This window comes from Cryptomeria japonica, chromosome 3, assembly GCF_030272615.1.
Source record: "Cryptomeria japonica chromosome 3, Sugi_1.0, whole genome shotgun sequence".
Taxonomy (NCBI): domain Eukaryota; kingdom Viridiplantae; phylum Streptophyta; class Pinopsida; order Cupressales; family Cupressaceae; genus Cryptomeria; species Cryptomeria japonica.
The window spans coordinates 573,980,843-574,125,021 of NC_081407.1; the positions used below are offsets into that span (position 1 = coordinate 573,980,843).

The 144,179-nt window shown below is 37.4% G+C and overlaps 2 protein-coding genes across 2 annotated transcripts; both read left to right on the forward strand.

The window, feature by feature from the left end:
* Positions 1–15,612: 15,612 nt before the first annotated feature.
* On the forward strand, positions 15,613–34,176 carry LOC131075697 (uncharacterized). Its single transcript, XM_058012570.2, has 7 exons — positions 15,613–16,271; positions 16,430–17,314; positions 31,619–32,175; positions 32,265–32,474; positions 32,670–32,869; positions 32,957–33,048; positions 33,226–34,176. The coding sequence occupies exons 1-7, from the start codon at positions 16,076–16,078 to the stop codon at positions 33,363–33,365; spliced, it is 2,280 nt and encodes a 759-aa protein (XP_057868553.2). The 5' UTR covers positions 15,613–16,075; the 3' UTR covers positions 33,366–34,176.
* Positions 34,177–38,927: 4,751 nt separating this feature from the next.
* On the forward strand, positions 38,928–91,369 carry LOC131075696 (uncharacterized). The gene is made up of 14 exons (XM_059218449.1): positions 38,928–42,222; positions 42,362–42,417; positions 83,724–83,791; positions 83,888–83,980; positions 84,080–84,450; positions 84,544–84,591; positions 84,696–84,758; positions 89,620–89,700; positions 89,859–89,968; positions 90,054–90,155; positions 90,272–90,344; positions 90,646–90,734; positions 90,834–90,948; positions 91,070–91,369. The coding sequence occupies exons 6-14, from the start codon at positions 84,553–84,555 to the stop codon at positions 91,118–91,120; spliced, it is 723 nt and encodes a 240-aa protein (XP_059074432.1). The 5' UTR covers positions 38,928–42,222; positions 42,362–42,417; positions 83,724–83,791; positions 83,888–83,980; positions 84,080–84,450; positions 84,544–84,552; the 3' UTR covers positions 91,121–91,369.
* The last annotated feature ends 52,810 nt before the right edge of the window (positions 91,370–144,179 follow it).

Here is a 144,179-nt window from a genome sequence, read left to right on the forward strand (position 1 = left end):
TTATGACTTTGAAAGTAGTTTTGTCAAACATCTCAACTAATGTCAAAAGGGGAGATTGTTACTATTTATTATAGTTGCCATTAGTTTTATATCCAAAGTCATTCTATATACTCTAGTCGGTTACCTCTACCGAAACATTCAGTCGGTATGCACAGAGCAGTCGGTTATAGAAGAAAGTATTCACCGAGCTGTCTACCGAGTAACACTGTATGTCTACCGAGCAGCAATAATGATACACTGAGTTGATATACATCGAGTGAAACATGTTACAAGATTCATTGAACCTAGACACACTTGTGGAAACGTGTTACGAGATCGAGGAACAAAGAACCATTATCACATTGGAAATTACACTTAAGGATTGTGTATGATTTTGAGGTCATCTATCCAATGAAGTATTTTGTATGGTTATTCTTTCGATAAATAATGTTTGTACGATCAAAGCAATGAACCAGATCACCGACATAAGAGATCTATTTATACAACATGGATTGAGATCAGATAAGAAGTGACATGGAGATATATAGAGGTGTATGAAGCAAGACATGTGTGATACCTAAGAAAGAACTGAGTTTTATGACTGTTACAGAGACACAGAGGTCACTGAGAAGGATTTCAGAGAACAGTCAAAGAATAGAGTAAACAGAAGGGTTTACCAAGTTATTCTATGGGTTACCGAGGTATGCTATAAGGAAGGTAATCTCACTTTGAGCACATAGAATCTGCTATAACATTTTAGATGTAAAGTTGCAGATATTTGTAAAGATTTTATTGTAATATTTTGTTGTAAGAGAAACCTTTAACAGGGTAAAAGACTCTAACAAAGTCTATAAATTGTAAAGCCTTTAACCAGGTGCAACATTTAGAATAAGTGTGGTAAAATCCTTTAGCAAGGTAGATCTAAAGATCTTGATACTCCTAACAGGGTAAGCTATCAGAAATAGCTAAACATGTATCTCTAACCGAGCACTCTTTATTATTGCAGTAGTGAAGTTGTGGGTGCCATCCCCACCGTAGTTTTTCTCTCTAACCAAGAGTTTCTGCGTAACCAAAATACATGTGTTATGGAGTGAATCATGTATGATAGTTATTTATTTATTTTAGTTTTATGTTATGTTACAGCAGTTTTTGGTTTATGCATAATAGTAAAGTTATTGTTCAAGAAAAGATTTGAAGTATTGATTCACCCCTCCCTTCTCAGTACATTAGCTTTCCATATTGGGCCTAACAGCATGTTTTTCTGGCAAGGGTTTAGGGTTTAAGAACCAGAACAATTAGAGCTTTAACCGGAACCCAATCATGCATAGCAGATGCATTATATGAGTTCAGTTTTGCAATTTTGTATTAGAAAGTGAATGTAGTCAGTGAGACTCTTGGTGATGAAAAGTGTGCCTTCCTACATGTGCAGGCCCCTATTATATGTAATATCTCTTCATATGGCCAGTGAGTTGATATTGTGGGTCACAAATCACACCTTGGTTTTTCCTCATTGAGGTTTTCTACATATAAATTCTATGTGTTATGGTGTTCATTTATGTGTTTGCATTATTTATTTTAGTTATATGTATTTATGTTTACTGGTTGATGAATGAATTCTTTGATAAGGATAAAATCTCATATTATGATATAACACTGAGTCACCCCCCCGCTCTCAGTGTTCTTGGATTCCAACAGACAAGGGTGCCATGCCCCTATCCTGCTCTTATTAAGGACAGAAAGCAGGGTTTAGGCAGTGAGGGATGCAAGAAAGTGCAGTTTTTGGGGATTGAGCAAGTCTCGGCTCTCCAATCAAGCTTGGGGATTCGATTCACCAATGTGAATACCCAAATATGGTTGAAAATTTCAAGGTCACAATTTTATGATGCTACATTTAGCCCTCACTTTAGCGGGAGTATAAGCGTATGCCAGTACTACCCGTAAAGTAGAAGGAAACAAGATTGAAAGACTTTCACCACGTAAAGGAGGCAAGATACAACAAGCCCCCAATGGACTAAGGATCTTATGACATCAATTTGACAAAGTAAAAGGGAAGATCAAGAGAGAGAACCATGACTGCAAGTAGCAAGGTTCCCCTCACTACGAGTCATGAAAAGCAAGGATACCAAAAATTGCAAAGCAAAGCCAAGTTCACTAAGTAACTTTGAGTATCAAGAAGGAAAATATGAGTAGAGTGTATACCCCCACATTAAAGTGATCATGCACGCCTTATCAGGAGTGATTTCTTTAACGTAGGATACACCTAAGAGAGAAAGAGAGAGCACGTTATCACAAGGATTTAGCCCCCAATCAAGGAATAAAACCAAGGATAATAAACACAAAAAATAAAGCATGTGGTAGTTTCACTTTCCTCGGGGTGAGTATGCTATATGATAACTCATGTATATCATATGTATATATGTGCATAGAATAATCGTCATTCCCCAAAGGAAGGAAACTACCTTAGAAGAAAGGGAATATAAGATGACTTTTGAGTCAACATGAAAGAGACCAAAAGATATCTCAATGCTTTGCATCGTCCTCAAGTTGACATTACTAGGGAACATAGAAGAACAGGGATACACATAGAAGAATAATCACAAAAGAGTAAGAAATGAGATAGGTAGAGGATCTACGGAGCTAATGTAGCTAGTTTATCACGTCATCCACCTCCCGATCTTGCTGATCACTATTTCGGGAAGGCGAGAAACACACCAGAGGAGCGACATAGAGCACAACAGATGGAGCTATCACAAGATCCAGACAAGGACTATGATCATGTGCTAAGTCACTTTGTTCATTTCTAGGAGCTAGGATTGAAGATTTTGAAAATTTTGCAGATAAATGTTTGTCCACATCAACATATTCATAGTCACTATTAGAAGGATTAGGAGTTGTATTGCAATCATGAATAACATTTTCACCTATTTCTTCATCAAGATTTATAGAAAGAGGAGCACGAACATGAATAGGAGTAAAATCATCACATGTTTTTTGCACCTTATGATTTGGAGATGCAGGTTCAACATCTTGTTTAGGAGAAAAGGAAATCATGTCAACTATTGGAGTTTTGGGAGATTGGATGTTTTGAGGAACAATTTCACAAGCTCGAGCATGACGCTTTCATCGACGATCTCACACAATGATTCCATTGAAATCAATAGGAACACTTGGGCTTCTTTTAGCTGGTCGAAATAAGCTATGGTTAATAGTTATGATTTCCTTATTGTGGAGAAATTTCTAACTTTTATAGATTAGGGAAGCAATAGCCTTCATGGAAGATAGCTAAGGATAGCCCAACTTCACACGGAATTGTTTAGAGGAAGGAATGATAAAAAAGTTGACATCCATAGTTTTAGTGTGAACCTCAATAGGAAGTGTGATAGAACCAATGGTAGGAATAGAGAATCCATCAAATAACTCAAAAATAACATTAGTGTCATCATAGATTTGTTTATGTAAGCGTAAAGTGAAATGATACACCTCAGTGATGACATTAACCATGCAAGAGGGATCGATAAGCACACCACGACAAGGCATTTTCTGAATCTTTGAAACTATGTATAAAGGCCATTAGGTGCTCTAATGGTCTCACTAGGGTCAAATGTGATACATAAGTCCTTACGTTTTCTTTGTTTCTCTACCATATTCACCAAATTTTGAACTGTAGTAGTCACATTAGAAGGAGAGAAAGAGGTATGTTCAGTCTCAATAACGTTAGAGGTATGAGAAGGTAAAGGATTAGTAAAAATCTTAAGATTTTGATTACGAGGGAATACTTATTTGTTTCCATTATCATTCACACTTGCCACAATATAGTATTATTATCAATCAAATCCTGAATTTTACTTTTCAATGCAAAACATTTCACAGTGTCATGACCTGGTTGATGATGAAATTGACAAAAAGAATTATTATCAAAGTAGGGCGAGGTTGCCTTAGAAGGGTCAACTAGTTTTATGGGAGGAAGTTTGGTAACATTTATTTGTAACAACTAAGACATGATTCTATGTAAAGATTCATTTAAAGGAGTAAATTGTCTTTCTCTTCTGAAAAAATTAGAAATAGGAGGGACACCTGTTGTAGCATTCACATTGTTGTTGTTGATGTTATCATTGAATTTGATGAATTCTTTGCTTGGTTTTAACTTCACAAACAGTTGTTGATCATTGTCACCCTTATCACTCAGAGCCATAGGAGTTGATTTCTCTGATTGACTCACAATCAGTTAATAATTGTGAAGTGTTGGGTACAATTACAAAAAGGAGAAGTTTGTCTCTAATATATTTTTGCAAATTAGAAATGAAAATTCTTTGAATATCATTATCAGGCACTTGAAAATAAATTTGAGAACACAAATGCTTATATATACCAATGAAATCGGCCACTTTTTCTTTAATACCTTGTTTACAATGCGTTAAATCAGTCAAAGTGATTTTAGGACCTATGTTGTTTTGAAATTGTTGAATAAAAGCATTTTCTAATTGTGGAAAAGAAGTAATAGAATAGGAAGGCAAAGAGCAATACCATTGTAAAGCCTTATCTCTTAATGTTCTAGTAAACAATTTTGCAAGCAATCTTTCATCATAAGCAAAGTCGATACACAAAGTTTGGAATGTTTTGACATGTGTTAAAGGATCACCTTTTCCATTATAGAGCTCCAATTGAGGGACTTCAATATGTTTAGGAGGGACTACTCTTACAACATCAAGAGAAATTGGGTTCGCAACATCGAACGTGGGCACACTAAACTTGGATTGACTCATAGAAGCCATTTGTTGTTGCAATGATGACACGGTTTGAGCAAGATTATTAATGATTGCTTCGGTTGAATAATTCATATTGGACATGTTTGATTGAGAAGGTGGTGTGATGTTGTTGAAAGAAGGCATTGATTGAGAATAAGGTAGAGGAACACTATGGTAAGTAGGCATAGGAGATGATTGAGTAGAAAATGGGACACTAAAAGGAGGAATAGAATGATTGGATGAATTTCCCCCTTGCGTCACATTGATTGGGTGAGAGGCAAGGGGGATACTTATTGAAGGCATGGGTAAGGATGAAGGGCTTATTGAAGAAGAGGGATTGCCCCCATGACTAATGGTTGTAGGTATGACATTTTGAGTTGATGTAGTCATGATATTTGAAGTGAAAGTAGGAATACTAGCCATTGGAGTGGTCAAAGGAATAGAATGATTGATTTGTGTAGAAGGTAGTGAATAACATAAGTTCTTAGCACAACTCTTTATAGGCATGACATTAGAATCAACAATATGAGGAATGCCACACAATATATCAATTCCATTATTATCACTTTGAATCATGCATTTTAGGCCCTCAATTAATGAAAGAGCTTCACTATTAGGGTATTCTTGGGACATCCATTGTTGAAAGTTGTCAAATTGATTATCCAATTTTGAAAGTTGATCTATAGATACTCTAGTCAAAGCTTCTTCTTCATCATTGTAATTGTCAATTGGATAAATACAGATGTTATTAGGATGAGAAGAGTTAGCATTATCCTCATTGAAAAGTCACCCAAATTAGGCTCCATCTCCTCGATAATTAAACCTTGGGAATCCTTAATTCTAATGCTTTGTCTAACAGGGATAGTGTAGGTTGGACTAATAGTGGTAAAACTCATGCACTAGAGGGAAAATTTGAGTTTGAAATTTAAATTTGAGGTTTGAATTTTAAGAACAAAGTTTGTAAAATTGAATAATGCAAAATTCAGGGAAATTATGATTACATAATTTGAACTTTGTTAAAAGGAGAAATGACACAATTTCCAAAATAATTTAAGAAATTAAGATTTAAAATTAGGGCCAATTGAATACCACTTAATTTCAAAATTAAATTTGTCAAAATTTAAATTTGCCAAAATTTAAATTTTTAAAATCAGGACAGATTATAATTAACCACTTAATTTGAAAATTTTCCTTGAAAGTTGTGATATTGAAATTGGGAAATATTTTTGACTTTAGAGAGAGAAAAAATAAAAAAAATCAGTCAATTTTCTTGATTTATGCAATTAAATACAGTCATAACAGTCTCCCGAAATTTCGGGAAAAAAGATAGGGACCGTGTTGAAAGTGCACACGGTCCTCCCAACTTTTTTGAAAAATTTCAAGGATGAAAGTTACGATGATTTTAAAGCTAATCCCCAAAACTTGATTGATTCTACGAAGTTTAGATAGGCAAAATTTAGGTTTGAATGTGAAAATAAGACCCTATTGGGGTTTTGAAAAAGATAAGAAATTGAATTGCAAAATTGAAAAAGGTCAAACCTAATGGATAGGGCCACCTTAAAGAATGTTTAGAAAACTGAAATTTATTGAAATTTGCATAAAATTCAATTAATTTTGAAAATGAGGGTTTTAGGACCTAACCACTAAATTTTAAAATTTTGAATTTTGGAAAAGGGAGGGAAATTAAAAATTAAATTTTAAACAAGAAGACAAATCTGAAAATTAAATGTGAATTCAATTTTTGCACAAGTTCAAGTTGATTTTTAAAAATTAGGGTTTTGACAACTAACCACTTAATTTTGTAAATTTGTATTTGAAAATTGAACAAGACAATGATGAAATTGAATTTTTCAAGGAAATAAATTTTTAGATCTAAAATAATAGATAGCAATTTTTTATAAGACACAAGTTCGATTCCAATTTTTGAAAACTAGGGTTTTGATTGAATTAACCACTAAGTTTTGTAAATTTGTAGGAAAACTAAACTTGTAAATGAAAATTATGCAATGATTTGTAATGCAAAGCATTTAAGACATTAGGTTCATCAAAATGTAATGGTGGTGAAAGAGGGTGATGAAGAAATAGAGAGGAAAGCTTTTCTCGTGAAAGTATCTCAATAGGAGAGATTGAATGCTAAGTGAATTGATAATGGATTTGGAAAGTAAAATTAACCCCTCTTTTAGAATGTAAAAAGTTGAATTATGTGATTCAAGAATAAGTGCAAAAGAGACAAAGAAATGACTATAACTTGAGATAGGAATACGAGATGAAGTTGTGCACTTGGAATCGACTGTAAAATGACGAGATGAAGCTCCCTCGCAAATTTGAGTGAAAGTTATCGAGACCGTGTTGAAAGTGCACACACTCCTCTGAAAAATCCATGCACCAAAAAGGGTTTTTCCACCTCTTAGAATGGAGTCCAAATCTACAAATACAGCTGCGCACCTGCAACCTACACACTGAAAAGAGAGGAAATGGGGTTGGGATTGGGGGTTTGCCTTCAGGTCAAGCCCCAATTTTGGAATTAACCAAATGATGAAAAGTACTTGCAAGTAAATGTAAATGAAAGACTAAAATAGAATTCACCTCAAGGAAGGATGCAATTGAAATATAGATAGATTTGCTTGTGTGGAATTGAATTATGAAAGAGATCTCCTCTTCAATGGTTGAATCCTTGACTTTGCTTAGGATCACAATTTCCACATCATGTATGCTTATTGAACTTATCCGCCTATTGACTTATGCAAATAGGAGAGAAGAATGCATCTTATATACCCGTCAATTAGGGTTAATTGACTGATTTTTCGTTATAGGCCGACATAGGGAAACTTTTCACTCTTCCAAAATGCAAAGCCCAATACAAAGTTTGAATGGTCGAGGCCGAAAATAGCACAAGGACGGGGGTACCAAGGGCACCACGCCCCTGTCCGACCCTTATTCAGGACAAAAAGTAGGGTTTAGGCAGTACGGGATGCAAGAAAGTGTCATTTTCGGGGATTGAGAAAGTCTCGGGTCTCCAATCAGGCTTGGGGATTCGATTCGCCAATGTGAAGACCCAAATGTGGTTGAAAATTTCAAGGTCGCAATTTTATGACGCTATAGTATTTATACAAGCTCCTCCATAAAATGATCAACAACATCAATAACACATGATTGTATGAAATTTTTGTTGTGCGTAATATCTATGGTAGTACTATAGGGGCATGTATCTATTTTTATTTTTTTCTATCATTTTTTAATGCTTCCTATTAATTTTTACAATTTCAACTTGTTCATTTGCAGGCTTTATTTCATGGTGATGATTTAAATAGACAAAATATCATTGAGGTAAATTACGCTAGTTCAAAATTACAATGTTTATTTTCAAATTGTGTATACTTTTAATGCATTTTTTATTAGTGAATTATCAAGAATTCTCAAATAAAAAATATTGTTGTGCAATATCTTATTCATGTGTACATAATACTCCATAAGTTCTAAGATTTTGCTGTGCAATATCTTAATCATGTGTTGTCTGAGTTGTAAAGATGATGGTTTAACTTCCAATCCATTCAAAAAAAAATATTACTTATTTGTTTTAAGATTTGTGAGATAGTTCTATTGACATTGGCCCTTAGCGTTATGTTTGGAATATGATTTAGTATTTTGAAGATTAAACTTTAGAGTCTATTAATTTTTTTCTAACCTTTGAGCTATAGCATACCGTATTGTATTTTCTTTGTTTTTGAATTGCTAATATCCCTGATACTATTAGGTGGAGATGGATACAGATGATATAGGACATGATGTGGAAGATCAAGATGGATACCTAAATAGAATCAAGGAAGACAGGTTCAACTTCTGAGTTTTCACAGCAAAAATGGTTAGCGCTAGATGTGATTTTTAAATTTTCAACATGCTCTTTTATATGTATGTAATTCACACTACTTTATTTCCACTCTTCCACAATCTATATCATTCTATCAAATGCCATAGCATACAAGTTGACATGATTACATGCTACATGGAATCTCACCTTTATATTCTTGTGGCTTCTTTGGTTGAATATACAATTACAAAGTGCTTGGGGAAATATAACTAATATTAGCAATGCGTTTACCCATAACTCCATTAATCATATAAATCAATAAATGCTTACAGGGTAGAAATGTTTTATGTTCAATTCATGAACTATCCCTTCTTCATTATCATTAAGGTTATGAGGGTTGGAAAATATTTATACCTTAGAGCTTGCTGCTAAGTGTTCATTGTTGTTTTTGCTAGATTTCCTTCATTAAAGGTTTAGTTCTTTGATGTGACTGCTTTTGAAAATGTTCTTCGATTTGACCTATCTCTATCACAAGGATGTCACTATCTTCTAGGACTACATTCACCATCAAAACTTTGTTCATAAATACTATGACTGCCTTTTTGAAGTTATGTTTAGCAACAAGCTCTTGGATCAATCTTCTCATATCTTTTCCTTGACTTTTAATAATTAGGATTATCATTTAATGACCCTAGATGTTGTTATCCCATATATCTTGTCCAATGTAAATCTTGCTTGAGCTGTTTATGAGAACCATCTTGATATCTAATGCAAGATTGGGTCACCATGAAGCCATGACGCCTCTTCTTTCTACATTGTCATTAATCTTCCTAGGATGGACTGTCTTTTGATTGCTATGGAAAGCGATTTGTTCTTGTACCTGATGTAACTTCTTTCCATTGTTGCAATATTCTCTCTATGATATCCCTTTAAAACTTATTTGTAAAAGGGCACACTCTTAGTACGTCTTTGTACTTGGGATTGAAAGCTCTTTTCTGTCACTAATCTAAGTCTTCCCATGTAGGTTTATCTGCAACAAAATTTCATGGCTGGCAAGTGAATATAGCCTGAAAGGTTGTCTTCTAAAGGCTTCTCTATATATGAAACTCTAAATTTGGATAGTTTAAAGTGGTTGCATCCTTGGTGGAAAGTTTTGCAAACTTTATACTGAGATATGACCATATATAACTCAGTGAATGTGCAATGAATAGGCTTTTCTCTAATTTTTCCCATGTTCGTTGTCCAATCTTATTGTGCTTTTGGGTGATGAACGATCTTTGTTATTGAACAAGACCTCTTGTTGATCAATTTTGCCTTTTACATTCCCCATATGATTGGATTTGCTTAATACAATGGACAATCCTTCAACTATGATCTTTCTTTTCAACTTGTTGAGGTTTTCTACTTGCTCATGCACTCATTTCTTGTTAAGGCCCTTATCAAAGGCTTGATGAAAAGATTACTTTTGCTATCCATGAGAGCCAATAAGGTTGTGAGTTGTCTTCGTGTTCATTTGTAGTGTTGTCAAAATTGTCCTTTAACAATGCAAATAGATGATATCTCTTTGTTTTATCATTGATACCATCTTCTTAGCCCTTATGACCTTGTCTTGTGACTTTGATTGCTACTCATGACTCGATGAATGTCATTCACTCTGCCATATAGATTTTTGGATTGCACTTATCACTATATTTTTTTTAATCTTTTCAAAGCTCTATCATATCAATATTGTAGCGTCCTAAAATTGCGACACTTGCAATTTCGACTGCATTTCGGTCTTTATGATGGCGACGCAACACGCAACCTGAATGGAGACCCCGAAACTTGCTCACGACACTGAAAACTGCATTTTTCAAGCACCCTGGCCTGAACCTCCTTGCACCCTGCTGTCCCGGGAGGTGGGACCAGAGCGCCCAGCGCCCTGGTCCTTCAGGACCAGGGCGCCCAGCGCCCTGGTCCCCAGGACCATGGCGCCCAACGCTCTGGTCCCTGGGTCCTATTTTGGGCCCGGTCTCCTAAGGGGTCTCGGGTCTTTTTGTTTGCAATTTGGAAATTAACTTTCCTGGTCGGCCTAAGGTCGGGAAAATCAGTCTATCAGCCCTAAATGACAAGTATATAAACTACATTTTCCTCTTTCATTCGACATGATGGAAAAAGCGTGGAAACTATACTCGAGCATTCAAGCATTCAAGCATTCCTTCAAGCAATTGATCATTTCAAGTCTCCATTCAAGGCTAAGTGTTGCATTCAAGACAAGGATTCAACCATTGAAGAGGAGATCACATACTACATGCTACAACATACAACATACAACATACAACATCTATACCTTCGCACATAAGGATACAAACATCCTTAGAACAAGGTATTAGTACTTGTTTTACAGTCATTTACATTTACAGCTCTTGCTCATTTCTTGGTTAATTCCAAAACCGGGGTTTGACCTAAAGGCAAACCCCTAATCCCTAACCCCCCAATCGTCTTCGCTTTTCTGTGTGTAGGTTGCAGGTACGCGGCTGAAATTGAAGATCTGGAATCCTTGTGCAGAGACGAACAGATCCCCCTTTGTTTCGCGGATTTTTCGGAGGACCGTGGCGCCGGGCGCCATTGTCCTGACAACTTTTGCTCAAATTTGCAAGACAGCGCCGTATCGACATTTTACTGCTAATTCCAGGTCCGCAGCTTCATCCTATAATCCGAACTCAGTTTATAAGCAAATCTTTGTCACTTTCTATGCATTCCTAGCTTAATTCTTCTATCAACATTCTTTACAAAAGAGGGTAGCCTTGCTGTCTTAACCCTTGAAACACACTTAGCATCCAATCTTGCATTATGTGGGATTGGATCTTGTGGGTTTCAACCCCTCTTTTGAATGTAAAGTCTCTCCCCTAAGTGAAAACCATCGAATCCTAGCGAACCTCCCTTCTCTCTCCTCGGAGTTGGAAGAGGGGAGAACAACTAGGGTTCGATCGCGATTTTCCGCTTTACAAATATGATGCTTCTTTTAAGAGGACATTGTCTTGGTGCTGTCAGAGGACTATTCTTAGCTATCCCAAATTTGTCTTTCATCATTGTCTTTTATCCAAATTGTGACTGCATTCTTCTAGATGATTCTTCCCATTGGACTGCATATTGCTTAGACACATCATTAACGTTTTCATAGATTGTCTTCAAACTCTAAGGACTACAACCCAAACATATTGCAGACTTTTCTTTCTAGAAAGGACAGTCCTTTATGATTTGTATATTGACTGCTATAATTCTGCTTTATAATGATGATTTAAAAATGACTACTATAATTATGTTGCAATCACTATCTCAACCTTTTCATGGAAGGTTTGATTTATATTTTCTACAAGACTTCTTTGCTTTCTTAACTACATCAACTTGTGACTTTCTTCATATTTAGTATTGGTTCTACAAGATCACTGCCCTCCCTCTAGGTTTGTTGATGAGCATTGTTTGAGTATGCACTATTATGTGATTACTATGGTCTCATCTTATTATGATCTCCTTTCTTGGCTCTGAGTATGTGCAACATGACTATGTTGTCTTTGAGAAATGTGATGGTGCTATGAAGATCTTTACATTACTTCATCTATCAACATGTCCATCTTGATGCATTATGGTTTCCTTTCTGTTGCTACAAGAACATCTATTGTCTTTGGAGTTCTTGTATACTATGTCTGTGTATTAAAATCACAATCACTATTGTCACTTTGGTACTATGTACAGGTTTCTCTCTTTTTTTATTTGAAGACTATCCTATGAGCATGGATATTTGACTGAGTCAGTACTGTCAAACATTCTCTTCACTATCCTTTAGCTTCAAATTGTTGGAACTTCTTCATACTCTTCGAACGCCCAAATCACTGAATACTACCCTCTCATTGCTAGTATCAATATTGTCCTCCTTATCTTTGTGATGAAGCAACATGTGATAATATCTTCACTCTGTTACACTGTTATGATAGTGTTCTGCCTAATATGTTGCTCCTTTTACTGTGACTATTATCTATTTTGTCTTTCATCTACCAAACTTGTAGATCCTCACAAAGTTGGGTTCAAACCTTAAACCTTTATAGCCAAATGATGTGACGATTGTTTACATACATCTAATACACTAGCTTCCTCCATGCACAACTTAGAGAATAGTGCTAATGGTGGATAAATTATCAAAAATTACAACCCTAGACTATTTTACATGATGGATAGTAGAAAAGAAAAGACCCAACACATCGAATGAATGAAAAAAAATCGTATATAGATTGACCACTTGGGAAGCCTAGTAGTGAAGGATAAGGCATTCAAATTTGGTACTACAAATATCGCCAATGGTCTAGATGTCATCATGATAAATGCTTCATATCAAAATTACCCCATTGGGATCCATAAACATTTGAAGCAATAAGAAAAACATGTCCACAAACATTTGAAACAATTGGAGAATAAGTTCTAGAAAATCAATGACAACCTCATATCACTAGTGACCTACAACCATAAAGTGGTCAAGAGATCAATGGAAAGTATCAATACTATGGTGGGGAAACTTGAAGGAATCCAACAGGAAGGGATGATGGTTGATGTGGAGTCGCTTGAGAAGATACAAGATGAGAACACGAGGCCTTCCAAAAGGACTAAAGACAACATGAAAAAGAAAGCTACCAACCATGACATTCAGGATATGAAAAAGATAGTCCTCAACATTACTCAGTTGGAAGTGGAGGCAGCGAAGGCTCTCAAGAATTTGAAGAATTTGAATTAGGTTCTTCTTTGTTAGTTGTCTTGTTTTTTATTTTTGGCTTTTTGCTGGTTTTTTGTTGTTTTATGGTTGCTTGCTCTAAATTGTCTATATCCTTCGGGTCCCTTCAAAACCTGTTTGTTCCTTAATAAAAAAGATAGGAGTGACAACGTTTTGGGATTTAACTGAAGGAAGGAAATGGGTACTCAAGGATGAGAAACTTTGAAAATATGAAGCAAAAGACAAAAAACACATGTATGGAAAGGATTAGATCTCAGAGAGAAGAGATGCAGAGGAAAGAGTACAAGGTTGTTAGATGGATGAAGAAGTTTGAAAGTTTTATTTATGAAAATGAATTAGATTTTTAGTAGACTTTTGAGCTTCGAGGATTAGGAATACCAATGGAATGGTATTGGAAAATAATAAATCTAAAACTCCAAAAACGTGGCTTAGAGGAATATGTGAACTTTCAAGGAAGACATGTCCGGGATGATAAATCCAATAGGATGTCAATATGACAAAATTTGAAACCCCATGAAAACAACACACAAAATTTCCGATAGTCTAAAAAAGCCAAAAAATACAAAAAATAGAAAGGAAGATACTGGAAATGGACTAGACTAAGAATTTTTGTGGACTCTTTCACCTTTTGACATCTCAAGGACCTATTTAGGATGTATTAGATCAATTATCAATAATTGGTCAAATTTGACAAAGTCACAAAAATTAGAAGAGACTCAAGAAAAAGTGACACAACATATTTGAGTCCCAACATCTTGCACGTGGATCAAGTTGAAATCTCATGAAATATATTGAAATGATAGCTTGGAGATGGAGGGCATTGAGATAAATCACCTACAATTGTAAAGATAATCACCCATTAAGTTTTCTAATGAGTGTTTTTAGGAAAACAAGAATTAAATTTAGTTTTATACAATGTTTCGAGGTAAATCACCTTTGAAAACATAGTAAGAATCAAGGAAGAACTAAAAGAGAAAGTTAATTTTTCAAATTTGAGTAAGTACACTAGTGCCCACTTTATAAGGCTATCCTCGAGGAATTAGTAGTTCAAATCTTCAAAGCTATTGAAGACATAGATTTTTAAGACTGAGCTCAATTGTATTATCCTTATTTGATCATGGAAAGGCCATAAACAAGCGACCCTCAACCATCTATAAGAGGATGGAAGCCAAAATGAATGGAGAAACATAAGGCGAAGATTGTAAAGTAGGCAATCAACAACCTCACAACATGCACAGGGAAGTAACATTTAGGTTGAGCTTGATATTTATTGTGGTGCTTAGGCAATGAGAGTCATCTTGAATATCATTGTGTGTTGAGTATTGCTCTATGGAGGCAACCACTTGAAGGAACTAGAAATATATTGTAATCAATTGGGTAAAATGATAAATATTACTTCATTTTATCTTTATTTGCAGTGCATATGTTATTTTTAATTTCATAGAATCTATTCGTAGGATGAACCATCACAATCATAGCTACACAAAGTTCTTTGCATCAAGAAGAAAATATCATTATAAAGGCAATTTGATGTTAAAACAATATTATAAAAAAATAAATTCTATGAAAGATTTAAAGTGAATTATTTTGGCTATATACTTTGTTAGGTCTCACAGATTAATTTGATGTCTTAGCCACTATTTTGTTTTGAATAAGTGCTTGGTAAACTTTTTAACGTGATTGGTGATGCTAACATGACATGTCCTACTATCCCATGTAACACGCTTTTGACTCGGAGCTATGAGTCGACGAGGTCACGAATGAGGGCCTTATCCGCCTATATCAAAGTCGAGGCTCAAACCTACGAGCACATTGGATCAACAAAGGCAGAAGCCCGCGATCACACTGTCTCGGGAGAGGTTTAAACCTTGGTGGCCACAAACAACACCACCACTTAATCAACACACTATGGGAAGAACCCAATACCTTAGCCGTGATTGTTCTTAACTCAAAAATTCTGTTAACAAGGTAAATTTTGGTTTGGATGTTAAGACTATCACACACACACATATATAGAACACTGTAAGATTTTATAGAAATTTATAAACTAAAATTAATATAGATCCTATAGAAATTTATGTATTATAATTTATTTCCTAATGTCATTCTAACAACCTTCTAAAAATATTTAAAAAAAATAATATCAATCTAAATATAACAAAAATAAAAATCTACTAAATACTAATTCATTTTTAAATGTATAAGACGCCTCTTCAAACATAAAACTGATGTTGATTTCTAAACTTGACCCAGTGAAGATAAATATATACCTTTTATAATTGAATTTATGCGTATGTGTTCATGAGAGCGTAGTAGGTTCAGCAACACCAGTTCACTCTCGCTTCATTTTCCAGCATAGAGTGTTAAGCAATGATGCTGGAATATGAAGCCATGGTGAACTGGTGCAGTCTTAGCAGCCACGATGAGGACTAGTTAGACTGCAGTTATGGGGCATGAGATGCATGAATGCATAAGTGCCCTGCCGAACACCCCTCCAATGTTAAAATGGTTTGAAATTGCGACCGAGGAAAGACAGTGCCATACCCATTGCAGCCGGTTACTCAAGTAGCAAGGCATAAATAGGAGAAGCATTCACGCAATCTTTCTTTTTACCTCCGTTCATAATTTTTGCAAGAAATTGCGCTCCAAAGGACATTTGAGTTTTTTTTTTTCAAGAAATTGCGCTCCAAAGGATATTTGAGTCTTTTTTTTCAAGGAAATTGTGCTCCAAAGGATATTTGAGTTTTTTCACTGGTTTTTATTGTATAGATTACATTTGCCATGGAGGAGGCCTTGAGTTTTGATGAAATCGCGCTGCATATGGTAGTGGATTTGAAAAACGAATTCGTACGAGAGTTTGAGTCCTGCAAGAGATTGTTCGAGACGTGCTCTTACAACCTAAAGGCATTTTCCAACAGTTTTTTCAAAGGAATCAATCCAATTACGACCTCACAGCATATGATAAATAGCTTCAGCGGTATGTTAAAACAATCCTGCAGGTTTTTTATATTTAGTGTTTTAGGTCTTTCTGATTCTGCCCAATAGCTAGGGTTTTTTTTAATACCGTTTCAGGTATTTTTGTTTCGCATTCTATATTTAATTCTTGGATGTCGTTTTCTTAATTTGTATTTGCAGTAGTGAATGAGCGGGTTTCCCAGGCGCGGGATTCATCCTCGGCAGATGAGCCTGCCCCATATCAAGTCGCTGCCAAGAGACGTAGGCTTGAAAATAATTTAGAGGGGTTTGAAGAAATCGGAGATGGTGGTCGGCAAATTGTTGGGGACGATCCCGTGGTGGGGAAAGGGCATTGTGTGGACGCCCAGGAGGAGGGAAATGATATGGATTGTATGAGAGTCCCACATGAAGACACAACCAAAATAGTTCAGGAATGTACAGGAGGTTGGCCATCCTCAACCAAAATAGTTCAGGAATGTACAGGAGGTTGGCCATCCTCAAGTCCTGTGATGACCTTTCAACCAAACAAAGACAATTCAGCAGCACCTGTCATGATTGTTGCTATAAGAGATAATGCTGGTCATAGAGAAGAAATAGTGGCAGCAGAGGTGAGAGTGAATTCTTTGGATCCAGTCTGTGAGGATTCAAATGACATGTATTGTAAGAGAATCCCACAGAAAGACGCACCAAAAATAGTCCAAGAATGTGCAGAAGGATGGCCATCCGCAAGGCCTTACTGTGGAAACAGTGCTCACATAAAAGATGCAAAACAGTCAGAAGCCTTGGATGCCATAGAAACTATTCAGCTGCAGGATACCTCAAACATTATTGAAAATGGACAAATCTCACACATGACAACTCCAGAAATGCAGATCCCGAGTCAATTTGAAGATAGCTTTCACCCACTTGAAAGCAAAGCATTCGGGAATATCATACAAGTAGATTCACGTTCAGTCAGTAATACCTCTATGCTACCAGAGATGGTGACATCCCAATCTTGTATACCTTATCCAACAAATAATTTGAGGAGCCAACGTGTTTTAGTGAAAGAAACAATGATTGACAGTAAGTTGCTTGTTATCTAAACCTTTCATTACTCATTTTTGTAATGTCCCCTAGTAGGAACTGCCTGTTTAACATGCAACATTATACATTATTATGCACCATTATTCTTTATTATTATTATGCATCATTATTCTTTATTTCAAATTTTTAAGCTAGAGATAAGTAATTGTTCATAATACAATCAATAATTATTATATTCAGACCTAATATTAATGCAAATATTAATACAATTTTTCCTTAATGAACCGTGATTCCAGGTTTGCCCTAGATCGTTTTGAAGTCTGCAGATTCATTTTTTTTTGTATCCCCGTTTTCTCTCCTTCCTCCGTTCCTTAATATATCTTCATATGAATGAGACATGTCTCTTCACCAATGAAGAGTCACACCCATTTATATACAATATCACACTGTTTGCACTTTATAATCTTTTTATTTCTTCATCATTAATAGCACCCTTTGATCTTCATACTAATCGGTGTTATTATCAATTGCTTCTTGCCTTCTTTAATTTGCTATGTAATGTATGATTGTAATTTCTAATGCATCGACCTTGTCTCATTGCTAACTATTTATTAATTAACTATGAATCGTTGCTTTGGTGTTAGTTGCTGACTTTGCATTATTTTCAAAAGTAAATCATATTTTTTGCAAATGGCTGCCTAAAAAACATTAGTTATTGGTCTATTTAGTGGCTGTAAAGGCAGACAGATCTGACATGCTTCAGATCTGGTCTGCCACAGTATATAACTTTATAATTAATCTAATTTACCTCAGATTACAAAGCCTCATTTTGTAAAGTGGTTTTTTTTCAATGAATGACAAATTGCTTGAAATTGGCTAAGGAGAATTGGTTATAACAGTGAACTGAATTTATTCATTTTTATCCGGGACATCAACTTTTAGTGCCGTTTGATCTCTGATGAATTCTCCATGGTAAGATTATATTTTAGACTTTAGCTTTTCCGTCTGTGCATCTCCCCGACGAATTCTCCATGGTCAGATTATTATTTTAGATTTTAGCTCTTCTGCACTTGTATCTCACTTTTCTCCATGTGTGTGTTTCATTGGGTGCTTCTTCCCCTTTTATAGCTTTCCATGCAGCTTATATTAGGTGCAACAATTCTCTGGTACCTAAGACTTAGGAAACTTAATAAATTAAATTCTCTGATTCTAAGTTAGCTTTCCTGATTTGCTTCTGGTTTGTTTTTGATACATGTCTTTCTATCATTTTTTGTCCATATGAATTCTCATTGCCCTTCATTTTGTGTAGTGTAGCTCATGATCTTTAAAGCTGTTATAATTTCCTTTCTTGGTTTCAACAGCACCGTTTGAGGTGCCACCAACTGATCATCTTGGCCTGTACTTGATTGCCAGACAAGCTTCCTGCTGGCCTGGTTTACCGGTTGTTTACCCCACTCTGACCTGGGTACTGTTGATGTGTTTTTTATGCACATGCGAACACAGAATAAAATACCAAGGTATCTTATCCTCCCTTGAACAAAGTTTCCCCGAATGCTGAAGATTTCGCCTAGGGATCATTCGAGAAGACTCCAAGGTTCTTATATGTAGGGTCTCTACGTGTGGATAAGCTCTTGTGTTATGATGTGATTATGCTGGAATCAAAAGGGGACTTACATTCGACTGCCTGAGCATTTAATCTTAGTGGAACTTGAATCCTATCTACTAGCTGGAAGATAAAGAAATGGCAAAAGCATAGGGTTTAAAGAATCTATTCTAGGACCTAGAATGCAAGGATATAGATGAACGACTAGGTGGAGTCCTATTGGGCTAGGTTTCACCATCAAATTGAACAATTCAACACCAGCTCAATGCGATCTTGTAAGGGATGCTTCGAATATGTTCAAATCGTACACCACCAGACACTGATCACCATTCAAGTCAATGCATGAATAATAGACGCGTAACGACTTGAGATTAAGCTCATTCTATGCCAGTTGACCACGCAAGGCGCACTTACAATCAGCAAGAGACTAGTGGTTTGGACTAGGCGGATTCCTCGCGAGTGCATTCAATAACTTCCTTCATTCAGTCTAATTATTTACCATCTAAAATGAAGATTCAACAAGAGACCATGCATATTGCAAAGAAACGACATATTTCACCATAACTTCAATGAAAATGGAGTTCATTTACAATTTAGGCAACAATTTCTTGCCTTCTCCTAATCTACTCTAATTAATATTCTATTCACTATTCTAGCTACTAACTCCTAGCTATTAACCTCTATTAACCAATTATCAACCTTTACAAATGAAGAGCCAGAGCTTTGTATAGAGAGCTCTTTACAATTCAATGGCTCTGATTGATTTACAATCAATGACTAGGATTACAAGATGAAAACCATAATTAGGGTTTGTTACAACAAACTCCTTTAGCCAATGAGAAAATTACATTTCATGAGTGTGGACCAATAGGAAATCGAGGTAGGTGCCTCGAAGTTTGTGCCATCACTGGTGAGTCAGGTACATTGAATCTGGACATGCTGATGTGGACCTATTTGACTGGAGGAACAGTGACTGGGATGCCACCTTGTTTGGTACTTGCTCTGTGATGACCTTGGTCGATCCTCCATCGTCCTTGATGTACTTGATGAACGATGTACCCTTCCTTGGCTCTCTTGTGTTTGCCTATGAGATCCTCTTGAAGAGGTCTTCCTTTGACCTTGATGTCGAAATATCCTTCTTGAGATCCTCGTTCCGATCTTCCCTCCAACCCGGTCCTTCTGATTTCTTTCTTTTCCTTGATGATTTTCAGCTTGTGGAGATTGTTGTCTTGTAATTGACAAATGTCGAATTCACTCCTTTAACTGTTGGTGGATCTCGTTCTTTAAGTTCACTTTTTTTTTAATCAGGTCTAAGCAGGAGACATGTTGATCCTTTCTTGAGGATTCGCCTGGTTATCCTTTCTTGAGGATTCGCCTCTTGACTATTGAAGTTCTCTCTTCAAATCTGATCTTGAGTTCGCCTTTTAGGAAGATAAGATGTCTTGAAATGAATGATGGATAACTAAGAATCAACCTCCTTTAAATAGGCACCTTCACCTCTTTCTCTAAAAGCCGACTTTGCTTTGGGTAAATAAATTTAATTGCATCTCCCTTAAACTGGCCGACTTTCACATTGTAAATTAAAATGAGTCTTTGGCGCCAAAAGGTGAAATTGGTTTTGTTATTGCATTAATGCTCATAGGCCGACTTGCTTGTTTTTAGTCTTCTCTCCAGCCGGTCTTCCAATGCAAAGCACTTGCTCTTCACCTGATTTCGCTCTTGTACCTTCAAGAGGTACAGGTCCCTAATAAAATTTTGCCTCGGTACCTTAGAAAGGGACGTGAGCGAATTGAGAAAATGAAGTTCTTACCATTATTTGATTGAGGCATGTTTAATTCTTATGATTTTTAGGATGTTTGACCACTTGAAATTACCTTGAAGAAATCCTTTAACGCACCTTTATTAGCAAATCATTCACCATTAATGCATTTCGCTTTGGTACCTTAGAGAGGGACACAAGCGAATTTTGTTCCCAGCTTAATTTACACTTAATTCCTCCTTTATCTTGCAAAAGACTTGATTTCTTAATTCCTTTCTCACCATGATCAAGTCAATTCGCCTCCATCTTAGCTTAAAATAAGATCTTCTTAGTGTATTAAGTGAGATAGGGGGTCCTTCTAAGAAGTTCGCTCCTGTACCTTTGGAAGGGTCAGGAGCGAAGTTCTTTTTGATTCAAACACTTCATATTCCTTCAATTTTGCTCTTAAACTTAGTTTTTGAGTCCTCCTTCCACCTTGATGAAGTCCATCTGCCCTCAACCTAGCTCATAATAGGATCCATTTAATTGTTTGAGTGAGCAATTAAGGCCATTTGAGGATTTCGCTCTGTAGGAGCGAATTTGAGGTATTAGGCTCAATTCATGCTTCAACTGGTTCTCATTGCCTTGATCTTTGATTTTCAATTCCTCTCCTATGAAAACATCATCAATTAATCCTCAAAAGGCTCAAAGATAAGAATTCGCTCAGGGTCAGGAGCGAATTTTTGAGGTATTAGGCTCAATTCATGCTTCAACTGGTTCTCATTGCCTTGATCTTTGATTTTCAATTCCTCTCCTATGAAAACATCATCAATTAATCCTCAAAAGGCTCAAACATAAGAATTCGCTCAAAGATAAGAATTCGTTCAAAGACCATGGGCAAGGTACAGGGCTCATGGAGAATTCGCTCCTGTCCCTCTGAGAGGTACATGAGCGAATTAGCTTCTTTACTAGCTAAATTCACTTATTGCCTTCTTTTCATCATTTTAGGATTAGATTCCAATTCTTCCATATGAAAATATCATCATTTTGACCCAGGAAGGCCTAGAAGAGATTTCGCTTGGGTACCTTTGGAAGGTACATGACCTCAAAGAAGATTCGCTCCTGTACCTTTGGAAGGGCAGGAGCGAATTTGTCAAGTTTGCACAAATTCTTTGCTTTTTCATCGCTCAATTTTGAATTCACTTACTTCAAGGGCATGTATAAGTCAATTCCTTTTCTTTGTCCATTTTTTCTCCAATCCTGTCTTCTTGATCTTAGCAAGGTACATGAGCTTGAATAACTTCGCTCCTGTCCCTTTGGAAGGTACAGGAGCGAATCAGGAAATTCACTCAGGTGTTCAAATGAAGTTGAAATCCAAACTTCAAATTTAATACATCCTTTGTCCACTCCTTTCATTTCATCCATTCAAGTGCCTACATCGCTCCCAACTATGAGCGATGGAAGCAGATTTTACTCCAATCAGCTAGCACTTCCTTTCAACCCGCTTCTCAATGTAAGTGTGATCAGATCTCTTGAATGGTGGAGGAAGTTATTTCTGAATAATTATCTTCCAGATTGATGTTGTCGTGACTTGTCCTCCATGCTTCCTTGGGTGCTCATCTTTCTCTTTTCTTCTATCTTCATATCAAACATCAAATCAGAACCTTGGAAAATGATCTGGAATTCATTTGAAATCTGCCCCTTTGCCTTTGTATCAAACTCCAATTCTGTTTAAGGTGTTGAATATCCTGCATTCAGCTCTGTAAGTTCATAGTAATGATCTGGAATTCCTTTGAAATCTGCCCCTTTGCCTTTGTATCAAACTCCAATTCTGTTTAAGGTGTTGAATATCCTGCATTCAGCTCTGTAAGTTCATAGTAATGGTCTGATCCATCTTTTTCATGTGATTGAATTTTGATATTCTCTTTTCAAATGTGGATATTGATGTGCGAGTCCTTGAATTCAATTTGCGTGAGTGTAGTCTGAAACCATCTCTTTATCAGCTTCCGATCCTTCTATCAAAACCTGAATAATGAATCAAGAAACATGCAAACAAAACAATTCTTCACACCCTTAATGCATCATTAATTCAAATCTGGGAAATAACAATCAGAAATTTGGGAAATAACAATCAGTTCTGATCTAAATTTTTATCCTCAAATTTGTAGCTCTGCCTCTCTGTCTGCTGCAACTTGCCTTAAACTCAAATTTGTTCCAATTCTCCTTGTCAACGTTTGTTTGATCAATGAAACGATCAATCATTTTATCCAGAGCAGATTGTATAAATTGCTTTGATCGATGCCTTAGAATGAGGATGAGTGTCTTCTTATATAGCCGGTGGATGTTAAAGGGTCTGTTTTCTTCTATCTTCGCTAAAGTGACACATCGTCATTAAGGGCCACCTCCTTATTTTGTGTTACCACACCTTGCAAAGACTGATGAGGTGGATACTTTTTATTTTCCAGAATTCTTTAAAAAACCTTTCTTTTATTTCAAAATTTTGGTGGGGCCAAATCAAAGCTACGTGGTAAAGGAAATATTATGTCTTGAAACAAGATTTCCAAATCTCCATTTCAAATTATGTGGGGGCCAGCAGGAGAGTCCTTGAAAGAATTTATTTAATTCTCCATTTTAGAGTGTGTGGGGCCCAAGATGAGAGTCCTTGAAATTTTTTATTTAATTCTCCATTTTAGAGTGTATGGGGCCCAAGATGAGAGTCCTTGAAAGAATTTATTTAATTCTCCATTTTAGAGTGTGTGGGGCCCAAGATGTGATGAGGCAGGGATTGATGAAGAAATGTGAGGTGTTGTGGGGAAAGGGAAGAGTGGTAAGGGAAATGCCACGTGAGGAAGGGAAGGAGAAGATGCTGAGGAAAGGGAGACATAAGGGGTAATTGAAAGTGGATACGGGGTTATGAGAAGTGCTGCGGTGGGAGGTAAGAGTTAGGATATGGGGAGTAAAGTGGAACGGGAGGTATAAGGGGTAGTGAAAAGGGTAAGGGGTGTGAGATGTAAGGGGGTTGGGATAGGGATAGGGATAGGATAGGGGTAGGCTAGGATGAGGGTAGATGGTAAAGTGGAAAGGTGTGGGCAGGAAGAAGGTAATTAGGAATAAAGGTGGGAAATGGGAATAATTAAGTAGGTAGGGAGGTTAGGATGTGGTAGGTTAAGGGGTATAGAGATAGGAGGGTGGACGATGTAGGTGTAAATGTAGATGAAGGGTAGTGGATGAGTATACTAGGATGGGGAGAGGGTTAGGTAGGTAAAGGTATAGGTTAGAAGATGGGATGTAAGGTAAGGGACATGGAAGTGGTAGGTTAGGATAGGGATAGGAAGGAGGTTAAGGCATGGGGTATGAGTAGGTGTAAATGTAGATGAAGGGTAGTGGATGAGTATATTAGGATAGGGAGAGTGTTAGGTGTTGATTTTAAAATCTCAGATTAACAGTAAGAACAAAAATCAGAATTGTATCTTTGATAATGTTAATTTCTAGCTTATATTAACTTGTAGGTTAAATGATTAATAATGAACATTTAAACAAACATAGTAGAAGTTGAATGCATGAAACAACATAGACACATAACACAAGTTACCCTGGGAAACCTCCTTCTTAGAGGAAAAACCCAGCATGAAGTGATCCTCAGATCTGATTATAAATTAGATGTAACATTCTGAGTACAACACTCATCTCTTAGGGCTGATGAAGATGATCAAACAACAATCTGTTTTATGCTCCTTTGATGGCTAGGTCTGCACACAAGATAGTCTTAGATTTGCACTTTTATCTGCACTAGATCTGCACTTTTGGTGCACTTTAGTTCTGCACCAAATCTGCACTTTAGTCGCACCTTAAGTCTGCACCAAGTTGCACACCAAGTGCGCACCGATCTGCCCTTCATCCTTGCATCTGCACTTGCCTGCACTGCACTCTCCGTGCACTGATTTGCATTGCACCAGCCCGCACCAAGGTGTGCATCAAGTGCACATCCATCTGCACTTCTTCATACCTGGGCTGCTCCAAGTGCATACACAGTTCGCACCTTTGGAAGATGAGATTTGTGCTCCAAGTGCACACACAGTTCACACCCTTAGAAGGATAATCTCGCATCTTTTCTGGATAACTTTGCACCTACTAGTTGAGATAATTCGCACATATGACTGAAGAAGTTCGCATAGAGCAGAGAGGTATTTCACCTTGATGAATAGTGTAAATGACTTGCAATTGTTGCTTGTATATATATGCAAGATGTGAGACCCATCTTTTGGGTCGGCTCAATAACTTTTGGCGCCAAACAATATTTTAGTTTACACGCCACATATGGGTCCTATCTTTGGCGCCTAAGTTACATGCTAAATGATATGACTTTGGGTCCATACGTTTGACTAGGTGTGGCCTTTAGTTTTGGACATAATACAATAAGGATAGGGTCCAGCCCTATAAAGATTCACATAATATTGGAATAGGGCCTAGCCCTATTTATAATGAATTCTAATGTTGCCTTTGACAATTAGAATTCACCTTTTATTTTGCTTCCTAGTTACAAAAAAATCAACACTCCCTCTTAACTAGGGAGAAAAATAATCTTACAACCAAGTTACGTGATTAGTGCCCAACCCTAAGTAATACATTCAATGTTCAATTTGTAATCCGAACTTAGCTATCAACTTCAATACTCCTTAGAGAGGATCACAATAAGTAGCTTGTAATAACATCACATAATAATAGCCCATAGTATCCATCTTGCATTCCTTGTAGAGGATGAATCCAAACTTTAACATGCACGCCTGCAAGTCATGAATTTATATATAAGTATATTCATGCACATCGTGGACTCTTTCCATGATATCCATCATTCATTGCCTGCTAAGGATGAAGGAGAACTTTCAATTTTAATCTTCTCTCAGAGAAGATTGCAACACCATCTTTATTTCCGTTTTGCACATAAGTATCCTCCTCAATCTTCTCCCAGAGAAGAATGCAATACCTTTACCTCAATCTTCTCCCAGAGAAGAATGTAACATCATAATCTTCCATCTTGCACACAAGCATAGAATGGATCCATGATAAACATAATCTTCCATCTTGCACACAAGCAAAGAATGGAATAAACATAATCTCCATCTTGCACACAAGCAAAGAATGGAATAAACATAATCCTCCCAAGAAATGGAATAGACATAATCGGAATATTGTAGTCTTCCATCTTGCACACATGCATACAATGGAACTACATAATATAATCTTCCAGCTCGCACACAAGCATAGACTGGATCCACCTTACATTGCCCGTAGAGGGTGGAGAGGATCTTTTCTACCATCTTACATTGCCCGCAGAGGATGGTTAACAATTACTCTTCTCCTTGAGAAGATTTACCATCTTACATTGCCCGCAGAGGATGGTTAACAACTACTCTTCTCCCTGAGAAGATTACAATACCACCTTACATTGCCCGCAGAGGGTGGTTTGATACAACACAATGTATCACTGAGGTTGAGACTCCCTCTCAACCAAGGCGGTGTTCTCCGCAGCCCCAAGTCTATCTCAAGCTTCAAGAGACTTGGTGAGAACATTTGCAACACAGGATTGTCCTGCCATAAAACACTGAATTGTCAGATATTTATATTCAATTTTGATAATAAATCAAAACAACTTTAACAAGAATCTTGAGAAGCCACATTGCGTCTCTTGAGGCAACACTTGCAACAGTGAATTAGCTTCAGCAATACTCAATGCAACTGAGGACTGTTCACTGTAGGCCCAATGGATCATAGAGTATCCAAGTTGAAGGAAATGCTTGAACTGTCTTCCTTATCTGTAGCATTTCTTGTTCAATCAGAACCTGAGATAATCTTCTAAGGTGATTACAGCTTCAACTCACAATCATCTGTGCTTTGAAAAGTATTTCGGGGTATGCTTAGCAACAATCATGCTTAGCCTTGTTCATGAAGCACTCGCCAATCAACTGCCCGTCTTCAGATGAATCTGCAAAATCAGATTTAGCTACAGACATCCTCAACTTCTTCAAGTTAGTTTCCATATAAGTTTACAATCTATCATTCTAAGTCTCAAGATGTCAAGAGTACAATTGACTTAGAATAATTTTGTTGGATCCTTGACAGAATTCTAACTTATATCCAATGTTTAGACTGTTGACATCAGTTAGAGTACACTCATCCATATATGAAATCAGAATATACTAAATTTTCATTTCCCTTATTTTCACTTTCTGTGAAAGGTCCCTATGACGTACCTTAGTCATCTTTTCAGTAAGGAGATGAGCTGAAGGTTTGTATAGGACTTCATACCTATTTCAAGCTCCCTTTGAAACTTGAATCAAATATTAACTTGAAGAGAACAATCAAAATTAAAATCAAATATAATTAATCATAAAAGAAAGCTTATCTCTTTCATTGGCTGGTAATCCTCCAGCATCCTTAAGCTATTCAAGCCCAAGAATCTCTGAAGGCTGAGAGGCCAACCTTACCCTTCACCTTTGACCCTGAGAGTTAAATGAGAGCCTGATGTACAAACTAGTCAACATCTGAATAGCCATGCTTGAAAGGAACCTTATATATTGATCAGAAGAACAAATGTCAGTTTCAGGCAAGCGATGTACATAACCAAGTTATCTGAACAAATGAAATTGATAAACCTTAGTGACTCAATCACAATATATAGTTGACCACATACATATGATTGATATATATCAAATGGAACATAATCTTCATACTTAGCTGAACAAGATCCTAATTATATTCAGCTTTGATGGAAGTAGAATAAACTAACAAGTGAAATGCTTACCTCAACCTGTAGTAACCTCAATGCTAATCACAGGAGGAAGCCACTGCCTTATTGAATCATTCATCTTTCACTCTTCCTACATATGCTATTTACTGCAGCACATACTAACCTCTACTATGTAGGACAGAGCATCAAAGCATCATCATAACCAATTAACAATGATATGTTGTTCTTATAAGTGTATAAACGCATTGATATATCATTGTCTAGAGAAGCCCTATGAAGACATAGATCCAATCATCCAGCAATAAGAGACATACCTTGCTAGGGTGATGGAATGATCACAGCCAAACGGAAGAGGTCCTTTTTGTGCCATCAAGTAACACAAAACAACAACAATGGGACAAGGGAAGATTGGCATTTCATGCCTAGCAACAACACCTAGGTCCAATAATAGAGTGTTGCATGTCTAGTAGCAAAATAAATCTACCATTCAATAAAAAAAACTTCAATCATCATTAATATTGGATCAGATCACATCAAGGGTTAAGAATCATGAAATATATATCAATCTACTTGACACAAAGAAATTTAAATAATTACAAAACCTAGAAAATATGCAAACCCTCGATAATACTCTTGATGTGATAGAAAATAAGTTAGAAAATCCTTAGCTTTTAGATAAGACCCCAACTAGGGTTATAACAGCAAGGCACACCAAAGCAAATGCTCAAGAGAAGTGAACCCTTCTTGAGAGCAGGGGAATGAAGACACTTATTTGATTGAATCCTTCATACCTTTGATGTGGACCCGTCAATGCCCTTATTCTTCAATCTGATTCCCAAACATTTAGGAAGTCATTCCCCTCAAAGGGTACAAACTTTCCAGGAGGCAAAATTGAGTGCCCCATCAAGTCTATACTCTATCTTCAACCCTGCCATTATCTTAATCTGAAAAACGAACAGCAACCAAAAGTAAAAGCTTACTGAAATCTGAATGTTAGTATAACCTTAGCTCTGATACCATGTTGATTTTAAAATCTCAGATTAACAGTAAGAACAAAAATCAGAATTGTATCTTTGATAATGTTAATTTCCAGCTTATATTAACCTGTAGGTTAAATGATTAATAATGAACATTTAAACAAACATAGTAGAAGTTGAATGCATGAAACAACATAGACACATAACACAAGTTACCCTGGGAAACCTCCCTCTTGGAGGAAAAACCTAGCATGAAGTGATCCTCAGATCTGATTATAAATTAGATGTAACATTCTGAGTACAACACTTATCTCTTAGGGCTGATGAAGATGATCAAACAGCAATCTGTTTTATGCTCCTTTGATGGCTAGGTCTGCACACAAGATAGTCTTAGATTTGCACTTTTATCCACACCAGATCTGCACTTTTGGTGCACTTTAGTTCTGCACCAAATCTGCACTTTAGTCACACCTTAAGTCTGCACCAAGTTGCGCACCAAGTGCGCACCGATCTGCCCTTCATCCTTGCATCTGCACTTGCCTGCACTGCACTCTCTGTGCACTGATTTGCATTGCACCAGCCCGCACCAAGGTGTGCATCAAGTGCACATCCATCTGCACTTCTTCATACCTGGGCTGCTCCAAGTGCATACACAGTTCGCACCTTTGGAAGATGAGATTTGTGCTCCAAGTGCACACACAGTTCACACCCTTAGAAGGATAATCTCGCACCTTTTCTGGATAACTTTGCACCTACTAGCTGAGATAATTCCCACATATGATTGAAGAAGTTTGCATAGAGCAGAGAGGTATTTCACCTTGATGAATAGTGTAAATGACTTGCAATTGTTGCTTGTATATATATGCAAGATGTGAGACCCATCTTTTGGGTCGGCTCAATAACTTTTGGCGCCAAACAATATTTTAGTTTACACGCCACATATGGGTCCTATCTTTGGTGCCTAAGTTACATGCTAAATGATATGACTTTGGGTCCATACATTTGACTAGGTGTGGCCTTTAGTTTTGGACATAATACAATAAGGATAGGGTTCAGCCCTATAAAGATTCACATAATATTGGAATAGGGCCCAGCCCTATTTATAATGAATTCTAATGTTGCCTTTGGCAATTAATATTCACCTTTTATTTTGCTTCCTAGTTACAAAAAAATCAACATTAGGTAGGTAAAGGTATAGGTTAGAAGATGGGATGTAAGGTAAGGGACATGGAAGTGGTAGGTTAGGATAGGGATAGGAAGGAGGTTAAGGCATGGGGTATGAAAGGTGGATGGAGGATAGAGGATAGAGGATAGGAAGGTGAGGGTGTAAGATGGAAGGGTAGGTTTAAGTTAAGTGAAGGGAGGTTTAGGATGGGATGGAGCTTAAGGGGTGTAGTGGTAGGAGTAAATGTAGGTGAAGGGTAGTAGATGAGTATGTTAGGTGAAGGTTATAAAAGATAAAGAGAGATAGAAGGTAAGGGATATGGAAGTGGAAAGGGTAGGGTGAAATGGTGATGGTAGGAAAGGGGAAGTGGAAAGCCGTCAAGATGGATGGTTATGGAATGAAGGGAGAGATGAAAAGGATGGAAGGGTGGAATGGTAATATCGAAGGTGAGGTATGGAAATGAGAGTGATCGGGCCTGGGCACCCACGGGCAGTGTTGGGAGAAGTGGAAGTGATAAAATCTTGGCATGGCAAAGGAAGTGTCAAACCTCGGTATATCTTAAAGAGACAAACTTGATCAACTTCTGTCCTCTTGACCCACTATACCTTTTCAATGCAAAGGCTCATAGCGAAAGACTCAACACTAACCAGAACTAAGCTAAGAGGACTAATCCTAGAAAGCAAAAAGTAGGGGTCCCCATTTGCAATAGGGCGATGTGTGAATACGTCACAACAGGTACTCCCAATCCTTTTCAACTTTTTTTGGCGTCCAGCTGTTCATACAACCTTCACATGGATCAATTGGATAAGCATGCTATTTGTCCAGCTCATCTAATTTTGACGCCTGATTTGTTTACTATACCTGAATATTAAGATTGACAGTTATTTTAATCAATCATCATCGAATATAAGCATATTGATTAGCCTCATGGTTAATTTAACATTTTAGTAATGGTGCCTCCAAGAGTCATTGTTCAACAAAATGACCTAGGGTTTCCAATTCACACCAACGCAGGAATCTGAAAATTCTATGAATTTACTTTTGCAACATAATCAGCACCCTTTGACTAAAGCCAATTAAATTATCTTTGGAAATAATCCCAATAACCTAATCAGCTTAGAAAGCTTTTAAGTGAACACTTTTTTCTTCTCATTTGTTGGTTTCACAAAATTGAAATCACCTCAAATGATAATAGGTTGGTTGTTCTATGGATGCAACTACCCTGCTATATGCATGATAGACTGCTCTTTTAGCTTCCACCTAGGAACAATTTAAACTGAAACCAATTGAAAATTTCCTATAGTTAAATCCCAACAATAATTGGGTGGTACACTTAAAATCAATTCGAGTTCTAGATGACAAGACTCCAACGAAAAAAGAAGATAATATGTTTAAGCTGAAATCAGAAAAGTTCAAAGCCTCATAAATTGAATGTGTTTAAAATTCTGAGTTGATGTGCATGCCGGCTTCACTATCTCTTCTCACTTGGGTTCTTCCACTCTAAACTCCTATCATTCATCACTGCTATATCACCCAGATTCTGGCACCGAGTCTCTTATGCATTTATATTTGTCACTAGGGTAGTATACAAGTGTATTGATGAAGACAATAAACAACAACTTTTAAAACTGTATCCTAAGACGTAAGACAACGACATGGATGTGTTCTTAAAGAATATTAAAAGATGCACCATGTCCAATTTTGGCACCTTTAAATAAGAATTTTTTTTTCTAGAACATGGATTTTTGTTTATAAAATTCATCAAAATTAAAAACATTTCTGGATGCAATTTTCAACAGTCTTATATTTTACTTTTCCATATCAGCATTGTCTAGTATTGAATGTTATATTCCTATGATCTAAAATTACTTACCTGCAATGTTCTCATTGAAATTGGTGACAATCAACATAAGAAATTTTATGGTTAAAGAAAAAGTGTTGGGTAAATTCATGTTTGATTGTTCTTTAGTATCAAATATTAATAATTCAATATTGATAGCACCAAAAAAATAAAGATAATTGTTGCTTTTCTTCATATTATTTTACATACAAGATGAATTATTTATGACCTTTTGTTCTTAAAATGTTTAAAATTCTATCTATTTCCTGCAGGAAAGAGAGATATCAAAGTGAAGGCTCTGGAGGCTGCTGGAGTTGCAAAACAACTTGAAGAGAAAAGGGAACAAGGACAGAAATTTAGGAAGGAACTAGCCAGGCGTAGTGAGCATGAAAAGAAATTTCTTGAGAAATCAAGAGAAGAACAACACAAAGGGGAAAAAGAAGGTGAAGGATCCAGTATCGTGTGTAGCGATAGCAATAAATCAATATCAAGTGGCATGGCAAGAAAAAAGCCAGTGGGATGTACCTTGCAGTCCCAACCAGGCACTTTTGTGATTGGTGTTGATTTGAAGTTGAGAAGAGCTTTAGACACCAAGATTAAATTGGAGCAAGAAAAATTGAAAAAATTGGAGGAGAAAAAAAAGAAAGAGGAAGAACGGAAGAAAAATGCAGCAAAGGTTGCAGCAAATAAGAGGAAAAAGGAAGAGATGGACAAGAGAGACCGCGAGGAAAAGCGGAAGCGATTGGAAGAAGCACAGAAGCAGCAGAAGAAACTTGAGGAACAACTTCGTGCGGAGAAGGAAGCAAAAGAACAGAGGCGCCGAGCTTTGGTATCTGAATACTAACCATAATAGATTTCCCACATCTATGGACTTAATTATATGCTGATATTAACTAAACACTTCACATATTGAAACAGGATGACAAGAAGCGTAAGAGGAAGGCAATGGAGGAAAAGGAAAAGAAGCAGCGCCGCATAGTGAAAGAAAGGGAAGCTGCAGAGTGCAGACGACGAATAGAGGAGGATGCTAAGTCGAATAAATTTGCATCAAAGGATGCAAAACACATTCAAGAAGTCTATCAGCATAATGAAACAACACTTCAGGCCCAAAATGCATATGCTGGAAAGGTAAACTGTTACAACTTACCAATTCAGATCATGTAGTAATCAATTGGACCTGTCAGCTAATTTTATCTATAATGATGACAACTAACAAAAAAATTATAAATCTAACTTATATACAAGAAACTTGGAGACTGTCTATACAGGGCTTCTTATGGTACAAATGATGTTTCCAACTTTGTTTATGCTACTGCATTGCAGGTGTCGAGCATGTCAACTAGCTGTGCAAAAGCTGCACATGAAACCGAAGGGCAGTCAATGTTGGTCAGCAATGCAAGGTCACATCTATTATCAAAATCCAACATCAAAACTGAATCTTATGAAATATCGCCTTATAAGGGTTCAGATGAGGAGGATAATGATGATGGAACTCCAGGGAAACCCATACCACTATGGGCAAGGTAGATGAGAATAAGTTTCTGTTTGGATGTTTATTTTCAACAAGACTATAAACTTTCTTAGCTTTCTGACACTTGTTTTTGTTACAGGAAAGAGGATTTGATTCCACATATCATCAGTCAACAATATATTGATCCTGATGAGATATTCACTGGTGCAAGAACTTGCAGTTTAAATGAAGGTACTTAAAGTATGATGTTATAACAGGAATAGAAAACATTATATGTCTCTACTCATGTTTGATTAAATATTGCACTTTTTTGTTTAAACCTCTTCAAGATGCCATGAACTATTTGTTCTTATGTGCTTTGAGAAAGTTCAGCAGATGAGACTCAATTAAAATATTTTGATTTTGCAGTTTTTGAGTCTAACGGATCAAATAGGAGGAGAGATTTCAAACGGCGTAGTTACAGTGGAGAATGGCTTAATGACATTTTTACATGGAAAGAAGAGTATCAATACAAGTTGCAGATGGGATACATAAACAGGGCTGAGTAAAATCATTAAATGGATTCAGGTTGCTTTGTCATAGGATACATAAATAAGACTCTATTTGCAGTCACAAGAAGCAAATACTGATATGAATTGTAAATTTGTAAACGCAGATACACACACACACATGCACACGCACACATGCGTGCACACACACGCACACACACACGCACACATTTTTTAGGAGGGTATGTTCAAATTGTTTCGATATGTCTTAATTATTTTCTGATATATTTTGCAAAGTGTCTGTGTGATACCTACACCTTTTCCACACAGTAAGTTGTGAGAGCATTTAATTGAATTTACTGCAGGTTATGGCTACCTGTGCTTCTTACTTTTGGCCCCTCATAGTAAGTTCATTTTATTATTTGCTGTGTGGTATTTGCATACGCTTGTGTTGCAAAGGACCTTGTTTGTCAAAGCTTTCAAACATGGGTGTCAAATGGTTTTGCAATTCTCCTTTTGCAACGTGCGAACCTTATATCTATTTTTCAAGCGCTTGGGCTTGCCGGAATACATATACTAGTAATTGGTATTGTTGCTCTCTAAACAGTTGACAATCATTTGCTCAAATTCATATGCATATATACATACATACAGAGACATACAAACACAAACAAACATATATGAATGTGTGTGTGTATCTGTATAAATGGCTTCTTCTGTGCATTGGCTTATAGTATGGGCTTTTGAGCTTGGAAAGCTGTCAGCGTTTTGCGAAAATCGCTTCCGTTTACGATATGCAGGCAATGTGTCATTTCCCTGCCCCATGTGTCATTGCATACCTTTTTCTTGGCCTGCGTTTTGAGGCGGTTCTTTTTACGACGGGTGTTTGAATTGTTTTTTTTTTTTTTTTTCAATAAAAGTGGATTATTCCACCAAACTTTTTAATTAATATTTTTTATTTTTTACACAGGATTCAAAGAGCATACCGGAGGAAAGAACCCTGGGAAGAAAACCTCCGGTCATAGCTCATAAAATAAACCTATAGTATCTAACAGATCAGTTTATGCACCCCGCCCAAAACCACATACAAAATGCTGTCACAACACATATAATATCAGTTTTGCATAGAGCCCATATGACAATTTGCCAAAAAAACCCATCGGATAATTTTCAAATGTAGACTCCATAGCTGCTACCAATGGAAGAAGACAAAATTTTCCAAAGCCCTGTGCCAAATCCCATGAGCCAAAAACTTTCCTGCCAAAAAAGAAAGTATCAAAAAACCTTTGGAAAAACACTATTGTATCAAATACCATGAGCTCGAACTCTCCTCCAGACAACGAACATGAATACTTGAAATGAAAGGGGAAAGCGGGAATAATTATCATCATAAAATTTTACATCAACATTACTCAAGAAAATCATATAACTATTGCTGCAAACCTTCCCATACCCTAGAAGGAATTTCCTCAAAACCCACCTCTCGCTGATTAGCATTGCTATCAATGGCTAAATTTGCCAAATAATCCGCAATCTTATTAACTTCTCTATAACAATGGGATACCAAGAAAGATTCAAACAATTCTAATTTTTGTAAAATGGGATCAAGTATATACTGCAAATTCCAACAATTCGATTTCTTTTTCATAACACATTGAATAATCACCATAGAATGACCTTCAATTATTAATTCCTTAATTCCCAAAGAGATTGCCATATCCAATCCAAAAGACAAAGCATGAAATTCCGCATAATTGTTAGTTTTAAAACCAATAGCATGACTCTTAGCTCGAATAAAATTTGCATTGTGATCATATATTACCATGCCTACCCCAACCGGCCCAAGGTTGCCACGAGAGGCCCCATCAAAATTCAGTTTAAAGTGCCCCCGCGGAGGAGGTTTCCATCTAGCAGAGCATCTCTTACCTATTGCATCATTTTTTTAAAAATTGAACCATGAGAGGGTAAAATTGATAGCATCTTCCAAACTCTAGTAACTCTACTATCCCAGTGCGAAAAAGAAGTAAGATTTTCCAAATTCTTATAAATAAACGACAACGCAACCTCAGAGATTGAAGACTCAATTTTTAATAGAACCTCAGACACAGGAGACCTTGTTTTTTTAAATATCCTGTTGTTTCTCTCTAGCCAAACATACCAAATCACAATAGATGGAGATATGATCCAAAGGCATGCATAAAAAGATGAGGCAAACATAAAGGACCAAGATCTAAAATGGGAAATGAGATCCTTACCAATAACAAAGGATATATTTAACTTCTCAAACAATCACTGCCAACATTCATAAGCATAATCACAATGTAGGAACAGGTGTGAAGAAGATTCCAAATTTTTGTTACAAAGGACACAAGGGAAAACAACAGTAATACCAAAGCCTGTCTAGTCTCATACCTGTAAGGACTCTGTCCTGAACTGCCAACCAAGCAAAGGCTCCAGCTTTAGGAAGACAAGCCGAATGCCAAAACAACTTATAAGGCCAAGATGATAAATCTTTAGCAACCATAAGAGAGTTGTAACCATCTTTAACAGTGTACTTACCAGAAATAGTCTTTGTCCAAATAAGTTCATCCTCAGAATTAGAAAGAAATACAATTCTATCCCCCAAAATCTTCTCAAAATCTAATTTCATGCTTTGATCAACATCTAAGAAATCAATCGACTTCCATCTAGCTAGCTTAAGGGGTCCACTAGTCACAATTTCAAAATAATCTGCTACAAAAACACCCCAAAGGGAGGAAAGAACAGTGATCAGAGGAGAACAATCCCTAATATTCACCTAAGGTGTGTGTCCATTCCATACTTCATCCCAGAATTTGACCTTTCTACCATTATGAACAATCCATCAGAGATGAGGCAAAATAACTGATCTACATTTACAAAGGAAATTCCAAATAGCATAACCCGAAGGCAAATTTGAGACTTTAAAAATGTACTCTCTCGGTCCATTATTTAAATATTTGGCAAACATAATCTGTGCCCATAAGGAGCTAGGCTTGTCATATAATTTCCAAACCAACTTAGCACCTAAGGCTAAATTCTGTTTTTCCAGACTCCGAATTCCTGTTCCCCCAAGTTCCTTAGGCAAACATACCTAATCCCATGCAACGAAAGGGAGTTTCTTCTTGCCATCTTTATTATTGTTCCAAAGAAAATCTCTAAGAGTATCCTGTAAACTAACAATAGCTGCTTTTGGAGACTTCAAAACAGACATGAGATATATGGGAACAGCATTCAAAACAGACTTGATGAGAACAATTTTACCCACCAAAGTTAACCATCTATGATTCCATGAGAGAATTCTTTTAGAAATGACCGAAATAATCTTATCCCAAAAACCAATCTTATCCTGTTTAACAAAGAAAGGAATCCCAAGGTAAGTACATGGAAGATTTCCAGTCTCAAATCCCCAAAAGGATTGCAACCTATGCTGAATTAGTTGTGATGTATTAAGGAAAAAGATCTTTGATTTATCACCATTCACTTTCTGACCAGAAAACAATGCATAATTTTGTATTATTCCTTTAATCACTTTTGCCTCTACTAACGAAGCATGTCCAAATAACAGAGTATCATCTGCAAAGAGACAATGAGAAATACTTTGGGGAATATTCTGAATCCTTATACCTTTCCAAAGCCCCCCCACTTTAGCAGCCCTAATAGCCCAACTAAAGGTTTCAGCTAGGAGAATAAACAAAAAGGGAGAAAGGGGATCTCCCTGTCTCAAACCCCTAGAGGAAGTGAAAAAACCACAAGGACAACCATTAATTAAAACCGAGAATCTTGCAGAAGAAATACATGCACGAATCCATTTGACCCAGGCCTTGGAAAAACCTAACTTCTCAAGAACAGCACATAAAGCCCCCCACTCTACTCTATCATAAGCCTTCATCATGTCTAGTTTAAGTATCATGGTTAGGGTTCTTTGGGTGGAAATAGAATGCAACACCTCATGTGCTACAATTGCACCCTCTGTCGTCTCCCTTCCGGGAACAAAACCACCTTGCTCCAATGAAATGATCCTAGGTAGAATTTTTGCCAACCTAAGGGAAATTGCCTTCGTAAATATCTTATACAAAGTGTTACATAAAGCAATGGGGCGGAAGTCAGCAAAAGTCTTAGTATCCTCTTTTTTAGGAATAATTGCAATCATTGTAGTATTAAGCTCTTTTAAAATAGACCTATTTCTCCTAGCTTCCTTGAGAGCCAATAAAACATCATTTCCCACAAAATCCCAACATTTCTGAAAAAATAAAGGAGTAAAACCATCTGGTCCTGGAGCTTTATCCAGATTCATGGCAAAGACAACACTCTTAACTTCTTCTAAGGAAAAGGGAGACATCAACATCTTATTGTCTTCCAAAGATACTAAAGGAGGAATATTAGATATAATATCATTGCTGAGATTTCCATTTTTCGAAGATAATAATGACTTAAAAAACCTAATTGCCTCTGAAGCAATGTCCTCTGGCTCTGTCAATAAATTCCCATTCTGACACTAAATACAAGATATTCTATTCTTACATCTTTTAATCTTAGTTGAAGAATGAAATTTTTTTGTGTTCCTGTCACCATCTGAAAGCCATAACTCTCTAGATTTCTGTCTCCAATAGATTTCCTCTCTAGTTAACACCTCCTCAAGCTGTAATTTTAGTGACTTCAATTCATCAAAAACTTGTGGCACCATGCCATGTTGAAGCACATGAGTATTAAGACACTCAATCATATCTTGAATCCTTTGTTTCTCCTAAAAAATGTTCTTAAAATGCGAGATATTCCATTCCCTAATATTCAATTTCAAATAACTTAACTTCTTAGCAATCTGAAACATATGGGACCCAGAACAAAAAGGAGCAGAATTCCACCATTTCATAAGCAAAGGCAAAAAGGAAGAATCCCTAAACCACATGGGCTCAAATTTAAATGGAGACTTAAAAGAAGTCTTATCCTCAATAACTGAAAGGGAAATTGGAAAATGATCAGAACCCGAGACCGGTAGAATAGAGGAAAAGAATTCAAAATCTGAATCAATCCAATTCTCAGATAACAAAAACCGATCTAATTTCTTAGCAATCTGAGAAAAATCCCTTCTCATGTTTGTCCATGTGAAAACTCCATTTTGAGACTTACAATAAAAAAGGCTCATATTAGAAATGAAATCTCCAAAGTCATCCATAATCCTTTTATTAGGGAAAACACCTCCTCTTTTCTCATCTAAATCAGTGATAGCATTAAAATCGCCCCCAAAGATAATAAAGGAATCATGTTTTAAGGGAGAAGAAATCCTCTTTAATTCACCCCATAACTTACTCTTCCCTTGAATTCTTGACGGAGCATAAATGTTAAAAAGCCAGAATTTAACTTTCGAAATCTTGCTTATACCTAAAGCCAACATCCAATTTGTCGCAGATGCCACTAACTATACCTCAATATTATAATTATTCCAAAGCAGTGCCAAACCTCCTGAAGCACCACAAGTTGGAGAAGAAAGAAAATTCCACCTTCTCCAAGATGAAAAAACCAAATCAGCAGACTCTTTTGACAACTTTGTTTCTTGCAACATAAAAATATCACACTTAATTAAGTCCATCTGGGACTTAATTAAGCGTCTCTTGTTAGGGGCATTTAAGCCCTTAACATTCCAAGAAATAATTCTCATTGTCCTCGAGGGGAGGCCGAAGCTCCCCTCTTCCCATTAATTGGAGAATTTTTGCTTTCCCCAAAGCAACCTTGCAAATTACGTTTCACAACCCCTGATCTTGTCACAGGAGGACTAGTCACAAATCTTTTACTCCTCTTTCTTTTTACACTTACAGAAGTTAGGCATGTTTTCTTAGGCCTATCAAGAGAGACCGAATGCCTCCCTTGCCCACCAGCAGGAGAAAGGGACAAAGTCTTTTGAATTCCAGCATCAATTTCCATTTGAGTCTTAAGATTATTTGGAGGCCTACCTCTCTTAGGAGAAACCACTGATGGTGAAAAAAACGGAGTTGTTTGGACAATTGGTAAACTCTTGCATGACTTTGGAGAAGCCAGGATAAATGGGTTATCTTCAAAACCCAACTCTGTTGTAGCCAAAACCGCAAAAGGATTAGTAGATGCAGAAATTGGAAGGGTCGAGTTTATACCCCCCAAATCATTCTCAATTGAACAAACAACTCTATCAGTAATACCCTCATCCATTTGATGTGCATGATTGTTAAAAATATCATTTACTTGCTGAACCAGATTCTCATCTGGCATAATAACAGGGACAACCTCTGACGGATTACTATTCCCTAAGGAAGATTCATTAGCCATATTAATTTCAACATTCAGAGGGGAATTATTAGACACCAAATTCTTAATTTCCTGAACTAAAGAAGCATCATTAGGAAAACCTATGGCAGGTACCTGTTTAATAGTTTCCCTATCAACCACTGCATTTTTATCTAAATTCACATTCTTTGAAGAATCCAAAACCTCCTTTTGAGTGCATGAAGACAAATTGTCATCCTTACCCTTTGTGTGATTATTTGGCATCTTAGGGCAATCTATCATTAATGGATGCTCTACTCCATTCATCGGGGGATTACCATCCACTATACCCCCGTTATTAGAAAATGTCTTCAGTAAAGACGAAAGTGAGATCGAACCCGAAGTGTGATCATTTGGTTTCCCAGAACTACGACACAATGGATTATTTTCAAGATTAATGTGACCTGTTTCTACCAATTTATGCGAAGAGACATTTCCACATCCTTCAACCGAAGGTCCCGCCGACAAACTATCTTTATTAAGGGATTTAGGGACAGAGCCAACAACCTGCTAGTTTTTCTTAACATCCATAAGTAACGGAGCATCCAAAAGTAAAGGAGACTTAAGAAGCTCCGTATCTAATTTCTCAATTGACTGGTGCCAAATACCATCATGAGACTTGATATTACAAGTACGGGGGCAAACATTGTTAGGGTTAATAAGAACATAAATTTTTACCAGAACCTCCCCATCCACAAAGTCCATTTTAGATGTTAAAAAAGTTCCAATAGTATTTCCAATTTTCTCAAGAACATTTGGATCCATAAATTCAAAAGGAATTTTAGGTAAACCAAACCAGAAAGGAATAAGTTTCGAACTAGACCAAGAAGGAACAAAAAAAGGTTTCCAAGCCGCAATTGAAATTAAATGTTTTGCAAACCAATGATGCGAAGTTCTTAATACCTCATCTCTGAAAGAAGGAGAACCAAAGACAATAATAAAAGCATTCACAGACAATAATTGAAAATAATGCATATCCCCCCATCTTTTCTGCAATTTATGATAAAGCTTTAACAAACTAATTTGATCACCCCAAATTTCCCCAGAAATAGCATTCGTATGCAAACAATTTGCTTTCTTATCGACATAGGAACCCAAAAGATCAATACAAGGGATAGGAGCCCAAACCTGTGATGAAGAAACCCCCGACAGAATAGGATCAGAAGGTATCTTACTTACCTTTTCCGGACTAGCTTCCTTGAGGTTCACATTTACCTTATTTCCCCCCTGCTGTGAAGAAACATAAACCCTAGCCGCAGTCTCCTTATTTGCCAAGCCAACAACCCTAGCAAACGTTCGCTGATTGCCCAGATCTAAAGACCATTTCCTCGAAAAGCCCTTGAATTGCTTCTCAGAATTCCCTTGATTCACATCATTATTAAAACGCCCTTGAGTGAATCTCCTTCCATTGTTATTTTGCCTCCATGCCACACTTCGTCTGTTCCCAAAGAAGCCTTGAAAGTATTTTGAAGCTGGCCGAAAAACCTTGTTATTTCTGCTCCGGTTTACCTGTATCGCCATGTCCTTCCATTTGCCGTTCGTGTAGACCCATTGCGGAACATGAGGCGGGTCTTCCCAGCCCACATCCGCCCATGAACCCAAATGTCCTCTATCAGCCATATCCGATCACTGTATTAACAGCAATAAACGCTTTTCTTTGCTTGAAGATACCCGTATAACACAATCTTCCTTCCTATATTTGATTTTCTGTGCCCTAATTTTCCGAGGCAGAAGACAGAAAAAAACGCTAGTCGCGTTGCCAAAACTGCAAAAAATTGGCCTTTGATCTTTGAAAAGTGCAGTAAACCCTAGCCGCGTTTCTTTCTCCTTGCATGCATCCGTGTGAGTTTATTGTCCAGTTAAGTCGTTGAATCCCAAGCTAGCCATGATTCATTTTGCATTGGTGAGGCCTGGCGCGATGATATATCTTCACTTTACTAGGTGTAACCCTCTATCAATTCTCGAGATGTTCTTCAGAAGCGAAAACCAGTTTCCTTTCTGAATTTATTATTGAAATAACAGAAGTATTACATTCTTGTATCAATTTATTTTGAAGTGTTTATATCAATCATTAACGCTATATATTTCAGACTGCTTCTGGCGTCTCAGATCATCCTTGTAATCAGCAATTTCTGTAGCAATAATTCACTGCGACTGGAATTATTCAGTTTGCACCTTTAGAAGTCTGGCTGCGCCTCCAATACAAGCCTCCCCAAAACCCTGTCAAAACAAATCGCGCGCCTTGTCTAGTTATATTTGATCTGTGGCTGATCAGAATGAGAGCCGCCGCACAAATTCTGGCTCGCTGCTAATTATGTTCATATTCTGCAGCAATCATGAGACTACCGTGCTTATGCTTGAATTGTTTTGTTGTTTTTAAATTGTTTTGTGATATATTTTGCAAAGTGACCGTGCAAAACTTAAATATTCTCCCGACTGTAAATTTTGAGAGCATTTAATGCTACCAATGCTACTTGCTTTTGGCTTCTGATAGTAAGTTCATTTTGTTATTTCCTATGTGGTATTTGCATACGCTTGTGTTGCAGAGGTCCCTATTTGCCATTTGCTGTCTTTGGAGATTTCCGGAGGCTCGCATGTGCAGGTCAGAAACTGTATTATGTCGTTAGTGTTTCAAATGTTTGTGATGCACAGAACCTTAGGGTTTTCGGAGGCTAGATTTTTGCCGTTTGTATCAAAAATCTTTTTGCACTGCTTACGGTTTGCAAACGTTTGTGTTGCAGGGAACCTTCTTTGTGATTTGGTCAACGAAAGAAACTATTCGAAGGAAAGATAGAAGGTTTGTTGTATGTATAGGTCAGCTAAATCTTACTTTTTAATTTTGTTTGCAATGTGTTATGATTATTGTTATTTCCTGTGTTTCTTATGAGATTTTTTCAAATCTTTGAAACATGGGTGTGAAAGTGTTTTACAATTTTGATTTTGCAAATGGTGGTGAATTTATGGGAGTTCTTTTGAAAAAGAAATTCCATTGTTTAGGCTTCGCAAAATTAAAAGGCAGTTCTGACTTCGTAAAGACTTGTTGGTTTATGGGAATTCTTTCAAGAATGTATTTGAACGTTCTCCAGTTAACTGCGATTAGTGATGTGTTTTACCCACCTCTGGTAAATGGTGACTGTTTGAAAGGGTCCATGCTATTTCCTGTCATACCTGAGATGTGCGAGCCTTGTATCTATTTTCCAATTATTTTGGCTGCCTGTAATACATATATCTGTACTTAGTATTGTTACATTGTAGATAGTTTGCAGTCACTTGCTAAAATTCATATGCACTACTCACAGACATAGACAAACATATATATATATATATATATATAATAACAGAATTTCCTGAGGGCCAAGAACACTCTACTGTGTTTTTTAGAGGTTACATTTATGCTAGTTGTATCAAAAAAATGTAATGCATATAGGCATTGACATTTGTTATTAGTATTGCTACTTGGTGAATAGTTTACAGTGATCCGCTCAGAATCATATGCAGACACACACACACACATATATATCTACTTTTTAAATAGTTTACAGTCACTCAAATTCATATGCACGTAGACATACATTCACAGACATACAGACATAGACAAACTTGTATATATATATAGACTACTTTGTAAATAGTTTACAGTCACTTGCTCAAATTCATATGCACATATACATACATTCACAGACATAGACAAGCCTACACACACACACACACACACATAGACTACTTTGTAAATAGTTCAGAGTCACTTGCTCAAATTCATATGGCTCTCTGCAACACCAACGTATGCAAATACCACATAGGAAATAACAAAATGAACTTACTTTCAGTAGCCAAAAAGCAAATAACATCGGTGACCATGACTCAGTAAATTCAATTAAATGCTCTCATGATTTACCGTGTCGAAAGCATTTAAGTATTGAACGGTCACTTTGCAAAATATATCACAAAACATTTTAAACATGCCCTTATAAGAAAAACATTTGTACATCCACCACTGCTACAATAAAAACCTTTGCTTTGGCAAAAGCCTTAATATGCGCACAACACACACACACATACAAATTGTGGGTGAGCAAGCTTAAAACACACTGCTAAACTGTGGCATGTGTACTGGGAAAATTAGATGACGTTGACACACCGTCACTGGCAGCAAATTTCATGGGAGGGTGTCAATATTATATATATAGATATATATGATATTATATGCAATATATATAGGTATATGCATATATATATGTGTGTGTGTGTGTGTGTGTGTGTGTGTGTGTGTGTTTATATTATGTATATTATATTATATATATGTATGTATATCCATTATGTTTTTATTCGTATGCCTGTTTATGTGCACATGTAAATGCATGAATGTATGTATGTATGTACATTGACATGTATATGCATAAATATGTATATATCTGCATATATACATGTATACATGCATCCATTGGAATCTGTAATTAGTATTGGTTGTGCTGAAACTCGCATTTCAAATTTTGTTTTCCCCTTTTATAGTTTTCTGTTGTATTTTTCTTTTGGACGTTTGCTGTAGTCACCTTTGAAATATAATTAATCCTCTTTGTTACTGTGACATAGAGCTCCTATTCTCCCAAACAAAAAACCATTCCTCAGCTCTAGAGAGTAGTTAACACTATGTCACCCGGAACAAGCTGTGCCAAAGATCCGCAACAACTTGCTGCAGATACTTCGGTAAGCTCATACATATTGCTTTGTCTTCCAACTTCCAATTCATTTAGAGTCACCATATGTATATGTGTTCTCTTCTGCTCATAACCAAAATTGTACATGTACGCAAGTGTATGTAACCATATATAAATTGGTCTCCAAATCAGTTTTGAAATATGTGTATGTATTTACTTGTGTAAATACATTCACATATATGCTGCCCACAATATAATTATAGATATACATATATAAAAAACATGTATATATAGTGTGTTCATGCATACAAAGAATGCCAATAATAATGGGTATAGACAATATGCATACATAAATGTGTGCATATGTGTATGTTGAATTGTCCCTTTATATGGTTATGCATGTACATATATAGATACATGTATTTATATATGAACACACATAAATACATCTATATGTACATTGTTCATATATACAAATATGTGAACAATAAGAAAAACATGTATACATAGACTTATAGTTGCATACAGATTTAGCTGTCCTCATATATGTATTCAGCTACCTTATAGTGTCTTTGTAGGAAGCACAGCCACAACTAGAGCTTGACTCCACATGCAATCCGTTCTATCAACGCTGGAGATGATGTATAATCTCTACTGCTTCACGTTTTGTCTTTTGAGAAATTGACTACTGATCAAAATGAGACTGAGCGAAACAAGATCGTTCTCTCTGATGGAACACATGCAATTAGCCATCCTACCACCGAAGTATAATTATCTGATGCATTCAGGGGATTAAAGATAAGTTCTATAGCGTCGTTGACAAGTTATGCCTGTAGAAATGTGTGGAACTCAAGGTAGCATACTCTATATGTTCCTTCACTTTGTCTGCTCCTTTTTGCATGTTTAATTGCGCAGCAGGTAGATTGTTGAACATTTTCTTTTGCTTCTGTCACAGGACTATAATTATATTCAGCTTAGATGTGAAAATTACATATTGTCTTTTGCTTGGAAAACCAAGATACCCTTTTAGAGAGCAGGAGCAACAAATGTTGGGACGAGACACAACTCCCCATCTAAACGTTCCCTTAAGTTTGGAATACACTTAACCCCCTGTACAACATGATAATCCTGAAAATGTTAGTCCTATAAAAGGGTTGAACCCTTATCAAAATAAATGGACAATAAAAGGTTTTGTTACAAGTAAAAGGAAAATGCATCAGTACAATACACAAAGAGGTAGTGGACAAGTGTTTAGCTTTGACCTCATAGATGATGAAGGACCAAACGTAAGAATCACTTGTTTCAATGATATAGCAGAGTTGCATTATGACAATGTTGAAGTAGGAGCATTTTATTCTGTGTCAAAAGGCTCCTTTAAAGAAGCGAACACAAAATTCAATAAGTTAAGCAGCCATCTTGGGATCACTTTAGACCAGACTTTGATATTAAAAAGCGTTGTGATCTTGTTGTTCGTGACCCAGAAAATGCTTCTCGCTTCACAGCTATTAATGGAATTACAAACTATAGAAACAATACTTTAGTTGATGTTATTGGTATTGTAGTTATTGTTGGAGACATCTCTATAGTCCGTAGAAAAGATGGAAGTGAAGTACTGATTTTAATTTATGGAATGCAACATGGGAAGGATTAGGCGAGGATTTGAAAACTATGCATGCCTTTGAAACACTTGTGGTCCTTGCTGTGATAAATGGCTGTGTTGGTTACTTTAATGGGAAGGTTATCAATACAACCACAGCAACAAACCGGGTTATAAACCCTTCCATCCTTGAAGCAAACCTGTTGATGTGTTTTTCATGCACATGTGAACACAAAATAAAATACCAAGGTATCTCATCCTCTCTTGAACAAAGCTTCCCCGACTGTTGAAGATCTCGCCGAAGGATGAATCGGAGCAACTCCAAGGTTCTGATATGTAGGGTATCTACGTGTGGATAAGCTCTTGCAGTATGATGTGATTTTGCTGGAATCACAAGGGGACTTACGTTGATGACCTGAGCGTCTAATTTACTTTGGATATCACTGGAACGTGGGTCTTTACTGATTCTTGATTTTTAAAAAAGGGAAAAGATTAAGGGTTGGAGAAGGATCTAATTCTAACACTAAGAATGTAGGAGCAATGGATGAGCTTTGATGAAACTTTAACTAAGTCTTTCTTTGACATGCTAGGATCATCTCCACAAAATTAGTGCGATCTTCTAAGGAAAGCTTTATGATGTTCAGATCACCGCTACAAGCATAGACACCATCAGGTTGATGCAAATCAATGAAGAAGCGATAATTGAAGTTAAGCTTAAGCTGAATGATTCTAGTTGACTACTCAAGGCAAGTTTGCAATCAACAAACCGCTAGTAGTATGGATATACAAATTTCACCAATGATCATACAAATTCCTTCTATTCATCTAATAACATGAAATTAAATTTGAGAAGTACAGAGACCATGCAAATTGTCGAATCAACACAAAATTCACCATTTCTTCAATGAAGTTTACATGTCTTTTGCAACAATGTCTTGACAACATCCTTTGCCTTCTCTTTCTACTCTACCCTAAAAGGTAATTGCTCTTGAACTACCACTACTGATTATTGACTATCTCTAACTATTCCCCCACTATTAACCTTTACAAATGAAGAGCCAGGGCTTTATATAGAGAGCCCTTTACAAATTGATGGCCCTGATTGACTTAGAATCAATGGCTAGGATTACAAGATAGAAACCCTAATTAGGGTTTGTTATAACAAACTTCCTTAGCCAATGAGAAAATTACATTCAATGAGTGTGGACCAATAGGAAGTAGGGGTAGGTACACCGAAGTTTGTGCCATCCCTGATAAATTAAGTACATTGAATCTGGACATGCTGAGGTGGACCAATCTGGTTGGAGGAATAGCGACTGGGATGCCACCTTATCTGATGTTTGTGTTTGGTTGGTCTTATTCTGTCCTTGGTGTACTTGATGGATGATGTACCCTGACTCCTATGTTCTTGATGAGGCCGCCTCACGGTCAAGTCACTCCTTCTTTGGTAGCATGTGGTTTCTTTGTGTGACAGGATGAAGATTTTGAAGATAGCTTGCAACTCCTCGAACACTTGTAGCCTTCCAACGCTTTAGAAGCACCTTGAGTCCTCCTCTATGCATTTGGAATGTCCTTGATGATGATGGGACTGGAATAGGTCATCCTTGTCCTGACCTGACCTTCTTCCATCTGCAAAACAAACCAAAAGATGATTAAGCACACATGATATATTTATCCCAACATAGAATTTCTTACCTTAAATCATCAACAAGAAGGCATTAGAGTGAAATTCGCTTAAGATCCTCCCTAGGGACAGGCCCCATAAGAATTTCGCTTTGGACCCTTTGGAAGGGTCAGGAGCGAAATTTGCATTTTAGCTCAAATTTCATCATCTCCTTGCCTTGAACTTCACTTGACCTTTGAATCGCTTTCTCCTGAAGACATCATTGATTTGACCCCCAAAAAGACCATTAAGAGGATTTCGCTCTGGACCTAGGCCAAGGACAGAACCTATAGGGAATTTCGCTCTCGACCCTTTGGAAGGGTCAGGAGCGAAATTTGCATACTAGGACAAAATCTTCATATTTTGTGACCACAACTTGCTCAAATGCATGCCTAGAGATGTTTCTAATCTCAATCAACACTAGGTTTGATGCAAAATTGGAGCAAAATAGAGTTTTTAAGGATTTCGCTCTGGACCCTTTGGAAGGGTCAGGAGCGAAATTAAATTCTTGATTAAGCTCAAATTCCATCATTACTCCACCTCAAAATGCCTCCCAAGACAAGCACATACTAGCCTTCTCTCCATCAAGGCTTAGGAATTCATACCTTGACCTTCATCATGGGTAAACTAGGTGATTTTGGGAATTTCACTTTGGACCCTTTGGAAGGAAGGGTTAGGAGCGAAATTCTTGATTTGCTTGTTTTCCTTCACCTAGATCTATCCTTGTCACTTTCTATACTTGGACTCTCATCTTTGGATCCCTCTTCCATGTATGCAACACTTTGGTTGACCTCAAAATGGCTTGATAGGATAAATTCGCTAAAAATCATGGCCAGGGATAGGACCTATTTAGGATTTCGCTCCGGACCCTTTGGAAGGGTTAGGAGGGAAATTCTTGTTCTAGCTCAAAATCTTCATCACTGGTGGCCACAAGCCATTGAAAGGCACGCCTAGGGGGTCTCTCCAAGCTCAATCCACCCTGATCCACACCTTGACACAAAAATTGGAAGAAAGAAAGATTTTGGGAATTTCGCTCTGTACCCTTTGGAAGGGTCAGGAGCGAAATTCTTCTTTTAGGCTAAAATCCTTCACTTCTTCACATTCCATCACTTCAAAAGGCAAAGACATGTTAATCTTCTTCCAAATACGCCCAAGGAACAAGGTTGGTAGTCTAAGCAAGGAAGCAAATGAGGCTTATGAAGAATTTTGCTCTGGATCCTTTGGAAGGGGTCAGGAGCGAAATTCACAATCTTGGACAAAATCCTCACTTTTCAATGCTTTCAATCACTTCCTAAGGCAAGAACATATCAATCTACCCCCACCATGTCCAAGGAACAAGGCTTTCAATGTAAACAAGGAAGAAAAAAAAAGGTGTCTTCTAAGAATTTCGCTCTGGACCCTTTGGAAGGGTCAGGAGCGAAATTCACAATCTTGGTTGATTTCACACCTCTTTCATCCAATCCATCTTAAAACTTGATCAAACTCACCTTCCTCTCGCTACATTCAAGTGAATTTTCCACCTACTTAGTTCAAAACAAGGTCTTTTCAATGTCCTAGGCAAGATAGAGGGTCAAATGAGGATTTCGCTTTGGACCCTTTGGAAGGGTCAGGAGCGAAATTCTCATTTTGAGCTAATTTCTCACTTATTTTCTCCTTTTCATGCCTTGCACATACTTTGTTAGGCTTCCTTCCATCATGATCATGTGAATTTGCTTTCAAGTTGACATCTAGCTCAAGATTTTGTGAAAAATAGGGTTTTATATGAATTTCGCTCTGGACCCTTTGGAAGGGTTAGGAGTGAAATTCCTCCTTGGGCTCAAATCTTGACTTCATTTTCACATTTCTTCACTCCAAATAAGTGTTTTGCCTTCACAAATGCCTGGGAATGAGATAGTTCATGGCTTTGGGCAATGTAGAGCGTCTTACAGAGGAATTCGCTCTGGACCCTTTGGAAGGGTCAGGAGCGAAATTCTCATTCTAGGCTTGATTCACTTTGGAATTAACTTGACTTTGCCCTAGACTCACCCCTTGATGCATACCCTTCCATATCCTTGCCTATTCGCTCAACCACTCATTGACTTAGGTCAAATTTTAGGTCCCTTATGAAATTTCGCTCTGGACCCTTTGGAAGGGTCAGGAGCGAAATTCATGATTTGCTCAAATTCCTTGACCTTTTCATCAAATCATCATGTCTAGATTTGCCCAAGACGTCTCCAAAGGACAGATATGTCAACTACTCATCAATCAACGCTCAAGACTTCATCACTCACCTATTCGACCTAACTTAGACCTTCAAAGATGATATTCACTCACCAAGCTTCATTGATCTCCTCAAACTCAAACAAGACACAATTAGCAACAAGAGCAAAACTTTGTCCTGAGACTTTCAAAGATGACCCTAACCCGGAGCATCCACTGACTCACCTTTAGCTAAAACAGAGCTTGCTATCTTAGTGATCCCTCTGGCAACACTCAACATGCAAAGGCTAATAGACAAAACCCTAAAAGACCTAGAAACAAACCCCAGAAAGCAAAAAAGTAGGGGTCCCCATTTGCAATGGGGCGATGTGTGAATATGTCACAACAAGACCCTTAGGTGAAGAGGACAAATACCAGCTGGTCTTCTGCCCTTCTCTTCAGCCGCTGGACAACTTAACTCGCGATATAGTAGGATGACAATTGCATCTTTTCTAGAATGTTCTAGTGTTATGTCAGAGACTGTTGAAACTACTATTAGAGCTGTTGTAAAATTTATTAAATCTGATTCTTTTTGCTATCCAACTTGCCCTTTACAAGTCAATGGTAAAGAGTGTAAAAAGAAATGTGTCCAAATAAATGATAATATGTGGTTCTCTTCTAGATGCCTGGTACATGTACAGAAGTGCAACTATAGACACTTGTTACAATTAAAGCTTCAGGATCATGCGGGCAGTCTTTGGGCTGTTGCTTTCGATGATGTTGTGTTGATGTGTTTTTCATGCACATGCGAACACAAAATAAAATACCCAAAAGTATCTTATCCTCTCTTGATCAAAGTTTCTCAAATGCTAAAGATTCGCACAAGGATCACTTGAGATGACTCCAAGGTTCCTCAATGTCGGGTCACGACGTGTGGATAAGCTCAATGGTTGATGTGATTATGCTGGAATCACAAGAGGACTTATGTTGTACATGAATGCTTGAATTGCTGGAACCTAGGTTCTATCGATTTTCTTAGAGAATAAAAAAGGGGAAAGGGCATAGGGTTTAGGAAATCTAAGAATGTAGGAACGATGGATAATCTTTGGTGCAACTTGACTAAGACTTGCTTTAACATGTGAAGCAACAACTCCACAACGCTTAGTGTGATCTTCTAAGGAAGGTAAAATGATGTTCGAATCACTATCAATAACAAGGATACCATCAAGATGATGCATATCAGGGTACGAATAGCAATTGAAGTTAAGCTCATTCAAGGATTCCAGTTGACCACGCAAGGCGCACTTACAATCAACAAGAGGCTAGTGGTATGGATTAGGAGTTTCACCATTGATCATGCATAAAGATATTCCATTCATCTAAATAACATGAAAATGTATTGAGAAGTAAAGACCATGCAAGTTGTTGAAGTAACAAATCAAATTCACCATAACTTCAATGAAATCAATTGTCCTTTACAACATTGTTTTGTCAACAATCTTTGTCTTCTCCTAATCTAACTTCTACTCTAATTACTATCTGCTATTGAACTATTCTTGAACTACCAACTATTAACCTTTACAAATGAAGAGCTTGAGCTTTATATAGAGAGCTCATTACAATGAACGATCGGGATTGAATCTCCATCAATGGCCAAGTTTTTACAATGAAACCCTAATTAGGGTTTGTTACAACAAACTCCTCTTAGCCAATGAAATAATTACATTCAATTTCAATATTGAATGTGAACCAATAGAAAATTGGGTTAGGTATCTCGAATTTTGTGTCTCCATATGATGAGCTTGGTTCATTGAATCAAGACATGCTGATGCAAGACCTTCTTGATCGGTGGAGTGATGATTGAGACACCGCATCAATTTGCATTGCAAGTTGACATTTGTGTGGCATTTCAAGACCCCATTGCAATCAAACGTCTTGGCAGCTTTGAGTGATAGCATTGCAAGTCTTTATCAAGTTAGCATTTTAGACGACCTTTGCAACTCATTCTTGAAGCCAGATTTTCAAATCACCATTGCAATTTGATGATTGGGTTGACCTTTCTTGACACCTTTGCAATGTATGATGGAGGCGGCATTTGAGGATATCATTGCAATTCCGCACCTTAGGCAGCATTTTTGGGTATCATTGCAGGATTTGATGGACGGGGCATTATCAACCAGCTTTGCAACCTTCCTCACTTGGCACCTAAATTGACTTGTTTTGCATCTCCTTCATTTGGGGTGGCCAAATTGAATATCCTTGCATCTCATTTCGTAGTCAGCCAACTTAGATAGCTTGCAAATTGACAACTTTCTGTAACATTGACCACCTTGACAAGATTGACAACACAACCTCAATTCTGACTTGACAAGACATATTCACTCCTCATTGGCAAGGGCTAATAGCCACTAAACCTACAAAGCTAAACACTACGCATAGCGAAAAAAAGTGGGGGTCCCCATTTGCAATGGGGTGATGTGTGAAAACGTCACAACATGTTGCAGCAAATTTGCTACAAATGTCTGCCAAGGAACTTTATATGCTCCAATATGACATCACCACTGAAAGAACACCTCAAGCTGTCATCAATGCTGTGACTTCCACTTATTTCATCTATACTCTACTGATTACAACTGAAATGTATAATTCAGAGGCAAGGCTGAAAGCAACAATTACTAAAGCTGCAAAGATTGATTTCCAGGCTGAGTGCAACCTGTTGCTTGCAGAGATTGCTTGAATGGCTGTTGCTACATAATTCCACTCTTAATGAACGACTGTGCTTTTGACACTCCTTTTAAAATTTCGAATACAGATGATTTGTTGTCACTATTTCTTACTAGATGATTAAAAAAACTTGGTTATGGGTTGTTACAATTACTGTACTATGGAATATATGTCTGTATCCAAAGTAGGTTACCTTAACTTTCCTACCTGTCAAGTACTTATCCTGTTATGGTTGCCTTTCTTGACAAAACTTTACTTTATGCTATCGCTTTAAGTTGTATATTTCCCATTGAATTTGCACTTTTGTATGTTGGAAAGTTATTCATCTTTGTTTCCAAGTGCAACTTTTGAAACTTCTAAATATATAGGGAACTTGACTTATTTTTGCTCCAATGTTTTGTAGACTTTTGTATGTTCCTTTACAGTTACATGATAAGTACCCATCCTTTAGAATCTTATTGCATCTCACCAGCGTTGGTGTCGTAGAGGGAAAAAAGCATTGTTTACATGTTTGTTATAGTGTCCATGGTTTCCACTCGACATGTTTGCATACTTGCAACCTTAATGGACAGAATAATTTCCTTTCTATATAAAAAGAGATGTCCTAGCAAACTGTTGAATGATATCCTTTCCTTGAATTATAATGTTTGTGTGCCTATACATAGATGTTCCCTATATGTGATTAATCTATTATAGGTTAACTTAAGGTTGCTTCCTTTATATATTTGCCATACAAAAAACACTATTAACATTAATACAAAGGTTTATGTCTCTACACTTCTTTATCTACGGTTTTGCATGTCTATATGAATATATTTATGTGTGTGTCTAGATTTAAAATATAGTGTAGAAAATACAAAATCAGTACAAATTGCAGACAGAACTAGAAAAAGGATGTCCTTGCACATTGTGATGAACTTTCCAATGAGCTTTCAATAATGGTACATTCAAACATATATGCATATATATGTACATATATATCTATGTTTATATGTTTATTTATGTCTGCTTCTATAATTTAAGCACCTATATGTCAGTCCTTCTGTATGTGTAAACTGAAACTGAAATTCTGTCCATACTTTTAAATTCGTGATGTCTGCAAAATGTATCATTCTTTTTATCTTGTTCTACTGCAGATATATGATTGTTTATGTGTTTCCCTATCGTATGTAAACTTTGCAGTTAGCAACTACAAGATATGTTTATCTATATGTATATCTTCTTCATATATGTTTGTATGGTTTCAGTTTATGTAAAAGCTTCCTGTTTTTAAATATTGTCTGCTGCCTTTGTCAATTTGACCATAAACTAAATGTGGCGTTCCAATTTCTCATGTCTCAAATGTATGTTTAAAGGAATTCCTATAAATAAACAATGCACACTATGGTGCAAACTAGTAAGTTGTTTAAAAGCCCTTTTGCATTCAATGTTTCAAAGCTTTGTAGATTATCGTAGCCAACCCAGAAAATCACACCATATATATGTCTTTGTGTGTGTAATTATACACAAATTACATCTATATATGTATATATATGCATACATTACATATATGTGTTTATTTATGTATACATACATAAATTTATATCTGTGCATGTGTACATCTATATATATATATATATAATGTCCATGTATATGCATAGATATCCATACATACCTACATGTTGACGTGTCTGAAATCGCATTGCTACGACTCCATCCGGCCAACGCAGAATAGAATGTACTCGCTGAGTGTCCTATCCTCTCTTGAGATAAGGAAATCCTTAATGCTGGTTTTGTTGATCAAAGGGGACGACCTCAAGGTTTTGATTGTCAGTTCTTGACTGCGGGATTACTCAGTGATTGATGTGATTTGCTGGGGGCACAAGGGGTCTTACGTTTTGCAACAAGCTGGCCTATTGTGATTCTCAGACTACAAAATAAAATCAAAAGGGAAGGGATAGGAGATCTAAAACTAACAACACGGGTATGCAGGTAGACAGATTCAACATAACCAATTCTTGCTTGGCCAGAATAGCTCACAACCTTGCAGGAACGGTGCAATCTTCACGGGGACTTGGGAGATTTTTAGACTGCAAACGCATGGGTAAGCACCCATTTCTGGCGCAGCTCAGACGGACACCTGCAATTGAACTAAGCACAATCAAAGGCTTAGGTTAACCATACAAAAGGATACACAATCAGTATATCCTCAATGGTATGAGCCCAAATCTATCAAATACCTGCACACCCAAAATAGAAAGATCTATCTAAAATGCTGAAAGAAACCATGCAAATAGGATGAAAACAAGACAATAAACACCAAATCAATGTGTATATATTGATTTCAGCTGCCTATTACAACAATTTCTGCAGCATCCCTATGCTACTGCTAAGATCTAACCTATTCTAACTTCTAAAATCTAACTCTCTCACCAGAGTCTAACTATCTAACAAAAATCTCTAACAATCTAACTATCTAACCATCTAACCCTTTACAAAAGAAAAGCCTCTGCCTTTTATAGTTTTTACAATATTGAATCAGAGGCTAGGATTGACTACATCCAAAAGCCGACAGCCTTAACCCATGCCCAATCAATTCTCAGTTATCCAACCAACCACAATTCCAACTGCCTGCCACTATTTGGCTTTAATTCGGTCAATTTGGAAGTTGGACATAATTGTCCACAAAAATATCTTGCACGGGACCTACAGGCAGTTTTATAATAAAACAGTTTCAGTTTTTTTAAAAACTGAACTTCTGGAGTTAAATCCAGCTGTGTACTTTTCCTGAGAATGCATGATTGTTGCATTCGGAGTGTTCTTCGGTCTTTGGTGGCGAACTTTAACTTATTACCCGGGTGGCACACTTCCCAATGCTTCATCGCTTTGATCCTGCACTGCATCTTTTCTCCTCCAGCTTCCAATGCTTGGCCTTGGTTGCTATCCCTCTTCGATTTGCATTTTCAGGCCTTAGCCTGGTTCTCTACGACCCGCAAACCATTAATCCCATTTTAATAAATTAATTTAACAAACATTAAATTTAACGCTTGGAGGGTCATTTGAAAATTTCCCAAGTTTTAACGCTTTTACTCCTTCCGCGAATTTAGTTGTTCTTGGCAATTTTGGGCAAGAGGGGCGTTTGAAAAGTTTTTAAAAAAGTTCATACTTAGACATTTTTTGAAATTCGGCCTAAATGGCACTTCCGCAAACTTTAAGTTAACGCCTTACTATTTTATTTTCACATTTTCGAGGGGTTTGAGAGCAATTGCAAGGTTTTTAAAACTTTTAACATTTTCACCCCTTTATGGCGAATTTCGGGATTTTGGGCACTTTTGAAAGTTTTTAAATACTTTGACATTTTCACCCCTTTATGGCGAATTTCGGGATTATGGGCACTTTTGCAAACTTCGGGATTTTGGAGTGTTTTGCAAACTTCGAGATTTTGGAGTGTTTTGCAAACTTAGGGATTTTGGGCACTTTTGCAAACTTCGGGATTTTGGACACTTTTGCAAACTTCGGGATTTTGGAGTGTTTTGCAAACTTCGGGATTTTGGGCACTTTTGCAAACTTTGGGATTTTGGGCACTTTTGCAAACTTCGGGATTTTGGAGTGTTTTGCAAACTTCGAGATTTTGGGCACTTTTGCAAACTTCGGGATTTTGGAGTGTTTTGCAAACTTCTTTCCCTTTCGCACTTTTACCCTCTAAAATGCGATTTTCGGTATTTTCTGAGGGGGTTTTGCAAATTTTAAAAACTTTTCAACTATCACTTGTCCCTCATTGTGCGATTTCTGGTGAATGGGAGGAGTTTGTCAAGTTTTACCTCTTGTATTTTATCCACAACTGGCGAATTTCGGGGATTTCACCCATTTTGCCAATTTTTAGAAACTCATGTAATTCCCCCCTTAGTGCGAATTTCAGGATTTGAAGGAGTTTTGTCCATTTTTTGACACTTTGCATTCTTTATCTCCTTTGTATTCCTTGGCGAAAATCGGCATTTCAATGTCATTGCAGGCTTTAACTCTTTCTTCACATTTAGGCGACTTTGCGAGAATTGGGGAGTTTTAAGTTCGCAATATGGCGCTAGAGGCCGAATTTGGTTTTAGTGGCACTTGACCCCTCATATCCCCTTCCTCTTCCGCAAGGACAGAAAGGCACAAATTGGGGGGTCCCTGTCCGAGACGGGGATGGGTGTGCGATTCGCACAACACTACATATATATATATATATAAACAACTACATGCGTACATCCATATATGTGCATGCATACATATAAATACATAAATAGATATACATAATACATATATATACGCACACAAACATATCTATACATATATGCGTGTGTGTGTTCACATGTGTGTGTATATGTGCGTATATGTTTGTATGTATGCACGGGCGCGCGCGTGCGTGTATACATTTGTGTGTATGCATACATGCATGTATATATATACATATATGTCTTAAAGTATTATGTACACATACATAAACACAAATGTATACATGTGTAATATATATATATTTATTTATTTATTTCTGTATTTGTATATATATTGATGTATTTTGTATTTCTCTAATAGTTTATAGTCATTTGGCCAAAATCACATATGCATATACGTACATACAGTCATTTGGCCAAAATCACATATGTATATACTTACATACTAAGTCACAGTATACGGCGATTTTCATGGATGAGGTTCGAATTTAATCGAATTTCAAACTTCTATAAAAAAAATCGAATTTAATCAAATTTCCTCTATAAGGCATTGCTATCCGCCTCTAAACACAACTCAGCTGGTCGTGGGTATTCTTTGTATATGCTTTGTATCTATTGGGTCATGGGTGTCTGCAACTGCTGGGTTGCCCTCGGATTTTCTCCAACAAGGGTCGCTATTCTGATAATTTATTAGAAGTATACATATATTTAAAGATAAACAAAATTATAGAAGGCAAATTTTATCCGAATTTTTTTTCGAATTTTTCCCTTGTCGAATTTCATCCGAATTTCATGGCTGTCGAATTTGAATTCGAATTCGAACCTTGTGACTTAGCTTACATACAAACACATGGACAAACACACATTCAAACACATATAAATGTGTGTGTTTGTGTGTGTGAACATATCTTAGAACTGAGTGTGTAAAAGCAGCAATCCATATTACAGTAAGTTTTCTTTATATATCATAAAACCCAGTTTTTACTTTTATGTGTATGTGTATTTATTTGTATATAAATATGTTTATCTGTGTGTCTGTGATAATATGTGCACACACACACACATACATATATACACATACACACATAAATACATCAGCCCTTGACACATTTGTTCAACATACATAGACATACCCAGACAAACATACATAACATAAATACAAATAAACATCGATATATATATATATATATATATATATATATATTTGCAGCCATAAGTAAATAAATATTTCATACATGTTTCTTTCTCTTCCATTGACTATCTAATAGAGTGTATGTATTTGACATGTGTGTAACATTTATGCAGACTCTTATGCAAGAAGCTGATCTCAAGAAAGAAAATAATCAACTTTATTACATCCAACACAGAGAAGAAATCTCCAAAAAGTGTCGCCTCCAGCGCTTAAATCAGAAAATGGCCTTGTCTATGTCAGCACCATTGCAAACTCTAGAAACGATGGGCACGAAACTGCATATGGTGGAAGAGGTGTCCAGTTCACAATGTACAGTCACTGACACGACTCCGTCTCAAATTCAACAACCTGTCTTAAATCATAATAGAACAGGAGAAATGCAACCACCTGTAGTTGGTAAAGTTCTCGCTAATCAAACAAGATCCCAGAATCCAACAATAGCTTTATGACAAATCCTTTTTTTTCCTTTAGAGTACATACAATCATTGAAATCTTTCCACACCCGCATTGATGCATTGTCAATCCTTGAAACATGCAGCATTTGTAAGGAAAGATATAGTGGTATGCACATACGATCAAACCAACCAAACATTGTTTGTGCAAGATGTTTTGCAGAAAAGGGCATTCATTGTTTTTCTTCAGCAAATAACTTAGACCGTGGTGAGCAACCCCTTGTGCTAAAAACACTTACCCAAGTAGAGAAGTTGCTTATAGCTAGGGTTGCTCTCGTTTTGCAAGTCACCCATGCAAGAGGAGGGCGATACAAATACACTGGCCACACGATAAGCTTCCCTCAAGATATCTCAAAGATTGCACAACTTTTGCCACGTAGATTGCAAGATCTCGAAGTCCTCATTATCGTGAGCTCGAACATAGAGGCAAAAATCATGATTGTTATGTCAATAAATATCATGTTACGGATGCACTAAACAATAAAATCCAGCATGATCAATACTATAGTGATGTTGCCATAGACTTTGATGTTGTCAATTTATTGCCAGAAACTAGCATCGATGTATAACATATGCTGCATAGCTTAAAATAGAATGCTGATGGAACAACTATCCCAGCCAAACAAGAAATCTCTGATACAAATAATGAATACTACTTAGAGAATTTGTCGTCATTTATTCCCAAATTGCCATTTGCAACTTGTGAACTAGAGGTGATCAAAAGAACCTTGCAGATGCACAGTAATGAAGATAATACTGTACCTTGGCCTTAAATAAACTCGTCCCCAATAAATGAATACGATACTAAAGGGTTGTTAAGTATTTCTTTTCCAACACTTATTCCAATTGGTGCTGCACTGCCCCTACAACCACGTAGCAAACATGTTCATTTACATGAATATGCTTTGCACCTGATGAGATACCATGATCATAGATTTGGAAAACATGTTAGATTTCGCTATTATCTCTACAGTCTAATAATGAGGCATCGCTCCCAGCAATCAGCTGTTGTTTTTATTAGAACTTGAAAGAAAGTATGCCAACCACTTTACAAACCTTCCCACCAGCGATCATAGGATATTCTTGATGTCCAATTGCCAAATCGGGTGATGCGATTTGGAGCATCACTAGGAGAGATAGGAGCATATTGGGATAAATCTTGAAACGATCTCACCACAATGATTCACCAATTGGGAACCCCCACCCTCTTTTTCACATTAAGCTCAACCGATACAAAATGGTCTGACCTGCATAAACTTTTCCCTCAGATTCACAACCCAAACATACAGCCTTCAAGAAAACAATTTACAGATGATGTGGTCCACAATCCACATATAACAACATTATACTTGCATAAAAAAATTATAATATTCCGTGAAGAGGTGATTCAAAAGTTGTTTCAAACAAAAGATCACTGGTATAGGTATGAATAGCAACATTATGGATCAGCACATGTTCATGGTTTCTTGTGGCTGCCCAATGCACCCAATATGAACAACATAGAATGGACCAACAATGATGAGGTTGAAATTGCCAAAACATACTTTGACAAATATGTTTCTGTTTGGAATCCTCCCAGCCAAGCTGAGGGGGCAAATAGGGTGCATCACTGATCCCTAGATAATCCATGCTTGGCTGAAACTACACAAATTTTATCTATATGGATTATGAGGCATTAGTTAATATTGTCCTGTTGTGACCTTTTTCACACATTGCCCCATTCCAAATGGGGACCCTCCCTTTTTTGCTGCTTTCTAGGGTTTTTGTTAGTGTCCCATGGCCTTCCGCTTCAGTTCTACTCAGTTTTGTCAAGTTTTGAATGGTTTGAGTCTTAAGGATTTAAAGTCAGTTTTTGCAAACCAAGTGATAACAGAGTCTAGACACTGTCAAAGTGCCTAGGAAGGATGGAGAGCGCAATTGATTTGAACGAATTCGAACAATTTTATAGTTTTAGAAAGTTTGCTTTTTGCTTTTTCCTATTTTTAGGAAGTTTTGTTTTTGGCATTTTTAGCCCGATCCTCGGTATGGCTATTTTTAGAAAGTTTTCCCTATTTTTTTAGGGATGTCTGCTTTTTGCTTTTTTGGAGTGTGGAGCTAGGGTTTGCACTGATACCATTGACTTGCATCGATTGCGATCGAAAATTTTCAAGTTTTGACCCAAAAAGCTAAGTTCCTACATTTTAGGGGTCACGACGCTTCAGATTGGTTACCTGAGTATGGATTTCAAATACCATGTTAATCTGGATATAATTGAAGAAGTTATTAAATTTTAAAGGTTTTCCAAATATTTCTAAGCCTGGCGAATGGTGTTTAATGTTGTGACAGGAGCTTCTCAAAGTTCGCCCTCATGGAAGGAAAGCATGGTAATGGTCTTCACAAAGTCTGCCCTCAAGGTGCACAAGTCATTCAAACCCTGCCCTATGAATAATGAAGAAAGTCATGAACTTTGAAAAGTCCGCCATATGCAACCCTATGAATAATGAAGAAAGTCATGAACTTTGAAAAGTCCGCCATATGCAAGAGGGAGACTCCAAAGTCCGCCCAAGCTGAAGTAAAAGGTGCATAAGTCTCACAAAGTCTGCTCTACTTTACAATCAGCAGCACCTAAGTTGGAAAAACTCCGCCCTCCTTGGTGCCTAGGAAGAAAAAAGTCCGCCCAAGGTGAACCCCAAAATTCCGCCTTGTCTAAGTTGATTGCCTTGGGGCATGAGCTAAAAGGTCCGCCCTATGGAGAAGAAAGTCAAGAAAATCCGCCTTCCTACTTGGAGAGATGACCCCTCTAAAGTCCGCCCTCCCACTTGAGAAGAGAAAAAGTCATTCAAAGTCTGCCCTCAAGGTGCTCAAGATCAAGAAAGTCCACCCTACTTGGAGCTTAAGATGATGCAAAGTCCGCCCAAGGTGATGAGTTTAAGATGGTTCCTGAGTCAGGAAAAGTCCACCCTATGGTTAATGCCTCAGCATATGATGGTAAACAACAACAAAAAAAAAGTCCGCCCTCCTTGGTTCTTGCAGTTGAGAAAGTCCGCCTAACCTGCATAAAGTTCCTAAACATCATAAAGTCTGCCTTCATAGAGCTCAATATCAGTAAAGTCAGCCATGAGTAAGGTACATGCAGTTATTAAAGTCAGCCTTGGAGGTATTGAGAAGTTTACCTTGAGAATGTTGAGATATGGCTAAGTGTATGAAGTGGTGCCAAGAATCAGATCAAGTCTGCTCAAGAAGTAAAACATATGGTGCATGACATAGAAAGTCCGTCTAACCTGCATGTCTATAGTGCTTAACTTCAGCAAAGTCCGCCCTTCTGCAGATGAAAGGCTCCAAAGGTTTGAAAATCTCCGCTCTACTTGAATATGTGCTAAGACTTGTTCCATGTGCACAAGAAACTCCGCCCAAGGTGAATAGTTTGGTTCCAAGTGTTGTTCCATGAGTTTCAAAAACTCTGACCTATGTTTGAAAGAGTTGTTCCATAAAGTCCACCCTTGGAAGTATTAATGAAGATGATTGTGTGGTGCGACAAACTCTCTAAACTCCGCCCCAAAAGATGAACAAGTGTGGTGTCATGAATTGGTTGAAGTCTGCCCCACTGATAAAAGATCAAACAAACTCCAAAGTATGCCTTGAAAATGATCAGATCATGGTAAGATCAGGTGTTAAGCTGAAGAGGAGCTCAAGTTCAAGATGAAATGATCAAATTTTGGTTAAGTATGAATGAATATGAAGTATGGTACCTTGTCTTGTTCCACCAATCTTCCAAATTCCACCCTATGATGGAGTGTGGTGCCTTGTTTAGTTCCCCAACTTGAAATAAGTCCGCCCAAGTAAGATACTTGCTAAAATGGAAGACAAGAAGATGATGACAGGAGAATCTATCATCCAAGTTTGAACTGAGTGCAAATTTGGAAAGTTTTGAAAGAAGAATATAGAAGATTGAGTTCTATTTGCAAACTAAAGACCTGTTATCACAAAAGCTAGCACCCTTGCTGAGCTATCGACTCAGCAAGCTTGTGAAACATGGAAACAAGACCGAAGTGTTGGACCTTGTGCAAGGGGGGGTTGAATCTCCGGAGAAGGACGACTTCCTTCTCAGTCCAGGTGCAGGTGTTGAACCAACTCAACACTTCAAAACTAGTTCCTAAGCCTATCCTAAAAACTTGCAGAGGTAAAGGGAAGAGAGAATGCTTGAAATAAAAGGGGGTGATGCACCAAGAAGAGATTGTTCCTCTCCCCACCGAGATGACACAAAGAACTAACTGAAACACCCAAGAGATGCGCAAACTTCAGTTGCATGAGTGACTCCAATGCATGTATGGAGGTTAGAATTCGCTGAGTGTCAAGAAGCGAGAAGAATTCCCACAAGTCACACTTAGAAAACAAGTTAACACAACATATATGGAGAGAAAAGCCACAAGACATACACTTATAATGGAGGTAAGAACACATACACAACATGCATAAGTTAAAGTAAGGCAAGAATGGTAGTTTCAATTCATTCCAAGGCCAAAGGCCAAACTTACAGTTGTAGAAAATGTAAAAATAAAGTGCACCAAAAAAGCTCAAGGTAGCAGGGAGAGAACCCTTTACAATGAGGCTTAACAACCTTTATATACGTTTCCAAATAGTTGCATCCAAGTGGGAAACTCCAACTATTCTGGTCGAATTTCCCCCAAAAACCCTACTTTTAGGGATCAAATCATGTCTAGAAGGGGATGGCTTGAGCCAAAAGTCAAGCCAGCCCATACCTTGTCATAAAAAGCTCTCAAATCTGCATTAAGACCCCCAGAATATTCCCGGACTGGCCTGCAAACCTCAATAAATTCGCCCCTGTAGCTCATGAAAAGAAGGTAAACAGGTCATAATAGTTGGTAGAGCATTTAGGGCCTCGAGTCTTGATCACGCCGTCTGAAATGTCGCAAGCCGGAAGTTTGGGGAATATAAAGCCTACTATAGAAAGGAACTTCGGAACCTCGGGGTTCCGGAGAGAAGCAGTAAAGGAAAGGCAAAGGGACCTCCAAACCTCGGGGTTCCGGAGTCCCGGGAAGAAAGGGAAAGGGCTAAAGAGAGAAGGGGAACTTCGGAACCTTGGGGTTTCGAAGTTATGGGCAAGGATAGAAGAAAGGCTACGAAGAGGAAAGGAACTTCGGAAACTGGGGATTCCGGAGTCCCGGGGAAAGGAAGGAAAACAAGGGGAAGAACTTCGGAACCTCGGGGTTCTGAGAAAAGGAGAAGCTTAAGAGAAGAGGAGAAGAAAAGGAAGGCAGAGAACTTCGGAACCTCGGGGTTCTGGAGTTCCAGAGAGGGAAGAAAAAAGAACAATGAACTTCGGAACCTCGGGGTTGCGGAGGAGGGAGAAAGGCTAAGGAGAGGAGGGGCTAAGCTAGGGAAGTGTTGATGTGTTTTTTATGCACATAACAATATAGAATAAATTACCAAATTAATTTACCCTCTCTTGAACAAAATCACCTCAGATGCTAAGAATGAGATCAACTAAAATGATTCCAAGGTTTCTACATGTTAGGTCTTGACGAGTGGGTAAGTTCAGTGGTTGATGTGAATTGCTGTGTTTCACTTGGGGACTTACGCAAATGTTTGGATTATCATGAATGATGCGGAATAGGTGTGCTGACAACTTAAGATTTATCAATAAGGCTCTGGATTTACTTCTTACTAAAAATAGGGGGAAAAAGAATAGGGTTCAGGAAATCTATTCTAAAACTAGGAATGTAGGAAATGATGAATGGATTTAGTGGAATCAAACTAGGCAAGGTCTCACAATCAGGTATTGACACAAGCTTAGTGCAATCATCTAAGGTACACTTAATGATTTTCAGACTATTACCATCAAACGTAGACACCATCCAAGTTGATGCTTGTCAACGGATGCATAATAGTTGAAGTTATGCTTAGTGAAACTCCAGTTGACCACACAAGGCGCACTTACCAGTGGCAAGAGGCTAGTGGTATGGATTAAGGATTCCACACAAATGAATTCAACAAATCTTTCACTCAATCTAACATACATGAAAATAAATTCTAATCTAAATTCTAATCTAACTTGGAGGAATTGAGAACCATGAATGCAAATACAACATTTGAAGAGAAAAATCACCAACAATTGAACAATGATTAGGATTCAAATAGCTGTAGCATATACTAACAATTCTACAAAAACTCTCTCTTACAAATGAGAGACAAAGGGGCATATATAGAGTCTCTTACAAAATGGATGGCCCAGATTGATCTAAGATCAACGGCCGAGATCATGCCAACAAAACCCTAGAATTGCCCTAATTAGGGTTACATCAAAAATGGTGCCACCAACATATGGCCCAATAGAAAGATACCTAGTCATCATATAGGGAATCTTCTAGAAGATTCCTTCCTGCATCTCTCTCTCTCCTAGCATACTCCAAGAATCTAGCCAATACCGAATCTAACTCCTCCATGGAAATGCTAGGCAAGGTATCCTGTTGTAAATCGATCATATCCAATGAATCCGAGCAAGCATTCAAAGTGTTCTCCCATTCAGGCATGAGCTTCTGCGAATTATGAACATGAATCAACAAAGAGACCAAGTCATCTATCTGACTCTTTTGCAAAGAGTCCAACTGGCAAAAATACATGAATTTCATCTTGTCTCTTAATTCGGCTAAGTGTAAACCACTGGCATCACTAACATCAACACCCAATAATTCCTCAATCGAGGCAAGGATTTTCATTTGAATGTCCTGAATTAGTCCTTCCATCTCCATACAACTCGATTGGGCGTTCTCATAAGCTGATTTCTTCAAAGCTAGTGCACAATACCAGCCATGGAAATTATATATGTCTCCACTGTGCACAATGTTCTCGTTGACCAAGGTGGAATTAGGAACCTTCTTCAATGCGAGGAGGCGTGGAATAGTCTTCTCTTGGATAGGCCGAAATTCTTCCCAAACTCCCTCCAAATACTGGATTCTGAATACAAGCGTTGTTGTCTTATCATATGCTTGGACAAACTGAGTAAGGAAATCATCTGCCTGCTTCCTTGTGCTTTTAATCCACTTTTCCACCTCTGAGTGTGTACCTCTCGCTACCTCGCAGTGTGAATGTATTCCATGGTCAACTGCAATAGGGGAAATAAGGGTGGGATTCTCATGCCTTGTCCCTGCAATATACTCTCTGAGTCTAATATTTTCTTCTTTGTACCTTTCATTCTCCGCAATCGTTGTGTCTAACTTTGCATTGATTGCTTGGAGGTTGTCACCAATCTCCTGGAATTCCTGCCTTGCGGATGGACGACCAAGGGCAACTGAAGTGATCTGGAAATCCATGGGAGTAGCAGTGTCCACTGTCACGCCGGCTCTAGGAACAGCAATCTGCGCAATCCGCATTCCTGTCTCATCTCTAGCAATGTGCGACAAAATTTCCGCTCTCTTGGGCTTCTTCTTCTTAGCACTCCTAGCTAGGTAGTCATCAATATCATCAATAGGCTGTACCTCTATCATTTGTTTACTTTTTTCCATACTCTTCCTCAACCATTCAGGAATAGCGGTCATCTCCATACCATCATCGAGACATATTTCTTGATCAAGGTCTTTCAGTGCCGAGATAACTTCATCATTATCATTAGGATTATTCCTGGTTCAATCATATACATCATTTCCCAAACTAACTTCCAAAAGGACAGTAGGGGATCCCGGCTAGTCATCATTCTCATCAGGAGGTGCAGATGTTGCTGTGGCATGAAATTCCTGAGTATTCTCTGGTAGTATCACTGTGTTGGAACACTGCTGAGTCTCCTTATTCTGTTTTGTTACTTCAATCACTTCGATTGATGAGACACTGGGAGGGGGTGAAGGAATGATAAGTGGAGTGATAGTCTTCTGTTTCTTCTTCATCTCCTCAATCTTCTTCCCTCTGGTCTTGACTTCTCCAGGCATGTTCTTCCTTCTCTTGGGAGCTTGACTCTCTTCGTCTGCATGAATTTTGACATCACTGACAGTCCTCTGATCATCCTCGGAAGTAGACTCTTCCGGCTTCATCCTTTCATAAGTGAAGGGAACACCTATGTCAACTAATCTGTTCATCTGCATATCTACCCATGTGCGGGAGAAATTCAAGACTTCTCTCATCAATACATTCAGGTCAGTCTCTTCTGACTCTGACCAATTTGGCAATAGGATTGCCTTCTTCATTTCATTCTCATAATGTGGGTGTGTATGATCTCTATCATCTAATACCTGATCAGGGATGAGGAAAAGTCCACACTTCCTCATGAAATCTATTGACATTCTAGACCACATTCTTCTCTTCACTGCTTGTTCGTCCATTAAGTTAGCCCAATAATCCTCTATGTCAACCTTATGAGTGAACTTCTCTCCTCTGATCCTTCCGACCTTCTTGTCTGGATCGAACCTTTCTCTTTTCTTGTATGTTGCAAATCTGTAGAATGCAATCTCCTCACCTGCAGTGCTGGCAACTATGGCGGATTGGCAGACCTCTGACGTCTTCCCAACTGAAATAGGGAATGCCATTCCTGTCCTGTGCTTCTCTCTCTGGATAACATCAAACTCTAGAAGCTGTCTCACCACTTCCAACAATATCATTCTGTCAGTAGGATACCTAGGAAGTCTGTAGGGTTCAGATTGAAACCCATGAATCCTGAGGTATGTGAAAGTGGGGAACTGTATATACCACGACCATATTTCTCTATTAACTTTGTTACCTCCTTGGACAATCTTCTGTGGATTCCGCCCTACAGCATCCGTGTGAGGTACATAGTGAATGCATCATTCACTCTCTTATAGTCTTCAATTCTGTGCATACTCAGCTGGGGGTAGCATTCATAACTCTTAAATTGTCCCTGCCCATTCTCGACTTCACCTTTGCATATTAATCCTCTGTATGAAACAAATCGTGCAAGCAGGTACACCAGGTAGGAAGTCATGGCGAATGACTTGGACTGCTCTACATTTCTCAGCTGGAGATCCAGATTGTCGCTTATGATCTTGGACCAATTCACTAGTGTTCCTCTAAGACAATCCTGGATGAAGTAGAACATCCATCCATGAAATATTGCTCCCTGCGGCATTCCCATCACTCTGTTGAGTAGGAATATCAAATCACTATATTCCTCCTTAAAATCTACGCACATAAGTGTCTTGGGAGTCTTGGAATGATGATTCCTAGGTTCAATCATCCACTCTTTATTAATTAAACTCTTGCATACACCCATCTTCTTTGTATATCTGTCTGCATAATCTTCCTTGGTCACATCCTTCATGTCTGTACTGCGTGGAATTCTGAATACCTCAGCAATGGCATCCCCAGCAAGGTAGGCGATGACAACGCCTTTCGGACTCTTGATAATTCTTGTGAGCGGATCGTAACATCGTGCACACTCTAGGATCAACTCACTGCACTGTATGGATTGTGGAAACCCAACGGCATGGAAAATGCCACCCTTCATAATATTCGCATATGCTGGAGAAGGAACTTGATCTCTGGATCTGAACATCCGATGCTACATCTGGTCGAAGTCTAGGAAATGCATGTTGGTATCAGTGATCTCCTTCCATCTAGATGAAATCTTAAACTCTGGATAAAATCCAGTCTTCAGCAGCTCTTTCCTTTCCTTGTATCCTGATTTTGACATCGCACCTGTACGAAGCTGGAAGTTAGTCCTAGGATAAAAATAAATACTTGTTATAAAATTCCTGACTTTCTAGAGATTTAGCTAGTTTAGAGCAGGATTCAGGAAAATAATCCACACACTTGGTAAATTTTAACAATTACATTCAATGTGTGACAACACTAAGGCATGGAAGCCTTCCATAAAAATTCACTTATACCTCCTTATGCTTAGAAAATATGCAAGCAAAGAATGCAAAGGAGTATACCGGATTGATGATGACTTAGGAAAGGTGTGAAAGGTTGTGTTTTCACACAATGAATGTCTGAAGACACCTTCCGCAGTCAACAATGGAGGTCAAAAATTCTGAAGACAACCTAAAAATTCAGACTTTCAAAACATGTTGTAATCTACAAAATGTGCATAAAAATCAGTTTTATTGATGAAAACAATCATTTTCTGGAATGTAAGTATGGTTGGTAAAATTTATTTTTTTGAGGACAAGTCTGAAAATCGAACACTTCAGACTTACCAGCACCTTGCAAAGTGGTTTAAATCCCTGAAAATGATAAAAAATTGCTAAGGAAACAGCCCCAAGCAAATTTGCCAAAATTGGTTAGGTGGCTGGAAATGAAAATTTCTGAGGACAATCGCCTAACAATGGAGTTTCAGACCTACAACAACGATAAAATGGTCTAAAAAGTGCACAGAAAACTCCATAAAATACCTCCGAATGCTAAATATTTAAGTTGGAATTGGCTGGGCAATGAAAACTTAAATCTGAAAATTAATGGCAGCCATTAATGGAGGTCAAAATCTGAAGCAAACCTCAGATCTGAAGCGAATCAGCAGACTGGAAGTGATGGCAGCCAACAAACATGCATGAAAATCATCAAAACATGGCACCATAACGCCTTCCAAGCAAAATCGAAATTTTCCCAAGTCTAGCGCCAAAATGAAATTCTGAAAATTTGATGTCAATGGCAGCCTTGATCTGCAACAATGAAGGATGGCAGCAATCTGGAAAAATCGCCCAAGTTGGGGTTGAATACCCCAAACACAAAAATTTGCCTGCCTTAGCAAAAAAATCGAAATTTTCAAAATTCTGAAAATTGTTGTTAATGGCAGCAATCTGCAGCAATGAAGGTCTGAACAACAGCAAAAATGGTGGAGGAAAAATCGCCCAAGTCTCCAAATGAATTTGCCAAGTTTTACCAAAAATTGCTAAATTTGGAAAAATCGCCAAACTTAGCAAAATTCGAAAATTTGAAACTGGTCTTTAATGGCAGCCAAGGAGGAATAAGTCAGCAAGCTGGAAAAAATGGAGGAAAATAAATCCTCAATCCCACATTTCACAAAAATGCCTTGCTAAAAAATTCGCCCAACTTGGAGAAAATCGCTCTCATGGAGACACCTGGCAAAAATAATAATAAAATAATGCTGAAGTTCCTCTCATATACTTGCCTTCACCTCCAACTTTCACCACACAAGCAATGTGGGATAAAAAACACTTGTATAAATACTTGCTTGGTGAAACCCTAACTTGCTTCTAGAAGGTTCAAACATTTAATAATTATTTCAAGTTATTAAATTTGCTTTTAAATTTTAAATAGTCATTTAATAATTATTTAAAAGCAATCAAAATGGGGCTTTTTATTAAAATATTCCAATTTAAATCCAAAATAAAGCCTCAAGGGGAAAATCGCTATAGGCTGGGATTAAAAAATCCCTTAAAAAATCACTCAAGTGTCAAAATTTGCCCCATAGGGAAAATTCGATCCATGCTTGGACAAAAATCCATACTCAATTTCATCAAAATGCACATAAAAACCATCCCAGGGGAAAATCGATATGAGTTTGGACAAAAATCTAGACAAAAATGCACTCATTTTGCAAAAATCACCCCCTAGGGGAAATTCGATGGGTGTTTGGACAAAAATCCACACTCAAAACTCACTTAATTTGGAAAAATACCTCCCTGGTGGAAAATCGACCTCAGTCTGGACAAAAATCCGGACTCAAAACTCTTCATAATGTTCCCAATGGAAAATCGATCCCTGTCTGGATAAAAATCCGGACAAAAATCCTTACAAAAATGCTCAGGGGAAAATCGATCCCTGTCTGGATAAAAATCCAGACAAAAATCCTCACTTAGTTGTCACAAAAATCCTAGTGGAAAATCGACCCAGGCATGGAATTATCCTTGCACTCCAGTCTGCACTCCAGTCCGCACTCCCAGGGGAAATTCGATGGCAGTCTGGATAAATCCTGACACTTAGCCAAATTTTAGCACTTCCAGGGGAAAATCGCTCCAGGTATGGATAAACAGTGGGGGAAATTAGTGGCCAGTATGGATTCCAGGGGAAACCCATGTGTAGTATGGATTTTGAGTGGGGGAATGGGTTGGGTAGTCTGGAATGTGAGGGGAAAATCACCTCTAGCATGGATTTTGACCCTTTAACCCTTGGAATAAGGATTTCCCTTAGGATTTTAACATTTTAACCACCCAAAATCACTCAGTGACTTTAAATTTAACTGGACTTAGACTAATTTTCCAAAAATATGAGCAAAACGCTAGGAAAATATTGGAATAAAGTGCGAAACCAATTTGAATATTACCTTAGGAGCGAGAAAGCAACTCCAAAAGGTCTGTGAATACCTTGGCATTTTAAAATCATTGATGCATGTGTTTAAAAACACGTTAACGTTCAATATGTCGAACACTTAGCAAAACTTAGGATCATTAAAATATCATCTTTTGCAACTTGATCCTAACACTTCAAAAACCCTAGACGACACTAGGCATGATCAAAACTTCGAGACTCGGGCACGGGAAACGCAAAATTGTCCACTAAGCAGCCAAAACCCTAACCTAACAACGCAGGAAGCTGGCAAAGAGGGGTTCCCTGTTAGCAATGGGGCGATGTGTGAAAAGGTCACAACAGGAAGGAACTTCGGAACCTCGGGGTTTTGGAGTTTCGAAGAAGGGAAGCGGAAGGGAGAATAACATCGGAACCTCCGGGTTCCGGAGAAACTGGAAAAAAGCTAAGGGAAGGAAGAGAACTTTGGAACCTCGAGGTTCCGGAGCAGGAAAGAAAGCGGCTAAGGCAAAGAACTTCGGAACTTAGTATGCCATGCCTTTTGATTGTCTTCAATTGTCCTTTTAATTATCCTGATGAGGTTCTTGTTGGAAGATTCAGCCAAGTCGTTACCCCGAGGGTAATAGTTTGATGATGTCTTCAAGTATACACCATGCTTAACTGCCCAATAACTGATTTGGGTTCCAACAAATGCCCTAGCATTGTCTGATATGATGGTGGAGGGGACACCGAATCTTGTCACAATTCCTTCAAGGAATTCCAACATTGAGGCCTCAGTGGCATCCCTCAATGCAAGTGCCTCTGTCCACCTAGTGAAGTAATCTGTTGTGGCCAAGATCCACTTGTGGCCAGCACTGGAAGGTGGATTGATCACGCCAATGAAGTCTAAACCCTATTGACCGAACGATTGATCTGCTTGAATGGGATGAAGAGGTAAGGCAGCTAGTCTTTGCTTTCCAAAGAAGAAAGCACATTTCTTGCAATTCTTCACCCATCTATGTGAGTCACTGAATAAGGATGGCCAGTAATAACCAGCCCTCATTATTTTGATAGTTGTAGTCCTTGCAGAAAAGTGGCCCCCTGAGGAGCCATCATGAGACCCATCATGAAATTCTTCTAGCAATCTGCTGACTTGGTTTTGCTCGATACATCTTACTAAGACTCCATTGGAGTCTTTTTGGAAAAGAGTGCCATTCACTAAGACATAGGGAATGGACTGCATCCTGAAATGCCTTCTTTTGGTCCGGTCTAGACGTTGGCGGTATCTACCTTCCATTAAGAAGGTGGTCATGTCACTTACCCAACTGAATTGTGTGTTGTTGTTAGTTGGTTGATCCTCTTGTAACACAAGGGCGACCTCTGAAGTAGTCTCAGAAGATGAGACAAGCTGTTCACATAGGCCGCTGCCCCTTACAAGCTTGGTGATCTTGATGTTGATGTCATACTCCATGACCTTGGTTATCCACCCAACCCTCTTCTCAGTGATGTCCTTGTTTAGAAGGAAATCCTTGGCACTTGCATGTGGAACTAAGAGCTGGATCCTGTTGTTGGACAACATATGTTTGAACTTTTTTAATGCCCTTACAACTGTGAGGACCTGCTTCTCTACATAGCTATATTTAAGCTCATGGTCCTTTAGCCCCTCACTAAAGAAAGCAATAGGTTGCTCCAAATTATCATCGTTCAGCTGTGTTAGGACAACTAAGATGTTGGATTCTACTCCGAAGGTATAGAGGATAAAATCCCTTTCATAATTAGGATTGACAAGGGTAGGGGCCTGAGCAATTGCTTGTTTGGCCTCTTCGAAACCGGCTCTTCCCTTTTTGGTCCAACTAAAAGCCAAGTTTTTCTTCAACATGGAAGTGAGGGGTTTTACCATGGTGGCAAGGTTGGGAATAAACCTCCTCACAAAGTTGATCCTACCAAGGAAACTTTGCAATCCTTTCTTGTGACTGGGGAGCGGAAGAGAAAGAATAGCCTCCACTCGTTTTGGATCAATGGTTAAACCCTCCTTGGATACGATGTTTCCTAGCAATCTTCCTTGATCAGTAGCAAATACACACTTGTTGGGGCTCAAGGACACACCATACTCCCTGCATTTCATGAACACCTGCTCAAGATGACCAAGATGGTCAGCTGCATGCTTCGAATAAACAGTTATGTCATCAAGGTATACAAGCACAAAATTTGCTAATACACCCTTGAAAGCCATGTCCATTGCTCTTTGGAACGTGGCACCTACATTGGTTAGCCCAAAGGGTATTTTACAATAAGCATAGGTACCCCACTTAGTAGTGAATGCAGTCTTGTATTGGTCTGATTCTTGGACCAAGATCTGATTGTACCCTGAATACCCATCCAAGAATGAAAATCTTTCCGAGCCACTGACCTTTTGGAGAATCTGCTCCATAGAGGGAAGGAGGTAGTGATCCTTGAGGGAGGCTCTATTGAGATCCCTAAAGTCTACACAACCTAATTTCCCCATTCTTCTTCCTTACAGGGACGAGGTTGGCCACCCAGGGGGAGTGCTTGATAGGGAAGATGATATTGGCTTCTGTGAGCTTGGTCAACTCCTTCCTCATTAGTGGCTCAATCTTGGGGTTTATTGGCCTTTGCTTTTGTCTCACTGGCTTTGCATCCAAGTTTAGCTCTATGGTATGCTGGGCTAGGCTAGGGTCAAAACCCTTCAAGTCTTCATAGGTCCAAGCAACTATGTCATCATTTTTTTGGCAAAGCTCAACAAAGGCCTCTTGCTCGTTTGAGGAACACACCTTGCCCAAGTTTAAGGACCTACCCTCAACAACAACAACTGGCTTGTAATCACCCCTCTTTGCGGCCAAGTTCATTTTCTTCTTCAACTGATCATCCGAGTTGAAAATGCCTTCCAAGGTAACTTGTTGGAGTTGAGCTGCATGATTTGATCTCCATACTGGTCTTGCAGCTTAGACTGATTTTTAGCAGAAAACTCTCTTCATTTTGCAAGAAGTTGACAATCTGCTGATCGCTTTCAAACACTTGCCAATTCACTTGATTGTCTGGGACAATAGGCCTCACAACAAGTCTGATGTGTTGCTCCTTCTCACTTGCAACATGTGCTGGTATGTCGAATTGAGCACCAACTGCTGCAAGCCTATCAACATGCTTGTTCTGGCCTCTAGGAATGCTCTAGATATTGAAGGCCTCAAATCCTTCAATCAAGTCCCAAACCCTGTGTTTGTATGATTTGAGTAGGTTGTTTTTTGCTACACTTTGGGCTCGGATGTGGTTAACAACCAACTCACTATGTCCAAATACTTGCAAAGATCTGATCTTTCTGCTTTGTGCAAGTTGGAGACCTTGGATTAAGGCTTCATACTCAGCGATGTTGTTGGTGCAACCAAACTGAAGCCTAAAAGAGAAGAAATATTTCTCGTGCTTAGTAGAAACAAGCATCACCCCAACACCTGCACCATTCTTGTTTCTTGAACCATCAAAAAACATGTTCCATAACCCCTCTGAGTCTCCTTGTGTCTTGATGAGGTTAGGGATAGGAGTATCCTCTTCATGGATACAATAGGTGCCAAATCCAGTCTCTTCAGTCTCAGTTAATGGATCAAACTGAAAAGCATTGGCCCATTCATCCAGCAAGCAATCAGGAACCTCTTGCAAAAGAGTGGCAGGCTCATGGACAACACACTCCTCCCCCTCTTCATGCAAAGTGCAATTCATGTTTATAGGGCTAGGGGTGTAGGGCTCAATGTGGTTTTGGGCAATGGGCTCTGCCCTTATGGTGACCTTGGTACCATACCTTGTTCGAAATAGCATATGGGACCAGTTAGAAGACAGGTACCCACCTATCTTGGCTGTGAAGTCTCTAGACAGGCAGATGGCAAAGAAGGCAAGAAGGTCGATGATTGATATGTCTTGCAAGACCGTGCAACCAGGGCATGCATGCAAGGTTAACTTCAAATTTTTACCACCCCTACTGTCTTAATAGAAGTGCCATCTAATTGGACCACCCCTTTGGTCATAGGCTCGTATTCTATGCCAAGAAGATCTGCTACCTTCTTAGGCATGACTGAGCTACTAGCTCCTGAATCTATCATGCAGTTGTGAACCAAATTATCAGCTATGATTAAGGAGAGATAGAAAGGGGGAGGCTTGTTGATCTTGCTTGAATATTCCTCCTCCTTGGGTTGCACCAAACTAGTGGAGATTGCCTTTTCTCTTACTGTTGCCTCATCACCTGTCTGATTTACGTCCTTTAGTGCCTCTTTAAGAAAATCCCTTTAAGATGGGATTGAAAGGGCCTCCCACATAGTGACGTTGAGATTGACCTTCTTCATCTGATCAACTATGTTGAAAGGAACACCGACTGACTTTAGAGGTCCCCTTGAGGCTACAAGGTCTGCCTTTGCCCTTTGGACGACTTGGGTCTCCTCCTGCCTCTTGTTCCCTTGCATGGTATTTTGGCTTGTATCATGGACAGCTACATTGGGTGTTGGAGCTTGGGCTGATGTTGAAGGTGAGGCAGCCTCCATGGCTCTCTTCTTTGACCTTGCATACTGCAGCATGGACTCACCATTTGTTTGGTTCAAACCACATAATTTTGCCTCCTGCTAATTAACGAAGGTAGAATCTCCTTGTAAGTGAGCCTGAGTGCCAACACTAGGCTGATTTGGGTCATATTGTTGGCCAGAAGTGGTCGGCTCATCTTGCACTACTAAGGTTTGGACAAACCCTCCATTTTGGCATGCACCTTGGTTGTGTGGCTGATTGCATGGTTGACACCAATCCTGCTCTTGGGCGAGGTTATTTTGCATTGGAACTATCTCCTTTGAGTTGCTTGCGGTTGTGGGGTTCACACTATTCAATAGCCTGGCATTGCTCCATTGGTTTTGCCCTTGAAAGGATGGCCTATTTTGCTGATAATTCTGACCTTGTGCTTGGTAAGGTCTGCTATACTGAGTTTGTTGCCTTTTTAGTGCCACCAATTCATTGCCAAAAATTTGTAGTAGAGCCTTGACCTCATGGAGCTCATTAGAGGATGTAGAGGGCGTGGATGGTTGTCCTGCGGAAGTTGTGGGAATAGGAGCCAAGGTGGGTTGTTGAGTAGGAGCTTCTGGGAAGAGAGGCATTGGAGGCCTTGGAGCTATCTTCCCAGCCTGAATCAAACAATTTTCTGCTCTTATGGCTATGTCGTATGAACCTGATAGAGAGGCTCCACTCATTGATTGGATCATAACAGCTATATCGCTGTTGAGAGCTCTAAGATAATACAAGAAGTCATGATTTGGAGATGGCTTCACTAGAGCAAGGATTCTATTCAATGTCTTATGAAATCTGAAATTGAAATCTCCCATGAACTCGTGGGGTGTCCTCTTGATTGTAGTCAATTGTTCCACAAGTGATAGGTGATCACTTTTGTCTTCGAAATGGTTGCACAACCTCTCCCCCAATTCATCCCAATTGTGAATGGAGCTTGATGACAACCCTCTATACCATTGCAAAGCTTTGCCTTTCAAAGATGTGTCTAAGAGTATGACAGCAACATCATCTTGAGTGATATTATGGACGGAGCAAATGTTTGCAATGTATTGAATGTGCTCAATGGGCGTAGTAGCTGTTTCACCAATGAAGTATGGTATACTCTTCAATGCAGCCATTGGTATATCATTCCATTGAGTCAAAGTGAGAGGACTTCCCCCATTGAAGGTAATGAAAACCTGATTTCTTGCCATGTGAAACAATGGTCTATTGATATGAGTGGTGGGAGCTTTTGATAGTAATGGTCTTGAAAATGGAGGGGTAGAATGAGACCTGGGAGATGAAGTGTTTTCTAACCCTGACCTCCCTAACTGGAGATAATGAAGGTCTACCTCTCTGCCTTCTAGAGCCTGAAGACGAGAGCTCTTCGAACTGGAAACTGCCTCTAAAAGACTCCCTTGTATGAATTCTGGGCATGAAATCCGGAGCTGCAACAAGTCATGAGCAAGCAGACTAAACTGGTGAGCAAAGACCTCAGAACCTGGGGGTTCCGGACTTCCGGAGTTGCAGACTTCAGAACCTAGGGGTTCCGGAGTAAGGAGAGTTGTGATGACTTGGGAACCTGGAGGTTCCGGGGTCCGAGAGTTATGAACTTTGTGTGAAAAAGAACTAGACCTTGAGCAGAATCGCCAAGTGCTTGAAAGATGATTGCCTCTAAAGGCTGAAACACTAAGAATTAGCACTGAATCCTTAGCATGTATGTCAAATGTGTCCCACCGGGCGTGCCAAAAACTTTTATCACAAAAGCTTGCACCCTTGTTGAGCTATCGACTCAACAACCTTGTGAAACATGGAAACAACCCCGAAGTGTGGGACTTTGCACAAGGGGGGGTTGAATCTCCGAAGAAGGCCGACTTCCTTCTCAGTCTAGGTGCAGGTGTTGAACCAACTCAACACTTCAAAACTAGCTCCTAAGCCTATCCTAAAAACTTGCAGAGGTAAAGGGAAGAGATAATGCTTGAAATAGAAGGGGGTGATGCACCAAGAAGAGATTGTTCCTCTCCCCACCGAGATGACACAAAGAACTAACTGAAACACCCAAGAGATGCACAAACTTCAGTTGCATGAGTGACTCCAATGCATATATGGAGGTTAGAATTCGCTGAGTGTCAACAGGGACCTTCGAACCTTGGGGTTCTGGAGTCCCGGTGAAGAAAGGGAAAGGGCTAAAGAGAGAAGGGGAACTTCAGAACCTTGGGGTTCCAGAGTTACGGGAAAGGATAAAAGAAAGGCTACGGAGAGGAAAGGAACTTCGGAACCTCGGGATTCTGGAGTCCTGGGGAAAGGAAGGAAAACAAAGGGAAGAACTTCGGAACCTCAGGGTTCCGGAGTTCCGGGAAAAGGAGAAGCTTAAGAGAAGAGGAGAAGAAAAGGAAGGCAGGGAAGTTTGGAACCTCGGGGTTTCGGAGTTCTAGAGAGGGAAGAAAAAAGGACAAGGAACTTCGGAACGTCGGGGTTTCAGTGTTCCGGAGGAGGACGAAGAAAGGGTAAGGAGAGGAGGGGCTAAGCTAGGGAAGGAACTTCAGAACCTCGGGGTTCAGGAGTTCCAAAGAAGGGAAGGGTAAGGGAGAAGAACTTCGAAACCTCGGGGTTTCGGAGTTCCGGAGAAACTGGAGAAAAGCTAAGGGAAGGAAGGGAACTTCAGAACTTCGGGGTTCTAGAGTTTCGGAGCAGGAAAGAAAGCGGCTAAGGCAAAGAACTTCGGAACCTCGGGGTTCTGAAGTTCCGGGGGAAGAGAAAAAGAGGGCCTAGGAACTTCCGACAAGGCAACACTTCAAACCTCATGATTCCATCGTCCTTTGTTGATCAATTTCGGAGCAACGCTGGTCCATAGAACATATCTTTGATCGGTTCTTGCCGATGGACTAAGGTGTCATAAAATGACAACAAGACCAAGTTAGAAACATTCTCTGCAGATTCAAAAGACTAGGGAAGGATTAGAAACAAGTTTTGAAGAGATTTTCCGAGTTTCTAATTATAAAATCGAACCCTCATACAAATATTTCATTCGCTCTCTTATTTTTACACGAGGTTTGAATTTTTTGAGCAAGTTGAGAGCAATTAAGAGATGTTTTCTTCAGGTAAAGAACATTTTGAGAGAAGTTTTAAGAGTTTTGCAAGTTGAAAGAAGATTTTAAGGGTGATTCCAAGTATAAGTTTGAGATTTTCAACCATTTTCAACAAGTTCACATGCAGATTGAAGGAGATTCTTGATTGTTTTGAAGAAAAAATCCATATATTTTCTGAAAATTTGAAGGTGATAGGAATAATCAAAGTCAAATTTCACTCCCGAACCTTCAGATCGGAGTGTTCACAGCTTGTTGAAAGCTAAAAGTGTTCAAGAAGTAGAGAGTCAAAGCACACTTTGCCATCAAACCTTCAAAGTTTACGCTGAAAATGAGGATTCTAATTTAATTTCTTTGGGTTTTGCAGGTTTTGGATGATGGTTGAACGCGATGACATCAATTCATGTTTGTGAGGAGTTATCCAGAGCTTTTTACCCTCCTCCCACGCACCATAAAGTGGCAGCTAAAGGTGGGATCGTCACAGAAAATACAAATGGAGTTCAGGCCAAATTTAGAATTGAAGACAAGTCCCTAAGCAAAGTTCATCCGAGCATAAAGATGTTCAAAATTTGGCTAAGTATGGGAAGAGCTATTATGGCAAAGGCTTAGAGGAATTCTTGTCTGAATCTCAAGGCATCAAGAAAGAAAAGTCCTTGGACTCGATAAAAAGAATTTCAGACTTCTTGGGAAGTTTCATCCTATGGGAGCGATCAGGACAACTTCTTGAAGGATTTCATCTCCTGAAGAGTCAAAGACAAGCTCCCAATCAGAATCAAATGGTGACAAGAAGGAACAAATTTCCATACTTAGACGATTTCTTTACACAAATTGGAGAATTCAAAGAAGACATCCAACACGTTGAGGTGGTGCTTCGTCATCTTCCAGCCAATCAGATTGTTTCGAGTCAGCATGCCCAGGTTCAATGAACCTAACCTATCCAGAAGCATTCTAGAAGGGCACACTTCACAATGCAACAACCTCCTATTTTTATTGTTGGTTCATATTTAGCAAGGACAAGTCTCCCAAATGTAATTTTCTCATTGGTCGAGGGGTAGTTAGTTTCAGGAAACCCTAATTAGGGTTTATAACTTTCAATCTGGGCCCTTGATCACTGTTTGATCTCGACCGTTCATTATTTTCTGAGAAACTATATAAGGCCACCTCCTCTCATTTGGAGTGTGTGAGGTTTTTGATATATTGTTGCGTGAAGGTCATTTTTCAAATAATACATTGCATGTGCGCTTTCTCTTAAGGCTTTGTAATATCTGTTATTTGAGTGATTAGCATGGTTTCAATTTACTCAACACATTAATTAGAAGTTAATTTAGATTTGCTTTCAAAGTTGTTATAGTTGAATGAAGGATTTGATAAGTATTAATTAACGGTGTCTCTACTCATACTTTTGGTGAATGGATGATTTCCATTTCACTATGCAAAGTTAGTATGGGCCTATCACCTGTGTATACCAAAACTCCGATCATAAGCACAACCCATTGAAGATTGCACACACTTTGTGTAGTTGTCCTTAGTGTGGCGAAGCAAAGTGTGGTTTTTCGAGAACACCTAGTTAATACCGTCTCCAGAGTTCATAGGTTTAGATTAGTTTTCTTAACCCTATCCCCTTTTCCCCTTTTTGAAAGTCTAAATCCCGAAAAATCCAAAAAAAAAGAAAGAGCCTAAAATTGATAAATCTATCTAAGTCCAGAAGCTTGAAAGACATTCGTAAACGTAAGTCCCCCTTGAGATTTTCAGCATACACTACCCAAGTAGCTATCCCACTAAAATCGCTTGTTCGCACATATAGACCTTGGAATCAGCAGTGATTTTTTCAAGAGGATAGAATACCTTTGGGTATCTTATTCTAATGTTTGGTAGATGATAAAACAGACACCAACATGTGCAAAGACACACAAAATGCACATAACATACATGCCTTAGGAAAAAAGCCACACATTAGAATGTCGTTACATAGCACCATGGCCTGACCAATAGGTGTCTACCTTGACACTTGACAATGACAATAATCCATGCTACAAACCTGCAAGAAATGACGATTGTTTATTATTTATAATCCGCACATGCTTGCAATATGGAGAGCTAATGTTGACTGTCAGCCTATAACATCAAAAAAGTTGTCCTTCAGTACATTTCAAAATATGCTTTCAAGGCAGAAAAGAAGTCAGAAACCTACACTGATATGTTGAAAAGAATAGTACATACAAGCAAACCTGAAGATAAGGTCTTATTAGCATATAAAAAATTCGTGATGGTATAATTGCAAATTGTGACATACGAGCACAAGAAACTTGTCACATGTTGCAAAAATTGCCACTTCTAAGTTGTAGTGGAGCATTTGTATCACTAAATGTTGGTAGAAAAATACTACAACGTATTACAAAATTAGATAATGAAGATGAGCTTTCAATGACTTATTTCCATGCTTACATGGAACGACCTCTTGAATTAGACAGCATATGTCTCATGGAATCAACACAAATGTATTCGTATAACCCTCAACGAAAGAAAGGAAAATGGCAAAAGAGGGAAAAGAAAGCAATTGTGAATGTTTATCCACAATTTAAAGAACCTCCGAATGAAGATATTGATGCATTGAAATATTCCTGTTGGAGTGAACTAATGTTGTACAAACATTTCCGTCATATCCCTACACAAAGATAGGAACTTCAAAAGAACAAATAATAATAAAGTGGAAACTGTTCAAAATGACAAAGTACTTCCGCTGGCACGTTGAGCAGATTACAAACAGTTCCACACCTCAAAGTGAAGATGACAGCGATAATAACAACTCAAAATCAGGATGGCACAAACTTGTATGAAGGGGAATACCTCTCACAAATGGGAGCCACAAATAACTTTACAATAAATGAACTTCAAATCCTAGGAAAACAAGATTTTGATATAAACTACACGTAGAACAAAAGCACTACCCAAAAAGAGTGAGATAATACTGCTGTGCAATTCATACCTGCAAGCAAAGTGCAGTTCCAAGGGATTAACTACAATTTATTAACTATAAACAAACCAGCTTTCCAACCAGCCCCCAAAGAGCAACTTGCACTAGATATTATCCTCCACCATCACAGAAACCAAATTGAAACAACACCTTTATGAATGATTGTCCAAGGAACAGCAGACACCGGCAAATCATTCTTAATAGACTGCATTAGAGAAAACATTAACATATCTACAACTGCAAACACAAACCCATTGCTTGTTCTTGCACCTACAGGCGTTGTTGCATATAATATACAAGCAACAACAATCCATACAGGCCTCCGAATTCCTATAAAAGAGATGCATCCTTTGACATGACAGTCTTTAATGGCATTCCAAGAACAATTCAAACACTTGAAATACATTCTAATAGATGAAATGAGCTTCTTAGGACCGAAATAACCACTAAAAATAGACAATCGCTTGCGACAAGCATTTCCTAACAAAGAACATGCAAGTTTTGGTGGTATCTCTATTATTCTTGTGGGTGATCTTGGCTAGTTGCCACCCATAATGGACAAACCTATATATGCATCTCATTCTAGGGCTTTGAGTTTATGGCAAACTTTCACAACAGTGGTAACATTGGACACTGTTTTCCGGCAACAAGGTGCATCTGATTCACAACAAAAATTCCAAGCTATCCTTCAAAACATTAGAAATGCTGAGCCGTTGCAAAATGATTGGGAGATTCTCATGAACCAAACAAACACAAAACTAACCGCTTAACAAAAAAAAGAGTTTGACAAATCAATCCATTTATTTGCAACAAATGATTTTGAAAGACAGCATAATAGAAAAATGCAAAAACACTTAAACCTTCCCATTGCTCTAAGTGTTGCTCAAATTGGTCAACAAACAAATAGTGAATATGACAATGATGAACAACTGCCATTGGAAGTGCTGTTATACATAAATCAGCAAGTAATGTTAACAGCTAATCTATGGATCCAAGTTGGTCTTGTAAATAGCTCAATATGACAAATCAAAGCAATTGTCTATGAAGACAATTCCAAACCACCAAATTTACCAAAGTACGTAGTTGTGTATATTGAAAATTACAATGGGCCACCATGGGGTATTGAAAATTAAAAAGACATCCCCATTACTCCCATAACACAAGTCAATTGTACCCAACTTCCATTAACAATGGACTGGGCCATCACAATACACAAATCTCAAGGCCTAACATTAAACAAAGCTACAATAGATATAGGGACAACTGAGAAACAGGGACTTACATTTACAACTATTTGAAGAGTGAAGTCACTTGAAGGTTTACGAATTGAACCACCGTTCTCTTTCGAAAGGTATTAAAAAATGCAAAACAATGCTTATACCACCATTAGAAAGAAAGAAGAGGCTCGCTTAAAGTTTCTCTCCACCCAAACAAGCACCAATCAAATCTAAAATGTTCATTCCAGGATTGGCTGACCCACTTCTGCCTGCTCCAAACTACGCCACCTATCACAGTTCTGAATCACAGCTAGCCACAGTCATTTTCCTGCACTGCACACAACACTCCAAGCTTGTCATCCTTCCAGCTTCCAAAATCATTCATGTTGAATTTTATTCATCTGTGAATGTTATGCTCAGTTTTTCTTAGCTCTATTCAACTTGGTAATACTCCTCTCCTAACAATGTTACATCTTTGGTGCTGTTAAAAATTAATTAAGCTTGTTCAACAAGAAGGTAATTACAATTTGCAACAAAGCTGTTTCCCTTTGCAGATTTATTAATTCTTTTTAATATGTTTGTAAGTATGGCTTGAATATCTGCCAGGAAATTACATTTCAATATCTTGATCTAGCAATTAATCTTATGTCCTCTTGATATCCAAAAAGAAGTCCAAAAGTTCTAAGTATACTTCTCTCCATGCCCTATGAACTACATGATATGTTGCACACAAATCTCATTGTTGTCCCAGAACAAAGTAAGCACCATAAATATGAAAGGTAGCTATTCTCAGCATAACTCACACTGCAAGCCAAATTTCTATTTGGTTCCATCCCAACTCAATTCAAGTTCCAACACAACAATATGTACCAAAGGTAGCACTGCTCAGCAATGTGAGTTGGAATCAGGTATTTAATTTAATAATAAATGTCATTCTCTTTATATTCCTCTGCAAATATTTTTTAAATTCTTTTGGTTAAACTTATATATATTGCTCATTGCTTCATTATGCAAAGTTTATTGTTCCTTGAATATATTCTACATCATATGTTAGACACATATGTTAGCGTTCTCACATTCGACAATAGATAGCATAAGTATGAAATGTAATAATTCTCAACAAGAGTCACATTAAAAGTCAAATTCCTATTTCATTTCAATGCAATGAGATTCAAATTAAAAGCCAGGCATAGCTTTCAAAGGTAGCAGTTCTGAACTATGCAAGTGCCAATCAGGTATTTACAGTCATAATAAATTCCATTCCTTGCATTTTTTATGACAAAATTATAGATTATTTTACTTCAACTCCTCTTTTATCTTGAACTGCTTCTCTATCTTAAGTTTTCTATTCATCTTCTTTATTTACTATGTTTGCTACCAAATCTATTGTTACTTTCCCAGTAATCCACAAACATTTACTAACTTCTTTGTTTGCAACTTTCCAATAATTTTGAAGGACCAAGACTGCCAGTATATTGTATGGACAATTAAAATGCAGATATAACAAACTTTTCAAGTCTTTTGGTGAGGCTTATCTTTCTTCAATTGTTTATTTAAATTTCGCAATTGCTTCATTTTGTTAAGCATCTCTAACAATATCTCTAATTTTTCAAAATTCAGTCTTCTATTTGATTTCATTCATATGCTTTCCAAGCTTCAGCACAACCATATGTTCTGAAGATACCAGTTCTGAGGAACACGAGCATGAAATAGGTATTCAATCTCATAATAAATCTTACTTGTCTATATTCCTCTCGATATATTTTCCCCAGTTTTGCTTAGACATATATCTTTCTTCTGGTGGTTCCTTAGGTGAAGATTCTTATTTCTCCATTTGATTTCCCATGGCTTACTAGTCAACTATATTAGACTTGTCCCCACCCAAAACTTTGCAAAGTGCAATTGCTCACCTATGTAAGTACTGCCCAGCTATTTATAGTACTAAAAAAAAAATTGTTTCCTTAGATTTACATTGCAGTATTTTAAATATAATGTTACTCTATCATTTGTCAACAAGCATTGCCTACCCTTTCTGTTTGCAACTAACCAGTAATTTTGGACTATGAGTTTAATATTGCACACTTAGTTCAGCAAACTAAAAAATAAAGGCCTCGCAATGAGGATACTTTCACCTTCTTCACGGAAAAATAAAGGCCTTGCAATCAACCAACGGTTTAACTGAGGTACTCCATCTGGCATCCCTTGCTTACTCCTTTAAACTTTTTACTTGCTTCATTTCATTGACAATGCCTAATAGTGACTATATTGTTTCTCAGTGCACCTGTATGGCCCTCCTCATTCGCAACCAATCAGATCCACCTATGGTATCATTCATATTATTTATTGTTAGTAAATTTAACTTTTAAATTTACATTGCATTTAGTAATCTCTTCAGAATGAACGATTTACAATTAAGGTTCCTCTATAGGTGCTCCAATGTAACTTCCACAACAAAACAAATTGGTTGCAATCAAACAGTACATTTTCTAAGGTATCCTATTCACTCTGTCACTGACTTTACAAATTTAACTATAATGTTTGCTTTGCTCAATGCAATTGCTAAGTACTACTTCTTTGCCTCTTTTCAGGTATCAAAAACCTTGTACCCTGAAATATCCCTTGCCAATTCTGACCTCAAACTGCTGATTAGAGGCTCAAGGATATCATCAAACACTTTGCATACAACCTCTATGCTTGCTGGATTTGTGCTTCAGTTTGTTTATGCTTGCTTGGAATGATGTCAAATGTGATTGAAATGCTTGCAAATGATGTTTTTGAATGTTTTTAATGATGCATGATTGGTTGACAATATAATAGAAATGATATACTAACTGTTTTTGATGTTTCTCATACATATAAGTGACTGAAATCAACTTGTGCAGCAAGTTGACATATTGTCAAACACTTTCCATACATCCTAGGATAACCAATATGCACGCACAACAACTAGGTATTAATGCAAACACTTAGCATGCATCTTTCAATTCCCAAATGCAAATCTTTATGCAAATTAGTCACTTACAACAAGTAAGCATTTTGACAAACAAATGGCATGCAGACTGTTATGCTATCTATGAAGATTATAACCATCATGCATCTTTCAATTCCCAAATGCAAATCTTTATGCAAATTAGTCACTTACAACAAGTAAGCATTTTGACAAACAAATGGCATGCAGACTGTTATGCTATCTATGAAGATTATAACCATATGCATTACATCAAACATTTATCATGCAACCTCTTCTTCCTTTTATTGCTGTTCTATCTCATTCAATTTAGTAACGGTTTACAAACCAAATGCATTCCCAAAGGGATGAGTAAGTATTTTTTTTATCAAAACCTGATTATAGGCAGCCACTGCTGAGACTAATTATGAGTTCAATCTGCTGCATAGAAGCCACTCTTGGAACCGATTACAAGTTCAAACTGCTTGGTTGGAAGAATGGTATGGCTGGAGATTAGAGAGCTCTACGGCCTGCAACCCAACAATTAATGATCGCTGCCCAAAGTAATCTGCTCCTTACTATCAACAATCTACTTGATGCCCTTGATTGATCCTTCTCTAATTTGCACAAATGTGACCTCTGAGTGAAGCCACTCCAGTTGCTACCTTTAATGGATATTTCACCACCTTAGAATAGCTGCAACATTGAAGAGTTGATGTTCTCCAATGGGTGTAACTGCTGGAAACCCTTGGTTTCTTCTCACTGCTCAATAAAGAGGAATAACAAATGCTCAATGATAATGAATTCGATCTTCTCTTGGCACTTTATATATTTCTCATGAAAGGGTTGATTTCCCTCTAAAAACACCTTTTTAATTTTTTAATAACATCACCAAATTTGCTCTTTATTAATAATTAATATCCTCCTTGGTCTTGGCGCCTAAATAATTAAATAACATGGCCCCCTTTTAATGATGAATTGACCCCTCAACTTAAAGTGCAAATAATTTTTTTTATAATATGCCTTTAATGATTAATTACTTTATTAATAATTAAAATAACATAACTCCATAAATACTCATTATTTCTGGATTCCGTCTGAACCAGGGAGTCAACCACTGCATCCACTATGCATCCAACTGCTTTACTAAAAATAGTAAGGGTCCCTCTCAAACAACCATTGACTTATTATAAATAGTAAGTGTGTTAAACTGAACCAAACGAAGAGCAATCTTGAACACTTCTGACCTCCGGAATGGGAATAAGCCTTCTGCTCTGGCACCTGGGATCCTCTGACCGTCAGTCTTAGCCTACGAGGTCCAATAATAGGCTAATCCAATCATAAACCATATCATCCCAAAAAGGGGATATCACCTTGAAACAAAAAACTTCGGATAGCTTTACATTTACGATTCATGTTCAGTCACTGCTTTGTTGTAAAAAACACTTGCAAATTTGTTAACAATTTAGTTTTTTAAATTTGTTGAATCTCTCCACGATAAACAATTTACACTTTAAGATTTGTTTATAGCTGCTCCAATGTAGCTTCCATACCAAAACAAACAGGTTGCAATCAAAGCACACATTTTTAAAGGTATCCTAATCTGTCTTCATCACTAACTATGCAAATTTGATTATAATGTTTGCTTTACTTATTGCAATTGCTAATTTCTATTTGTTTGCCTTTTTCCAGATATCAGAGACCTTGTACTCCAAAACATTAAACTTTCCACCGAATGGCAGATTTCTTCTGGTTTGTTAACAATTACCTTTTTATTACCTTGCTTTAAAATCAGTGCGGCTGGATCTCCCTCCTCATTTGTACCCAGTCAGCTCCACTTACGGTATCATTAAGATTATCTATTCAGTAAAATTTGTAAACGATGTTCAATTCTCAATTCAATATGCAAGATATATTCTAGTTTATATTTTTCTTGATCTATGTACTATCTATTTATATGATAAATCTGATTATCTTCTTTTGTATGGCAGGTGAGAGGAGCATTTATTGATTTCGATGTCCTTCTCACAAATGCCATTTGATATGTATATGCAAGCTGGGTACGATCAAGCAATGCCTTGACCGGTCATGTCTTTTAGACATGACTGATCAAGACATTACTTGATCGTGCCCCTTTGCTAATCGCAGTAATTACAAACGGTGTATGTTCAACAAACCGATACCGATCGGTGTATGCTTAACTTAACAACCGATACCAATTGGTGTATGCTTAACTTAAACAGCCCAATATAAATCGGTGCGTATTTACCTTGCCACCCGATATTAATCGGTGCATACTTAACTCGATATCAATCGGTGCAAGCTTATATTGCCACCCGATACCAATCGGTGTTTAGTTAATCCAATAATCATTTGTTTACTGTTAAATATGTTAATCGATATAAATCGGAATGCATTGGTTAGCCCGATTTAATAATCAGTGAACACAAATAATATAACTGATATTAAATCAGGATTCTATGCTATAGGATGATTATCGATAGTTAAGCATTTGATCGAACCAAGTAGATTGATCATATACAAATGAATAATGGTTATCAAATGAAGGATTAATAGCTTGAAGTTTTTCATCACAAATTCGATAGGATAAATGATTGAATGAGTGACTTCATTTATCTCTCATTCAATCATTTATCTTACCGAAGCTATCATGCATTAACAAAATTAACTTTCAAATTTGCATTACCTTTTACTAATCTCTTCAGAATGAACAATTTACACATTAAGGTTCCTCTATAGCTGCTCCAATGTAACTTCCACAGCAAAACAAAAAAGTTGCAATCAAAACACACATTTTCTAAGATATCCTATTCAGTTTTTGTGACTAACTATGCAAAATTTATTATAATGTTTGCTTTACTCATTGCAACTGCTAACTTCTATTCGTTTGCCTTTTTTCAGATATCAGAGACCATGCACCCCAAATCAAAAAACTTCCAATCAAACAACATATTCCCTCATGTTTTTCATTTCCCATTTCCTTGCATTCACAATTTACTGCTTTCTCATCAAAAACACTTTCAAATTTGTTAACAATTTAAGTTTTGTTACTTTACTTCAAAACACAATCACAATTTAAAATGATCTTTACTCCAAATTCTATCATCATCCTTACAAATAATTCTTTGTTTTGCAGATACAAGCAAACAGCTAAAACAAGACAAACTCGTTAAGTCTCTACAAAATTAGATCAAAGATGGACACTTGGTATATGGCTTAACCTTTGCATTGATGGATTCAATATACAATAGTTCTACATCCTACTTCTTCACCATAATTCTACATCCTACTCCTTCACCATACAGATTCCTTTTTTTATTATCCGCTGTTTCGTTTATTGTCAAAATGAATATGATCCATCCTTCCCTGCAGACTTTCCTTCATTATATATATATATGTACGTGTGTGCGCATATGATTCTGAGCACATGGCTGTAAACTATTCACACAGCAGCAACACTAATGACAAATGTCAATGCTTAGTTCTGCTATTTACTTTTATCTAAGCATATATATATATATATGTTTGTATATGTCTATGTCTGTGAATGTATGTATATCTGCATATAAGTTTGACCATGTGACTGTAAACTATTTACAGAATGACAATGCTAAGTACAGATATCTGCTAAAGACAACCTACTCTTATATGTATCCGCCCTTTTACATACGCAGTTCTAAGATAGGCATCCACACACATCTATATATGTCTATAAATCTGTGTGTCCATGTGATTGTATGTAAGTACTATAAACTATTTACATAGAAACAATACCAATTACAAATATATATATATTACAACCAGCCAAAGCCCTTGAAAAATAGATGTAAGGTTCACACATTGCAAAAGAAAAATTGGAAAAGCATTTGACACCCATGTTTGAATGCTTTGACAAACAAGGTCTTCTGCAACACAAGCGCATCCAAATACCACACAGGCAATAATAAAATGAAATTACTATAAGGAGCCAAAAGCAAGAAACACGGTTAGCCATAACCTGTAGTAAATTCAATTAAATGCTGTCACAATTTACAGTGCGGAAAAGGTGTCTTTGGAACTATCAACACATTTCTTTTCAAACTTTAGTTCCAATATGATTACTTAAATTTTGTATTATTGCCCATTTCCTTCTATACAATACGCTATACCAGCTACATCACACAATTTATGTTCTGAAACAATACGTTTAGCTGAAAACAAGGCTGGACATTATCTTGAGATTTGTTACAAAAATGAAAAAAATCTTGCAGGTATTCATTTCCTCCACCTATACAGTTTTCCCTTATTTAGTTTACTGTTACAATAATCAATTTCAATAATTTGAAATCATATTAAATTAAAATCTTATGGTGGTTCTCACAAATTATTGTTGCGCCCATACAAGGAACCAAACGATAAGTGCGCTTTGAAACAAGGCTACACATTGTCTCCAGATTTGTTACAAAAAAACAAAAGATTGTTACAGGTATTCTTTCATATTACTATCCACTTTTCCCTTTCTTAGCCTATTCTTACACTAGGCTATTCACTTCAGATAATTGTTACCCTGCAGTAAAGCACAACAGCCTTTTTAGAGTACGACTCCCTTTTCTACTTTAATGTTGATTGGTTTCAATTATGCAGTCTGTACACAGTTCATTCTGTCACAACCACATGAAGATAGGACCGTGCTTCTTGCTTCCCTTCCTAAAGTGCCTAGCCACTCTTGTTCTCCAATTGCTCATTATATCAATGTAAGATTACTTTTAATTCATTTGTTCGTAAACCTAATTAATTAATGTTTTGTTTCTTACAATGTGCTACCACTGCTCATAAAAGGAATGACATAAACCAAAGCTGCAAATACGTGAAATGCAACCTCCAAATTGCCTGTTCATTCCCTCTGGTACCCTGTTTACTCTTCATTTCTACACATGAAGGGTAAATTGTAATTTCTCATTTGCTGATTATATTTATACATCTTTGTATGCTTCTTTCAGTTCAGGTTATCGTTCTTTTCACATTAACATCTTTTCTCCATTCCCCTGCATTGTCAGTGTCTCAGAGATGTTCCAATCAAATCACAAATTCCCTCAGCTGTTTCATTTCTTATTCCTTTTCATAATGCAGGTGCAAACTCTTATCCTGATTTAATTTAATGTACTTTATTGCTAAATTGTCACAAAATGTAATCTTTTGTAGTTTTCTCTATATAACACTAATTAATTTGCTTTTTAATAAGTTTGTAATTCCTAAATTGCAACAACACTTATTAACAGCTCCCTAGAAATACGCAAGACTCATCGTTGTTGCTTGCCTTGCTAAAGTAACGCAACACTCTGGTTCTCCAATTACTGATTATATCAATGTAAGATTGGTTTTGGTTGATTTCTTCCTCAGCTTAACTATTTTATGTTTTGTTTCTTGCAAGGTGATACCACTGCTGCTAAAAGGAATAACATCAACTCAAGCTGCAAATACATGGAATTCAGCCTTCAAATTACCCACCCATTCCCTCAAGTACCCTGTTTACTTATTATCTCTACAAATGAGGGTTAAATTATAAACTTCTATTTGCTTATTGCGTTTACACATTTTTATACGGTCCTTTCAATTCAGGTTATTATTCTTTCACATCAACATGCATGCTCCATTATCCTCCATTGTGAGACACATGTACCGACCAAATCACAAGTTTGTTGGCTTGTTTCACTTGTCCTTTTTCATAATGCAGGTACTTATCTGTTTTCTTGTATTGCTTGAAATTGTATGGAACTACTTGACTGATTCATTTTCTAAAGTCCTCTGTATTTATCCAGTCCTTCACTAATTTTAGATTCTCTTTATTTTTTCAGGTCACAAAAAATGTTGCCTTCACCACTAAAGAAGACCCAAAACTTCTTTAAGATGGACCCAAGAAAAAGCTATGACCAACTGAAGTTATTCATAAAAACAAAATGCTATTTGTAACAACAATTACAAATATTTTTCAGTATATACAATTAATCTCTTCTTGGTCAACTTACATCAAAATTGCTTCTTACTATTGTATCCATCAAACAAACTTTTCTCAATAAATGCTATGCTTATTAGTTCCTGCCAAGGCAGGATACTATTGCATTCATGCAATCTAATTCTTTAATTAGCTTAGCCAATCAGATTATAATGCAAGTTTTATTTTAATTTTAAATAATTTATTTCTACCATTTTTCTTTCTTCTTATTGGTTAGAGTTAGTGGAAAATTTAATTAAAAAAAAAAAATCGACGGATTTCGTATTTGATTGATGTGTTTTTTAGGCGGACGTTTATATTTCCTAAAAGTAAAATAACATTAACAGCTCGTATATTTTGCAAAATAAGACATTGTTTTTGTTTTACATTTTAATTAAAATTTATTTTAAAAATAAGATTTATAATAATTGTTTTGTAATTTATTTTAATTAAAAATTAATTTTAATTACAACATATTTTAAATAAGATTTACTTTATAAATTTATTTTTAAACAAAATTTAAAGTATTTATATTTTTTATTTTAATTAAGATATAATATTTTTAAATAATTTATTTTTATTAAAGTATATTTTAATTAAAATTTACTTTATAGATTTATTTAATTTTTTAATTTAAAATTAATAAAAATAAAAATAAATATAATAAATTTAAATTAAATATTGAAATCCTAAACCCTTGGGAGCAGAGTAGAATGGCGAGCGAAAAGGAGCAGAGCAAACAGGAGCAATCGAACACTGAGGATCAGAGAGGCAGGACGACGAAGTCTGGAAACCGTGTCAAATGGAGGATCTTGGAAGTTGACTGGGAGGAGTAGAATTCATCGCAGAAAGTTCCTAAGGAGGGCATCGACAAGTGAGCTGCAAAGAATACTGGCTCTAATAGGCTCGAAACAATACTGGCTCTAATAGACAAGGGAAGAGAATGCCTTTTTTGAGAAACAAGCGATCATCGCCAGATTCATAGGACCAAAGATGTCCAGGAGAACCATTCATGACTAGGTAAATAACAAATGGGGAAAACATATTGTTGTTAAATTTTGTCCAAAAGGCTTCTTCATAGCTGCCTTCTTAGAATAAACCAAAAGGGATCATATTCTGAAAAAAGAAAATTGGTTCTCAGACAATCACCCATTGTACATTCAACCCTGGACCCCCCAACTTCAATCCCACTGCGCTAGCAGTCTATGAAGAACCGGTCTGGGTCCGTATATTCAATCTCCCAATTGAATATTGGAGCGAATCAAGTTTGGAGAAAATTGGGTGAACTCTGGGTACACTTCTGGAAATCGATGAGGAGATTATTGAAAGCAATTTGTATACATACGCAAGGGTAAAAATTACAACAGTTAAGACCATTCCACAGTCTGTCTCAATCCTAACACCGAATGGTGAATGGAAACAATAGGTCGAGGTTGAGAAGGAAATTAGGGTTTGCCACAAATGTGGCAGTAAATTCCACCTACATGACAGATGCAAATTGTTCGTGAGAAGAGCATTTAACAGACCACAAAGGAAACCTAAACAAGAATGGAGGAAAAAGAAAGTGAATCCACAAAAGGGAATACTTATGCTATAAGCGCCCAAAATCGAAACCAATTCCCCATTAACACATGCAAAGAATAACCCCTCTCTGCAGAACCAGGCATCACTCCTCAATATGGGGGAAAAAGACATCCAGTGCAACATGTAGAGGCCAATTCTGGAATATCCTTTAATGGAGATAGAACAGAGCGAGCATGGTATCATTGATGGTCTGGTGGATTCCGGTTCAGAGACCTCTGAATCATTTGAAGAAATGGAAAATATAGATACCTTGGACCCCAGATGCATTAGCCAATCCGCCAACATCCTCCTTGGGCGATCCAAAGGTATGAGGGGCAGGAAGAGTAACAGAATGGTCAGAGAACAAAGAGCCAATGAAAAAGGAATTGTTAGTGTCTTAAATTACTTGAAATTATCCAAGGGACAGAAAAAATGAAGATCTCCTCATGGAATGTCAGGGGCTTATCTGCCCCTGACAAGAAATGCTTGGTCAAAAGATCCTTGACCAAGCTTGACTTAGAAATGATAATGATGCAAGAGACAAAGCTCAATGGTGAGAAAGCAGTGGAATTTGTAAAATATTGCTACAGATGGGAAGGAATTTTCCAAGATGCTAGGGGATCGGCTGGTGGTCTGGGCTTGCTGTGGAATCCATCTCTCATTAATGTTATCCCAATTGCCTCATGCAATCATTGGATGGCTTGTATCATTCAATGTAGGGGTTCAGATCTTCAATTTCCCCTGTTTAATGTGTATGGACCTACCAAAACTAAGGAGAAGCAGAGAGTTTGGAATGAGATTTCCCTGTAGATAAATTTGTTAGCCTCTGATAAGGTGATAGTTGCTGGTGATTTCAATGCCATCCTGGATATCGATGATAAGGTAGGTGGTCTAAGGAAACCTACCAAGGTAATGGAAGACTTTCGAGACTTTATTCTCAACTGCAAATTGTTTGATATCATTCCCCAAAATGGGAGATTCACTTGGACAAATAGAAGACTCAATTTCTCCAAGATTTCTGAAAGACTTGACAAGTTCTTGGTTGGTGAATGGTGGGTAAATAACAACCACTCATTGGAATCTAACATCATACCTCAGATTGGTTCAGATCATTTTCCAATTTCACTTTCTATTGCTCAAGACAATCCTTGTAAGAAAAATTATTTCAAATTTCTTAATATGTGGTGGCGGGATCCAATTTTGTTGAGGAATCTAAAGGAATGGTGGCTCAAAAGCAATATCTTCTCTGGATCCCCTAGCTTCAGATTCACTAAACGCATGCACTTCCTGAAAAATAAGCTCAAAACATGGAATAAATCATCCTTTAAAAACATCTCCATGGAGAAAACCAGGATAGAGGAAGAATTAGAGGACATCAGTAATCAGGTGATGGCAAGGGGCATGACAAATGAAGAGTTCGAAGCAGAAAAACTCTTAAAAGATCAATATTCGGAAATCCTTAAAAGGGAGGAGTTGTATTGGAAAGAAAAATCTAGGGAATTATGGATCGCTAATGGGGACGTGAACACAAAAATTTTCCACGCCTCATCCAAGGCCAAAAGAATAAACAATAAAATAGGATCCATCAAGGATGGAAATGACAATGTATGCTCCTTACAAAATGAAATTGAACATGCTGCCATCAAATACTTCACTGAGTTTTGGGGAGTAGAAGTAGTGATATCAACTCTACTTATTCATTAATTGATGAGGTCATTGAAACACTCATAACAGATGAAGATTGCGCTATGCTACAAGCTCCGTATACCTTGGAAGAAATTAAAAGTGCAACCTTTTCCCTCCACCCACATAAGGCGCCCAGACCAGATGGTTTCACTACCGAATGTTTTCAGAAATGTTGGGAGTTCATGGGGCAAGACATTTGGTTGATGGTTGAAGAATTTAGGAAAAAACATAAATTCGTCAAAGGAATCAACCATACCCTGATAACATTGATCCCCAAGAAGCAGAACTGTGAATCGATGATGGATTATCGCCCCCTCTCTATGCAACACAATTTACAAGATTATCTCCAAAGCAATGGCAGAAAGATTGAAGACATTATTACCAAAGCTCATATTTGAGAACCAAAATGGCTTCACCCTCGGTCGGGAGATTACTGATAGCATCATTCTGGTCTCAGAAGTCGTCCACACAATTTTCAAAGAGAAACAAAAAGGAATGATCATTAAACTAGATGTTGCCAAAGCATACGATCGCGTTGTATGGGGTTTCTTAACATGTGTACTGGGAAAACTCGGATTTCCTCCCAAATGGATCGAATGCATCAAATTTTGCATATCCACTGTTAACTTCTCAATGATAGTCAATCAGATTATAGAATTAATTTTTTTGTTCAAAAGAAGTAATTCTATAATAATATGATCGATTGAAAATGATAGATGATGCTTTGAGGCAATGTGTTTGCTTCACCAATAGGAATAATAACTATAGTTAAGGTCTCAACCTGAAGTTTGGACATTTACTCTGTGAAGTTACTATCTCCATAACTGAAGTTCATTTGTTTATCAACCCAGGGATGTATTACTTGAAATGGGTCTGCATTATATACACTATGTTCCTGCGATAGATATCCTTCATTACTGCAATAGCTAAACCTATTTGGAACAAGAAAGAAATAATTATAACAACTGAATGGTTATAGGAAAACTCTGCATTAACATAAAACTCAATTAAAGAACTATTAACTAAGTCCAAAGATGACAAACATGAATTACTCTATTTGCTTTGCCTGGAGGAACAATCACAAGATTTGTTTCCAATGGTTGCAGGAACAGTCAATTGCCAGAACGCCTACTGTAGCAGAAAAGGGAAACTAAATTTAACAAAGGCACAAGAACACTCACCAAGTGGCCCCCCTTGGATGAGTGTATCTAGGCTTCCAAGATAATTCTAAATACTCAGAATAGCATAACTTTATTCATTGTTTTTCAAAAGTCGATACAACATTCAGAATGAAAGAAGACTATAAACACTCTACAACTTTATTTCTAAATCTTTTATCTCTCCTCCTTCTCTCCCTCTCTCTAACCTCGGAGAAGAGGCGCAGACACTTATTTAAAATAAAATTACAACAACTTCCTACAATCTAGGTTACGCCGATGAGAAGAGGCGAAGAACATCTATGATGGAGAACAGTCGGAGTTAAGCCACTAAAAATGTGGATCTCTACGAAACCGCAGTCAAGAATATAGTGTGGTGGTTTTACAAGATTGATGTTCACTGAAGACAAACATAAATGAGTCTTGCGCACCCAGCTACTCCTTTGCTACTCCTCACACCCATTATTCTCTTTGGTGATTTGAACTTTTAGCCGCCCCTTGAATATCTGTAACTGCCTTTACAACGTGACAGAATAACCACCTCTGCAACATCTTATTTATTCTTGCAATTAAAAAGAGAGAACATACAGGCATACACATATCTATTTTCATTAATCATAACACATATATTTCACACATGATATCGCCTATGATAATCGACATGGAAACAAGAATAATTCACATGACAACATGAATAATTGGTCAATTCAAAACAAGATTTAATGGGTTCAGTTAACATCTGGAATGCATATAGTCAAATTCTAATACATCATTACCATCCCATTATACAAATTAAAACATGACAAAAACTTATGAGTTCTAGGAATAAAGGGAGCTAATATCTCAACTCATCATTGCCCCCCAACTTAGTGTTGTTGATCCTCCAACAAGAGGAAAATTTATGATCCGGGCACTAACTCGCAAGTCTCCAATAGTTCCCTGTCCTATCCCTCTTGTAGCCAAATTCCAATAAAATCCCTTCACTTTTCTAGTATGGACCATCTGGCTTCTTCTATGGTCGCCTCATATGGTTTGTCTGCAACCCTGCATCCCATCAATGGCCACATAAGGATAGGTGGCTGGAAGATCAAAGGTATCCAGTCATTACTCTTCACCCTACCCAAATGGATGTACTTAGGAGCTCTTTGTATAGCTGCTTGAAAATTAGGCAGTGAATGAGGTTCACCCTGTTTTAGGTCTTCTGGAAGATTATTCCAACACTGAATCAAACATTCAATTGTAGCTGCATTTTCATTTTCAATCAAGTGTTCATATTCCTAGAATATTTTCTCTCTTATTGGTAACACTTGGCTCCTTACATCAGGTCTTACTAACAATTTCTGTCAGTCATAATAAAGAAGTCATGGATCCTTGGCTTCAGCTCTGAGTGGCAATGGACAATCAAATTCCAAATTTCTATATGCTCTAGCATTAGTCCCCATACTAATTTCATTTTGCACCCATGACATTAATGCTTTTATGTGAATGTCGCCAATGCATAACAAGGGATTCCACTCATTATCAGAACTCACGACATAGTTATGCAAATAAAATTCACACAACAAATTCTTAAAAGTTGTTGGAGAGGTTTGATAAGCATTATTAAATTCTTCTGGGGTATCTAAAGAAGGCCCAAGGTCTCTAATAATGAGGTTTAGCTTAAAACTTAAATACTGCTCTTTTAGATGCAAAGCATAAACCCTTGGAGGAGCCCTACATTGTATCAACTCAGGAACCATATAGGCAATTGTGTCAACTTTAGCTTCCAATTTTGTAATCTGATTACCCTCTTTTCAATTTCTTTATGTTGCTTATCAATAATTTCATGTAACCTAGCCCTCTCTATCTGCCACTGCCTATAAAATGTAAGTGCAATAGACAAACTAGTGAGAGATGAAGGAGGTCTATTAGCTATTACCTTAGGGCATGAGATTTCTTCAACAAGTTCTTCAAATTGTTCCGCTACATGTGCCAGACTTGAAAGTCTATTGGCACCATGTTCTTCCTATGATTTAACCTTAGTTGGACTCTCATGTTCTTCTTCTGATGCTTCTACTGAAATGACCTCCACTGCATCCCCTGTTGGTCAAACTTTTTGTCTACTCCACCGAGTCCTTCTTGCATACACTTTCGGAGTAGCTACATGAACAATTTCTACTAGAGGTGTTGCTGTAGGAGAATTTTCTTTCGGCCTACGCCTTTTAGCTGCAGGAGAAACCTGCGTTGCTTGAGGCTGCTCCATGGTTTCTCCTCCTTCATCAATTGTCTCTATTTATTTCCCTTTCCTTTTAAAAGATGCTGCTCCTCTTTGAAAATGAGTGGAGGGTTGATCAATATTTGTTTCAATCACCATTTCTTCTGCAACAATCAAAGTTTCATTGGCAACAGGAGGTTTATTCTCTATAGAAATCCTAGGAGATGAGGGATCTCCTATATCCTCCTCTTGGGCTGCTAATTCTTCTGCAGCAGGAGCATCTTCAACCCTAAATTGTAGTATATCTTCAAATACCCCCCATGACATTTGAGAAACATCCCTAAGAGAACATTCTACTAACAATTTTATCAATCCATGATGACTGATAGAACGATTTCCACCCTTTCGTGTTTCTTTTGCACTTATGGAAATAAGGTGATATAGAAAATTGGGAACATTTACCCTTCAACATGCCGTAAATGACTAAGCAATTTAAAATGGACCGAATACAAATTTGAATACGTTCCATCACAGGTAATGTATTTCATTACATACAATGCCACCTGGGGCCATTCCGTTGGAAGAGATACCTGTCTGGTTCCCTTCTTGTCCACAGTCAGAGGTCCATCTATTGGTTGTGTAAACTCTGCCCTAGCGCTTCTTGCATCCTTAGATTAAAGAAACAAATATCCTTCTTGCGGTAACCCAGTAACTTTAGCTATTCATTGCTCTGTGGCAATGAGTCTCAATCCCTTGACAGAGGCCTCTCCTTCATTGAATGTACACATGAATTCAGAGGCAATTCCCTCTTTGAAATACGCTATTTTTAGAAAATAATCAATCCACCCATGCATATGGAAGTAATGCTCACACTGGACATCTTGCAACAACATGTCATGAATTACAGGTTCATGGCGGATAGGATCTCCACCCATTACTATTTCGGCTCAGAAAATAATTTCCGCAAGAGAGAATGAGGGATTGAAATAACCTGCAAAACTGAAAATATTTGTTTGAAAATACCTTACTTACTTCCAGTCTTTTTCAATGATTTCGGCGACATAATGCATTGCTGACTCGTACCAAAGAATATCTTATTAAAAAATGATGCTAGGAAAATCAAAACAAGTTACTGACAAGGATGGATAATTACTTGACTTGGAAACCAGATCATAAAACACCCCCAACTTATGATGACACGTGTCCACACATGCGGAAAGGACAAAGGGAAGGGTACATGGATTTAAAATAGGCAATAATCATAGAAAAATAAAAAATGCATAATCAATAAGAAATAAACTATGTACATACCTGTAGTCATGCTAATAAATGTTGCATGAAACAGTTAGCTTAATAAAAAGGGGTGAAATGAGATGATGTGACATGAATGAAGTGATAGATAGAGAAATGAAATCGGATGATGTGGATGGGAAAATTATTAATGGAGAATAATATTTCCGTAAGACATGGAAATATCTTTATGAAAGCATGCTAGAAGAATTTATTGAGTGCTAAGAACGCTCCCTGCAGAAGCTGTAGGAACCGCGCCTTGAATGTCTCCTCCAGTTGGTGTAGGAACTTCTTCAGTTGCTGAAGGAACTTCCCCAGTTGTTGCAGGAACTTCTCCAGTTATTGAAGGAACTGATGTTTGATCTTGATTGGTGAATTGCTGCAGGAACTATTCTTTAGTTGCAAGCTTATGATACAAGCGTAGTCGATGACCATTGACTAGAAGCTTGAATCAGACTGGGTCAATAGTGGTGAAGCAAACTGCTCCATTTGTGAAAACTTCTTCTATTTCATATGGGCCTAACCATCTTGTCTGCAAATTTCACATAGTATCTTTATATCTAGAATCATACAACAACTCCCAATCACCTATTTTAAATTTCCTCTCCTTTATGTACTTATCATGCCATTTAGCTCTTTGATTTTGAATAAGTTTTGTTTGTTGGACAACCATCTTCCTCAGGTCATCCAAAGCATTTAATTTGAGAATGCAGTCTCTTTGTGCTTCAGAGAGAGTCATATTTAGTTGTAGAGTTGTTCTTAGAGTTTTGTGTTCAAACTCAATAGGCATCATTGTTGTTTTTCCATTCACCATTTCAAAAGGTGTAAAACCAATTGGTGTCTTCCATGTTGTTCTGTATGCCCAAATGGCTTCAGGAAGTCTTTGTGACCAATCTTTCTTATGAAGAGCTACTGTCTTGGTAAGAATGACTTCTAAATCCTTGTTTGTGACTTCTACTTGACCATTTTCTTGTGGATGATATGGGGTAAACTTCATGTGCCTAATATTATATTCATTAACCAATGCTGCAATCAATGTGGAAGTAAACTGTGGTCCTTGGTCTGAAACAATCTCTCTTGGAATTCCATACCTGGTAAATATTTCTTCATAGAAAAATTCAGCTACTTTATTATCTCTTGCATGTGTCATAGCTCGTGCTTCCACCCATTTGGTGACATAGTCAGTCCATACTAGAATATAAGATTTTCCATTTGAAGAAGGATCAATTGGCCCAACAAAATCTAATCCCCATTTATCAAATGGTGCAACTAATATCTGGGGATATAATGACATTTCATCAAATTTGGTAGGCCTACCCATGCGCTAGCATCTATCACATTTCATAATATATTGTGTTGCATCCTTATACAATGTTGGCCAATAATATCATGTGTCAAGTATTTTAAGTGTTGTTCTTTTAACAAAAAAAGGTCCTCCACATGGATCATCATGACATGCATGACGGATATCATATGTTTCATCCTCTCTAACACATCTTCTCATGACTTGGTCAGGTCCAGTATAAAATAGACAATCAACAATCCATGAGAAATTAAAGCTTTTCTCAACTAACAGTCTCCTTTGTTTAGGAGAGAAATGAATTGGCATCTTATTAGCAGCTAAATAATTGGCAATATCGGCATACCAAGGAGTGTGTGCTTTTATAAGGAACAAATGTTCATCTAGAAAAAACATCATCTATGGCTATAGGATCATCCTGCAATTGAAGCTTAGAAAGATAATCTTCAACCACATTGGATTTACCTGGTTTATCAATAACTATAATGTCAAATTCTTGCATCAATAGTAACCAACGAGCCAATCTCCCCGTAATTGAAGGTTTATTCATGAGATATCTAATTGTTGTATGATCAGTGTGCACAAATATTAGATATCTTGTTATATAATGCCTAAATTTGTTGAGTACATATATAACTGCTAACATTTCCTTCTCAGTGACAGTATAATTAAGCTTAGGTGCCTGCATGTTCTTGCTGATATAATAAATTGCACTTTCCAAATTGTCAATATTTTGTCCCAAAACTGCTCCTATGGCATAATCCGATGCATCTGTATGAATATAAAAAGGTAAGGGCTAGTTCAAACCCTTAAGCATTGGTGCTTGAGTCAATTCTTGTTTGAGCTTCAAGAAAGCTTCATTGCATGAGGAAGTCCAATTAAATTCTATATCCTTGTTCAAAAGAGAATATAAAGGGTCTGCAATTTTGCTGAAATCTTTGATAAACCTCCTATAATATCCAACATGACCAAGAAAACTCCTAACATCTTTTTTCTTTACCGGTGCAGGGATATTTTGAATGACTTCTATTTTTGCTAGGTCAACTTGTATTCCATTTATAAAGATATGATGACCAAGAACTATACCTTCTTGCATCATCATGAAGCACTTTTCACTATTCAATGATAAATTGTAGTCTTCACACCACTGCAAAACTTTTTTCAGGTTCTTCAATGCCTCTTCAAATTATGAACTATAGGTGGTAAAATTATCCATATAGATTTCCATGTTTTCCTGTGAAATATCTGAAAAATATGCTTATCACTGCTATTTGAAAAGTAGTTGGAGCATTACATAATCCAAAAGGAAGAACAAAATATGCACATGTTCCCCAAGGACAAGTAAATGTAGTATTTTCTTGATCCTCTGGAGCAATTTGAATTTGGTTGTAGCCACTGAATCCATCAAGGAATGAGAAGTACTGCTTCCCTGCTAAGGAGTCTAATACCTGATGCACAAATGGTAATAGAAAATCATCCTTCCTAGTCGCCAAGTTCAAAGCTTTGTAGTCCACAAATACCCGCCATTTACCTCCTTTCTTGGGAACTATCACTAGAGGTGACCCACATTGACTATCCAAGATAGGATAGATAAATCCAGCATTTAATAATTTATGCAATTCCTCTTTAACTTTTTCTCTTAATGCAAGATTAATTCTTGTTTGTGGATGTCTAAGTGGTCTACAATCTTCTTTTATGTATATATGGTGGGTACAAACTGTAGAATCAATTCCATTCATGTCCTTGTAATCCCATGCAAAAGCATGTTTATGACATTTAAGCAAGTCAACCGGTGTTATTCTTTGAGTCTCTGTGAGTTGATTGTTGATATTCAAATATTTGTTTGAATCAATTTCCACTTTGATAGTAAGATCAATTTGAGATGCTTCAGAAAGATGAGAAGTGTTGACTTCCTACGGCAACAGTGTATGCAGTATATCAGTGACTGCAGGAAAGTCTGATTCTGGAATATTTGATACTAACTCCTGCGACTGCTGCTCTTGTCTTGAATGATTTGTCAGAATTTTATATAGAACTGAATCATCATCATGAATTTGTATGAATGGTCCTCTATTAATCATCATAAGATGATTGACAGAGCTGACTCCTTCCCCAAATTCTTCTCCCAAGTTAGGCCAAATGACTTGTTATCGATCAAATTGGGGCTGAGCAGGAGAATACAGAGCCAAAGTTTTGGTAGTATTTCCATCTGAAATAGTCATATCCCTTGACTGACATCCAATATATGTATAAGTTGTAGAAAGCCAAGATCTTCCCAAAATCACTGGATATCCTCCCAATGTGGCTTTAGGAGACAGGATCATAAAGTCTGCAGGATATTCCCAAGAATCCAAAGCGACAACTATATCTTCAATCATACCATCAGGCCGAACTGTGGAAATATCATCAAGCTGTAGGACTATAGGTTTAGGTCTGAGACTAGTTATTTCAAGTTGTTGCTTAATATCCCTTGTCATGACATTAATGGCTGCTCCCGAAGCTATTAAATCATTCTTTATCTGTGTTCCATTGATGACTATGTTCACAACAGGGTTACTAGGATCAACATACTTAGGAATTGAAACCTTTCCTAACATAATATAAGCCAATTGACCCATTACATGCACTGTTTGCGAATATTTTTTTCTTTCTACCATGTTTCTTTAGACATGCCTCCTTAAGTGCCTTATCATACACAGGGACATCCTTAATATCTTGTAACAATGGAATTTTAACACGTCGTGTTTCACCTGATCTATGATATCAAAACTTTGTTCCTCTTCCTGAAGAATCTCTGTAGCTTGCAACCTCTAAGGAAATGGGGGAATTTGCTGATTTTGAGGTATTTGGGTTGTTGGAATAGAGATTTCTTGTTCCTTTGGTATCTCAGTTATAACTAGTCGAGACAGGTTGGGTAAAGTTGACCCAAATCTGAGATGAATATCACTTATAGAAAGAGAATAAGCTGGGTATTGATTAGGGCCAGCTAAATAAACTTATTGTTGTTGCTGAGGTTTGCTAATAGGATTTGGCATTGGTTGAGTGGGCAACTGTGTAGTTTTAGGTAGAACAATATTGGTTGTAGGAGAAGGAATTATTGCAGGTGGTTGTGGCTACTGTATGGGTTGCTGATAACCAGATGACTAATTTGTCCATGACTGACCTCCCCTCCATTGAGGAGCAGGTTGCCAATTTCCTTGGAATTGTTGCCATGGTCCTTGAGGTTGAGACCAATTCCCTTGTGGCTGATGCCACTATGGAATTTGATTGGCAAAATGTTGCCCTTGGCCTTGAGGATTATACCAATTTGGATAACTTCCAAAATTTTGAGCATATGGAGATTGCCATTGATTAGTTTGTGCATAGGAATTTCCACTATAACCAGAAAAAGAGAGTGGATCGGGAGGCATACCTTGTCTTGGAAAATTTGGCCTCCGTTGAGCAACATAGAAAACTTGTTCATCATCACCTTGTATTGTCTTAAAATCAGAAACTTCAAGATTCGCAACCATTTTACATCTAAAGTCTCTTTTCGTTTGTCTACAATGTAGGCAGAATTATGCAAGAATTGCATCAACTTCCTCATGTTTCTTCTTAGTTGAAAGCGTGTCCAATTGAGTAGCCACATTTTTTGTGATATGCTCCTTAAAATACTTGAACAAATGCCTAAGCTCCATTCTAGAAACTCCATTACTAGATGTTGATGAAGAAACTACCGGCTTGAAATGCCTACTCTTCTTAGAAGAAGATCTGGAATACTTCTGACAAATTTTTCTAATGTCATTCCATGTTGATTGTGTTATATCACCTCCTCCCATAAGATCCAAATCATCTGTGCATTCATCACTGATTCCTCTTAAGAATATTAACTTAAGAGACTCTTCATTTAGAGTGATATGCTTGGACTTCTTGACACTGAATATAAATCTCTCCAAATAATCTTCTAGACTCTCATCTTCTTTCTGTGTCATTCTAAAAATATCATCCCCATGGCGGTCAATCCCTCTACAATAATCCTTGTATTTTATAAGAAATAATAATTTCATCTCATCCCATGTAGTGATTGTACTACTCCCTAGACTCATAAATCATCTCAAAGCTGACTCTTTCAAAGTGGCAGGGAATATTTTGAGTTTATGGGCATCTGTAGTATAATCAAAACTCCTACAGAGGACATCAAACTCAAACAAGAATGTGTCGCCATAGAATCTAGGAAGGGAAGAAGCTGTAATGTTCTTGAGATTAACATTATCACATTGACTATAAATAGGGAACTCAAACGTTGGTGTCACAAGTGGAGGTGGGTTATTCTCACTAGGAGATGGATTTTCTTGCATTGGGCTTTGGGGACGAGTTACTAAATGAAGTTCCTCTTCAGGAGGTCCAAAGAGAAAATGGACGCTGTTCTCAGGAAGTTCAAATTCAGGAGGGTTCAAATTATCTGGGATTTGATATAGTGCAGAAAAAGGATTTACATCTGGGGGGTCATGTGCATTGAGTCTTGCATGATTAGGACAGTTGGGAAATAATATACCTTGAGCATCTCTTCTTTGTATATGCATGCAGATTCATGAGAATTACTTTACTCAAACTAGGTTATCAAAAACAACTATACTGAAAACTAAATATAATAACCATAACATGTTCTTAGTTTGACACCATCCCCGACAACGACGCCAAAAATATTTTCTTCACTAATAGGAATAATAACTATAGTTAAGGTCTCAACTTGAAGTTTGGACATTTACTCTTTGAAGTTACTATCTCCATAACTGAAGTTCATTTGTTTATCAACCCAGGGACGTATTACTTGAAATGGGTCTGCATTATATATGCACTAAGTTCCCACGATAGCTATCCTGCATTACTGTAACAGCTAAACCTATTTGGAATAAGCAAACAAGAATTATAACAATTGAATGGCTACAAGAAAACTTTGCGTTAACATAAAAATCTATTAAAGAAATGTTAACTAAGTCCAAAGATGAAAAACATGAATTACTCTATTTGCTTTAGTTGTAGGAACAATCACAGGATCAGTTTCTAGAGGCTGTAGGAATAGTCAATTGCCAGAGCGCCAATTGCAGTAGAAAAAGGATACTAAATTTAACAAAGGCACGAGAACACTCAACAAGTGGGCCCCCTTGGATGACTGTATCCAGGCTTCCAAGATAACTCTAAAAACTCAAAATAACATAACTTTATTCATTGTTTTTCAAAAGTCGATACAACATTTAGAATGAAATAAGACTAAAAACACTCTGCAACTTTATTTCTAAATCTTCTGTCTCTCCTCCTTCTCTCCCTCTCTCTAACCTTAGAGAAGAGGCACACACACTTATTTAAAAGAAAATTACTGTAGCGTCGTAAATTGTATGCACTCGCTAGGGTGGTACAATTTCACACCTAGTTTAGCACCCGCCTTAGTGCATTTTACATTCTGCATTGCATTTCTCCTTAAGCACTTAATTAATCAAATTAATTAGGTCTAAGGTTCCTATTTCATCATTCTCTACATCATAAAGTTGGGCCCTTTCACTAAAGCGCGCCCTTCGCATTTTATTCCTCCAATACATCACTTAATCAAAAACCCTAATTAAGTCCTATTCCGAACTTGGGGGCTTGGTTTCGGGGTCAAAACATCTCGAAATCACCTGTAACTTCGGGATTCTCTCTAAAATCATCATATCTGACGGCCCTGGAAATTTGGTGAAAAGTTGTCGGGACCATGGCGCCCGTGCACATGGTCCCGGACATTTTTCCCGAAATTTTAGGAGCCCGATCCAATCATAAAATAAAGCTTAACCCCAAGAAATTGGCGGGATATTCAATCTCTAGGTCGGCCAAAATACGAATTTACGACCTAGGGTTTCATACATAAGAGCTCTCTTTCTTCATTTGGAAGGATCGGATTTTTGTTTCCAGGAACTTCATATGCAGCGAAAGAGCAGATCTTTGAGGACTTCAACAACATTCAACATCATTCTATCAAGCATCTATCAAATTCATTCATCCACTTAGGGCTTGGAAGACATTGAAGAACAATAGGAGATTACCGACTGAAGATTGGCTTGTACTCCTCCCTTGAGGGTTGGGTATGATTTCGTATTGTTTTCATGTCTTTGCATAAGCTTTGATACATCATTTATTCATGCTTTAGATCACATTGCATCTTGATTTAGAGCATTTACATTATCATTTACAAGCAATTAGGGTTTACTTTCTAAGGTTGCTCTAGTTTGCTTTCTTGCATTTTGGACCTTGCACACACACTAGGTCTGCACACACAATACATTTTACAAAACAACTTGGCTATTCGTGGAGGTGGAAATCACCGAAGCGGGGGTTTGACTAAGGCAAAACCCTATATAGCCGCCCCTCCCCCTTTTTAGATATTATTGCAGGTTTCGAGATTCGGACGACGCCGCGGGATACAGATCCGGAGAGAGAAAGCTGAGACAGCACTCTGTGTGAAATTGCAGAGCAGAAGACCGGGACAGGGGCGCTGGGCGCCCTGGTCCCTGGGACAGAGGCGCTGGGCGCCCTGGTCCTCTAGACAGACAGTGTACAAACAATTTCCAGACAGTGTTTCAGGGTGCAGAACAGTGGTTTCCGGTGTAGTTTTCAGGACAGTGGCACCCGCGCCCCCGTCCCGAACATTTTCAGTCCGATTTTGACTCCGGGTACATATCTGCATTCTTATTTCATCCTTGTACTTACAGCTGTTCATTGTTTAATCTCAATTCTGCAATCTTGTTATTAGTTCATACTTGCATTTTGAGATTAGGGTTTGAACTTGCATTACTTGATCTTACAATTTCAACAAGGGAATAGAAATCCTAATAGATATCCCGTGGCTCTCTCTTTCACCAAAAGAAGTAGCCAATTGTGCGATATCTCTAGGCTCTTTCGTATTCCGTAATGTGTGTCAAAAGGTAGGATTAGGGCATGATTAACCTAGTCTCGCTTTTTCCCTCACACATTTTGGTGAACCCGACGTGAATCTATCATTGCTTCCTCTTGCATTGCATTTATTAGATCTAGATTTAGATTTAGTGTGTTTTCATTTCATTTTATTAAAAAGAGAAAAAAAAAAGAGAGTGTGTTTCTTTGCATTGTGTGTTTAAATTTTATGTAATCCTTTCAAAATGTCAGATTTTTATTTGCAAAATGTTCATACTTTCGATGATTATTATGAGTATAGCCAAGATGAATTAGATGAAGCATTAGATGAGTTTTTGAACCCAAAGGATGCTAAACCTTCATTTTACCCAAAACTCATAAACCTTGTTACTATGCCATTTAGGTGTGATGAGAAAGATAAGTCGAATGGTTCCTCTCAAGGATACATTCCTATCCACTCTTCCCCTGAATCTAGTAACATGGTTGTTTTCAATAATCCCCTCTATGAAGAGATGTCTCCTTTTGAATCAAAAGACAAACCTTTTAACCGATATGATCATGCTTTGTTGGATGATGCTCTTGATGACTTTGTGGCTTTTTCGAAACCTTTAAACAAAAACAAAACCTCTAAATTGGTTAACATGATAAATTTGAATGAATATAATAAGCCTCTCTTTGAAGTCCAAGGTGCTTATCCTTCTCCCACCTTTCAAATTCCTAAAACTCCTCTCCTTACTGTCCAAGGAAGGTATGATCATGATTCCTTTCGTACCCCGAATAAACCAATCATCACTGTGCAAGGAAGAAAACCTATAAGTCCTTACAATTATGCTAAGCAAATAACTAGAGAGAGTTATCATGCGGTTGCCCATACCTATCATACCAGAAATAATAGGCAACCTAATCCTCCTCCTGTTATTCCAGTTTCTCTTCCTAATCCTCAACCAATTCTTCCTCAAGCTCCCCGTATTTCGCAAGTTATGGGTAAGGAATATGATCTCATAGAACAACTTAAAGCTACCCCTGCTAAGATATCCCTTTGGGATTTGATTCAAACTTCTTCCGCTCATCATGGAATGTTACAAGATGCCTTGAAAGATTTTAATGTTCCTCCACCGAATACATCTAGCAATATAGCATCTTTTGTTAACTCTGTGATGAATCCTAAAGCTCAAATTGTGTTTACCCAAGATGAGTTGCCTACAAGTGAAATTCAACAACAATATGATCCCTTGATGATTGTGGTTGTCATGAAAGACACTGCTATAAGACGAACACTAGTAGATAATGGCTCTGGCCTTAATGTGTGTAGCATTAATTTATTACATAAGATGAATGTGGATACATCTCTTATGGAGCCTGACTCTCGTCCCATTCGTGGCTTTGACAATGTGGCTAAGACTTCATTAGGTATCATCACCTTACCTCTCACAGTGGGACCTGTTACTTTGCCTACTCCTATCCATGTTATGCCTGGAAATTTAACATATAACTTGTTATTAGGGAGGCCTTGAATTCACAGCATGCAAGCTGTCCCCTCTACATTGCATAGACAAGTTAAATTCGTTTATAACAATAAGACATACACCTTGATGGGTGATACTAATTTTCAGGCTTGTCTACAAACATCTAATTCTAAGGGAGATTCTTCTAAGCCATCCTCGTCTAGTGATGACTCTTTAAACAAGAAACCTATCGATGAGTCTTCGCTCTTCGATGATCAAAATCCTTTGGATGAGTCTGGAAATCCTGAAGAAGATCCTTCTTGACTCGAAAATACACATAAAAAGGATTCTGATCCTGAGAAGGTCCTCGCGGAAGATGATTGGGGATCTCTTGATTTTAACCCTACCTTTGTAGGTGAATATAAGGTTCCTTCTAGAGAAATTAAAGTTGGAAAGAAGGAAGAAGCTGAAAATCATAAAGTTGAAAAGAAAGAAGAAGCTAAAAATCAATCAACCTTACCTAAATCTATGAGTAATAATTTTGTGGCCGCTTCTCAAACTTCTTCTCCTCACATCTATAATTATGAAGAGTTTGATTCTTTGTCTTATGAAAAACCACCTTCTCTTCCTGAAATGGCTGATCGTTATGGTCGTGGTTTTCGCATTTTCGCTAAGCATGGGTATAATGGAAAAGGTTGTGGTGCTAATGAACAAGGGATAAGAGTTCCTCTAGAGACCAATTTTCACAATTATGCCTTTGGACTTGGCTATAACCCCTGCAGACGTACTAAAGCTTCTAAAAGACCATGCATTAGTGTTAATGCTATTTCTACATCTCTATCAATACAACACCCTGAGTATATTGACGAGGATTCTTTGGGTGATTGTGCTTTGGATATCTTCCCCACCGACGACGCTTTAGCTGAGTTCTTGGGAGCCTATGACACTCTTCCTCGTTATCATCACAATAGGGGACTCCCTTATTGTTTGAACACCGAAGCCTAATTTGGAAAAGAGATTGATAACGATAAGATTGTGAAAGAATTCCCTCAGTTAAAGGATACTCCTCAACAAAGTAATCTTCTCATAAGTGACACCACTGATGTTAAGATGGATCCTTGCAATAAAGAGAAAGTCATTAAAATTGGGAAATGTTTGGATGAAGAAGAACAGAAACAATATGAAGAGCTATTGCATGAATTCCCTGAGATCTTTGCTTGGGCATATTCTAACATGCCTGGTATAGATCCTAAGATCGTTACTCATAATATTGTCTTAGTTCCTGACGCCAAGCCCGTAAAACAAAAGATTTGAAAAATGAATCCTAAGGTGGCTCTGCTTGTTAAGGCTGAGATTGAAAAATTATTAGAGGCTGGATTTATCCGCCCTATTGACTATTCCCCATGGATTTCAAATATTGTCGCTGTGGCTAAACCAGACAACAAAATAAGAATGTGTACTGACTTTCGAGATTTGAATAAAGCTTCCTTGAAAGATGATTTCCCTCTTCCAAACATTGACATGATAGTTGATTCTACGGCAGGACATGCCTTGTTATCCTTCATGGATGGTTTTTCAGGTTACAATCAAATTTTTATTAACCCTCAAGATCAATTCAAAACTGCTTTCACCACTCCTTGGGGTACGTTTTGTTGGATAATGATGCCTTTTGGACTTAAAAACGCCGGTGCAACTTATCAACGAGCGATGACCCTTATCTTTCATGATTATATGCATAAGATTTTAGAGGATTATGTTGATGATATTTTGGCCAAATCCTTTCTTCGCATGGATCATGTTAAAGTCCTTCGTCAAATCTTTGAAAGAATTCGTAAATATCACATGCGCTTGAATCCCCGAAAATGTGTTTTTGGTGTGGATAGTGGAAAACTATTAGGGTTCATAGTTTCGCATCGTGGGATTGAGGTGGATACTAAGAAAATAGATGCTATTGTTAACATGCCACCTCCTCGAAATGTATCTCAACTTAAAAGCTTACAAGGAAAGATTCAAGCTATTCGTAGGTTTGTGTCTCAACTTGCGGATCGTACCTTTCCTTTTACTCAACTTCTTAAAAAGGATATCACTTTTCAATGGAATGAGGATTGTCAGCAAGCGTTTGAAGATTTAAAAGTGTATTTGGCTAGTCCTCCTATTCTTCAACCTGCCGAACCTTCTAAACCCTTCCTTCTGTATACAGCTGCTTCCTCTCATGCTCTCGCAGCATTGTTGGCACAACATGATAAAGATGGTAAGGAATGTCCGGTTTATTACATAAGTCGTACCTTACTCGATTATGAGACCCGATATTCTGCGATAGAAAGACAATGCTTGGCCTTGGTATTTGCGACTCAGAAATTGAGACATTATCTTTTGAATTCAGAAGTCCATGTCATGGTAAAGTTTGATCCTTTGAAGCATCTTTTCTCCAAAACTGATTTATCAGGATGTCTAGCTAAGTGGGTTATGATGTTAACTGAATTTGACCTTAAATTTGTTTCACAAAGAGCAATTAAAGGACAAGCATTGACCGATCACTTAGTTGAGGCTCCTTCACCTTTCTCCTTCCCTAACCCTGAGTCCTTTCCTGACGACTTCATTCTTTCTATAGAGAAAGATGAAACTTGGGAGTTGTACTTTGATGGTTCTAAGTGTCGTACGGGATCGGGGGCAGGGGTTGTTCTGATTTCTCCTACAAAGAAACCTATTCCTTTATCATATCGTCTAAATTTTCTGTGTACCAATAACATTGCTGAGTATGAGGCTCTTATAGCGGGAATAAAAGCAGCCTTAGCTCTGATTATAAAACACATACATATCTATGGAGATTCGCAATTGATTATAAGACAAGTAACAGGAGTATATCAAGCAAAACAAGACAAATTATCACAATATAAAGATCTTGCTATCTCTTTATTACAAAATTTTGATTCTTATACCATGGAACCCATTCCTCGAAAAGATAATTGACATGCGGATGCAATGGCATGTGTGGCTTCTCTAGTATCTTTAGAGGACCCTATGGTCGATCTTAATTTCGTTATTCACAACCTTATTTCTCCAGCTATTGTAGACGATTTTAGCTTGGTAACATGTTGTGACTTTGTAGACTCAGATGAATGGTTCTCGCATATCATAAGATATTTGACCGATGGTACCTTTCCTGATTCCTCTAATAGGAACACTAGGGCTAGAATCCGCAAGCTGTCTGCTAGATATATCATCCTTTCTAATGTTCTTTATCGAAGGGGTTATGAGGGTCTTCTCCTCCGTTGTCTTAACAAATCGGAAATCCCTGTTGCTCTTGAAGAGGCACATTCAGGTGCCTGTGGGGGGCATTTTGGGGGCAAATCCCTGGTTCATAGGTTGCTTCGTATGGGATACTATTGGCAAACTATGCAGAAGGATTCCTTTTCATTTGTTAAAAAATGTCATCAATGTCAACAACATAATAATCTGATTCATGCTCCTGCCCAAGAACTTCGTTCTCAAGTAGCTTCTTGGCCTTTCTCCGCATGGGGTTTGGATCTTATTGGAAAAATTTCTCCTCCTTCATCTCAGGGACACACCTTCATTATAACTGCAACAGATTACTTTACGAAGTGGGTAGAAGCTATTCCTCTTCGCTCTACTACTGCTGAAGTGATTTGTCAATTTCTTCTAGAAAACATCATTTCTCGATTTGGGATACCTTCCACTATTATCTCAGATAATGGGACATCGTTTAAAAACAAGGATGTGAAGAAATTCCTCGAGAAGTATCATATCAAACATCGATTTTCTACACCATATTATCCTCAATCAAATGGCCAAGCCGAATCATCCAATAAGATAATTGAACAAATTCTTCGTAAAACCGTGAATAAGCATGGTAAGGATTGGAGTAACCAGTTGATCTATGCTCTTTGGGCTTACCGAACGAGTGTACAAATTTCTACGGGAACTACTCCTTATAATCTTGTTTATGGTGCTGATGCTATAATGCCCTTAGAGTTAGAGATTCCATCACTTAGGGTTTCTCTCAAAGGTATAGTAGATGATGACTCTTATAGAGAACAATGACTTCAACAGCTTGAGATGCTTGACGAACAGCGCATAAACGCTCTTGAGCATATTCAAGCGTATCACAAAACTCTACAACGAAGCTATAATGACAAGGTTATTCAACGTTCCTTCTCAGTAGGTGACTTAGTCCTTTATGAGAATCAACGCAATGTGAATGCCTTGCCTGCAGAAAAGGGAAAATTTAGTCCTAATTGGCTTGGACCATATATCGTTATTGAGGATTATGGATCAGGTGCTTACAAAATAGCGGATGTAGACGGTACACCTCTTAAAGAACCTATCAATGCTATGCACTTGCGTAGATATTATGCTTAATTCTTCATTTCTTATCTATCTTCTTTTCAAATTCTTCAACATTGGATAATATGTTAGTATTTCTTAATTAAAGCAAAATAGAATTAAATGTTATGTTAATCTATATTGCTTCGTTCCTGACAAGCATGTCTTCTTACTTTATAGTTTGTCTTGAATTCATTTATGTAAATTGTAAAAGATTTACATTTTTTTCATTATGCTAGCATATTATACAATGTCTTTATGTGTTAAGTAGAATCGTATCATGTTGTGTTTAAATTCAAAATTAAATCACATTAGTTATATGATTCTTAGACTTAATACATATTTCTTCCTTATCATCAATGTCGTACTTGATTAAATATTTTAATTAAGTCACACATGTATCAATTTAATCATGGAGCATTGAGAAGTCAATCACATGGAAATTAAATTCTGAACATACATGTACATTTACCAAATGTATTAGATTTAATCAAAACAAAACATACATTGTTTTAAGCATTAGAGATAACACATTTGAGACAAAATAGAAGCATGTATATATACATATATATGTGTGAATCGTATACAAACATAGGTCACTGTATATCCAAAATGTGACCTCTCCTACATCATACAATCATCTCCTATCCCTAGGGCTAGTGGCTGGAGAGTGTCGACTGGATGCTCCCTCCTGATCTAGCCGTGGAGGTGGACCCATGGGTGTGTAGCGCGATATAGATCGTGAGTGACTCCGAGAGGAACTCCTACGATCCCTATCCATAAGGATCGCATGATAGGTAGTAGCCTCGGTCTGGGCCGCTACTAGATCTCGCCGCACCTGCTGGAGGTCCTCTGATAGGACTCTCTCTCTCTGCCGCGCCTGCTGGAGGTCCTCTGATAGGACTCCCTCTCTCTCCCTCCATATATCTACCTGTACTCGGAATGGGAAAAACAAATCCTCATGCCGACCCGCGTTCCCCTGAGGCCTATAGGCAATCTGTGAGGAACTGGGGATCTGTGCTATCATGGAAATGTCTGTCATTGCCTGCTGAATCAAGGAACGCCATTCCTGCAGATTAGCTGTGGCAGTAGAATAGATTTTTGTTAGTACCATTCTTTATCATCAAAACATTAATCAATCAATATAAACCTACTATACCTGGATCTCCCTCGCGCCAGTAGGGATCATGATATGGTAGTATCTGTGACTGAGAACCGCTAGGCTCCCCTTGCTCGTATACTCTATCCACGATGGGTGTAGGCTGGACGGTACTGGTGACAGGTCTCCGTCTCGCCTCCTGCTCCCCCTGTTGGAGAATAGGAGGTGGATCCAGAGCTATGGTATCGTCTCCTGAATGGTGGGGAGCTGCATCCGACTCCTCCTCATCATCTCTATCCTCCTCCTCGTCGTCCTCCTCATCATCATCATCCTCGTCCTCATCCGCATCATCACCTGCATCCTCCTCGTCCTCCTCTCTATCTGCATCCTCATCCTCCTCCTCGTCACTGGGCTGATCGCCTGTAGGTGGATCAGGATCTTCTGCCTCCTCATGATCCTCTCCCTCCTCTAGCTCCTCTGACCTGGATCCCTCGTCCTCGTCTCGATCTCCATGTCTCCATGGGCCTGGATAGCCTGTCGGATGATCTGGTGGAAAGATAGGACCTGGATATGATCTCATGAACCATGAAACATATCTACGCTGTGCTCCAGGCTCTGTAGAATAGTCAGTGACTACATCCTGATCAGATCCCTCTAAATCTGTCATCTCAATATCATCTACCGTCGGTCTCGCTACTGCTCCAGGTCTGGGAAGGACCCGTGAGTGTCAAGTATAGATGGGCACATCGGCTGGAACACACTGCTCTAGTCCGAACTGCCTCCGTACTCGGTCAAAGTAGAAAGGGACTATGATGTGTGCATATCGTCCTCGCAGTAGGCGGTTCCTCTGTAGACATGCTAACTGTCTCTCCATACCATCCCATCTGTGCATCAGTAGGTAAGGTCTCCACACTATTACCTCGGATGTCAGTCTGTCAATAATCACTCTCCAATATAATAAATCTCCAAATCTCCACTCTCTGGTAAGTGGATAAGCGAACACCCTAGGTCGCTCGCTCGCTGTACTCAGTGGAAAGCCGACGGGCCTGGTGCATGTGAAGTGCTCTAAAATTCACACCTATAGAAGTGTGCATGTCATCAAACTACAACTCTGTCCGAATACATACTCCCCAAGGTCGTGATAGAGATGCGCAAGCATACTCTGACCCCAAGCATACACTCTCCTGTGTCTCTCCATCGCTCTGATACACCATGTGAGGCCTCCATGCATGTGTGTCCCTCGCCCATTAGGGCAGACGGCTAGTGCTATGATGGCTATCATAAGGTGTCTCAGAAGTGGTACCTCCCCTGTAGGATGTAAGAGCCAGCTGACCATGATGCGACCTCTCGTCTCGCTCGGCATGAATCTCCCTATGCAATACACCTGCTCTCTCTGATGATCCTCTGCTGACCGATCGGTCGCGTATGTAACTGTCGCTCCTCTGATAGGAAGACGAAGTATACGGTACACATCCTCGAGTGTGACCGTCAGCTCTCCTACTGGAAGGTGAAAGGTGCATGTGTCATGATCCCATCGCTCCATCAAGGCCATCAGCATCGCAGGATGAAATCTAATGGCCGGCATCAAAATCACGTACCACAATCCTACAATTGATAGTTTGTCTCTCTCTGACCGAGTCAGCCGTGGAATCTGATCTCGCAAAGTGCGAAGAATATGTCCCGCTGTGTGCTCTCTCATGTACGGGAGACCCTGCAACACGAAAACATGACGATAATCAGTACTCGATCATCAAAATCGCAAATGCAAACCGTCGCACATCGTATGCTAGCCCCGGAACCTCTCGCCAGGCCCTGATTGGGGACCATGGCGCCCTGTCAGGGACCATGGCGCCCTGAAGGGACCATGGCGCCCTGCAGGGACCATGGCGCCCCTGTCAGGGACCATGGCACCCTGGGGGGACCAGGGCGCCCCTCAGGGACCATGGCACCTTGGGTGGGCCCCGGTCAGCCTTCGAGGCCCGCATACGATCACGGAAAAGTCAAACATGCGAAAAATCAAAAGTCAAATGTTCAGTCAACTCACCTCGTCCAGTGGCTCGTCGTCGATCACGGCCTGGCGCAGGATCTCGATCCTCGTGGGACGCTTCGGTCGTCGTGAAGGCATGATGATGGCTATGTTGGCTCCGCTACACTGAATAGTATCCTGAAATTGACAAAGTGACGAATACAAGTGTCACTTTCGAGGTATATACTCTCGTTCATTTATTCTTACTTTTTGAAACCTTAATTTTTCCTCTGTCATTCATCTTATCATAACTTGAGTTTGGGAGATGCGATTTTCGAGCCGTTTGTTGCGTTGGAATCGTACTTTCCTTCCCCTACTCTCGGGATGTTCCAAAAAGTGCTCTGATGAAGCCTATTTAGTGAACACCCCTCATCAATACTCTCTTAAACAATTTGTCGCAAGTAAACATGCTACCCTGTTTCACCTCCCTAATAAGCAAGTCGAAACAGGGGGGGGCATACAGCTACTCACAGATTTCATCACTTTCCCTAGTAAGCATTAGGTGATTTTGTGATCTAACGTTTGTTTTGTAGGGTGCGGTTCCTAACTGTGTACTGCAGATACCGCTGGGGGCTTCGTCCGACAACTTATGGATATATCCTTTTTTCAAATGATGTTTACTTTTCTGTACTTTAGCTTGCATATGCACGTAGTACTCATATGACCGCTAAAGTGGAGGCTAAATGTAGCGTCGTAAATTGTACGCACTCGCTAGGGTGGTACAATTTCACACCTAGTTTAGCACCCGCCTTAGTGCATTTTACATTCTGCATTGCATTTCTCCTTAAGCACTTAATTAATCAAATTAATTAGGTCTAAGGTTCCTATTTCATCATTCTCTACATCATAAAGTTGGGCCCTTTCACTAAAGCGCGCCCTTCGCATTTTATTCCTCCAATACATCACTTAATCAAAAACCCTAATTAAGTCCTATTCCGAACTTGGGGGCTTGGTTTCGGGGTCAAAACATCTCGAAATCACCTGTAACTTCGGGATTCTCTCTAAAATCATCATATCTGACGGCCCTGGAAATTTGGTGAAAAGTTGTCGGGACCATGGCGCCCGTGCACATGGTCCCGGACATTTTTCCCGAAATTTTAGGAGCCCGATCCAATCATAAAATAAAGCTTAACCCCAAGAAATTGGCGGGATATTCAATCTCTAGGTCGGCCAAAATACGAATTTACGACCGAGGGTTTCATACATAAGAGCTCTCTTTCTTCATTTGGAAGGATCGGATTTTTGTTTCCAGGAACTTCATATGCAGCGAAAGAGCAGATCTTTGAGGACTTCAACAACATTCAACATCATTCTATCAAGCATCTATCAAATTCATTCATCCACTTAGGGCTTGGAAGACATTGAAGAACAATAGGAGATTACCGACTGAAGATTGGCTTGTACTCCTCCCTTGAGGGTTGGGTATGATTTCGTATTGTTTTCATGTCTTTGCATAAGCTTTGATACATCATTTATTCATGCTTTAGATCACATTGCATCTTGATTTAGAGCATTTACATTATCATTTACAAGCAATTAGGGTTTACTTTCTAAGGTTGCTCTAGTTTGCTTTCTTGCATTTTGGACCTTGCACACACACTAGGTCTGCACACACAATACATTTTAAAAAACAACTTGGCTATTCGTGGAGGTGGAAATCACCGAAGTGGGGGTTTGACTAAGGCAAAACCCTATATAGCCGCCCCTCCCCCTTTTCAGATATTATTGCAGGTTTCGAGATTCGGACGACGCCGCGGGATACAGATCCGGAGAGAGAAAGCTGAGACAGCACTCTGTGTGAAATTGCAGAGCAGAAGACCGGGACAGGGGCGCTGGGCGCCCTGGTCCCTGGGACAGAGGCGCTGGGCGCCCTGGTCCTCCAGACAGACAGTGTACAGACAATTTCCAGACAGTGTTTCAGGGTGCAGAACAGTGGTTTCCGGTGCAGTTTTCAGGACAGTGGCGCTCGCGCCCCCGTCCCGAACATTTTCAGTCTGATTTTGACTCCGGGTACATATCTGCATTCTTATTTCATCCTTGTACTTACAGCTGTTCATTGTTTAATCTCAATTCTGCAATCTTTTTATTAGTTCATACTTGCATTTTGAGATTAGGGTTTGAACTTGCATTACTTGATCTTACAATTTCAACAAGGGAATAGAAATCCTAATAGATATCCCGTGGCTCTCTCTTTCACCAAAAGAAGTAGCCAATTGTGCGATATCTCTAGGCTCTTTCGTATTCCGTAATGTGTGTCAAAAGGTAGGATTAGGGCATGATTAACCTAGTCTCGCTTTTTCCCTCACACAATTACAAAAAATTCCTACAATCTAGGTCATGCCGATGAGAAGAGGCGGAGAACATCTATGATGGAGAACTGTCAGAGTTAAGCCACTAAAAATGTGGATCTCTACCAAACCGCGGTCAAGAATATAGCATGGCAGTATTACAAGATTGATACTCACTGAAGCCAGATATAAATGAGTCTTGCGCACCCTGCTAATCCTTTGCCACTTCTCACGCCTATTATTCTCTTTGCTGATTTGAACTTTTAACTGCCCCTTGAATATCTCTAACTGCCTTTAGAACGTGAAAGAATAACCACCTCTGCAACATCTTATTTATTCCTACAATTAAAAAGAGAGAACATACAAGCATACACATATCTATTTTAATTAATCATAACACATATATTTCACACATGATATCGCCTATGATATTCCGCATGGCAACAAGAACAATTCACATGACATCAGGAATAATTGGTCAAGACAAAACGATATTTAATGGGTTCAATTAACATCTAGAATACATATAGTCAAACTCTAATACATCATTACCATCCCATTATACAAATTAAAACATGGAAAAAACTTATGAGCCCTATGAATAAAAGGAGCTAATATCTCAGTTCATTAGAATGTACAAATATTTACCGTGTATGCTGCAATTCAAGTTTACTTACAACAAGTATAGACAAAAGCATTAAAGGTATTCAAAATACAATTTCAAACATTATAAATAACTTTGATGGAGTAAATTCCTTAACCACATCTGTAGATGGTCAAATTTTGTTGTTAGAAGTCCAGATATCAGCTCTTGAAAGAGACATAGATTAAATCATACAGAGAGCTAAAGAGCTCAGAGGGTTAGTGAGTCCCCAGTTGGACACATTGTGTGTACATAAGAAGGAGTGTATAGATATGATGGGAAAGCCCACACCGACAGATCTCATGGAAAAATAATCTCATGCATGTCCTAAATGGACTTGTGTCAATTTCAAGGACATTCAAATCTGGCTGGGACACATATTTGGAGTTCTTGAAGAATGCTTACCCAAAAATTTTCAAGCTCATTAAACTCTAGTAAGTATTTTGAGAGACATTACCCTGTCAGGATTTCATTGATTTATTCATTATTTGTACGGGTTTTTGGCATTGATGGCAAAGGGGGAGATGTGTATGTAAAAAATAGAAAGGAGAAATATGTATGGATCAGATTTCAGATGGTATATATAACTCAAGGGGAGCTTAATCACATTCCAAGATCAACAGGGCATATTATTTTCACATGAGTGTTGCCATCAATGCCAAAGGGGGAGATTGTTGGCAATTGAAACTCATTTGGTTTCTTATGTTTTCATTAATGACAACATTGCCAACATATTTTGGTTCACATCAACATCCAACAAACACTTTATCGGTATCAAGGATTTCAAAGGTAACCGACAAACTAGGTATCGGTATGGGAAGCCGATATCACTTGGATATCCGACAAAGGGTAGTATTCCAAAAATTATTTTATAATTCATATATATTTGTAATGATCCGACAAGTTTTATCATTTTGAATTGTCAATGTAATCCGACATATGTCATGAATATTTGTAAGGGTATATAAGTCAGTCTATTAGGTCATGTTTGATATACAATTTTAGAGAAGATCTGAAATGCGAAGATTATGTATGCGAGATCATTTGTATGCGAAATAAATATTCTGTAATGATCTGTAGATGATTTAAGGTGCTCGTAAGGTGTATTTTTTTCTGGCAAGGGATTAGGGGTTAAGAACCAGAATAGTCGGGGCTTTAATCGAAACTCAATCAAGCATAGTAGATGCATTATATGAGTTTAGTTTTAAAATTTTTGTATCAGAAAGTGATTGGAGTCAGTGAGACTCTTGGTGATGAGAAGTGTAATTCGACATATGTCATGAATATTTGTAAGGGTATATAAGTTAGTCTATTAGGTCATATTTGATATACAATTTTAGAGAAGATCTGAAATGCGAAGATTATGTATGCGAAATAAATATTCTGTAATGATCTGTAGATGATTTTTAAGGTGCTCGTAAGGTGTATTTTTTTCTGGCAAGGGATTAGGGGTTAAGAACCAGAACAGTCGGGGCTTTAATCGAAACTCAATCAGGCATAGTAGATGCATTATATGAGTTCAGTTTTACAATTTTTGTATCAGAAAGTGATTGGAGTCAGTGAGACTCTTGGTGATGAGAAGTGTGCTCGAGGAAGTGTTCCTTCATGCATGTGTAGGCCCCTATTATATGTAATATCTCTTCATATGGCCAGTGATTTGATATTGTGGGTGACAAATCCCACCGTGGTTTTTTCTCATTGAGGTTTTCCACATATAAATTCTCTGTGTTATGGTGTTCATTTATGTGTTTGCATTATTAGTTTTAGTTATATGTATTTATGTTTACTGGTTGATAAATGAATGATTTGAAAAGGCTAAAATCTTATATTTTGGTATAACACTGATTGACCCCCCCCTCTCAGTGTTCTTGGATTCCAACAGACAAGGGCACCACGCCCCTTTCCTCCCCTTATTCAGGGTAGAAATAAGGGTTTAGGCAGTGAGGGATGCAAGAAAGCACAATTTTTGGGGATTGAGCAAGTCTTGACTCTCCAATCAGGCTTGGGGATTCAATTCACCAATGTGAAGACCCAAATGTGGTTGAAAATTTCAAGGTCACAATTTTATGACGCTTCATTTAGCCCTCACTTTAGCAGGAGTATAAGCGTATGCCAGTACTACCCATAAAGTACAAGGAAACAAGATTGAAAGACTTTCACCATGTAAAGGAGGCAAGATACACCAAGCCCCCAATCGACTAAGGCTCTTATGACATTAATTAGACAAAGTAAAAGGGAAGATCAAGAGAGAGAACCATGAATGCAAGTAGCAAGGTTCCCCTCACCATGAGTCATGTAAAGAAAGGATACCAAAAATCACAAAGAAAAGCCAAGTTCACTAAGTAACTTTGATTATCAAGAAGGAAAATAAGAGCAGAGTGTATGCCCCCATAGTAAAGTGACCATGTACGCCTTATCGGGAGTGATTTATTTAAGGTAGGATACACCTAAGAGAGAAAGAGAGAGCATGTTATCACAAGGATTTATCCCCCAAATGAGGAATAAATCCAAGGATAATAAACATAAAACATAAAGCACGAGGTAGTTTCACTTTCCTCGGGGTCAGTATGTTGTATGATAAATCATTTATATCATATGTATATATGCGCATAGAATAATCATCATTCCCCAAAGGAAGGAAATTACCTTGGAAGAAAGGGAATAGAAGATGTCTTTTTAGTCAACATGAAAGAGACCAAAAGATATCTCAATGCTTTGTGTCATCCTCAAGTAGACATTACTAGGGAACATAGAAGAACAAGGATAGACATAGAAGAATAATCACAAAAGAGCAAGAAAAGAGATAGGTAGAGGATCTAAGGTTCTAATGTAGCTAGTTTAGCATGTCATCCACCTCCCAATCTTGCTAATCACTATTTTGGAAAGGCGGGAACATTGAGCACAATAGATGGAGCTATCACAAGATTCAGACAAGGACTATGCTCATGTGCTAAGTCACTTTGTTCGTTTCTAGTAGCTAGGATGAAATATTTTGAAAATTCTATAGATAAATGTTTGTCCACATGAACATATTCATAGTCATTATCTGAAGCATTAGGATTTGTATTTCCATCATGAATAACATTTTCACCTATTTCTTCATCAATACTTATAGAAAGAGGAGCACGAACACGAATATGAGTAAAACCATCACATGTTTTTTTGAACTTATGATTTGGAGATGTAGGTTCAACATCTTGTTTAGGAGAAAAGGGAATCATGTCAGCCATTGGAGTTTTGGGAGATTGGATGTTTTGAGGAACAACTTCAAAAGCTCGAGCATGACGCTTTCATCGGCGGTCTCTCGCACAATGATTCCATCAAGTCCATCGAGTCTTAGTGGAAGACTAAGAAGGAGGAGGAATATTTATGAAAGGAGGAATAATTGTTGAAGGAGAAATATTCTCATCTTTGATAGTTGGATGTTTAGGTTGAGGTATTTTAGGTTGAACAACAGGAGAGGAAGGCCTCCTCTCTCTATAAGAGCAAGGAGGTGGAACTGCACCATATAAAGGAGAAATGTTTGGTGTAGGAAGGAGACCAGGTCCATCATGAGGAGGAGGTACTGGTCTGACCTTAGGAGGAATATTGTTTTTGTTCTTAGGAGAAGACATAGTTTCATCCATAGGAATAGGTTGGGAGTATTCCTTAGGAGGAAGGTTAGTTCTATCCGTCAAGGGAAGAACCTCATCTTCAAGAATGATAGGAATGCCAATTTTTGGAGTTCCAGGTTGGCTGAAGGATATGATCATATCTTTCTTCCACTTTTGATAATATTGAAAGAGAGCATCGCTTCTTTGTGGAAGAGATTGGAATTGTTGAGGCCAACATAAATCAATAGGAACACTTGGGCTTCTTTTAGCTGGTAGAAATAAGCTATGGTTAATAGTTATGATTTCTCCATTATGAGGAAATTTCAAACATTTATAGATTAGGGAAGTAATAGCCTTCATGGAATATAGTCAAGGATAGCCCAACTTCACACAAAATTTCTTAGAGGAAGGAATGATAACAAAGTTGACATCCATAGTTTTAGTGTGAACCTCAATAGGAAGTGTGATAGAATCAATGGTAGGACTAGATAATCCATCAAATAACTCAACTACATTAGTGTCATCATAGATTGGTTTATGAAAATGTAAAGTGAAATGATACTTCTCAGCGATGACATTGACCATTAAAGAGGGATCGATAAGCACACCACGACAGGGAATTTTTTGAATCTTTGCAACTATGTATAAAGGTCCATCAGGTGCTCTAATGGTCTCACTGGGGTCAAATGTGATAGATAAGTCCTTAGATTTTCTTTGTTTCTTTACCATATTTACCAAATTTTGAACCGTAGTAGTCACATCAGAAGGAGAGAAAGAGGTATGTTCAGTCTCAATCATGTTAGAGGTATGAGAAGGTAAACGATTAGTAAAAATCTTAATATTTTGATTAAGAGGGACTACTTATTTGTTTCCCTTATCTTTCACACTTGCCATAGATATAGTATTATTATCAATCAAATCCTCAATTTTACTTTTCAATCGAATTAGGGTGAGACTGCCTTAGAAGGGTCAACTGGTTTTATGGGAGGAATTTTGATTACATTTCTTTGTACCAACTGAGACATAATTCTATGTAAAGATTCATTCAAAGGATTAAATTGCCTTTCTCTTTTGAAAAATTTAGAAATAAGAGGCACACCTATTGTAGTATTCACATTGTTGTTGTTGATGTCATTGAATTTGATGAATCCTTTTCTTGGTTTGAACTAAAAAAATGGTTGTTGATCACTGTCACCCTTATCACTCATAGCCATAGGAGTGCATTTCTCTTGTTGACTCACAATCAGTTAATAATTGTGAAGTGTTGTGCACAATTACAGAAAGGAAGTAAACTCAGAAAGGAGAAGTTTGTCTCTATTATCTTTTTGCAAATTAGAAATGAAAATTCTTTGAATGTCATTATCAGGCACTTGAAAAGAAATTTAAGAACACAAATTCTTATATCTACCAATGAAATCTGTCACTTTTTCTTTAATACCTTGTTTACAATGCGTTAAATTAGTCAAAGTGATTTTAGGACCTATGTTGTTTTGAAATTGTTGAATAAAAGAATTTGCTTATTGTTGAAAAGAAGTAATATAATAGGAAGGAAAAGAGAAATACCATTGTAAAGCCTTATCTCTTAATGTTCTAGTAAAGAATTTTGGAAGCAATCTCTGATCATAAGCAAAGTCAGTACACAAAGTTTGGAATGTCTTGACATGTGTTAAAGGATCACCTTTTCCATTATAGAGTTCCAATTGAGGGACTTTATTATGTTTAGGAGGGATGACTCTAACAATGTCAAGAGAAAGTGGGCTCGCAACATTGAATGTGGGCACACTAAACTTGGATTGACTCATAGAAGAAATTTGTTGTTGCAATGATGACACAGTTTGAGCAAGATTATTAATGGTTGCTTTGGTTGAATAATTGATATTAGACATGTTTGATTGAGAAGGTTGTGTGATATTGTTGAATGAAGGCATTGATTGAGAACAAGGTGGAGGAAAACTATGGTAAGTAGGCATAGGAGATGATTGAGTAGGAAATGGGACATTAAAAGGAGGAATAGAATGATTGGATGAATTCCCCCCTTGCATCACATTGATTGGGTGAGAAGCAAGGGGGATACTTATTGAAGTCATAAGTAAGGATGAAGGGCTTATTGAAGAAGAGGGATTTATCCCATGACTAATAGTTGTAGGTATGACATTTTGAGTTGATGTAGTCATGATATTAGAAGTGAAAGTAGGAATACTAGCCATTGGAGTGGTCAAAGGAATAAAATGATTGATTTGTGTAGAAGGTAGTGAATAACCTCAGTTCTTAGCACAACTCTTTATAGGCATGACATTAGAATCAACAATATGAGGAATGGGACACAATATATTAATTCCATTCTTATCACTTTGAATCATGCATTTTAGGCCCTCAATTAATGGAAGAGCTTCACTATTAGGGTATTCTTGGGACATCCATTGTTGAAAGTTGTCAAATTGGTTATCCAATTTTGAAAGTTGATCTATAGATACTCTAGTCAAAGCTTCTTCTTCATCAATGATATCATCAATTGGATAAATAGAGATGTTATTAGGATGAGAAGAGTTAGAATTATCCTCATTGAAAAATTCACCCAAATTAAGCTCCATCTCCTCGATAATTAAACCTTGGGAAGCCTTAATTCTAATGCTTCATCTAACAAGGATAGTGTAGGTAGGACTAATAGTGGTAAAACTCATGCACTAGAGGGAAAATTTTAATTTGAAATTTAAATTTGAGGTTTGAATTTTAAGAACAAAGTTTGTAAAATTGAATAATGCAAAATTCAAGGAAATTATGATTACACAATTTGAACTTTGTTAAAAGGAGAAATGACACAGTTTCCAAAATAATTTAAGAAATTGAGATTTAAAATTAGGCCAATTGAATGCCACTTAATTTCAAAATTAAATTTGTCAAAATTTGAATTTTTAAAATCAGGGCAGATTATAATTAACCAATTAATTTCAATTTTTTTCTTGAAAGTTGTGATATTGAAATTGGGAAATATTTTTGACTTTAGAGAGAGAAAAATTTGAGAAAATCAGCCAATTTTATGGATTTAAGTAATTAAATACAATTATAACACTCTCCCAAAAATTTCGGGAAAAAAGCTAGGGACCGTGTTGAAAGTGCACACTGTCCTCCCAACTTTTTCGAAAATTTTCAGGGATGAAAGTTACGATGATTTTAAAGCTAACCTAATAAAATTGGTTGATTCTACGAAGTTTAGATAGGCAAAATTTAGGTTTGAATGTGAAAGTAAGACCCTATTAGGGTTTTGAAAAAGACAAGAAATTGCAAATTTGAAAAAGGTCAAACCTAATGGATAGGGCCACCTTAAATAATATTTAGAAAATAGAAATTGACTGAAATTTGCACAAAATCCAATTAATTTTGAAAATTAGGGTTTTAAGACCTAACCACTAGATTTTATAATTTTGAATTTTGGAAAAGGGAGGGAAATTAAAAATTTAAATTTTAAACAAGAAGACAAATCTGAAAATTAAATGTGAATTCAATTTTTGCACAAGTTAAGTTGATTTTTGAAAATTAGGGCTTTGACAACTAACGACTTTATTTTGTAAATTTGTATTTTGAAAATTGAACAAGACAATGATGAAATTGAAATTTTCAAGCAAAGAAATTTTTAGATCTAAAATAATAGATAGCAATTTTTTACAAGACACAAGTTCAACTCCAATTTTTGAAAACTAGGGTTTTGATTGAATTAACCACTAAGTTTTGTAAATTTGTAGGAAAACTAAACTTGTAAATGAAAATTATGCAATGATTTGGAATGCCAAGCATGTAAGACATCGGGTTCACCAAAATGTAATGGTGGTGAAAGAGGGTGATGAAGAAATCGAGAGGAAAGATTTTCTCTCCTCAAGAGAAGGAGTGAAAGTTTCACAAAAGATTCTCCTTAACCTTTTCACGCACATTACAGTAAAAGACAAGGGAGAATTCACTGGATCCAATCTTAATAGGAAGAGATTGAATGCTAAGTGAATTGATAATGGATTTGGAAAGTAAAAGTAACCCCTCTTTTAGAATGTAAAAGGTTGAATTATGCAATTTAAGACAAGTGTAAAAGAGACAAAGAAATGACTACAACTTGAGATAGGAATATGAGATGAAGTTGTGCACTTGGAATCGACAGTAAAATGTTGAGATGAAGCTCCCTTGCAAATTTGAGTGAAAATTATTGGGACTGTGTTGAAAGTGCACACAGTCCTCCAAAAAATCTACACACTGAAAAGGGTTTTTTGACCTCTTAGAATGGATTCCGAATCTACAAATACAGTTGCGCACCTGCAACCTACACACAAAAAAGAGAGGAAATGGGGTTGGGATTGGGGGTTTGCTTTCAGGTCAAGCTCCAATTTTGGAATCAACCAAATGATGAAAAATACTTGCAAGTAAATGTAAATGTAAGACTAAAATAGAATTCACCTCAATGAAGGATACAATTGAAATGTAGATAGTGTTGCTTGTGTGGAATTGAATGATGAAAGAGATCTCTTCAATGGTTGAATCCTTGAATTTGCTTACGATCAAAATTTCTATATCATGTATGCTTATTGAACTTATCTGCCTATTGCCTTATGCAAATAGGAGAGAAGAATGCATCTTATATACCAGTCAATTAGGGTTAATTGATTGATTTTTCGTTATAGGCCGACATAGGGAAACTTTTCTCGCTTCTAAAATGCAAAATTTGAATGGTCGGGGCCCAAACTAGTGCAAGGACAGGGGCGCCAGGGGCACCACGCCCCTCACCTATCCTAGGGGGGATAGGAGTGTCACGCCCCTGTCCTGCCCTTATTCAAGACATAAAGTAGGGTTTAGGTAGTGTGGGATGCGGAAAAGTGTAGTTTTCGAGGATCAATAAAGTCTCAGGTCTCCAATCAGACGTGGGGATTCGATTCGCCAATGTGAAGATCCAAATGTGTTTAAAAATTGCAAGATCGCAATTTTTATGACGCTATAGTATTTATACAAGCTCCTCCATAAGATGATCAACAACATCAATAACGCATGGTTGTACGAAAATTTTGTTGTACGTAACATCTATGGTAGTACTATAGGGGCATGGATCTATTTTTATTTTTTTCTATCATTTTTTAATGCTTCCTGTTAATTTTTACAATTTCGACTTGTTCATTCACAGGCTTTATTTCATGGCGATGATTTAAATAGAAAAAATATCATTGAGGTAAATTTAGTTAGTTCAAAATTACAATGTTTATTTTTCAAATTGTGTATAATTTTAATGCATTTTTTATTAGTGAATTATCAAGAATTCTCAAATCAAAAATATTGTTGTGAAATATCTTACTCATGTGTACATAATACTCCATAAGTTCTAATATTTTGTTGTGCAATATCTTAATCATGTGTTGTCTAAGTTGTAAAGATGGTGGTTTAACTTCCAATCCATTCAAAAAAAATTATTACTTATTTGTTTTAAGATTTATAAGATATCTCTATTGACATTTGGCCTTAGCGTTATGTTTGGAATCTGATTTAGTATTTTTAAGATTAAACTTTAGAGTCTATTAATTTTTTTCTAACCTTTGAGCTATAGCATACCGCATTGTATTTGCTTTGTTTTTGAATTTCTAATATCCCCGATACTATTAGGTGGAGATGGATACATATGATATAGGACATGATGTAGAAGATCAAGATAAATACCTAAACAAAATCAAGGAAGATAGATTCAACTTCTGAGTTTTCATAGCAAAATGGTCAGTGCTAGATGTGATTTTTTTATGTGTATGTAATTCACACTACTTTATTTCCACTCTTCAACAATCTATATCATTCTATCAAATACCATAGCATACAAGTTGACATGATTACATGCTACATGGAATCTCACCTTTATATTCTTGTAGCTTCTTTGGTTGAATATACAATTACAAAGTGCTTTGGGAAATATAACTAATATTAACAATGTGTTTACCCATAACTCCATTAATCATATAAATCAATAAATGCTTATAGGGTAGAAACGTTTTATGTTCAATTCATGAACTATCCCTTCTTCATTATCATTAAGGTTATGAGGGTTTGAAAAGATTTATACCGTTAGAGCTTGTTGTTGAGTGTTCATTGTTGATTTTGCTAGATTTCCTTCATTCAAGGTTTAGTTCTTTGATGTGACTGCTTTTGAAAATGTTCTTCGATTTTCCCTATCTCTGTCACAAGGATGTCACTATCTTCTAGGACTACATTCACTATCAAAACTTTGTTCATAAATACTATGACTGCCATTTTGAAGTTATGTTTACCAGCAAGCTTTTGGATCAATCTTCTCATATCTTTTCCTTGAATTTCAATAATTAGGATTATCATTTAATGACCCTAGATGTTGTTATCCCATATATCTTGTCCAATGTAAATCTTGCTTGAGCTATCTATGAGAACCATCTTGATATCTAATGCAAGATTGGGTCACTATCCCATATATCTTGTCCAATGTAAATCTTGCTTGAGCTATCTATGAGAACCATCTTGATATCTAATGCAAGATTGGGTCACCATGAAGCCATGAAGCCTCTTCTTTTTGTATTGTCATTAATCTTCCTAGGATGGACTGTCTTTTGACTGCTATGGACAACAATTTGTTCTTGTACCTGATGTAACTTCTTTCCATTGTTGCAATCTTCTCTCTATGATATCCCTTTTAAACTTATTTGTAAAAGGTAACCCTCTTAGTAGGTCTTTGTACTTGGGATTGAAAGCTCTTTTATGTCACTAATCTAAGTCTTCCCATGTAGATTTATCTGCAACAAAATTTCATGGCTGGCAAGTGAATATAGCCTGAAAGGTTGTCTTCTAAAGGTTTCTCTATATATGAAACTCTGAATTTGGATAGTTTAAAGTGGTTTGGATAGTTTAAAGTGGTTACGTCCTTGGTGGAAAGTTTTGCAAACTTTATATTGATATGAACATATATAACTCAGTGAATGTGCATTGATTAGGCTTTTCTCTAACTTTTCCTATGTTCATTGTCCAATCTTATTGTGCTTTTGGGTGATGAGAGATATTTCTTATTGAACAAGACCTCTTGTTGATCAATTTTGCCTTTTACATTCACCATATGATTGGACTTGCTTAATACAATGGACAATCCTTCAACTATGATCTTGCTTTTAAACTTGTTGAGGTTTTCTACTTGCTCATGCACTCATTTCTTGTTAAGATTATAAAAGGCTTGATGAAAAGATTACTTTTTCTATCCATGGGATCCAATAAGGTTCTGATTTGTCTTTGTGTTCATTTGTAGCATTGTCAAAATTGTCCTTTAACTATGCAAATGGATGAGATATCTTTTTTTTTATCATTGATACCATCTTCTTAACCCTTGCGACCTTTTCTTGTGACTTTGATTGCTACTCATGACTTGATGAATGTCATTCACTCTGCCATATAGATTTTTGGATTGCACTTATCACTATATTTTTTTATATTTTCAAAGCTCTATCATATCAATATGATGCTTCTTTTAAGAGGACATTGTCTTGGTGTTGAAACAAGACTATTCTTAGCTATCCCAAATTTGTCTTTCATCATTTGCTTTTTTCCAAAGTGTGACTGCATTCTTCTAGATGATTCTTCCCATTGGACTGTATATTTCTTAGACACATCATGACGGTTGCATAGACTATCTTCAAACTCTAAGGACTACAACCCAAACATATTACAAACTTTTCTTTCTAGAAAGGACAATCCTTTATGATTTGTATATTGACTGCTATAATTATGCTTTATAATGATGCGTTATAGTGACTGCTATAATTCTGCTGCAATCACTATCTCAACATTTTCATGGAAGGTTTGATTTATATTTTTTACAAGACTTATTTTCTTTCTTAACTACTTCAATCTATGAATTTATTCATATTTAGGATTGGTTCTACAAGATCACTTCTCTCTCCTCTAGGTCTGTTGATGAGCATTGCTTGAGTATGCACTATTCTGTGATTACTATGGTCTCATCTTATTATGATCTCCTTTCTTGGCTTTGAGTATGTGCAACATGACTATGTTGTCTTTGAGAAATGTGATGTTGCTACGAAGAACATTACTTCATCTATCAACATGTCCATCTTGATGCATTGTGGTCTCCTTTCTGTTTCTACAAGAACATCTATTGTCTTTGGAGTTCTTGTATACTATGACTGTGTATTAAAATCACAATCACTATTGTCCCTTTGGTACTATGTACATGATGCTCTGTTTTTTAGTTGAAGACTATCCTATGAGTATGGATATTTGACTAAGTCAGTACTATCAAATAGTCTCTTAACTATCCTTTAGCTTCAAATTGTTGGAACTTCTTCATACTCTTTGAATGCCCTAATCACTGAATACTACCCTCTCATGGCTAGTATCAATAATGTCCTCCTTATCTTTGTGATGAAGCAACATGTGATAATATCTTCACTCTATTACACTGTTATGATAGTGTTCTTCCTAATATGTTGCTCCTTTTATTGTGACTATTATTTGTTTTGTCTTTCATCTACCAAAGTTATAGATCCTCAAAAACTTGGGTTCAAACCTTAAACCTTTATAGCATGCTATGGAGTAGAGGCTGATATCTCAATTTCTGTTATTAGGACAGCTACAAGTTTCTTGCACATGTTTCTATTTTTCCTTATGCAATCTCCATTGTCCTCTGAGCTTCTTATGACTACAATGACATTAAGACAATATTTGAACTATATTTGACCTTTTGTACTTGATAATTTTAATTCAATTACATCATTGATGACTTAGTCTTCTAAAACTGCTCTAAGTCTAGATTTGTTATGATATTTTTATGATTATCTTATGCTTGTATAGTTATTGTGAGTCCTTATAGATTCATTGCATAGGGACTATCATTTATCTCTATTTTGATTGTAAATCTTACCTTGGATGCAACGTTTCTCTAATCTAATGGTTGTTTACTGCTTGAAGCTCCCTGGGTCTTTGGTTGTGACAGTAAAGGGACTTCTAACCCTGCTCAATGGTGTTTGTTGACTGTATCAGAGTCACTACCAATGAGATTTCTTTCTTCTCACTATTTTGGCTTTTGAATAATTTGTGATTTTTATCTCTATCATAAGCATTTTCTAAACACTTTACCATACCTCTGAACTCTTCTTAATATTTGAAGAATCCATTAATTCTCTCTATGACTATATTCAAGCAATTTGTATCTTTTCTCAATGGTTGTCTCCTTAATAAGGGTTTTCTCTTCAACCTCTATTTTATGGTACTCAAAGTGATCCTTTGGTTGAGAAAAATCATTCATAGCAATTGACTATTATATATGACTGTATTCTCGCCCTTGAGATTGCTCCTTAATGGTTCCTGCAATACAAAATTACTCTGTGGGTATTCTTTTGAACACACTCTCCATTTGTATCACTCATTATGGTCCTTTGAATAATAGGCATAAGTCCTTCATATTATTTATGGTTTTGGAAAATATGATCACTATTCTAGATAGTGATTTCCTTGTGCATCAATGACAACCCAATACCGTGTTTCAATACCCAACATGTAGATCTACATATTGATATTCTTTTTTTTTTTGGTAGCTTTAAGAAATGACTATTTTTGGATGATTTGATCTTGTTGTATGGCTACTAAAACATTGTCTCAAACCTATACATTTCCCTTTCTCTTCAAATAAAACCTTAGATGAATAATTTTAAACCTTGTCTTAGTGAAAACAATGAAGGCATTAGCAATGAGATACAAACCTCCTTCTGTGTGTGCATGGGTAGTGCATGGCTCAAGCATAGACATTATCTAGTATTCAAATAGAGATCTTCTACACTTTTTTGCCACTATGATCCTTATTTCACATTCAGTCTCCAAATAACGGGCTCTTCCCACTACTAGAATTGAAGATGTAATGAGAGAAAGTTGATTCCTTCAATCTTATGACTGAAATATATGCATAAACTGATGAAAAACTTCTTGTTAAGCTTCTGCTGGAGATCTTAGGTGCCTATGACCTGCATGAAAAGAAATTTTGTAGCCAAGAAGAGCTTTCTTTCTTATAGCAAACTGAAGTTTAAGCACATTAGTTTTGATTCATGCTATGTTCAGAAGGCTTGCATGAGAATGGGGCCTATGTGGAATGTCTCTTATCTCTTTAAATTGGATATTCCCTCCAATACATTGTATGGAATTTATTAAGAAATATTAAAGCCTTTAGGAGATAATAATAAATTATTGTTCATGCATATGTTTATATTCCTTAAAATTCGCTAGATATAAGGATTTAAAAATATTTTGATGCAAAATTTTACAATAATGCCTTTTTCCCTTTCTAACCTATTTTTGTTTTAAAGAAACTCCTTTGAAGACATATAACTCTTTATATGGCAATTTTTGGCTAAGGAGTAAAAATTGGGTAACACTTTGCTTGCTCTAATTTGTTGTTAAAGCTCAAGGCTTCTCTAATATATAATATTATAATAATATCTCTTGAAGGGCACTCTCTGTCACAATCATCTCATGGGCTGATTCATTGTCTACTCACTGTAGGTTGTATCAGACCTTTATACTGTCATTACATGGAATGTGTAACCTTTTGTTTGATTTGTGTTTGAAAATATTGGTTTGATGATTCTTGTGCTGCTCATATACCTTTCAAAAATTTGTAGTCTTACAATTTATTCATACTGTCATGACCTCCATGACTGCTAGATGCTCATGTTGCTTATAATACTATCCTTATGCCTAAGGCATATGTAGTGGTCAAGTACATTTAAAGGAAATTCTTATACCTTCCATTGTTTCCATACCTTTAGCAAGTCATTGTCATTATATACTATAATTTATCTCCATAGAGTTTTTCCACCAAGCTTATGAAGATCTATACAAACTTGTTTGATGCTCACACTTCACTTCATGCTTAAAATCTCTATGTGTATCACTACTTTTTCTCATAGCTCTGTGCCAAAATAATCAAATGAACTTAGTGACTATCATTGTTTCTTTACATGTGCTCTAAGGATCTAAGAATTTGACTTTATCTTAGCCTTGTACATTATTGCATGCTTTTGTTGTTACGAGGATCCTTAAGGATATAGGGTTTGTGTTTAGTATTTTTACCTTACTGGCTACTCTAAAACCTTTCCCTACTATTAGACAATGATTCCTTCACTGTGATTAGGCCTTTCAAATTCCTTTCTCAAAACATGAAGATCTCTTCTATTGATAGGTTCTATATCTTTCTTTCATCATTACTTTTGTCTCTTTGAGTTCATACTTGTCATAGCATTACACATGTTTATCACTGTCTTTTATTACTATCATCCTCTTTGTACATGCTACTCTATGTGTGATATGGCCTTAACATGAATGATATTTCTCTTTTCTTTCTTATACATAAAATATTACTATGGTGGGGAAACTTGAAGGGATCCAATGGGAAGGGATGATGGTTCATGTGGAGTCGCTTGAGAAGATACAAGATGAGAACATGAGGCCTTCCAAAAGGACAAAAGACAACCTGAAAAAGAAAGCTACCAATCGTGACATTCAGGATTTGAAAAAGATAGTCCGTAACATGACTTAGTTGGAAGTGGAGGCAGTGAAGGCTCTCAATAATTTGAATTAGGTTCTTCTTTGTTAGCTGTCTTATTTTTTATTTTTGGCTTTTTGCTAGTTTTTGTTGTTTTATGGTTGCTTGCTCTAAATTGTCTATATCTTTTGGGTCCCTTCAAAACCTGTTTGTTCCTTCATCAAAAACAAAGGAGTGACAAAGTTTTAGGATTTTAGTGAAGGAAGAAAATGGGTACTCAAGGATGAGAAACTTTGAAAATATGAAGCAAAAGACAAAAAAACATGAATGGAAAGGATTGGATCTCAAAGAGAAGAGATGCAAAGGAATGAGTACTAGGTTGTGAGATGGATGAAGAAGTTTGAAAGTTTTATTTATGAAAATGAATTAGATTTTTAGTACTTTTGAGCTTTGGGGATTAGGAATGCCAATGGAATGGTATTCGGAAATAAGAAATTCTAAAACTCCAAAAACGTGGCGTAGAGGAATATGTGAACTTTCAAGGAAGACATGTCAGGGATGATAAATCCAATAGGGAAAATTTGAAACCCCATGAAAACAACAAACAAAATTCCCAAAAGTCTAAAAAGCCAAAGAAATACACAAAATATAAAGGAAGACACTGGAAATGGACTAGACTAAGACTTTTTGTGGACTCTTTCACCTATTGACATCTTGAGGACCTATTTAGGATGTATTAGATCAATTATCAATAATGGATCAAATATGACAAAGTCACAAAAATTAGAAGAGATTCAAGAAAAAGTGACATAACATATTTGAGTCCCAACATCTTGCATGTGGATCAAGTTGAAATCTCATGAAATCTATTGAAATGATAGCTTGGAGATGGAGGGCATTGAGATAAATCACCTACAATTATTTTATTGCAAATCACCTACAATTGTAAAGATAATTACCTAGTAAGTTTTCTAATTGGAGTGTTTTTAGGAAAACAAGAATTAAATTTAGTTTTATACAATGTTTCGAGGTAAATCACCTTTGAAAACATAGTAAGAATCAGGGAAGAACTAAAAGAGAAAGTTAATTTTTCAAATTTGAGTAAGTACACTAGTGCCCACTATATAAGGCTATCCTCAAGGAATTAGCAGTTCAAATCTTCAAAGCTATTGAAGACATATATTTTTAAGATCGAGCTCAATTGTATTATCCTTATTTGATCTTGGAAAGGCCACAAACAAGCGACCCTCAACCATCTATGAGAGGATGGAAACCAAAATGAGTGGAGAAACATAAGGCGAAGATTGTAAAGTAGGCAATCAACAACCTCACAACATGCACGGGGAAGTAGCATTTATCTTGAGCTTGATATTTATTGTGGTGCTTAGGAAATGAGAGTCATCTTGAATATCATTTTGTATTGAGTATTGCTCTATGGAGGCAACCGCTTGAAGGAACTAGAAATATATTGTAATCAATTGGGTAAAATGATAAATATTACTTCATTTTATCTTTATTTGCAATGCATATGTTATTTTTAATTTCATACAATCTATTAGTAGGATGAACCATCACAATCATAGCTACACAAATTTCTTTGCATCAAGACGAAAATATCATTATAAAGGCAATTTGATGTTAAAACAATATTATAAAAAAAATCTATGAAAGATTTAAAGTGAATTATTTTGGCTATATACTTTGTTAGGTCTCACAAATTAATTTGATGTCTTAGCCACCATTTTTTTAATAAGTGCTTGGTAAAATTTTTATCGTGATTGGTGATGCTAACAGGACATGTCCTACTATCCCATGTATTACGCTTTTGACTCAGAGCTATGAGTCGATGAGGTCACGAACGAGGACCTTATCTGCCTATATCAAAGTTGAGGCTTAAACCTACGAGCACATTGGATCAACGCAGGTAGAAGCCCATGATCACACTGGCCCAAGAGAGGTTTAAATGTTGGTGGCCACAAACAACCACAAACAACACCACCACTTAACCAGCACACTATGGGAAGAACCCAATGCCTTAGCCATGATTGTTCTTAACTCAAAAATTCTTTTTACAAGGTAAATTTTGGTTTGGATGTTAAGACTATCATGTATATATATATAGCACTGTAAGATTTTGATTATGGAATATAATTGATAACATAAAATTTATATAGAGCTTATAAAAAATTATGTTCTATAATTTATTTCCTAAAAACATTCCAACAACCTTCAAAAAATATTTTTTAAAAATAATATGAATCTATATATAAAAAAAAAGAAAAAATCTACAAAATACTAATTCATTAGCCGATAGGCTTTTGTTATAAGTGGACTTGCTCGACTACATCTTCTCGGTTTTGTTGTCTCACACTTGAAAACAACCTTACTTGCCTTAAAACAACCTTAATCCATTGACAAACTATTTTCAACATGGTTTAATAAAGGACAACATGTGTTAGTAAATGAACAAGTATGGGTTGAATTTGTAATCGGGAAATATTTTGATAGAATTTTATGTGATGTTCTACCCATGGATGCCTGTCATTTGTTGCTAGGCAGATTGTGGCAATTTGACAGAAAAGTTATCCATGACAGAGAAAAGAACTCCTATGTATTCACAAAGGAAGGGGTGACATACAAGATTCAATCTTTGGTAGAGGATGAAGGAACCAAGACTAGTGGTCCTAATGTGTTGTTGGCTGAAGAAAAAGAATTTTTGAGAGATCTCTAGAAAGGAGATGGAGAACATTATGCTCTCTTAGTGAAACCTAGTCAATAAAAGAAGACTGAACAAGAAAGTTTACCTAAAGAGGTTCAATAGTTGTTAGAACAGTTCAAGGACATTTTGAGTGATGGAACACCCGCAATACTACCTCCTCCTAGAGCAGTAAGTCACCAGATAGACTTTATACCCAAAGCATCACTGCTTAATAAGGCTGCATATAAGATGACTCTTGAACAAAACAAAGAAGTAGCAAGACAAGTACAAGAGCTGCTTGATCAAGGTCCAATCAGAAAAAATATAAGCCCATGTGATGTACCAGTGGTGTTAGCAACCAAGAAAGGAGGTAAATGGAGATTGTGTCCTGATTCTCGGGCAATAAACAAAATCACCATAAGATACATATTTCCTATCCCTATAATTGAGGATTTAATGGATTGTCTTGGAGAAGCAAGGTATTTTACTAAGATGGATTTAAAGAGTGGATATCACCAAATCCGGATTAAAGAAGGGGATGAATGGAAAACAACTTTTAAGACTACAAAGGGGTTATATGAGTGGTTAGTTATGCCATTTGGGCTTACTAACGCCCCTAGTACCTTCATGAGGTTGATGAATGAGGTGTTGAAGGACTACATAGGTAGATTTTTAGTGGTATACCTTGATGATATCCTCATATTCAACAAAACTAAGGAAGAGCATCTTGAACACTTGCAAATTGTATTAAGGAAACTGCATGAGGAACAGTTGGCAATCAATCTTGAAAAATGTGAATTCAAGAAAGAAGAACTCATTTATCTGGGTTTTGTAGTATTTCAAGGCACTTTGGAAATGGATCCTAGCAAGGTGGAAGCAATACAGAGTTGACCTACACAAAAAACTGCTACTGAGGTAAGAAGTTTTCATGGACTTGCCCAATTTTATAGGAAGTTCATTTGAGGTTTTAGTGAAATTTGAGCTCATGTTCTTGATACAATTAAGGGTGGGTTGAAAACTAAGTTTAGGTGGACTTAAGAAGCCGACCGAGGTTTGAGTTGCTTAAAAAGAAGATAGCTACCGAACCCATCCTAGTTTTACCATGTTTTGATAAATTGTTTACCCTAGAATGTGATGCTAGTCATATAGCAGTAGGAGTTGTTTTAAACCAAGAGGGAAGACCCATAGCATTCTATAGTGAGAAATTGAATGAAGCTAAGAAGAACTCATCCTATGACTTAGAATTTTATGCCTTAGTGCAAGCTCTTAGGAAGTGGAGGCATTATCTTTTGCTAAAAGAATTTATAGTGTTTACATATAACCAAGCCCTAAGTTTGATCAATTCCCAAGAAAAGTTGAGCAATAGACACATCAAATGGATAGAATATCTGCAGGCATAGACTTTCACTATCAAGCACAAAAAGGGACAGTTGAACAACGTAGCAGATGCCTTAAGTAGAAAACTTCTCACTGTCCAGGAAGTGACTTTGCAGAGCATAGGTGTGGAGAGTTTCAAGGAGCTTTACAGAGAAGATGAAGAATTTTCTGAGGTATACAAGGTATGCAGTGAGTTTAATAATCATTTCAACAGCCAATATGGAGATTACACATTTCAGAGTGGTCTTTTGTTTAAAGGTTGCCAGTTATGTGTGCCAAAGGGATCTATGAGGTAAAATCTCATACAAGAAAAACATAATGGAAGTCTTAGTGGACATTTTGGTCTGAATAAAACACTTGAATTGGTGCAAAGGTTTTATTATTGGCCGAAAATGCATAAAGATATCAGGAAGTATGTTGAGCAGTGTATTTTGTGTCAGAAAGCCAAGGGTACTAGTTCAAATGCTGGACTATACTAACCTTTACCAATTCCCAAATGACCATGGGAGTGCATCAACATGGATTTTATTGTGGGTTTGCCAAAAACCAAGACTGGCCTGGATAGTATTTTTGTCATTGTTGACCGGTTTAGTAAAATGAGTCATTTTGTTCCATGCAAGACTATGCATGATGCTACTTACATTGCACATTTATTTTTCAAAGAGGTGGTAAGAATTCATGGGCTACCTCTCAGTATAGTTTCAGACAGGGATGTGAAGTTTATGGGACACTTTTGGAAAACTCTATGGACAAGACTGGGAACTAACCTTTCTTTTGGTTCTTCTTATCATCCGCAGACATAGAGTATTGGGTAATCTTCTGAGGTGTTTGACAAAAGAATATGGACAAATGTGGGATCAAGTGCTACCACAGGCATAATTTGCCTAAATGATAGTGTCAATAGAACAACATGTAAGAGTCCTTTTGAGATTTTTTATGGACTCCACCCACGCAGTGTTTGTGAACTTCAAGATAAGAGTCCTTTTGAGATTGTTTATGGACTCCACCCACGTGGTGTTTGTGAAATTTGAGATTTGGGAAGCCTAGAAGGAAGAAGTGGACGTGTAGAGGATTTTACTCAGTCTCTAAAATAGGTGCATGAACAAGTACAAAGAACCTTGATTGACACTACGTAGAGGATTAAGGCTAAAGTAGATGAGAGGAGAAAAGACATTCAATTTGCAGTGGGAGACATGGTTATGGTACATCTGAATAAGGCAATATTGTAGAAGGGAGTCCCTAGTAAGATTCCGATGAGGAGAATAGGTCCTTGCAAAATTTTGGCTAAATATGGCTCAAATGCCTATAAGGTGGACTTACCCAAAAAATTGGCATTGTCCCCTGTGTTTAATGTCCAAGATTTGATTCAGTTTAAAGGTCCTGTAGTAGTGACAAATGAACCAAGTCCAGATGGGGAGCCTACTCTGAGTAATATTCCAGTACCACCTGTTTCTAAACCACAGTTAGAACAAATTTTAGATTCCAGGGTGCAAAAGCAAATGAGGCATGGCGTGTACATGGAACACTTAATCAAGTGGTGCAACTTACCTGAAGTTGAAGCCACTTGGGTTGCAAAATCCTATTTCAAAAGACTGGGCATTGATGTCGCCTTTCCGCCCCCAGGGGGACTTGATTTTTTGTGTGGGGAGTATGGTGCAGGAGCACCTAGGGGTGAGAAAATACTCTTTTCAATTTTGGCAATTTTGGCATAAGGACTGGTTCTAGTCCATTAAGTTGTTTGTTTGGAGCTTGGAGTGCATTTTGACTTCTTTTGAAAATTTCATGTATTGGCTATATCCTGATAACCTGATGAGGTGCCATCGACTATTGATGGGATTATTTTCCACCTACCCCGATAGCCCGATGAAGTCACCAGTGGTTAGAGCGAGTCAAAGTGGAAGCATCGACTATCGGTGGAAGTATTTTCCACCTACCTTGATGAGCCGATGAGGTCTCTAGCGGAGTGGAGTGAGCGGAGTGAGTTCAGAGTGGAGTCATCGGGTATTGACAAGACATGTTTGATGCTAACCCAATGACCCGATGGGAAAGCATCTAGTGTGGAGCACATCATCGACTATCAGCATAACAGGTTGGGAGCTATGCCGATAACTTGATGAGGAAGTGGAGTGCACCATTGGCCATCAACAAGAATGTTTTGTTGCTACCCCAATGACCCGATGGAAATCGACAAGGAAGTGCGCAATTGGTAAAATGTCATCAGACATCCGAGTAAGTGTTTTTAGGCTACTTTGATGACCCGATAGAAAAGCAAGTGAGTTGTAAACTATCATTGGACATCGGTGTAAGTGTTTCGATGCTAACCTGATGACCCGATGGAAATCAAAAATCAGTTACAGTCAGAAACCGAATTGTGTCGAGTTCAATCTCATTTGTTAGGGATGATGCAAGACATGTCTAGGAGGCTATAAAAGACCCAATGGGCATTTTGCAAAGAGGGTAGAAGGAGGTTGGATGGATTCGATTCCATGAAGAACAAGAACATCTTTTGAATAGTAATTTGTAAACCATTTTTTGGTTCTTTTTCTTAGAGTTCAATTTGTGTTTGTAAATTGTAAACATGGCTTAAATCCTTAAGTGCTAATGTAGATAAGGTAAATGTGGTTTTTCCTTGTTTTTTGATTTCCAAGTTGCATTCTTGCCAAGCTCGGCTCTGTAAATAAAGTCGCCTTTTGTGCTATTGTTTTATGTTTGTGTTTCACATCTGTGAACATGGGTCTATCTTGACTCTCCATCATGGAATCCGCATGACCATTGGAGGTTGTCAAGAAGGGCCAACCATGTACAATAGAGTTTTATATGTAGCAGACCAGGGAATGGCGTCGACCGTTTCAACAGACTAGCCCTAGGCGAGCTTGATGATAGCCCGACTAGGTATCAGTGACCAAGATGAATCACTTGCAGGGTTAGACCGGAGTCTAGGCTGTTAGCCTCATACAAGGAGAAGATGGGATCAATAGGAGAAAAGATCCAATCTTGAGAGGAAAACAAATTAGGAGAAGTCGAGGGTATAGCTAATGATAGAGAAAACCATGCAAGGTGTCTAGTTAGATTCAGTGGAATAGTGAGTTGGTGGATTTATGAAAGTGAATTCACTAAGAGTAGAGTAACAAACCTTGGTAGTGAGGCCCTAGAGTGGATTAGGGGAATAGAGAGGAGTATTCCCAGGATAGGCTAGTAAAAGGCCTTAGAGTGATTCAAGCTGACTCAAGCAATCTAGGGTCTTCCCTATCAAGAAGTTTTAGGAGCCTAAGTCATCAATGATGTAATTGAATGGATATCATCAAGTACAAAAGGTCAAATATAGTTCAAATATTGTTGTAATTCCATGATAGTCACAAGAATCTTAGAGGAGAATGGAGATCGCATAAAGAAAAATAGAAACATGTGCAAGAAACTTGTAGCAGTCCTAATAATGGAAATTGAGATAGAAACCTCTACTTCATAGCAAGCTATAAAGGTTTAAGGTTTGAACCCAGCTTTGCAAGGATCTACAAGTTTGGTAGATGAAAGACAAAACAGGTAATTGTCATAGTAAAAGGAGCAACATATTAGTTAGAACACTAGCATAACAGTGTAACAGATTGAAGATATTATCACATGTTGCTTCATCACAAAGATAAGGAGGGAAATATTGATACTAGCCATGAGAGGGTAGTATTTAGTGATTTGGGTGTTCGAAGAGTATGAAGAAGTTCTAACAATTTGAAGCTAAAGGATAGTCAAGAGACTATATGATAATACTGACTTAGTCAAATATTCATGCTCATAGGATAGTCTTCAAATGAAAAAACAGAGCAGCCTGTACATAGTACCAAAGGGACAATAGTGATTTTAATACACAGTCATAGTATACAAGAACTCCAAATACAATACATGTTCTTGTAGCAACATAAAGGAGACCATAATGCATCAAGATGGACATGTTGATAGATGAAGTAATGTAAAGATCTTCATAGCAACATCACATTTCTGAAAGACAACATAGTCAATGTTGCACATACTCAGAGCCAAGAAAGGAAATCATAATAAGATGACACCATAGTAATCATAAAATAGTGCATACTCAAACAATGATCATCAATGGATCTAGAGGAGAGGGCAGTGATCTTGTAGAACCAATAATAAATATGAAGAAAGTCACAGGTTGATGCAGTTAAGAAAGAAAAGAAGTCTTACAGAAAATTTAAATCAAACCTTCCATGAAAAGGTTGAGATAGTGATTGCAAAAGAATTATAGTAGTCACTATAAAACATCATTATAAGCATAATTATAGCAGTCAATATACAAATCATAAAGGACTATCCTTTCTAGAAAGAAAAGTCTGCAATATGTTTGGGTTGTAGTCCTCTTAAAAGAAGCATCATATTGATATGATAGAGCTTTGAAAAGATAAAAAAATGTAGTAATAAGTGCAATCCACAAATCTATATGGCAGAGTGAATGCCATTCATCGAGTCATGAGTAGTAATCAAAGTCACAAGACAATGTCACAAGGGTTAAGAAGATGGTATCAATGATAAAACAAAGAGATTTCATCCATTTGCATAGTTAAAGGACAATTTTGACAACCACATTTGGGTCTTCACATTGATGAATCAGATCCCCGAGCTTGATTGGAGACCCGAGACTTTCTGAATCCTCGAAAACTGCACTTTCTCGCATCTCACACTGCCTAAACCCTGCTTTTTGCCCTGAATAAGTGCAAGATAGGGTTGTGGCACTGTTGTCCCCCCTAGGATAGGGGAGGGGAGTAGTGCCCCTGGTGCCCTATCCTTGCACTATTTTGGGCCTTGACCATTCAAACTTTGCATTGGGCTTTTCATTTTGGAAGCGAGAAAAGTTTCCCTATGTCGGCCTATAACGAAAAATCAGTCAATTAACCCTAATTGATGAGTATATAAGATGTATTCTTCTCTCTTATTTGCTTAAGTCAATAGGCAGATAAGTTCAATAAGCATACATGACGTGGAAATTGTGATCCTAAGCAAAGTCAAGGATTCAACCATTGAAGAGGAGATCTCTTTCATCATTCAATTCCACACAAGTAACTCTATCTACATTTCAATTGCATCCTTCCTTCAGGTGAATTCTATTTTATTCTTTCATTTACATTTCCTTGCAAATACTTTTCATCATTTGGTTGATTCCAAAATTGGGTCTTGAACTGAAGGCAAACCCCCAATCCCAACCCCATTTCCTCTCTTTTCTGTGTGTAGGCTGCAAGTGTGTAGCTGTATTTGTAGATTTAGACTCCATTCTAAGAGGTGGAAAAACCCTTTTTGACATGTGGATTTTTCGGAGGACTGTGTGCACTTTCGATACGGTCCTGATAACTTTCACTCAAATTTGCAGGGGAGCTTCATCTCAACATTTTACTGCTGATTCCAGGTACATAGCTTCATCATGTATTCCTATCTCAAGTTATAGTCATTTCTTTGTCTCTTTTACACTTAGTCTTAAATTGCATAGTTCAACCTTTTACATTCTAAGAGAGGGGTTACTTTTACTTTCCAAATCCATTATCAATTCACTTAGCATTCAATTATTGTCTTGTTCAATTTTCAAGTACAAACTTACAAAACTAAGTGGTTAGTTGTCAAAACCCTAATTTTAAAAAATCAACTTGAACTTATGCAAAAATTGAATTCACATTTAATTTTCAGATTTGTCTTCTTGCTTAAAATTTAAAATTTTAATTTCCCTCCCTTTTCCAAAATTCAAAATTTTAAAATTTAATGGTTAGGTCCTAAAACCCTAATTTTTAAAATTAATTGGATTTTGTGCAAATTTCAATCAATTTCAATCAATTTTAATTTTCTAA

What these genes read in the sequence shown, in the direction of transcription:
- LOC131075696 (XM_059218449.1), top strand. Translation starts at nt 84,553, where the DNA reads ATGGCCCTCCTCATTCGCAACCAATCAGATCCACCTATG. An exon ending in CAATTGCTCATTATATCAAT is followed by an intron (nt 89,969 to 90,053) that starts GTAAGATTACTT and finishes TGCTCATAAAAG; the next exon opens with GAATGACATAAACCAAAGCT. An exon ending in TATTCCTTTTCATAATGCAG is followed by an intron (nt 90,345 to 90,645) that starts GTGCAAACTCTT and finishes GTTTCTTGCAAG; the next exon opens with GTGATACCACTGCTGCTAAA.
- LOC131075697 (XM_058012570.2), top strand. Translation starts at nt 16,076, where the DNA reads ATGGAGGAGGCCTTGAGTTTTGATGAAATCGCGCTGCATATGGTAGTG. An exon ending in CCCATACCACTATGGGCAAG is followed by an intron (nt 32,870 to 32,956) that starts GTAGATGAGAAT and finishes TTTTTGTTACAG; the next exon opens with GAAAGAGGATTTGATTCCAC. An exon ending in AACTTGCAGTTTAAATGAAG is followed by an intron (nt 33,049 to 33,225) that starts GTACTTAAAGTA and finishes TTGATTTTGCAG; the next exon opens with TTTTTGAGTCTAACGGATCA.